Here is a 108,555-nt window from a genome sequence, read left to right as displayed (position 1 = left end):
CATTTCTCTCCAAGCATCGAAAGACTCCTCCCCTTCCTGCTCCAAGCCACCTTGTTCTCTTTGGGTATGACCCTGCTCTCTGCCTTGCCCGTCTCCCCCATCGATACCGAGGATCTCTCCTGTCTCACAGCCTGTGTTTTTAGCAGCTTTCCCCTCGTCCCCTGACTTCTGCTTTCTGTGCACCGTTTGTCACTCGTGCCCTCGTGCATGCAGATGGGTGTGTTGCTTTCTCTTTGGCACACCAGCTGCCTTGCCCCCGTTTCTTCTGTGTTCCTGGCCCCTTTTTCCTCCTCGGAGGATCCTCACCTGCACGTTCAGGCTGCGGTGAGGACACCCAGCAGCAGCCAGGCTCAGAGGAGCTGCTCAGGGCTGTGGCTCGTCCCTTGAGCTGTTGGCCAGCAGGTCCCCGTGGGGCTCCTCTCGTGGCACAAGCTGCTGCTTGTCCCGTGCTGAGCTGGTATTGCCAGGAGTTTGTCAGGGAAGAGACAATCGACAGAGATTGGGGATCAGGTGCTGCTCCCAGCTAATTCCCACTCCCACCGTGGAGTTGTGGCTTTGTGCCTGGTTTACCTGCAGGGTTTAGTATTTCCCTCAGCCTCCTTGACAGCATCTCTTTTCCTTTTGCAGTCTGCTTGGTTTGGCTGAGTCCACTTGTTAGCCCAGGAGATGCTCTCTTCCTCTTCTGCCTTTTCCCTGGGGCAGCAGAGCTTCTCAATGCCCCAACCACCCAGAGCTGCAGGACTGGCTGCAAGGCTCTCCCCTGAAAGCTCCACCCAGCCGACAGTGCCTCATGGATGCTCCTCAATCTCTGGATTCCCTCACGTTTTCCACCCGTAACTCCAAAGAAAACCAGCACCTTCCTCACAGGAGGGGATGAACCCTTGGCAGCACCATGACAAACCTCTGCTCCCTCCAGGAGCCCTCAGCTGAGGAGAGACTCTCCTTGTTTGAGGCTTTGCCCCTGGGACCTGCCATGGCCTGCTTTAGGGGAGTCCTGTGCAGCCTTGGAGTTTCAGTGCTGTAAAATCACCTTGTACAGCTCTGCTTGGTGTCTCCTGGTGCTGGAGGTTCCTCTGGAGGGAGAGGAAAAGTGGGGGGAATGTTTCCAAGGATGTGTGAAGACACTTGTGTGAAACTCCTGTGGTAGCCAGCGGCTTTTAGGGCAATAATACGTGTTTAATGAGAGGATGAGTGGATGGTGGATTCTGTCCAAAGGCAATGATAATTAAATTCTTCTAGCCCTCTTCTAGACCTGTGGCATCCCAGGGTTTTGTTCCCCACCTGCCTGGCACAAAGCTGGGGATGAGTTTTCCAAAAGGGCAGTTGGAATCGATCATCCCAAAGAGAATTCCCAACCCTCTGTTTTCCCTTTTGCAGGCAGAGTGGTCCCTGGAGCCCCAGCAGGTCCTGGAGGGTGAGGATCAGCTGTCATGATCTCTACAGCACCTCTCTACAGCGGGGTGCACAACTGGACCAGCACAGAGCGGATTCGCATGTGTGGCCTCAACGAGGAGAGGTGAGGTGAGGTGCGTGGGGGGCGGAGGGGAGAGGAGACATGGCAAACCTACTCGGGGATTTGGAGAGCCTGTGGGAAGGGACCTGCTGCTGACTCAACCCCTTTTTACTGGGGTCTAAAATGGCCTGAAGTGCAGATGAGCCACAGGGAGGAGCTGGATGGATGTGTTGGCGTTCTGGGGGGGTCCCCACACCCCCTGCTCCAGCCAGGAGTGTGCTGGAGGTCTCAGCAGAGGTTCTGTTGTTCCCTGTGTATGGTGACCTTGCCTGCACAGCTCTGATGCTGCAGAGGCCAAGTTGTCTGCCCGTGCTGTTGGCTTCACTAGCCCCGTGCTCTCAATGGCCCAAGAAGGGAAAAAAGCTCGAACTAAAAGCTTTTGGTGACCCAGGAGGGTTTGTGCCAACCAAACGATCAGACGGGAGGGTTGTGACTTGCCACCAAGCAGGAGATTAGGGAGGATTAGTGGTGGGAGGTGGGATCGATCAAGCCGAGCTCTGTGGCTTGTTCATTCCCGTGGCTCGGGGCTCCTGATTCTCACAACGGACTGGTCTGTGGCTTCCTCAAGGCCACTGCCACCGTTCCATGCGTTTGCCCAAGCCAGGGAAGTTTTATCCGCACAGAGGCGGCGTGTGGCTGTCCCTGCCGGCCGAGGGCTCTGTGGGGCTCTGTCCCCGGGGCAGCAGAGGGGCCGGGATGAGCCCCGGGGCAGCAGAGGGGCCGGGATGAGCCCCGGGGCGGCAGAGGGGCTGGGATGAGCCCCGGGGCAGGAGCAGAGGGCCGGGATGAGCCCCGGGGCAGCAGAGGGCCGGGATGAGCCCCGGGGCAGCAGAGGGGCCGGGATGAGCCCCGGGGCAGGAGCAGAGGGCCGGGATGAGCCCCGGGGCAGCAGAGGGGCCGGGAGGAGCCCCGGGGCAGGAGCAGAGGGCCGGGATGAGCCCCGGGGCAGCAGAGGGGCCGGGAGGAGCCCCGGGGCAGCAGAGGGGCCGGGAGGAGCCCCGGGGCAGCAGCAGGAGGGCCGGGATGAGCCCCGGGGCAGCAGAGGGGCCGGGAGGAGCCCCGGGGCAGCAGAGGGGCCGGGATGAGCCCCGGGGCAGGAGCAGAGGGCCGGGATGAGCCCCGGGGCAGCAGAGGGCCGGGATGAGCCCCGGGGCAGGAGCAGAGGGCCGGGATGAGCCCCGGGACTGGGGCAGCAGGCAGGCCGGGATGAGCCCCGGGCCGGCCCGGGCAGGGCTGATCTGCCGCCCGCAGCCCCGGGGAGCGCTCTGCGCCCCGCAGATAAGGGCTGTGCTGGCGATACCGCCGAGCCTCCCGGCGCCGCTCCGACCTTACAATAGCCGGCAAATTTTGCCGTGTCTGGGCAGGGCGAGGCGCTGCGGGCGGGCGCTTTCTCATCCCCGGTCCCCATCTCATTCCTCGGTCCCTTCCGTGCGGGCAGCGCCCCGGGAGGAGCCCGGTGGGGCCGGGCGGGACCGCGCACCGCCCTCGGAGCCGGGCAGGGGCTTCTCGCCGGGCAGGGGCTTCCTGCGGGCAGCGAGGGGCGCTCTGCGGGCAGCACTGGGCGATGTGCGGGGCCGGGAGCGCCGCGGGTCCCCGGGAGCGCCGGGAGCGCCGTGCCCGGGCGGGCCCCGCGGGCGGACGGACGGACGGACGGACGGACGCGCTCGGTCTCCCCCTGGCGTTCCGCCCCGGCCCCGGGACTCCGCCCGCCCCGGCCCCTCTCCCCGCCCCGGGAGCCCCGGAGGCTCTGCAGGCACCGGGCGGGATGTCACTGACCCCAGGGCCGGTGGGGATGGCACGGAAGCGGCTCCCAGCAGGGTCCCGGCGGTGGGGGAACAGAGCAGAGTCCTGGGGATGAGGATGCTGAGCACGGTGCTGGCGCTGGGAGAGGAAACTGGGTCCCTCCAGAGGCTGAGGCAGCCCGGAGTGAGGTCCTGATGTTGGGGATATTTAACAGGGCCCCAGCACTGCGGGTGCTGAGTCCAAAGACAAATGGTGTGCCCACACTCACTGTCTGTGGCTGCTGTCAGAGCCCAGGACACAGGAAACAAATCTGGCTGGAATTGCATCATCGACAGAATCCAAACTTGATCTGTTCTGTGCTGGCACTCATAGCTCGTCCCAAGCAAAACAGCAGGGAAGGGCTGTCTGGTGAATCCCATCATCAGGAGTGTCCCAAGGGGTCACAGTCCTGGTCCTGAATCCAGGATTTCCACTGGGGAATCACATTCCAGAGACAAAGGGTCCAGGCCAGCAGGACAATGGCATATCAGGATGGCTGTGGGCACCCACTGCTCCTGTTGAGGCCTCCCGAGCCCCGAGAGCTTTGGCACCAGAGGGGGAGCCCCATGGGCAGCCAGGCTGGGATGGGGGTCCCAGGACAGGGAGGGAGCAGGAGGAATGGGAATGAGAGACAAGCAGGATGAGACTCAGGGCAGGATGGAAAGGTGTGGTGGGGGGACAGAATGGGAAATGGAGGGGACAGGAACAGGGCTGTGGCACCAGGCTGTGGCACTGGGGAAGGCCCATGATGAGGCCAGGTGACTGTGGGTAAAAAGAAGGTGTACCACTGCTCCACTGTCCCACCTGGGGAGGGTATTTTGAGGTTTCATAATGCTGTGTCTTGTTCCTCACCTAGGAGAGCCCCCATTTCTGATGAGGAGTCAAAAACGAGCAGCTCCCAGCACTTGGGGTCTCAAGAGTTTTGTGTCAGCAGCAGCCTTTCTGAGGTGAGTTCTTTGCCTGCACAGCTGGGTCCAAAAAGGCCATTCCCTGATGGAATAGGCCAAGGAGGAGCATTTTCCCTAATGGATTCATGGACTCCTTCTTGAGAGGGATGCAGTGAGGCAAAGCTGTGTTCTCCTTTGGGCAGAGCAGTTTGCTGCTTTTGCCTCTGTGTCTGGGGTGGACAGACCCTTCCTGCTTCCCTGGGTGCTACAGGAACACCTTCTCCCTTCCTGCTGCAGGTGGAGCTCACAGCAGTCAGCGGTGGTGGCAGCAGTGCCCAGGGCCTGGACGCTGATGGCAAAGTGGAGGAAAAGATTGGACCCAAACTGGAGGAGCAACCACCCCATCCCAACCCAGAGCTGGAGTGCGTGGGAAAGGCTGTGACAGATGACACCCTGGGCCCTCTGGCAGGTCAGGGGGATGGCAGAGGGCAGGAGGCAGCGACCCCCAGGGCTGTGGAGCAGGAGAGTGGTGGTGCTGATGCTGCCTGGACAGCGGCAGACCCTCCCAGCGACAAGCAGGCTGACGCTGCCCCAGCCTGCTCCGTGGCTCCAGAGACTGAGCCTGCTGGGAATGAGAAAGCCCTCCTGAGCACTGCAGCACCAGGGCCAGGCCTGCTGGCAGAAGGGACACTGTCTGTGGTCGTCTCCAGCTGCAACACCTCTGCCTCCACTCCCGCCACCTTCACACTGAACAGGGTTTGCTTTCCCCCCTCTCAGGCCCCTGCTATGCAAAAGTTGCCCCTGTCCTTCCAGGCCGGGGCAGTGCTGAGCCCGAGCCAGTCTCTGGTGTACATCCCCCCGCCCAGCTGCGGGCAGCCGCTCAGCGTGGCCGCGCTCCCAGCCACCCTGGGGGTCTCCTCCACCCTCACCCTGCCCGTCCTGCCTTCCTACCTGCACGAGCGCTGCCTCCCGGGCATTATCGCTTCCCCAGAGCTGCGCTCCTACCCCTACACCTTCTCTGTCACCAGGCCCTTGCCTTCGGATGCCAAAGTGGTGTCTGTGGAGGTGAATCAGCTCAGCTGCCCCCCACCCTCAGGGGGAAGCAGTGCCCAGGCCTTAGCTGAGAGCGCTCCCCTGTCCAGCACCAGCCTGGCCCTGCCCTCCAGCCAGGCTCTGCCGGCAGCACCAGCAGCAGGTGGGAGTGCTGCTCCCTCCTCGGGCACTGCCATGCAGGCCAGAGCCCCGGCAGCTCCCGAGCCACAGGCACTGGGGGCCGCCACCTCCCTGTCCCCTCTGAAGTCCCCTCCCCAGCTGGAGCGTGAGATGGTCTCATCCCCGGAGTGCAGCGAGATGCCTCTTGATCTCTCCTCCAAGTCCAACCGCCAGAAGCTGCCTCCTCCCAGCCAGCGCAAGACCCCCCCCATGCCCATCCTCACCCCGGTGCACACCAGCAGCAAAGCTCTGCTCACCACCGTCCTCTCCAAGTCGCAGCGTGCGGCACAGGCCACGGGCAGCAGCGTCACCTCGTGCCTGGGCACCACCCCGCCCTTGGTCATCTTTCCCGAGTTCCTGCGCAACGGCGAGCAGGGCTCCTGGGTGAAGAACACCACCCTCATCAGCACCATTCCCGGCACTTATGTTGGCGTGGCCAACCCTGTGCCAGCCTCGCTGCTGCTCAGCAAAGACTCCGGCGTGAGCCTCAGCAGGGACCTGCGCCACCTGCCCAAGCAGGAGCCCATCTCCATCATCGACCAGGGCGAGCCCCGCGGCGCCGGCGTTCCCTGTGGGAAAAAAGCCAACCAGGTTGGCACGGAAGGACAGCAGGATCCTGCCAGGAGGCCTCTTCATGGCAGAGTTCCTCCGGGAGCTCCTTTGTGTCAGTCCAAGGATATCACCACCTGGAATCCTGTCCAGGGAAGTGTCTACCCACGATGCCCCATCAATGGAAAACCTTCCAATCCTCAGTTTCTGCCTCTGGGCTGGTCTCCATACCATCAGACCCCGTTGCTTTCCATCGGCATCTCCACGGGGGGGCAGCTGCCCCTGGCCCAGAGCAGCCCCTGCAAGCCGGCCGGGGCGGGCGAGCTGCCGGCGTTCCCGGGGGTGCAGCCTGCCGAGCCCAGCGCAGCCCCCCAGAGCCTGCCCGAGGGGCTGCCCCGGCTCCCACCTCAGGAACAGGATGCTAAGAGCAAGAGCTGCCGGGTCTTGCCCAAGCCCTACGAGGAGCCGGCCAACCCAGCACCGCTGGAGGCAGGTCCAGCTCTCCAGACCAGCGCTTTGGATGGGAAAGGGGGGAAGGGGAAGCTGGACAACGCTCCAAAGAGCCAGGAGTGCACTCAGCTAGAGGCTGACTCCAGTCAGGAGGGCAACACACAGACTGAGGCTCCCCAGGGGAGCTCTAGCCTCAAGCAGTTGGACGCAAAACCCAAAAACCAAGTGTTGGCGGCGTATTTGTCCCACGAGCTGCCCACGGCTGGGCAGCAGGGCCTGAGGATGGTGCCCGAGGTGCCCACGGATGGCAAGCACAAGGAGCCGGGCTGCGAGGGCTCCCAGGAGCCACCGGCCACCGAGCCCCTCCCCTGCATGCAGCAGGTGGATCTGTGCAGGGTCAAGAAGGAACGAGTGGAGTGTGACGTGTCCTTCCCGTCGGTGACCTGCCTGCGGGCTGGGACGGCTCCCCAGGCCTTCCCTGAGGCCAAGCTCAAAGGAACGGGGCAAATCAAGCAGGAGGGTGGCACACGCTGCAAGGCCAAGCGGCAGCACGATGGAGACACCAGGCAGAGCCACAAGAGACTCAAGTGCCAAGGCCAGGACAGCGAGGAGTCCCCAAGCAAGTCGGGAAGCCGGAGCGTGCACGGCCGGAAGGTGCATAGGGTGGGCTGGGACTGCTGGGTCAGGGCACAGGTGGGGCTGGGGGAGAGGAGGGAGCTCTCATGGGGGGCCATCTGAGGGCTTTCTACCTGCCCTCCTGGGCTGCAGGTTGTCCAGGGAAAAAATGTATCTGGAGTGTCAAAAAGCTGGAGGGCACCAGCGTAATCAGTGGAGTCGGAATTTTGTCTTTTGTGCTGCTCCAGCTCAGTGAGTGGGAAGCTCCAGCTTTAGCCCATGTCCTCCCTCCACAGTGGCAAAAACACCACGACAATCCACATGAGCTCAGCAAGCAGGAAGGGCGGGAAGGCCGAGGTGGCCTGGGTGCCATCACAGATCACAGCAGCCTCAGGGTAAAGCGCAAGCGGAGGAGGCCAGCGAAGACAGAGTGCCCATCTCTGGCTCACCGCGGAGACAGCCACGAGGAAGGTACTCTGGGGATGGCAGTGGGTTCTGCGGGGTCAGGCTGCCCATGGGGGGCCAAACTGCAGCTCTCCTGAAGCCAAATGGCCTCTGGAGCTGGGTTGGTTGGGATCCAAAATAGAACTGCAGCATGATCAGACTCCCAGAATGGAGGAGGTTGGAGGAACCTTAAAGCTCATCTTATTCCACCCTGTTGCCATGGGCAGGGGCATATTTATTAGACCAGGTTGCTCCTGGTCGAGCCTAGCCTTGGATGTTTCCAGGCATGGCACATCCCCCACCTCTCTGGGGAACTTATGCCAGTGTTTTACCACCCTCATTTTCAAAAAGTCCTTCCCTATGTCCAATCTAAACCAACCTCCGTTCATTTAAAGCCATCTCCCTTGGGCCATCACAGCAGCCCCTGCCATGGTGATACTGCACTGCTCCTGTCACATCCCAGGTCTGTGATCTGTTTTTTTTAAGGCTCGATTTTCCTCGCAGGTTACTTGGAGAAGAAGCCCAAGAACAACTTCCGTGATTTCATTCCGGTGGTGCTGAGCAGCCGGACGCGCAGTCAGTCAGGTAAGGTGGTGCCCAGGCTCCTGCTGACAGTCCTGCTTGGACTGGAAGCATTCACTTCTCATGTCACCTTTTCCCTGCATTTTGTCCCACTTTGAGGCTTCGCCCTGTGGATCCTCTTGGCTTTTCTGTCAGCTAGAAATCCCACTCTCTTGCAGGAAGCATTGCTGGCTCTTCTGCTGGTGTGACGGGAGAGTGTGATGTGAGTGGTCAGGAGATTTTACCATTGCTGGAGGAGGATCAGGAAGAAGAGGAGGAGGAGGAAGAGGAGGAGGAGGAAGAGGAGGAGGAGGAGGAGACATCCTTGAAACATCGAAAGCTGCGCAAATCCCACAGGACATCCCGCTGCCACAGCCGCAGGGACAGGGACAGGGACAGGGACAGGTCTGTGTCTGAGAGGAGCAGCTGCCACACCAGGAGGAGCCGGGAGCTGCCCTGGAGAGCAGAATCACCCAGGCAGCTGTGGGAGCCCAACGAAGAGGAGGAGGAGGATGGCCACATCAAAAGGAAGAAAAGGAGACGACAGAAGAGTCGGAAATACCAGACAGGGGAGTACCTGACTGAGAGGGAGGAGGAGCAAGTGGGGTATCCCCACCGGAGGCGGAAATCCAAAGCAGGTACAACCTGGGAAGGGGGTTCTGGTACAAACTGGGAACCAACACGGGAATTTTTTGTTTTGTTATGTGCAGAATTTTGGGGGGGATTTAGTTTTCATCATATTTTTTTGTAATGATTAAATTCCCTCCTTTTTAATGACTTGGTGGTCACAGCATGGGCCGCTTCAATCAATCAATCAGCTCTTCTTTCAAAAACATTTACAGTAAATGCCAGAGCAGGAAACATCGTGGCTATTATGTGGCTAATTAGACACTGATCCAACCCTTGGATTAAGACAGAGGGCGTGGGAAAACGAGAATGGGACGAGGTAGCAGAGTGGAATCCTTCTGGACAAGCAGGGCCCCTGGGAGCCCTGCTCAGCAATCTGTGCTAACTCAGGGGGATGCAGAGCCATCCTGATCCAACTAGGCTGCTCTTGGCTTTGTCCTGCTCTATGAGGGCCACTTGCAGCAGGGAGCACAAGAGAGAGAGGATTAACAAGGGTGTGCAGTGATGGGTGAACCCCCTGTGTGGTTTGTAGGCATGAGGAGGAACGTGCTGTGCCTGCCTGTGCCCACCTCTGCTCTGCCACTGCTCCTGTGCCACTGCCAGACCCTCCCTGAAACCTAAACCCATGATGAGCACATCCCTGAGGACAGCAGTGTCTGTGGTCCCCTGTCCCTGTGCAGTGACACAGAGGCTGTGGCACCTGTCCAGTGGTGCATTGGTGGCTGGGTGTGTGCTGGTGCTGGCTTGTAGCTCAGTTCAGAGTCACACAGGTGATTTTAGGGGAAAGTTGTCATGAGCAGCACTGTGCCAGCCCTCTGCATGCTTGGGCTGTGCTGTGCTGTTGGAGGGCATGAAGTGGCCATGGCCCTGTTGCCTCCTGCTACACTGGAGCTCAGACTGGCCCTCCTCAGGTGCTGCTGAGATGCTTTGGGGAGCAGAGGTGGCTGCTGTGCTCCCCACAGCTGGAATCTGCTCCAGCACAGTGTTACACTATCCTGCAGTGTCTGGGGAGCCTCTGTCAGACCAGGAACAAAGTTTCCAGTCAGTTTCCCAGTGTCTTGGGAACTCAGGATGCCTCCTGCTCAGAACAGGAGCCTGGCAGGAGCTTTGAGTGCAGTGGCATTCAGGAAGGTTTGCACAGCAGCTTTACCACATATGTTAAGAGTCTCTGTCTGTCCAGCTTTCTTCAGAGGCTGCTCACTCGGCCCTCAGATAGGGGACCTGCTGTAGTTTGGATTCAGAAATTGTGGCCTGGAGTCACCTCCAGTGGCAGTGGAATCCTGACGTTCTCTCCAGGCTGTGCAAATTCCTTTCTTCTGTCTCTTTTAAACTGATCTTTTACTCATTTAATGGAGTAAGTCTTGTGCTGCAGGGTTGGGTGAGCAGGATTCCTCCATTCAGGAAAGACAAGGCTGGATTTCCCTTGAGAATCCCGGTGTTTCCTAACTGGATACTTAAATGTGCTCCTTAACTTCAGGGGAAGGTGTGAGAGGGCAAGGCAGGGCCTGCTATGTTTAGGCAGCAAGCACTGAGTGTTCACAGACAGCTCCTGCTTCTCCTGCCTCTCTAACACATATCCCAATGAATCCTCCTCCCATCTCTCCTTGGGTGTCCCAGGCACATGCCAGGCTCATCCTAGATGGGAGAATCTGTGTGTTCTCTCTGCTTCTCCTCCCTGCAGCGCCCATTGCCCTTGGGCTGGATTTAGAATCACGGAACCCCAGAAAGGTTTGGATTGGAAGAGACCTTAAAGCTCATCCAGTTCCATCCTCCTGCCATGGGCAGGGACACCTTCCCCTATCCCAGGGTGTTCCAAGCCCTGTCCAATATGGCTTTGGACACTTCCAGGGATGGCGCTGCCACAACTTCTCTGATTCCTGTGCAGCTCTCAGGGATGGGCAGCTTGTCTTGCCTGGTCAGAGGTCTGGGTGACTTTGTGTGGTACCTACAGGAGCTCCTCATTGACATTTCTCCTTTAGATTGCAGGCACCGCAAGCAGAAGGAGTCTGGGAAGGGCAAAGGCACAGAGTTACAGCTGAGGAGCAGGCTGTCCCCATCCCCCAGGAAATCTCAAGGGCGCACAGACTTTCGGAATGGCTTCTTCCTGGAGCACTCCAACAGCTCTCCTGTCCAAGAAGAGCTGGAGAAACCATCAGGAAAACGCAAATGTAAAACCAAACACCTGGCAGGGATCTGTGAGGAGGGGAAGGTATGGCTTGAATGAAAGGACGAGGGGAGAAGGGGACTCCCGTGAGTCATGGCCACATGTACCAAAGAGCTGTATCCCTTTCTTTCCCAGGGGAAAGGCTGCTGCAACCAGCCCAAAACGTGCTCTCTGAAGAAGCCCCAGGACTTGTGGACACTTTGTAAGTCCCACCGGACCAGCCCAGGGAGCTCCCCTGAGCCTCCCCCAGCCCAGAACGTCCCTCCTGGAGCTCGGCGGCTGATCGTGAACAAGAACGCGGGGGAGACGCTCCTGCAGCGCGCGGCTCGTCTGGGCTACAAGGTGAGTCCTCCCCTCCTGCCCGTGCCCTGCTGCCCCAGCCGGGACAGCTGTCACAGCCGTGGTCTTGCCGTGCAGGACGTGGTGCTGTACTGCCTGCAGAAGAAGAGCAGCGACGTGAACCACCACGACAACGCCGGGTACACGGCCCTGCACGAGGCGTGTGCGCGCGGCTGGATCGACATCCTGCACATCCTGCTCCAGCACGGGGCCAACGTCAACTGCAGCGCCCAGGACGGCACCAGGTGAGCTGGGGCAGGGAGCAGGGTGGGCTCTTCAGCCTGCTCATCACTCAATTGATCTTAAACCAGAGCATTTCCTTAGCAAACTCACAGTCTCTTTCTGCGTCTGTCCTTGCAGGCCTATCCATGATGCAGTAGCAAATGACAACCTGGAAACCATGTGGCTTCTCCTTTCCTATGGTGCTGATCCCACTCTGGCCACATACTCTGGGCAGACAGCAGTGAAGTTGGCCACCAGCGACGTGATGAAGCACTTCCTCTGTGGTGGGTACCAGGCCTGGGGTCACAGTGCTCCACACCTTCCCCACTGGCCAAATCTGGGTGTAAAAGGGCCTGAGCAGAAAATTACTCAGTCTTTAGCTCTATTCTGTCACACGAGCATATTTTTACCACCCAAATTTTATAGAATTGTATGTATTTCCTATATAAGATACAAGTCACTTTTCAGTGTGCAAGGAGATGGCTGTGCTGTGGTCACACAACTAAAGACAGTGCTGTGCTTGGAGATGCTGTTCCACAGTCCCTGGTTCTAACCCTAACCTAAGGGAACAGATTTTTGTTGCCAAATAATGCTGCCTTCTATGGCAAAAGAGCCCTGCCCCAATGCTGCTGCTGGCAGAAAGGGCTGTTTTGGATCCCTGTGACCACATTCAGTGCCATTTGTGTACACACAAGACAAGTGTTGTGGCTTCTCCACAACAGCAAGCAAGGGATAGCCAGAGGTGGCTCCCAGACAGAGACAAGACAAAAAAAACCCAGTGTTGAAAAAACTCTGATTGCCCACTGCCTGTGTGAGGTCCTCCAGGGTCAACTACTCACACAGGTTTTGGGGATGGTGATTTGGAGCTCAGGACTGCTGTACAAATCTTTCTTTCCAAGCCACGTCACACTGTCTGTTGTTTTCCCTTTTCAGCTCCCCCAATTTCCTGGCTGGGGGCCTGGGGTGATGCCCACTCCTGAGCAGGGACACCCTTCCTGCACCTGTGGCATAATGTCCAAAAGTGGGAAAAGCAGCAGGGGTGAAGCTGAGCCCTCTGGATCTGTGGATGTGCACACCAAGATGATGCTTTGAGCCATTAACCCTTTCCATTTCTGCTCTCCAGATTACCTGTCAGATCTGCAGGGCCGCAGTGATGGGGACCCTGGGACAGCCTGGGATTTCTACAGCAGCTCTGTGCTTGGTGAGTGCAGCGTGGGCCAGTCGGTGGCAGCAGGGCAGGAGGGGATGTGTAAAACACACCATTTCCCTCAGATTGGGCCACATCCCTCTCTACTCATACTCTGGGTTGAGACCTTGCTGTGATGATACGTGCTGGGAGTTGCTTCTGGGAAGGACTTCTTTGGGAAGCTGAATATGTGCATCCCTTTGAGTGTGGGACTGGACTCCAGTGATTCCTGAGACTCTTTGGCTGTCAGTCCCAAGTCATTCTTGTAGCAGCTCTCATCCCTGCTAACAGGTCACCAAGGAAGGTGAGGGACATACTAATTCCTTAAAGGTGTAGAAGTCTTGAATTTCCAAGTTCTCAGAGCTGTCCCTGCTTTGGAGGGGAGATGTTGATCCAGGGAAGGTCTTGTTCTTACAACACCAGGCATTTTTCCCAGTGAAGGGCTGACTTCTGCCTTTACTGTCACTTCCTCAAAACTGTGGTTGCAATGGAAGATGTTCTGGGTCTGGCATGGGCCTGTGGCACACTGGAGTCCCTCCAGCCTTTCCAAGTTCAGTGCTCCAGCTGTCTGTAAGGACCTGGAGCATTTACTCCACAAGGACTTGGAGCATTTACTCCACAAGGACTTGGAGCATTTACTCTGGCAGGCTGAGGCTACTTGTTGATTGTAGTTACTCACCTTCATAACTTCCAACATCCTTCTAGAAACGAAAACAAATCTGATACATTCAGGGAGGTGCTCTTGGTAGAAGACTTGTCCTTGGAGGACCCTGATGTCTTTCCATTCCAGAACAGGAGAAATTCTGCACTCCTGAGAGCACTGTTTGTAGGCTGCTGCACCTCAGCCCTGCCAAGGGAACAGTTCAAACCTCATCCTCTTTCGTCAGAATTTCTCACTCTCAAAGCTGTCACAAGCCTTCAGAAAGAAAAATAGCTTTTCTTTGCAATATCTTTAAAGACACTACCCCTTTTGATTTATCACTGATTCCCTGCTGCCCCATCTGTGGGGCTTTCCCAGTGTGGCCTTTGAGAGGCTGCCTGGCAAGGCAGGAGCTGATGCAGCTGGGAAATGATCCCTTCCCCTGCCAGGTGTGTTTCCAGCAGGCACAGGAAGGGACCCTCCTCCCCATCCCCATGGGATCAGTTTACAGCAGCAGCCACAGTGCCAGCCCTGTGTCACCTGTGCTGTGCCAGGCACTGCTGCTGGACACTGCCAGAGCTGCAGGAAAAGCAGGATGCCCAAAGCCTGGGACAGGGGCTTTTTACAGCCTGTTTACTGCGTGTCCTGAAATGTCCCTTTCTGGCTCAGGTACCTCAGCAGTTGCCTCGGGTCACCTGGAACAGGGACAGCCCAGGGCAGGGAAGTACCTGATTCTGCTCTGGAATAACTGAGCTGCTCTCAGTCATCACAGGCAGCAAACAACTCGCCTCCTCCAGTGGATCAGTCCTTTGAAATCTCCCTTTCTATCAGCGCTGTACCTCCCTCAGGATACAGGAGAAATCCCGGGCCCTGCTTGAGCTGTTCCTGTCCTTTGAGGCAGGAATGCTTCTCCACATTTTCCTTGAGGGCTGCAACTCTCTGGGGGCAGAAGGGTAATGAAGGAAGCCAGGGTGTGGGATCTCTGAGATGTGGAAAAGTCATCAGCGTCCTGCACTTGGTGCTGCTGGAGCTGCAGACACAAAGCCCCAGTCCAGGGTTTGTGTCCACCTGGGACAGGCATTGTTGTGCCTGATTGTCTCCCTCGGTGGTACAGAATGTTCCTGTCCTTGTGCTGGCCTCTGCACGGGCAGGTGGACAGGACTGAGCTTTCAGGACAGACAGTGAGCCCTATTTTTGCCACATTAAATGCATTTAATTATATTTTTTCTGAGCTCCTCAGGAAATCTGAGGCTTTTCAGTGGTGGCATCTGAGCTTCGCCAGCAGCAACATTGGATCAATAATCATGTCACTTATTTTTGTCCTGTTCTACAGCAAGTTTGGACTATTTCAGCACCCTGTTTCTTGGAGAATATTTTTCCCTTGGCAGCACTAGGAAATAACTGTTTTTTCCCCAAGACCTTGCCTGAGCCAGTGTCTTCTGTCATATGCTGTTGTTCCTCAGTTGGAATCCCACTCGTGCTGGGTGTGTGAAGCTTCCTTGTGCTTCACACCAGATTTTCTTTTTTTCAGCCTTTTCTCTTGTGTGCAGGGTTGAACTTTTGCATGATTGGCTTATTTGTTCATAGGCTCATTGGGTCTCCCTGCTTTCTATAGAATCTACACTCTCTTACCTGGAAGTTTTTTGAGTTATCCTGTATTATCTCTGTGGGACAACACCACTGCAAACTTAAGAATATTCAAACCTCTTCATAATAAAATCGAGGCAGCAAGCTTCTCTTTAACAGGAGCTCTTCAGATGGGTAAACGGGAAAATCACCTGGTTTAAAATGGTTTTGGATCCAGTCTGGCATTCTCCATCCCATCCGGACACAGATCCTGCTGGAGCTCAGACATCTCCTGGAACACCCAGGCAAATTCTCTAAGTCATAGAGTCAGGCACTGGTTGAGTTGGAAGGGACCTTTAAGACCTTTATTCCACTCTTCTGCCATGAGCATGGACATCCCAGGTTGTTCCAAGCCCTGTCCAGCCTGGCCTTGGACACTTCCAAGGACGGGGCAGCCACAGCTGCTCTGAGCCCTGTGCCAGGGCCTCCCCACCCTCACAGGGAAGAATTTCTGTATATCCACCTTTAATTTCCCCTCGTTCTTGTTGCTTGGTTGGATCAGTCTCTGGTGGCACAGCCTTGCTGTCCTCACTGGGGATGTGCTGGCTGCCCTGGCTCACCTGCTGGAGGTTCTGGGGTGGGATCTGGGGGAGAAGCTCTGGAGAAGCAGGGTGTGCTCCCTGTGCTTTCCTTGGTGGGGCCTGTGCAGGCAAAGCCTCTCCACATCCACCTCCCACCTCGCTGTTCCAGGCTCTTCCAGGTCTGTGCTGGAATGGGAGAGGGGCCAAGGTCACTTTGGAGAGAGCCTGGGCTCCACCAGTGGGGTGGCTCACGGTGCAGGCTGTGCCCTGCCCTACCTGAGCTTCCTGGGGATGTTCTCCTCCCCTCACCTGGCCAGGGAGGAATCCCTCTATGCAGAGAGTGCCTGCCCCATGTTCTCTGGGACGAGGGGAGCAGTTCTCACCTGGCTGTGGGAACACTGTGGGGAGGTGCCTGTGGGGTGGTGGCAGTGGCAGGGGAGTGCCAGGTGTGACTGAACAGTGCCAACCTCTGTCCTCTTGCAGAGGGGAAGGACACCATCGGCTGTGACCTGCTGCTCAACCCTCCAGGGAGCTCAGACCAGGAGGAAGAGGAGCAAGAAGCAGATAACTTCATGTTTGAGTTCTCAGACAAGCCGCTGCTTCCCAGCTACAACCTCCAAGTGTCCGTGTCCCGGGGGTGAGTGCCTTTCCCTGGGGCACAGGGCAGGGCCACGGGGGGCTGCAGCACCTTGGGGTATCTCGGGTGGTTTTCTTCATCACAGAATCATCACAGAATCCCAGAATGGTTTGGGTGGGGAAGAGTCTTAGAGCTCATCCCATGGGCAGGGACACCTTCCATTAGACCAGGGGGCTCCAGGCCTCATCCAAACTGGCCTCGGACACTTCCAGGGATCCAGGGGCAGCCACAGCTGCTCTGGGAGCAGGGGGAAGTTGTGGCTGTGGCACTGGGGAAGCTGGAGAAGCAGAGCCTGGCTTGGCACAGCCTGGAATGTTCTCAGAGAGCAGGGAAGGCTCATCAGGGCTCCCCTACTCTCCATGGCCAGGCACATCCTGCTGCCCTGAGTGTCCCTGTGTGCTGTGCCTGTCAGGGAGCTCCCCTCTCTCCTCCCTGTCTGTGATCCTGCCTCAGCTCACACTGATGGCTCAGGGATTGCTTCCCTCCCTCCCATCAGGGCCAAACCAGCCCCAGCACTGCCACCTGCACTCCCCAGGACTCTGTGCCTGTTGCTGGGGCACAGGGGTGACTTGGAAGAGGCAGCCACCAAAGCACTGCTCTTCCGTGCAGCAAATCTCTGTGTTTGTCCATGCAGGGGGACACACGCAGCGTGCCCTGCAGCAATAACCCACACCAGCAGCTCCATTTCCTGCCCGTGTGGCTCATTCCCGGCAGGGAAACTGCCAGGACCTTGTTGAGGGCGGGGCTTTGGTGCCTGCCCGCCCCTGCCCGGCTGTCAGGGCTTTACAAAGCTGTGACCAAACCGCAGCCCTTGGGCTCCTGGGGGGAAAGAGCACACGGGGAACAGGGCCAGGGCCAGGAGGGGAGGGGAGGGGAGGGGAGGGCCAGGGGAGGGGAGGGGAGGGCCAGGGCACGGAGCCTGCAGCCCCTCCACCCCTCTAACCCACCGTGCTCTTCCCATCCCCGCAGCCCCTGCAACTGGTTCCTGTTCTCGGACGTGCTGAAGCGGCTCAAGTTGTCCTCCCGCATATTCCAGGCGCGCTTCCCGCAGCTGGAGGTGGCGGCGCTGCCCCGGGCCGAGTTCCAGCGCCAGGTGTCCCTGAGCCAGGTGCTGGCGCAGGAGGAGGTGGCGGCCGGCCCCGAGGCGGCCCCGGGCACGGCGGACACTGTGGAGCTGCTGCACTACGAGCCCGAGCTGCTGCGGCTGCTGGGCTCGGCCCTGGAGTTCCAGGCGTGGAGCAGCTGACGGGGCCGGGCCGCCCCCGGCGTCGCCAGGCAATAATAAGGACCAAGGGGAAGCAGCAGGGAGCCCGGGGCTTTGAGCAGCCGCTCCTCCTCTCCTCAGGGTCTCTCCGCCGGCTGGGGAGGGAGGGCTCGGCCTCCAGGGACTCCCCGAGGACCCCCCGCGGCTCCCGGTGGGCGATGGGACCCCCCGGCCGGGGCTGATGGGGCCCGGAACCCCAGAGAACTGCGCCCCTCCCTCCGCCCTCCCCCTCTCCCGACGTCTTCCATAGTATTTATTTAATTAGTATTTAATTTGTAATGTTTTCTTTGCTGAGTCTGTATCACTGTGATGGTGGCGAGCTCCGGGCTGTGGGATGAGGCCGTTCCCCCGCCCCTTCTCCAGCCGGGCCGGGGATTCTCATCCCTCCTGGCGACCCCCAGGGGCAGCCCCTTCCCCCGGCCTGGGGCGGGCTCCTGTCCTGCTGCCAGCGCTCATCCCCGGCCGGGAGCGGCTCCATCCTGTCCTGTGCTCCTCCATCCCTCCATCCATCCCTCCATCCCATCCATCCCATCCATCCCATCCCATCCGTGCTGCTGCTCCCTCCGTGTCCCCTGGGCTGCCCAGGCCGGCACAGCCCGTGTCCCTCCCCCGCTCGGGCAGCCTGTGGCCGTGTCCCCGGGCCGTGTCCCCGGGCCGTGTCCCCGGGCCGTGTCCCCGGGCCGTGTCCCGTGTCCCCAGGGCAGGAGCCGCTCCCGCCCCGTCCCCGCTCCCCGCCGGGTCCTGGAGCCGCTGTCTCTCTGCTCCGCCTCGGGGCCGGTACAGTTTTATTGTACAGGTGCTAACAGGACTGAGCTCGGGATAATCGGGGGATTTGTGGCTCTCCCCGCTCGGGAGCGGGAGCCTCGGGTGACTTTTTTTTTTTTTTTTTTTTTTTTTTTTTTTTTTTTTTTTTTTTTGTGTTGTGTTTCTCCCCCAGCCAGGGCAGGCGTTTCCCCCCTTGGAGCCCTGCTGCCAGCCTTCCCCGGGGGCCCGGCAGCACCTTATTTAAGCCAAGGGTTTTTTTGCCTTTGGGTGTGTATTCTGGTTGCTCTTTCTGATTTCTGTTTTATTATATGCAGCAACAGGCTGTGGTGTCAAAAACACTGATGTACAGAAAAAACCTGCATCAGGCTCCCTGGCTCCTGCCCTTTTTTCTGTGTCCAGGCAGATCTCTGTGCGTGTCTGTGGCCCGGGGAGGGGAGAGGGGACGTGGGAGCTGCAGGGCCTGTGTGTCTGCACAGCTGGAAAAACACGGAGACTCCAGTGCTCCTCCAGCTGCCTGCCTGACCCCTCTGGGTGCTGGGAGCTCTGCAGACAGGCCCAGCCATCCCAAACGCTGATGTTGGGGTGGCCCTGCCTGGCCCCAGCACCCCCGGGCCGTCTGTGGGGCAGCTGTTCTCTGCCTGGCTTTGCTCACCCCTGTGGGGGCAGAGGGGGCTCAGGGGAGGGATGTGGTTTTGTTATTTGGTTCCTTAGGAAGGGCAGCAGGAATGCCCTGAGGCCAGGACTGGGAGGGAAGCTTTGCCCACACAACACCCAGAGGAACTTCCCAAAGTGATACAGGAGCAGTCAGGGCAGGTGTTAAAAAGAGAGGAGGGAGATGCTCCTACTCCCACACTGGGGGGTTCCTTGTGAGCCTTAGGGAAAACTCACCAAACTTATGATCTGAAACATTCACCTGGAAGCAGGTGGTGGGAGGGAGCTGACAGGGTTCAGCTGAGGGCTGGCCACCAGCACCAGCCCAGGGCTCTGAACCACAGGAGTCAGAGCCCCTAAAGCCTGGCAGAGGCTCTGCTTGGCTGTAGGAGCTCAGCACGGGCCTTACCTGCAGCTGACTTTATCCTGATGGAGCAGGCACAGCTGGGCATGATTAGAGCAATGAAATATTTTATTAAAACTTATTCATCTCAATGAGCCATGGCCAGGAGTAGGGAGGCAGTGCTGTCCAGCCCCACTTCTCTGGTGTCCCACGCTCGGGACGGGGCTGCCTGGGGCAGTGGTTTGCCCTGGGGTCCCGCAGGGCAGGGGCAGCAAGGGGCTCTCCAGCCCTGCAGGAGTGCCAGAATGCCCTGCAGAACAGGGAGGGAGACTGACGGTGGGCCAGGGTATCAGTGCCTGTGGAGGGGACAGAGCTGCAGGCCTTGGTCTGTGTCCCCTTGTCAGCGATTTGAGGAGAAGCTGAATTCTCCTCTTGTCTTGGAGTCTCAGTCTCTGTCTCTCGATCGACCATGAGAGGAGCAGCTGAATTTTCCTCCTCTTCTGCCACAGTATCTGTCTGTGTCTCCTGCTCAGCATATTGAATAGCTGAATCTTGTGCCCAGGTCTCAGTCTGGGTTTCCTGCTTGACACGGTGAGAGGCCTTTCTCTGTGGGTGAGGAGATGGTTTCCTCCTGGGGGCCTGGAAAGAGAGATGGGGCTTTGTAGAGGCCACTGGGCTTCCCCCAGCAGCAGCCACTGGGACAGGAGTGCAGGAGCTGCTGGGGAAGCCTTGGCCCTCACCTGTTCCAGCTCCACGGGGCCACTGTGGGCTCTGCGGCTTCTCATGGCCCGGTGCTGGCCATGGAAAGTCTCATCCAGCCCTCCGTGCTTGGCTCTCACTAATTCCAGCTCCACTGAGCTGCTGTGGGCCCGGCGGCTTCTCACGGCCCGGTGCTGGCCACGGGCTGTGGCTCTGCTGGCCAGGATGGCCGTGGGCTGTGAGGGGCCCCCAGGGTGGGACCTGCACCCCTCCAGGGCTCGTTCCTCATCGGGGCTGAGACAGCTCTCGGTGCCCCCTGAGCTCAGGGTGCTGCGGGACGGTGTCAGCCAGGACAGGGACCGGCCCTGGCTGCCCTGGCTGCTGATGGATGATGCCAGCCGGGATCGGGAATGGCTCTGGCTGCCCTGGCTGCTGCAGGACGATGTCAGCCAGGACAGGGACCGGCCCTGGCTGCCCTGGCTGCTGATGGATGATGCCAGCCGGGACAGGGACCTCCCTTGGCTGCCCTGGCTGCTGCGGGATGAGGTCAGCCGGGACAGGGACCGGCCCTGGGTTCTGTGGGGTGATGTCAGTCGGGGCACAGACCAGCCTTGGCTGCTGCGGGACGAGATCAGCCGGTGCAGGGACCGGCCCTGGCTGCCCTGTCTGCTGCGGGGTGATGGCAGTCGCTGCAGGGACCAGCCCTGGCTGCCCTGGCTGCTGCAGGGGGATGGCAGTCGCTGCAGGGACCGGCCCCGGCTGCCCTGGCTGCTGCAGGAGGATGGCAGTCGGGGCACAGACCGGCCCTGGGTTCTGTGGGGTGATGGCAGTCGGTGCAGGGACCGGCCCTGGGTGCTGCGGGGCAGTGTCAGCCAGTGCAGGGACTGGTCCTGGGTGCCCTGAGTGTCCTGCAGCTGTGGGCGGGAGGAGGAGGAAGAGGAGGAGTGGGATGGAGGCAGCGGCCTGGGCAGGGTGCTGGCACGCCTTGGGCCGTCCTGTTGGCCTCTCCCTCCCTCTCTCAGCTGGTGCCTCTCCTTGGGGCTCTGGGGACTGGGGGCCTGCTCCTCCATGGGTCCTTTGCTGCTGTACTGGGGACCTGCTCCCTCCTGAACAAGGTGTTCTGCTTCAGTGGGTACTCCAGGGAGGCTCCATAAACGCTCCACGGGCAGGATGTGGTGGCCCTGCTGTCACAATGGCTCCTTGGTGTCACGGGGCCCTGCAGTGTCACAATGGCCCAAGGGCACCACGAGGCCCTCACTCACATCACTGGGTTTGCATGGCCAGGTTTTGGCAGCGAGGGGGACACAGGGGTGGCTTCTGTGAGAAAGGGACAGAATTCTCCCCGTGTCCAGCAGAGCCAACGCCACCAGCTCCAGGATGCCCCAATGGCTGAGCCCAGCAGAGATGGTGGTGACACCTCGGGGATAAAAGATTTAACTGCAGCCTGTGGGAAGGACTCAGGCTGGGGAAGTTTATGGAGCGCTGGCTCCGATGGGAGGGACCCCACACTGGAGCAGGGGAAGGATGACAACCCCTGTCCCTGGGCAAGGACAGAAATGACATGGGATAAACTGATCATGGCCCTCATTCCCCAGCTCCTTTCCACCATGGGAAGGAGGATGGAGAGCCCAGGAAGGAGAGAGAGGGAGGGAGGGGAAGGGTTTTTAAGATTTATTTTACTTCTCATCAATCTGCTCTGATTTTGACTGGTAATTAATTTCCCCAAGTTGAGTGTTTGGACAGGCTGGAGAACAGGCAGAGAGCCTCCAGGCCTGTTTGCTCCCCAGTGGGAATTCCTGTGAGGAAAGAGGGAGCTCTGCAGCCTCTCCACGGCTGACACAAGGGAAAACTGACCCCAGTGGGGCAGCACGTTCCCCTTCCCTCACCAGCCAGGCAGGGGTGCAGGAAGGAGCAGGTGACTAGAACAATCTGATTTTATTGGTGCAAACACTGGGCTTGGGCAAGTGGAATATTCCCAAGTGCTCCCAGGAAGCTGCCCAAGCTGCAGGGGGCACACAGCCAGCAGCCCCCTCCCTCCAGGTGTTCCTGCTGTGGAGTTCAGTCTTCGTGGATGTTGAAGAGTTTTGCTACTTCATTGAGGTCCTCGTGCTCCTCCCCGTCTTTGATGATCTGGAGGAAGGAGAACACATTAAATCCTGCACATCTCATAAAGAGCCAGTGCTGCAGGACTGTCACAGCCAGTGCCAGCAACTCTTTGGAGCCTCTCTGAAGCACCAGACTGACACAGCCACAACATAACAGCACTTTCTACACCCAAATTCACATGGGAGTCTTAAATGTACCATCACCTGCCTCCAGGAACAGCAGGAAAACCACCCTCCTGTCCCTGTGGGATTTGTTTCTGGGTTTTCCTTTACAGCCAGGGAGAACAAGTGTTTTAAAAAGTGATTCAGCTCTGCAAAGGTGGGCCTGGCACTGACTTGGAGCCAGGATATCTGGCTTGAACCTGCAGCTTTTGGACAAGATGAAGAGACCAGAGGTTTAAGGTAAGGACTGCTAAGGGAGGGAGGGAAGGAGGAAGGCAGGACCTCCCTTCCACGGGGATGGCAGAAGCAACATGTTTCAACTGCATCTTCAGTTTATAGATCAACAAAGACTTCCACAGTCTGACTCAGCTGAACTGGGAGGTCTGGGACAGGCCACAGGGCTGGGGACACACCAAGCCCCTGCTCAGGGCTGCTCCAGCTGTTTCTGTGACATCTGAGACTGTTTCAGACACTTGGACATGGGACAAAGCAGCACAAGGATGGGACATTTCACTCCTGCACCATCACTGTGACTCCAGCCTGTATTTACTACAGTCCTGGAATTGCAGCTGTGCCAAGGCCAGGCTTGGAGCACACACCTGATTCGAGTTATTTCTGTAAAAAATTTGCAAACATACAAAAAAAAGCACAGGGACAGCTCCCCTAACTCACCCATAACAGTGCTCCCATTGGATACTGCCCAGCCCTGCACCAGCTGCCTTTATTTATCCTCACTTTGAATGGACAGATTGATTTTTCCACAAGAAAAGCCCCACTCCAGCAAACCTCCCTGCACTGACCTTGCGAGCAATGGGCATCCTGTTGAAGATGTTCCACAACACGATTCCCACCACGACTTTATCCCTGAGGTAGAAAATGACACCTTTGCCGTAATCTTCTCCTTGCGTCGGGACGTGAGGCGTTGGTGAAGAGCTTTCAGAGAGCTGAACTTCTGAGGCTTCTGCTTCTGTTTCGCTCTCAGATCGAATTCCAGTCCCTGAGGCAGAAACAGGAGGAGTCACACACCCAGTGCAGGACGTGAAATGATGGCAGCATGTTCTGCAGGAGCCTGAGGTGTTCCCCTTTAATTTGTGTTCCCCAAAAGTTAAGTTTCATTAACACAATTAAACAATCCCAGCATGGAGCACTGACAATCCCCAACTTCCACTGCCAAATGCAAAGGACAGCACAATCTGCTTGCTCCAAAATAAACCTGTTTGGATCTACAGTCTCTGTTGTCCCAAACTGATCATTTTATTGCCATGGAGGAGATCAAACTTCCCTGGGAAAGTCTGCGTGGCAGTAGAAGCATTCCCCAATACCTTCTTGGAGGAATGTTGTGTTTTAATCCCATTTTAATATAAAAGGCAGCCTTTAAAGCTTGGTCCAGACATGAGGCAGCAGATTGCTGTGTCCTCGTGCTCTCAGAGGTCGGGGTGACCCTGTGCTCCCCACCCAGCCCTTGCAGGAGCTCCCAGTCCCCACCTGACTGTTCTGTCGCACTTTTGGGCGTGTCCTTTGCTGTGGCCTTGGCAAAGACTCCAACTGTGGGCAAACTGCTGTCCACGAGGCCAATGGCTTCGTACCCCACGTTGGGGCCCAGATCACTCCTAGGAATGGAAGGAGAATAAAGTGATTTGTGGCAGCAGTGACACAGATCCAGGGCAGTTCCATCCATCCACGCTCCACTCCTTAGGCCAGTGTGGCTGGGGTGACACTGGGCACTGACTGAGACCTGGAGTCTCCTCTGCACACACAGGTGGAACAAGGAGCCCATGGCCATGAGCTTCAGAAAAACCAGCTCACTGAGCAGAACTGAAATCCTTAAGGCCTGCTGCTCAGGAGGGATCCTGGAATGATTTGGGTTGGAAGGGACCTCAAAACCCATTTCATCCCACTCTTCTACCATGGGCAGGGACACCTTCCACTATCCCAGGCTGCTCCAAGCCCCATCCAGCCTGGCCTTGGACACTTCCAGGGATCCAGGGGCAGCCACGGCTTCTCTGTGCAACCTCTGCCAGGGTCTCATCACCCTCAGAGGGAAGGATTTCTTCTGGATCTTGAACCTAAATTTCTCCACTGTCAGTTTGGAGCCACTCCTCCTTGTCCTGTCACTCCAGTCCCTCTGTACAAGGTGTTTACTAAGGTGTTTTCACTCCTCTTGGGAAACAGATCCTTCCCAAGGTGTATCTTGTCCAAGCTCCTGCAATGTGGCCACGCAAGGAACCCCCAAAGAGGAAAGGATAGTTATTTACCAGAACATGGACTGGTGCCAGTAGGGCTTTGCAGCTCCTGTCATGTTCTCTCCAGCCAGTCTCCCGCTGACCACGGCGTGGTCGTGGTGCTCCACACGCCTCCGGCCCAGTTTGATGTCATAAAAGCAGGCAGCATCCCCTGCCTTGGAGAGAACCAGCCCGTCAGCACCACGGCAGGGAAAGCTCCCACCAGAGCCCCAACAAAAAACATCGGGGAGAGAACAAGTGCAACAAAGAATGGAGTTTTTCTGACAAACCCCAAACGCCACCACTCCCTCATCCCACTCCCTGGACTACACAACTCCCAGTTTCCTCAGCATTTTCCCCCTGATCTTTGGAAAAACAAACCAGCACGAAATACGTTTTCCAGAGGAATCAAAGTCTCAACACCCACCAAGGGACTCTTATGCAAGCGAGTGATCCAGGCTATCTTTAGGTTACCCCAACTCCTCTTACACAGCATAAATATTCCAAACTTGCCGTGGTTACCACGGAAACGAGGCGGCTGCAGTGCCTGACCAGGCTCTGGGCTTGCGCTACAACTGCTCTCCTCACTCTCCTCACTCGCTCCTGCTCACCCCGTTCACCTCCTCCTGCAACTGTGTATCCCCTGCAGCCCTGGGATTCTGTGTCCTCACTCAGCATCCAGATGTTTGGGAGGCTGTGCTCACACTCACTCACCACCCAGATGTTGAGGGAAGCTGTCCCCACACTCACCACCCAGATGTTGAGGGAGGCTGTGCTCACACTCACTCACCACCCAGATGTTGAGGGAGGCTGTGCTCACACTCACTCACCACCCAGATGTTGGAGCGCGCCTGCAGCTCCGCGTTCACCCGGAACCCCCCGAAGTCCGAGTCCACCTCCAGCCCTGCTGACTTGGCCAGTTCCACGTTGGGCTCCAGCCCCACTGCGGCCACAATGTGATCTGTCTCCACCTGTTTGGGAGTGCACAGTGAGGCTGTTAATTCCCTGCACGCCCCTGCAGAGGTGACCCTCTCCTGCTCTCCCGTTTACCTTCCGGCCGTCCTTCAGTTTGATCACCAGCCGGTTGCCGGAGACAGAGACGGATTTGACCACGGCATTGGGCAGGACATTGACCCCCTCTGGAAAGGAGGACAGGACACCTCACTGCCTGCTCAGGGCTGGGCAGATCCCACCTGCAGGAGGTGCTTGGTGCAGACAAGATGCTGGGTGAGGAACCAGAGCCCACCCAAGCTTTGCTCCATGTGCTAGTGCAGCTTTGGGGAAGCACGAGGACAAACCCAGCTAAAAAGTCTGAAAGCTGCTTAAATGACAATCCAAAGTACCTCTCATGTGATGACAAGGCCACATCCGAAAGAATTACCTAAAACAGGTGTTCAGGAGCTAAGGACACTCAATTACCTATTGCTGTGCCACAGCCAGACCCAGAGGTCCAACAAAGCAGCTTCCAAAAGAGAAATAACCCAGACCTGTGGGTTATCAGGCCCTGCAATCCACACCCCAGTGACATTCCTCCTCCCTCTCTCCCTCTCCATTTCCCAATGCACAAGGTTATTTTGCACTTAATGCAGCAAATGGAAAAAGGTGTCTTGGATCTTACTGACTTTATCAGCTAAACACAACAGCACCTGGCCTGATCCAGGTGGGCACAGAGATCATTCCAGGAAACAGCCACAGGGAAGGAAAGCCTCACTGGCATGGGCAAGCCTGTTTGCTCAGCCTTCCCAGAGGGACTGCCAAGAAGGCCAGGATTCATGGCAGCTCTGTGCTGCCCAAGCTGCCTGAACTGAAACATTCCCTGCCCAGCCCTCCCAGTGCTCCAGGGACAGGAGGGAGCTGGATGTCCCCAGCAGCCACCAGCCCAAACCCCCTCAGCAGCTTCACCTCTTCTGACTTTCTCCGTGGTCCAATTGCTCAGATATTCGGGCAGGACCTTGCCCATGTTGCCATTCTCTGGAAAGAGCTGGATCACCTCCAGGCCTCGGGTTCGGGCTGGAAGGGAAGCACAGAGCAGCAGGATAAAGAGCAGCAGCAGATGTTGGGACACACATGCTTTACTTTACACAAGGAGCTTGACAGAAGTTTCCAAATCTGGGAGTTGTGACTCCCAAGGAATCACAAAGTGACTGACTGCTGTTCCACATACACCTGCAAAGTCTAGATAATGGACTTTCAGTGGAAATGTTTGATATTTCGGCAAAAAACTTAGAAAGTTACCATAAAGGCCCTATGCACACACTGACAATTAAAATACAGCTGCTCACTACCTCTTTGAAATCACAGAATTATGGAATGCTTTGGGTTGGAAGGGACCTTAAAGATGATCCAGTTCCAACCCCAAAATCGTAGTTTGAGAGTGGCGTTAAGCACAAAGAACAAATGTGACTTTTCTGAGAGACTTTGCAGCTCACATTTACCCTGCAGAGCTCCCAGCTCTGTGGTCAGGGGCTGCTGGGCAGCTGGTGAGGGAGAGACTGGGAAAACCTTGGCCAGGCAGGCAACAAAACATGAGTGTGCTGTTTCCTTTAGGCAAACACAGAGTCTGTGCAAAAAACCTGACAGTCTGGGTACTGAAAAGATGTTTCTAAAGTGAGGCTGCTGCCACTCAGTGCCTGTCACAGCTGGGGACACACACTCACCTCTCCTTCCCAGGGCACAGGCCAGCTCGCTGCCGAGGAAACCACCACCAATTATTGTGATGGACTTGACTTCCCTGGAAATCTTCTCCAGCCTCCGGAAGTCCTCGATCTGAAAGAACGTTTGCCCCCGTTTCCAATCCCCTCTAACAGGAATGGCAGCAGAAAGCATTTTGGTCCCATTCAACGGCTTTTAGTCACTTTGGAAGGTGCAGCAAAGTCACAAAGGAGGGAAAATTTTTAAAAAAAATATCTAAACCCCATAATCTCACACACAGTTACAGCTCTCAGGCTGAGGAAAGCAGGTGAGTAGTTGAGTGACTCTACCCTGGTTTCCTGCCTGGGAAAAAGAATAATCAGGCAATGGATTCCTGGGCACCATCTGAGGGAAGCAGTGACAAGGCAGGACCATCCCGACTCAACCCAGAAGAGTTTAAAAACTGAAACCAGTGGTAAGTGGCTCTGATTTATTCAGCCTCCCTGGGGCTGGCAGCAGCTGGGTGTTACCTTTCGGAACAGGGTCAGCCTTTTCTGCACGTCCTTTCCTGCTCTTTCGATGGCAGGCAGGTTCCTCGGGGAGCCCCCTGGACACAGTGGGGAGAGAAGGGAGAATAATGACTGATTCTGCCTGAATCCCAGCAAATCTGATGATGCAAGGCAGGTGAAAAACCCAGAACCCAGACAGCACAACTGTCCTTCATGTCACTGCTCCACATCATGTTTGACACTGCAGAGACTTCTCAAAGAGAACCAAAGAATCATGGAATGGTTTGGGTTGGAAAGAACCTTAAAGCTGATCCAGTTCCACTGCCTGCCATGGGCAGGGACAACTTCCCCTATCCCAGGTTGCTCCAAGCCCTGTCCAACCTGGCACTGGACACTTTCAGGGTCAGGGGAGCCACAGCTGCTCTGGGTAACCCATGCCCAGGAGGAGCTCCTTCCCAGTGTCCCACCTAACCCTGCCCTCTGGCATTCCCCATTGTCCTGTCACTCCAGACCCTTGTCTGAAGTCGCTCTCCAGCTCTCTTGGAGCCCCTTTAGGCGCTGGAAGGCTCAAAGATCTCCCCAAAGCCTTCTCTTTTCCAGCCTGGACTCCCCCATCTTGGCTCCACAGGGGAGGTACTCTAGAGAATTTATCTCTAGCTAAATGTCACTGAAATAAAAAGCCTGGCACAAGCCCAGGAACAAAAGAAAAAGCACAGCACTTACCAGTGGCAATGAGACATTTGTCATAGGATATCTGGGTCCCATCACTGAGCTTCACTGTGTTCCCTCTGACATCCATGTGCACAACCTGCAGGATGAACCCAGGTGAGCTCGAGGTCTTTACTGCATGGACTGCTGAGCAGATTTGCAAACTTGGAATTAACATTCTCCCACCTTTAGGTTTAGGGTGGGGACGGAAGTGGGGAAGTGAGAGGACTGGAAGTGGGAATTGAGACAACTTTTTTGGGAGTCACGATAACTCAGGTTGATCCTCCCAGGGTCTGAGTGTGAAATGGGCTCAGACACTGCCCAGCCCAGCAGGAAGGTCTACATAATTTTTGTCCCATGCCCTGACTCCAAACTTATCCTTCTCTCTTCCTCATCATCTTCCCTCAGCTCACTGCTATTCCTCTTGGCTTCTCCCACTTTCAAACTTCACTTCAGATTAGCAAAATCTCTGCTCCATCACATTTTTCCCAAATTTATCCAAATTCCCCTTCCCAGCCAACTGCCCCTCCAGCTCCAGTGGTTCAGTATCAGCTGATGAGTGCAGGCTCTGCTCAGGAGGAGCTGTAGGAACAACAGCCAGTGCTGTACCCACCTTCTTGCCAGGCAGAACTGCCACCCCACCATTTTCCACAGAAGACAAGTCCTCGACAGGCACGTAGAAAGATGGTGGCTGGAAATAGATACTGAAAAAAGATCCATTATCAAACAGGTTCCCCTTGCTCTGGGATACCAGAAATCCAGCTGTTCTCCAACAAGACAATGACAGCTCTGTGCATCCATAACAAGCGCCACAATTATTTATCTATTTTTAAGAATTAGAGTCTTCACACTGTTCAAGAGTTTGGATCACAGAATCATAGAATTGGTCAGGTTTGAAAAGATCATAAAATCCAACCACCAAGTACGGCTTAATCACAGAAGTCTCAAAAATCAAGTGTGATCCCGTGTCCCTGGACCTCTGCTCTAATCTGTGGAGCTTCACCTTTATTAACTGATTTCCCAGGACTCCTGCCCATAGAAGGACATGTCTAAGGGGAATCCCAGCAGTTTGTGAGGTGTTGAGTACTGAGAGAGCTCTGGTGGGAAGCAGAATTCCTCAACCCCTGCCAGCACCTGCCAGCACCATTCACTGCCCCTCATTGTCACCCGGTCACTAACCACTCCCCTTTTCCCTGTCACCTGCAGTGCCACCCACCTCCTCTCCTTGCCGTTCCACTGCTTGAACCGCAACGTCTCCGTCACGTTGGGATCATCAGAAAACCACAGCTCTTTGGAAAGGGGGGGACGCATGTAGGGCAGGGCAGGATCTTCAGACACGATCAGCACCTTGAATTGGCCAGGAAATACATGAGCTGGAGTGAAACAGGCAGACAGCAGCACACACAGAGAGGGTCTGGAGCAGGGGAGCGCTTACCCGCGCTCCGGGGTCACGGGCCCGGATGGATCTGGCAGCAGCAAAAGCAGCAGTTCCTCCCCCAATGAGCAGGAAAGGGACGTGGGATGGGACCTTGGGATGAGTGCCTGGAGCTGCAGGTGACAGATGGGACAACTTACTGCACATACAGGCACCTGGCCCCAGCCCAGGGCGGAGTATGTCACCAAGGGCCTTCTACATCCAGACTTCCTTTGGAAATTGTCCTCCTTCTGCCCCAGCACCCTTCCCAAGAACCCCAGTGCAGCTTTCCCCAGAGCTGCTCCCTGCAGGAATCAGGCAGATTTCAGCAAACTGATTTTTCTAAGCAAGCCCGAAACTCTGCACTGGCCAACCAGTGAACAGTTTATAAGAAATGGAAGTTCCACAAAAGGCCAAGGCATGTTTTACTGTAATTTTGTTCAAGGAGACAACTTTTGAGTTCCTGCAGAAGGGACCTCCTCCCAAAGGCAGGTCCTGTTGTTGAGCACCATATGTTAATCCATGGGCAGGCACAAACCAGGCAGTTTAGTATTAGCACCAGAACTCACCTCCCTCAGGAGCAGCATCTGAAAGGGAAGAAAGACATGGCTTAAGTCAGCAGAGCACAGGCTGTGGTTTGGGAGCTGCAGTCCAGGGCTGACTCCAGGCTCTCCACCAGCCAGGAAAGAGCCTCTCTGGAATCACTGTCCTTGCCAGACCGTGCAAAGGTAAAGGCCAGAAGCAGGGCTTACTCGTTTCTCTTTTTATCACAGAAGGAGTAAATGACAGAAATGAGCCCCAGGAGACATCTCACTTCATCCTCAGGATGGTAAAACAGCCTGTTCTGGGTCATGCAGCCAGCGCTGTCTTCTGTGCTGGGAAGTCACAGAAGAATCCCAGAATGGGTTGGGCTTGGAGAGACCTTAAAGCCCATCCAGTTCCACCCCTGCCATGGGCAGGGACACCTTCCACTAGACCAGGTTGCTCCAAGCTCTGTCCAACCTGGCCTCGAATGGAAATTTGAAACAACGGCACACACTGGGAGGTGCAATCTTACAAAGGCACATCTGTCATTCCAGAGAGGCTCTGTTCTGTTTGTTTTGGAGGCCTCAAGCTCATGAAGAAGAGGGCTGGCAGGGCTGGTACCCACCTGAAGCAGAGGAGTCATCGTGCCTGGTTTTCCTCGAGAGCCGGCTGGCGTATCGCTCTTTGCTCTCCTGCACCATTCTGTACACCTGCAGACAGACAGGAGACATTCCCCTTGCACACCTTTACAGCACGCAGGCACCACCCTCCTGCTGCCCCTGACAGGCTTTTGTCCACCCCATGTGCTGGAAAAGCCAGTAGCAACATGTGGGGCAAAATGCACCTCCCTGGACAAAGGTGCCCATTGGGAATGTGCTCAGAAAACGACCTGCTGCACCTGGTGATGAGCCTTGGGTGTCTGGCTGCTTCCCAGGAGCAAAAAACCTTCCTGCAGGTGTTTGGCTGCACATCTGCTCCAAGAGGAACCAGCTCCAGTGAGGGAAATGCAGCCAAACCAGCCCCAAAACCACAAGCCCCAAGCTGGGCCATGAAACAGCACAAGGCTGCGGAAATGGGAGACAAATCCAAAGAAAAAGCTTCTCCCAGCTCCCAAAGCTCAGAGCAGCTGGGCAGAGCCAACAAGCCGAGTGGCTTTCTCAGGCACAGTGGTGGCAGGACACCCCTGGCATTAGCAGGACCTTGAGCCACAGGAGCTCCAGGCACTGGCCTTTGGACATGGAATCTCTTCCAGCTGAGTGCTGACCTGTTTATTTGACTGTGAAACTTGGGATACAGCACAAGCAGAGCCGGCATGTGCAATTTACTGCTACAGACAAGGAGGGAACTCCTCTTACATCACAATAACTTCCAAGAAAAACTGGACCTGAAGACACTGGGAGTGCTGGGAGAAGGTCAGAGTCCAGTATTTTTCCCCCCAAGGGTAAAAACTTAGAGGGAAGAAAACCTTTTTTGAGGCAAACCCCAGCCTTGCTAATAATCTCTACGATGTCAAATTTCATTTGCCAGCCCTCACAAGTTGGTGTTTTATAGCAAATAGTCTCAAACTATTTTAATGGCAGGCACAAAAAAAAAGAGCACAGGACAAAAGCCTGTCCAGGGAAACTGGAGAAATGTCAGAAATATTAGAAAACAAGAACTTGTTGGTGTTTAGAAAAATTAAGATTAAGGTATTTTTAAAGCCTTTTGCTCAAAGACAGAAGAGACAAGGTTAACAAACCACCTCTGCTTTTACAAGCAGAATCAGGAAGGTTTTAAGCCAGTCCAAAGGGCAGCATACAGCAAATTAAATCCAATCCTTGAGGAAAAAACACTGTTATGCACAGGAGAAACATCAGATCAGGCCTTGAGGATATTTCCAATGAGATAATGCCAAGTTTTTTCTATGCAGAAGCAGAACTACACTTTGCCAGGACACGGGGGGATGTTTGAGTCTCTTCCCTGAGGAAATCACCAAGTTGGACAAGTTTTCTTGCCTTCCCTTTATCACACCTACATTCAGGTATTATTTCCTTTTATGCATGCCAGCATTACTGATACCAGCAGAGGTGCACTAATTAGCATTTTGTACCTTTACACAAATGGCCAGTTTGAGTTTAGATTTATTTAATGTGCAAAGGTTAATCAAAGGCAGGTTTCCCCAGTAAAAAAAACTGCACCCCCTGAGAACACCCCACTTGTAACCTTAAATTATTTGGCAATGAAAACTATGAAATGAAAATTATTTTTCGATGAAAATGAAGCACCTGAGGGCAGGGAGCACAAAAAGGGCTGGAAGTGAAGGGTTCCAGGGTGGGAGGTCCAGAGAGGTGCCCTCCCTCCACCCTCCCACCCCACAAACTCCTTTAGTGAATGCTCTTACATAAACTCCTGCTCCAGTGGCTGCTCCTCCCACTATTAAATATAACAAGAGGTTGCTGCCAGCTTTGCCAGGAACACCTGAAGACGTCAGGGATCTAGAAGGGCATCTTAGCTGGTGGCATTGCAAAACTGCAGGGGAAGACAGGCAATGGAAGAGAAGAGGGAAAGAGCGGAGTATTAGGAAGGATTCTTGATTAAACAGGTCTTGGGAAAAGCAGGGTGTGCTTTGTAATTTCAGCTACCTTGTCTGCCAAAAAAAAAACCCCAAAAAAATGGCAGTGGGGCACAGGAAAGAATTATATTTAAGGGAAATAGGAAAATATTTTTCCATGCTCTGTTTTGAATTTTTTCCCCTTTCCCAGGAGCTTCCTTAGGAAAAAAGTGAGATTTAGAACTTTTAATTAATATGATCCTCCTAAAGAAAGAGGTTTGAAAAAAAGATTTGTGTGGTGTAAACTTGTATCCACTCCCAGGCAATGCTGACAGTCTCTAGGAATGTCATTTACTCCTTCGGTGAGGCTGAAAACCTTTATTCTTTTAAATCAGAATATAAATGGGTGTTGATTTGGTACACTTACACAAATTAAACAAATGTTCTGAACTGAGATTTGACAAGGAATTGTTTGTCCCATAAAAGACAACACAGAGCTGTGGCTGGTCATAAAAAAACCCAAGAGTGCCTTTAAGGTAAAAAAAAGGTAACTGAAATTACAGCTAAAACCCAAGCAATCATAAGAAGTTAATTTCCATTTAGCTCCCCTTGAAGTTTTCTGAAGGAGGAAACAGAGAGAAAGCTACAGAGACCAAAAGCTAAGTAAAGAGAGCTGGAAATCAGCAAAATGCTCGACAGGAGAGATGGACTGCAGCTTCTTCCCAGGAACCACCTTTCTACTTACATAGGCACCTGCTCCTAAGCTGGACAAGCCCACAATAAGGACCAAAACTGAATTAGTGCCCTTTTTCCCCGGCACGCCTGTGCCAGCCACTTGTCTGCTCAGCTGCAGGTCTGGGGGCACATTCCAGCGCTGCAACAACGTGCCTGAGGAACACAATTCATTGGAGAAACAACACAAAAAAACACCGTCAATGCAAAGGTTAAATCTGGAGGTTTTAGAGATTAAGTCAGTTCTGAACCCTTGTTTTGGAAAACCCAAACAAGGTGGGGGTGTTATCCTGAGCCACAACAGGGTGCTCTGGGCAGCTGTGGGGAACAAAATCTCTGTAAGATCGAGGAGTAATTGAAATAATTGATAGCAGGAGCATCTGTGAGCAGCTGGGAAGGCTGGGATGGCCGAGCACAGAGATGTTATTGGTGGTTCCACCTTCTCCAGCCCTCTCCTGTCCGAGGATGCTCCAGAAAAAGCAAAGCAGAGAGGCTGAGCTGAGCTGAGCTGACCAGGGATGGTTATACCGGTTATACCAAACTCCCTCTGCTCATACAATTCATTCCGCGGGCATAAACAGCCAAGCAAGGAAAGGAGTTTTGGTGGCAAAAGGGGCATCCCCGGTGGAAATGAGCATATCCAGGTGCAGGCAGCTCCCGCAGCCAAGCAGGACGAGGAGCACCCGTTTTATTTCTGCATCGCCTGTTAATCAATCAATCAATCAATCACAGGCAGGGCGGCCCGGTTCATCCCCGGGACCGGCTCCGAGGAGAGGTTTGTCCCTCTCAATCCCCACCTCCAGGAGCTCCCTCCCGGCGAGGCAAAACCCGCCTCAGCCGCCCGAAGGCGCCTGTTTGTGCCAAACCCCGCAGCGAAGCCGCCAAGCGCCCGTAAAGCCACCGAGGGGGGATCAACCAGCCCCGGCTCGCTCACGCTTGTCCCAAACGCCTTCCCGAAGCATCCGCCGCCCTCTCCCCGCTCCGTGCCCGCAGGGATCCCGCGGTAGGGCCCGGTGCTCCCCGCAAACACCGCTGGCCCCGGGCGGGCCTGCACCAGCCCCGGGCTAGAGCGGCGGGAATCGCTCCCGGTGCCTCCCCCATCCATCCCCGGTGCCGGCACTGACCCGCGTGGGCTCGTCCCCGCGGCGGGGGGCGCAGGGCGCGGGCCAGGCCCGCTCGGCAGAGGAACATGTCTCCTGTGGCCGGTCTCCGGTCGCTCTCGGTCTGTCCCGGTGTCCCCCCCCGCCCCTCACGCCGGCCCGGCCCGGCCCCGGCCCCGCCGCGCAGGCGCCTCCCGCCGCTTCCGGGTGGGCCGGGCCGCTCTGTGCCGCCGTCTCGATGGTACCACCGCCGGTACCACCGACATGTGGCGGCCTTGGCCCCGCCGCCTCCCGCGCCCGCCCCGCCGCTCCGCCAGCACCGCCACCGGTACCGACACCGGTACTGACACCGGGCCCGGCCGCCGCCTGCTGCTCTCCACCCCCATTTTCTACGCGAACGGCCCGCCGCACATCGGGCACCTGTACTCGGCCCTGCTGGCGGACGCGCTGCTCCGCCACCGCCGCCTGAGCGCCGCGGGCCCGGCCCGGCTCTGCACGGGTCAGCCTGGCCCCCTCCCCGCTCCGATCCCCCCTTCTCCCCCGGGGGGATGAATGAGCCCTTCTGCCGGGGCTGAGCGCTCCGGCCTCTCCTCACGGCCTCTCTCCGTTCCAGGCACCGACGAGCACGGCCTGAAGATCCAGCAGGCCGCGGCCGCGGCGGGCACCTCTCCTGCCGAGCTCTGTGAGAGAATCTCGGGGCTCTTTCGCCGGGCCCTGAGCCAGGCCGGCGTCTCCTACACCGATTTCACCCGCACCAGCGAGCCCCGGCACCAGCGGGCCGTGAGGCATTTCTGGGGGGTCCTGAGGGATGGAGGGATGCTCTACAAGGGCGCCTACGAGGGCTGGTACTGCACGGCCGAGGAGAGTTTCCTGCCCGAGAACCAGCTGGGAGAGAGCACAGACAGCCAGGGCCGCCCCTGCAGGGTGTCCTTGGAGACCGGACACCAGGTAAGGTGTGGAAATGTTTCCGTGGGTGGCAGGGAGAAGGAGCTTTGCAGAGCTGAGATGTTCTAGAGACACGTGGGTTTATTATTACAAGGGTTGTGGGTAAAGAGGGCTTTGCCTTCAGCCACCAGCCTGGGCTGGAGCAAAGCCCTAAAGAGAGAATGGGGAGAGAGAGATAGAAGAGAGATAAGGGGTAGAAACAGGGCAGGAGCAGGGGAAAAACGTGGGGAGAAAACAGGAGCAAGTGAGGTGAGAGAGAGGAGAGGGGAAGGGCAAAAGAGAAAGAAGAGGGTAAGAGGGTAAGAGAATAGAACGATCCCCTTGTTCCAATCCATTCTGTCTCTTTTTGTGTTGAATATCCTAATTTACAGTGACCAACCCGTGCGAGATACAAAACCTAGAGACTTTGCACGCAGCCTATGAGAACTACTACATTACCATGTCATTTTATATTCTAAACTCTAAAAGCTACATTTCTTATCTGTTTTTTTTCCCTGATGCCTTTGCAGAGTAGAAAGGCAACATTCCTGTCTTTTGTTTTCCTGTCTTTTCACCCATTTTCAGCTCATCACTGTCTTCCTGCCTGCCATGCTCACATCTCAAAACTGGCTTTCGTTCCTATTTCACTCACAGGTTTTACATCTGCAGTATTTCTTACCATAAAATCATATCCATAAGTCCTTCCTGTCCCATCTTTCCCAACAGTGAGGGGCTCACCTGCTGCTCTGCTCTGTCCCGGCCACATTTGGGGTGTTTTGTGCACACCATTGAGCCTTGCACACTGCAGGATTGCTGACCCAGCCAGGGATCCCTGAGTGCCTCACACAGCTCACTCCTACCACATCCACCCACCAAGTTTTCACTGGTTTAGCTGAATGTGTCATTTAATGGATTTAAGTGTGGGGGAGAAGTGCTGTCAAGTGCTGTAAGCAAACAAAGTTAGTGATTTAGATGCATTAATGCATAAACTGAGGAAAAAGAGGAGTACGGCCTCAGGAGAACAAAGGCAGGCACCAGGAATGGCAGGAATTACAATGTCATTTTGTCTTTGCATGATTTTTCACTATTATTGCAAAAATATATTGTTAAGAAGGTATATTCTAATCTCCCTAACCCCCTTCTGATGTCACATCAGCCTGGCAGGTGGAAAGGTGTTCCTTCCCAGGGTTACAAGTGTTTTTAGGAGCAGGATGCTGAACCATCCCAGGTGCCTGAGTCCTCAGGTGTGTTCCTGGGGATCCCAAGGAGGCAGTGCCTTGGATAAGATGGTCCATTTTAGTCACAGAAAGGTGCTGAGAGCTTCCCGTGGTATGGGAGCACATCCAGACACGGGCAGTGTCTGACAATCTCCGTGCTGAAAACGATGTGTGCAAATCATCACCCTGTTCTCGGGACCAATAATCCTTTCCTCTCCTGCTGTCCCAGGTGCACTGGACCAAGGAGGAGAATTACATGTTCAGGCTCTCAGCATTCCGGGACCCCTTGCAGAACTGGCTCCGGGACAACCCTGGTGCCATTTTCCCTGACCCTTTCTACCAGTGCACGCTCCGCTGGCTGGACGAGGACCTTCCGGACCTGTCGGTGTCCCGCGAGCGGAGCCGCCTTCAGTGGGGCATCCCCGTGCCTGGCGACCCCACGCAGACCATCTACGTGTGGGTGGACGCCCTGGTGAACTACCTGAGCGTGGTGGGCTACCCCGAGAGCCACGGCGCGTGGTGGCCGGGCGTGCAGCACGTGGTGGGCAAGGACATCCTCAAGTTCCACGTGCTGTACTGGCCGGCGCTGCTGCTGGCGGCGGGGCTGGAGCCCCCCGAGCGCATCCTGGTGCACTCCCACTGGACTGTGAGGGGACAGAAGATGTCCAAGAGTTTGGGAAACGTGGTGGATCCCAATGTGTGCGTGGGGCAGTACGGCGTGGATGGGTTTCGGTACTTCCTGCTGCGGCAGGGCGTCCCAGAGAGGGATTGTGACTACTATGATGAGAAGGTGGTGAAGGTGGTGAATTCGGAGCTGGCGGATGCGCTCGGGGGGCTGCTGAACCGGGCAACAGCCCCCAGCATGAACCCCAGCAACACCTACCCACGCTTCTCAGAGTCCTGCTTCCCAAAGAAACTGGGTTCCAGGGAGGGGAAAGGCACAGGCAGGGCGTGTGCTGAGGACTATGAGCTGGTGGCAGCAGTGGCCTCGCTGCCTGCGCAGGTGGACGGTTATTTCCAAAGCTTCCAGATCTACAAGGCTTTGGAGTGCATTGCCCAGTGTGTGAGGCAGACCAACGGCTTTTTCCAGAGGCACAAGCCTTGGAAACTGGACCGAGGGGATGCTGTGGAGCAGCTCTGGCTGGACACCATCCTCCACACCACCCTGGAGTGCCTGCGTGTGTACGGGACCCTCCTGCAGCCTGTGGTCCCACACACGGCAGACAAGCTGCTGTCCCGGCTGGCTGTGGGGCCAGGAGAGAGAAATCTCTCTGATCTGGTGTTCCTTTCACGTTATGATGGAAAGCCGTGTCCCTTTGAGGGGAGACAGCTTGGACCTGACACTGGCATCTTGTTCCACAGGCTGGGCAAGTTGGAGACTATGAAGAAGAAAAAGCAAGCTCAAGTCCCTGACAAACAGCTCCTGTGAATTAAAACTTCCAGGAATTCCTGGAAAACATTGTCTCTGTTTAAAAGCACTTCCCTCCCATTGGTGGTGGTGTGGAGGGGGGGGAAGCCAGCCTGAGCAGGGAGGGTCAAGCAAGCCCTGAGGAGGGAAAGGCTTGGTCCTGGGCCTCCTTAGTGGTGTCTCCTTGCACAGGGAGATGGATCAGTGGTTGTTCATCCCACTTTTGATCCACAGGTTTTTGGCCATGTCACAAGTAGCTGGGAACCCCACAGAAATGGTTCTGTGGGGCCATTGGGTCTCTCAAACGAGCTACCTTTGTGGGCCAAAACAAGTCTCAGTGAGCCTCAATGGGGCCAAATCTGTGTGGCTGCTCTTTGTCCCCAGGGCAGGGCAGGGCTGTGCCATGGTCTCATTCAGACAGTGGGGCTCATTCAGCAGTGCAGACCTTCAGACGTGACCAGAATGGGAAGTGGGGGGATCAGAATGAGCTTCCTGAGGCTTTTCCACCTGCTGCAAGGCTTAGTGCACCATTTCATGTCTGTGCTGATGATGATGAGCACTGACCCTTCCAGGGTGGTGGTGACCACTGAGGGTCTCTGGTCAATCCTTCCCAGCCTCTGGCTCCTGCAGGTCCCATCAGTGCTGGCCCTGGAGGAGTCAGTTCCAGAGGCCCAGTTTGAGGGGCTGTGAGTTCTTTTGGGATCTCCTGGGCTGTGTGAGCAGGAGCAGTGCAGCCCCTGGGGTTCTGTCCCATGTTCCCATTGGTCCCCATGCCACTGTCACTGTGCCACAGCCTGATGCTGCCCCAGCCCAGCATGAGTCCCCTCACACCCACCTGCCATGGCTCTCCTCTCCTCCTCAGACTGTCACCTGCTCCCCTCACCCCTGCAATCCTTGTGTGCATCCTTCCTGCTGCAGCCCCCTGCCCTTGTGCTGGGTGCTGCCTCCCCACTGCCCTGGTTTTTGGGGACAGGAGGGACACATCCCCTTCCCATCTCTGGTGCTGCACAGGAGGGCTGGACATGGAGAGGGTCATTGTGGCACTGCCCGTCGTGATCCCACTGGCAGCTCTCGGTACCGTGTGGATGTTGGAGAGAGAAATCTCTCTGATCTGATGTTCCTTGCACACTCTGATGGAAAGCCGTGTCCCTTTGAGGGGAGACAGCTTGGACCTGACACTGGCATCTTGTTCCACAGGCTGGGCAAGCTGGAGACTATGAAGAAGAGAAAGCAAGCTCAAGTCCCTGACAAACAGCTCCTGTGAATTAAAACTTCCGGTGCCCGGTCCTGCCTCGCTGTGCCCCTCGGTCTCTCCTGGAGGGGCCAGCCCCACTGCCCGCAGCCCTGGCGGTCCTTGTCCCTTGTCCCTCCGCTGGGGATGCCGTGAAGGCGCTCGGTCTGTGGCTTGGCCCGGGGCTGGAGCTCTGAGCCCTGAGACGGGTCAGTGCCGGTACCAGACCAGGGATGCGCGGTGCCGGTGCCAGAACGGGGGATGCTCAGTGCTGGTACCAGACCAGGGATGCGCGGTGCCAGGGCGGGGATGCGCGGTGCCGGTGCCAGGGCGGGGATGGATGCTCGGTACTGATGCCAGAACGGGGATGCTCGGTGCTGGTACCAGACCAGGGATGCGCGGTGCCGGTGCCAGAACGGGGATGCGCGGTGCCGGGAGCTCAGGGCGGTGCCGATGCCGATGCTGATGCCGTGCGCGGGGCGGGGACGCGCCGTGCCGTGGCCGGTGTGCGGGGCTGCGCCGGTGCCGGTGCCGTACGCGGGGCGGGGACGGGCCGTGCCGGTGCCGCTCTCCAGAGCCCTGCCGGTGCCGGTGCCGGTGCCGGTGCCGGTGGCGGTCCGGTCCCCATGAGCCGGTGAGGCCCGGGATGGCGGCGGGCGGCGGCGGGGAGCGACCCCCGGGCCCCGACCCCGCCGTGCTGGAGCCCTACGTGCAGACCCGCATCTTCAAAATCATCGTCATCGGGGACTCCAACGTGGGCAAGACGTGCCTGACCTTCCGCTTCTGCGGGGGCACCTTCCCCGGCAAGACCGAGGCCACCATCGGCGTGGATTTCCGCGAGAAGACGGTGGAGATCGAGGGGGAGCGCATCAAGGTGGGCCCCGGCCCCGCACCGGCCCCGGGGATCCCGCACCGGCCCCGGGGGTCCCGCACCGGCCCCGGGGGTCCCGCACCGGCCCCGGGGATCCCGCACCGGCCCCGGGGGGTCCCGCACCGGCCCCGGGGGGCTCCGCTCGGCTCCCGGGGGGTCCCGCACCGTTTCCAGTGGGCTCAGCCCTGTCCCCGGTGGTCTCAGCCCTGTCTTCGGTGGGCTCAGCCCTGTCCCAGGGGCTCAGCCCTGTCCCCGGGGGGCTCAGCCCTGTCCCAGGGGCTCAGCCCTGTCCCCGGGGGGCTCAGCCCTGTCCCGGTGGGCTCAGCCCCGGCAGAGATGGCACAGCCGCTCCCCATCCCTCCCTCCTGCCAAAGCCCTCCTGGGGGCTTCTCCTTTCATCCCCTTTGGAGGGAGGGAACAGGGCCAGGGAGGAGGAATTCTGGTCCCTGTGCTGCAGAGATGCCCCTGGAGCAGCCCCGGTGCCTGGCGCTGTTTCTGGGCTTGGCTGGAGCCTGCAGAGATCAGAAGGGATGGCTCGGGGTGAGTCACTGCCACCCGTGCCATGGGCAGAGCTGGGTCCCCGCACCATTGGGGTGGCTCTGGAGTGGGGTAGAGCTGTGCAGGGATGGGGGACACTCTGTGCCACAGCCAGGGGCTCTGGGGAGGCAGAGGGTGGGAGGCTGGAAGGCTGAGAGCTCACACAGGCCAGCAGCAGCAGCAGTGGGCTCAGAACCTGCTCCCAGCTGCACCTGGAGCTGTGATGGCAGCAGGATGGATTTGCTTATGAAGGCTGGTGTGGCACCTCTAAAGAAGAATCAGCCCAGCCCAGACCTGGAGGGCTCTGGCTGGTGTGTCAGAACAAACCCGCCACTGTTAGAGCAGAGTTTGTGGTGGAGCTCGGCCTGCCCAGCTGTGGGATCAGCACCCACAGCCCCTGGGGCTGCTGCTGGAAGGACAGACATTGCTGCTGCACTGACAGATGGCTGATCAAAAGTTGGACACACAATGAAACCAGAGTTTGTGTTTGTGGGCGAGAGCTTTAGTTGTGCTTCCGGGCTGTCCATGGATGATTTTGTCTTTCTCTTTAGAGATGCTCATTCTCCCAGCTCTCCCCAGCTCTGTGAGCCCCACAGAGCCCTGCTGCTGTGAGCTGTGCTGCAGGCTGGCATGGAGCCTGTTTTGCTGCCACTAGCAGCAAAATGCTGCCAGGTTTTCTACCTTTGGATATTATTTGAGCTCCAGTGGGCAGGAGTGGGAGGCGGTGCAGCAAACCAGCCTTTTCCTGGGATCTGTATTCAAGAGAGGAGGTGAGAGGTGGGAGAGGGACCATCCCTCTATTCTCTGCCTGGGAGAGGCTGGCCCTGAACGGGCTGAGCAGCACCTCTGCTGTCCCAGTGTTTTTCAATTGGGAATCCCCTGAGGCAGGCACTGTCTCCATGGGTGCAGGGCAATTTGGATTAACTTGGAAACTGCCACTTCCCAGCTACAAAACATTACCAGGAGATCCCAGACTGACCCTGGGGCACTCTGCTGGTTACCAGTGTTCAGTGGGACTCGGTGTCACTGACCAGCACCATCTGGGCCTGGACATTCAGCCAGTCCATCTCACTGTCTGCTCATCCAGCCCTCCTGCCATCTATGTCACTGGGGTCAGGAATTTTTCATCAATGGAATGTTTTGGGTTGCCTGTGCCCTGCTGTGCTGTCCTCCCAGGAGGTGTTGGGGTGGCTCAAGTTCTCTGTGAGAACCAGGGGGGCTGCAAACACAAGGCTGCTGCTCACTGTCCACAGAGCAGCTCATCTGTTTGCTCTTCCCAGCCAGGTGGTCTATGGCAGAGACCCCCTACCACGTCACCTGTGATGTTCTGTTATTTAATCCTCCCCCAGGAGCTCTCTTGGCTCCTCACCCATGCCCACAGAGCTTCTGGCCCTCTCACTTGTGCTCCTACATGAAGGGTGCCTCCCCCTTCTCATTTTCTCTTTTCCCCTGTGAAATCATCAGCGTTCTTGTTCGTGGTGTGGGATTGGGTGCACAAATAGACATGGATCTGTTGGGATGAGTCCAGAGGAGGGGCAGAGATGCTCTGAGGGCTGCAGCCCCTCTGCTCTGCAGTCAGGCTGGGGTTGTTCAGCCTGGAGGAGAGAAGGCTCAGGTGAGACCTTACTGCCTGAAAGGGCTCCATGAGAGCTGGAGAGGGACTTGGGACAAGGGACGGAGGGACAGGACAATGGCCTAAAACTGAGAAGACAGGTTTAGATTGGATATTGGGAAGAAATTCTCAGCTGTGAGGATGGAGAGGCCCTGGCACAGCTTGCCCAGAGAAGCTGTGGCTGCTCCTGGATCCATGAAAGTGTCCAAGGCCGGGTTGGAGAGAACTTGGAGCAATCTCCAATAGTGGAAGGGAGGCAGGGGGTTGGACTGAATGATCTTTAACTTCCCTTCCAGCCCAAACCAGGCTGTGACTCTGAAAACCAGACAGCAGGAAGCCCCCTCCCCACGGCCCTGCCACGCTCCACACTCCTGTAGCCTCTTTTCCCGTCTGCTTCCCTCCCCAGGTGCAGGTGTGGGACACGGCCGGGCAGGAGCGCTTTCGGAAGAGCATGGTGGAGCACTACTACCGCAACGTGCACGCCGTGGTCTTCGTCTACGACGTCACCAAGATGAGCTCCTTCACCAACCTCAAGACGTGGGTCGAGGAGTGCAACGGGCACGCCGTGCCCCCGCTGGTCCCCAGGGTGCTGGTGGGGAACAAGTGTGACTTGAAGGACCTGATCCAGGTGCCGTCCAGCCTGGCCCTCAAGTTCGCCGACGCTCACAACATGCTTTTGTTTGAGACCTCGGCCAAGGACCCGCAGGAGAGCCAGAACGTGGACGCCATTTTCATGTGCCTGGTGTGCCGGCTGAAGGCGCAGCGCTCGCTGCCCTGCCGGGACACGGAGGGGTGGCCGGCGCAGCCCCGGCCGCACGCGCGGCGCCCGGACCAGCCCGGCGGGAAAAGCTCCTGCCCGTGCTGAGCGGGACCGCCCCGACCCCAATAAAGGCTCTGAGCCCCCTGCGCCCCGACTCTTGCTTTGTGCCTTGGCTGTGATGGGCTGTGATGGGCCGTGATCGGCTGTTACCGGCTGTGATGGGCTGTAACTGGCTGTGACCGGCTGTGATGGGCTGTGATCAGCTGTGATCGGCCCTGATCGACCGTGATCGGCTGTGATCAGCTGTGATCGGCTGTAACCGGCTGTGATGGGCTCTGATGGGCTGTGATGGGCTGTGATCGGCCATAACCGGCTGTGATCGGCCGTGATCAGCTGTGATCGGCTGTGGTGGGCTGTGATCAGCTGTGATCAGCTGTGATCGGCTGTGATCGGCCGTGATCGGTTCAGCTTGGCCGCAATCGGTTCGGTGCGCAGCGCTCGATTACAATCGCCCAGTTCGGCTGCAATCGACCCAGCTCGGCCACCGTCGATCCCGTTCGGTGTGCAGCGCTCGGCTACAATCGGTCCGATTCGGCTACAATCGGTCCGATTCGGCTACAATCGGTCCGAATCGGCCACCATCGGCCCTATTCGACCGTGCTCGGGCTCTCTCGGTAATTATTCCCTGACTCGGTCACAATCGGCCCGACTTGGCCGCACTCGGCTACAATCGATCGACTCGGCAGCTCTCGGCTACTTCCGCCTCGGCTAGGCTCGGCTCGGGGCGGAGCTACGCGCAGGCGCAGTGCGCGCCGCCGCCGCCATGAAGTAGGTGTGGGGCTGTGGGGGGGAATGGCCGGGCCCGGTTCTGTCCCGCCGGGGCCGGTACCGGTACCGGTACTGACCGAGCCTCGCCCGCAGTCCCCTGACGAAGGTGAAGCTCATCAACGAGCTGAACGCGCGGGAGGCGGAGCTGGGCGTGCAGGAGGCGGTGTCGTGGCACGCGGAGTACAAGGACAGCGCTTGGATCTTTGTGGGTACGGGCCGGGCCTGGGAGCGGTGCCGGTCCCGGTGCCGGTCCCGGTGCCGTTGACCCGTTCCTCTCCTCTCCCCTCTCCCCGCAGGCGGGCTGCACTACGAGCTGACGGAGGGCGATGTTATCTGCGTGTTTTCACAGTAAGTTCCGAGCCCCATCCCCGGATCCGGCCCCGCCGCCCTGGGCACTGCCACAGTGTGAGTGTCTGTCTGTGTCTGTGTGTCTGTCACAGGTACGGCGAGGTCGTCAACATCAACCTCGTGCGGGACAAGAAAACCGGGAAATCCAAGGGCTTCTGCTTCCTGTGCTACGAGGACCAGAGGAGCACCATCCTGGCCGTGGATAACTTCAATGGGATCAAGGTGAGAGGCGCTGCCGGGGCTCTCTGGGCTGCGGCCCCGAGGGCGGGGACAGCCGGGGACAGCCCTCGATCCTCCCCCAGATCAAAGGACGGACCATCCGCGTGGACCATGTGGCCAACTACCGGCCCCCCAAGGAGTCCGAGGACTGGGATGAGGTGACCAGAGCCCTCCACGCCAAGGGCTGCGGGGTCAAAACGCCGCCTCACAGCTCCTCAGGCTCCCCCTCGGAGGATGAGGATGTGCCCGTGAAAAAGCAGAAAGGTGAGGGCTGTTCCTGGCAGGGTGGATTCCTGGCCCGTGGGAGGGTTTGGGGGATGGAGTCTGCATGAAGGGAGGGTTGGAGGGAGAAAAATGGTCACAAAATGAGGGTGGGAACGAGGTTTTGCTACAGAGTGCTGAGAAGATGCTCAAAAATGAGGGAGAAGAAGGAGAGCCAAGAGGGAAGAGTCCTCAGGTCTGGAGAAGTAAGTTATTTCCACAGAGTGGATTGCAGTATTACTGAGGAATGGGAATGAGAGGGATGCTCTCAGCATTCCAAGGGGTGTGGAGATGCCCAGCCTTGCTGGGAAGAACACAATGTGAGTGGTAAAGAGAGAAATGGGGTGGCTGCAGCTAGAGGAGGAAAAGTCATGGTTAGAAGTGGTCTGGGATCTCCCTTAGGGGGAAGCAGGCTGGGAATTGGGTGGAGAGGGAGAACTTGTAGGGGCAGAGGAGGTGGGATGGTACCAGGGGAGCTGTGGGGAACCAAGTGGTCCTGGAGCGTGGTCCATCCCAAAACATGAACCCCAGCTCCAGAGAAGCAGCAGAGCAGAGCAGAAAAGTCCAGATCAAGCCCCCAGGCTGGGAAGAAGCGGGTGAGCCAGGAGGAGCCCCAGCCCAGGATCAAGAAGGAGAAGGAGGACCCCGGGTATGAGCGCTATGCCGGCACCAGCTCCAGCAGGAACAACTCCAGCTCCAGCAGGAACAGCTCCAGCAGGAACAGCTCCAGCAAGAACAGCTCCAGCTCCAGCAAGAACAGCTCCAGCTCCAGCAGGACACAGCGGGACGAGGAGCAGCGGCAGCACCAGCGGCACTCGGACAGGAGGGGGGACAAGAGCTGCCCCGAGCAGAGAGGCCAGGGCAGCTCCTGGGAGCAGAGAGGCCAGGGCAGCTCCTGGGAGGAGCGGGAGAGGAGGGAGGAGCCCGGCAGGAGGAGTGATGGGCACGGCAGTCACAGCAGGCAGCAGGACGGGTCCCCTCGGGCAGGCAGGGCCCGGGAGGCCCATTCCAGGCACAGGGAGAGGGGCTCTGGCAGAGATTCCAGCCGCAGCTGAGCCCTGTGGGTGAGGGAGGCCCTGAGCCTGCCCAAACCTGCTCGGAGCTCCTGGGGTGCCACAGCTGGACTTTGCACCTGGGGGCTTCCCCTGGCCTCTCATCCCACCCTGGGCCGGAGCTCTCCACGCTGCCCATGCTGCTGGCTGGGACAGGGGTTTATCCTTCAGCTGAAGTGGTGAAGGCTGGGAGCAGCAGGATGCTCCCCTTCCCCAAATCCCTGCAGCAGTGTCCCCTCTTGGACTGGGGGCAGACACTGCTGGGTGTCTTGTCTGGCTTCATGCACCAGGTTTGGGCCCCGTGCCCACCCAGCATCTTCTGGATTCCACACTGTATCCACAGGCTGTGCCGTTGTGTTGGGGTGATTTATCTTGGATTTGTTTAAAGGTTTCTTAATAAAAGTTCCTTTTAGGGAGAAGCTGGTCCCAGGAGCAGTATTCCTGTCCCTGGGCCAGGGAGGAGGTGTCACCTGTTTTTCTTACTCTGATTTTTGGGCTTATTTGGCTGGAAAACCGGGGAGGGGGGATTCAGAGTGTGGAGAAGAGAGGAGCTTTAGCTGAATTTTTGTTCCTCCAACGAATAACACCTCCAGTCCGAGTCTGTGCCAGGCTCAAGGGGGAATATTTCCCTTGGAGCAGGCGGGACCGTTTCTAGAGACATCCGAGGGGGGGATGCGCCGGTCCCGGTCCCGGTGCAGACGGTCCTGGTGCCGTTTCGGGCGGGTCCCGGTGCCGGTGCCGGTGCGGGGCGGTCCCGGAAGCGGTGCAGGTCCCGGTCCTGGTGCAGGTGGGTCCTGGTCCCGGTGGGTCCCGGTCCCGGTGGGTCCCGGTGCCGTTTCGGGTGGTGCCGGCAGGGGGCGCGCGCGGCGCGGGGATGCGCAGCCCTGTCCCGGTTCCGGTTCCGGTCCCGGCCCGGTGGCGGCGGCGCGCGAGGCGGTGCCCGCCCGCCATGCCATGTCCGCGCTCAACTGGAAACCCTTCGTGTACGGCGGGCTCGCCTCCATCGTGGCCGAGTTCGGTGAGGCGCCGGGGCCGGGAGCGGGGCCGGGAGCGGGGCTGGGGCCGGGCGGTACCGGTACCGGGGCCGGTCCATTGAGCGCTGTCCCCGCAGGCACGTTCCCCGTGGACCTCACCAAGACGCGGCTGCAGGTGCAGGGGCAGAGCAGCGACGCGCGGTTCCGCGAGGTTCGGTACCGGGGCATGTTCCACGCGCTCTTCCGCATCTGCCGCGAGGAGGGCGGCCGGGCGCTGTACTCGGGGTGAGCACGGCCCCCGGGCCCGCCAGGCCTTACCGGGACCCTTCCAGCCTTACCGGGGTGTCCGCCAGCCGCCACGGGGCCTGCCCCCCGCCCGGGCCTCTCCCGTGCCCGCCCCGGCTCCTTCCCCTCCGGATCAGCCGCTCCATCGCCGGGTTCCCTCCTGGGCCGCAGCATCGCCCCGGCTGTCCTGTTGGTCCCTTCTAACCCGGCATCCTCCTGCTGCCCATCCCCGGGCCCTCCTGGTGCCCACCTGGGACCTCCTACTGCCCATCCCCGGGCCCTCTCCCACACCCCAGGACCTCCTGGTGCCCACCCGGGACCTCCTGCCGCCCACCTGGGACCTCTCCCACACCCCGGGCCCTTCTGCTGCCCACCCGGGACCTCCTACTCCCACCCCGGCATCTCCCCCGCCTTCCCCGGCTCTCCCCCACCCATCCCGGCTTCTTCCCCTCCGCCCATCCCGGCCCTGCTTCTGTCCCAGTGCCCTTTCCCCATCCCGGGTCTCTTCTTCCCCCTCCTGTCACGGCATCGCCCCCCAGGATCCCTCCCTGCCTCGAGCGGAGTGTCCTGGTTTTCCCAAGGCCGGGAGCCAGGCCAGGGCTGTGTGTGTGCCATGACACATCCTGGGACAGGCTCTGACACCCTGGCTCTGGGGCTGTGTGGGGCTGTCCCGGGTTATCCCACAGCGGGGTCAGTTTGAGGGCGGGTGGGGAGTGTCCCAGGCTGGGGATGCTCAGGCTCCACTCCCCCCCAGGATCGCCCCGGCACTGCTGAGACAGGCGTCCTATGGCACCATCAAGATCGGCATCTACCAGAGCCTGAAGCGGCTCTTTGTGGATCGAATGGAAGGTCTGTGCTGGGGAGGGGCAGCTCGGGCTCCTCTGGGCTCCCCCTGCTCAAACTCTGGGCTCTGTGTTGTGCTCTGGGCTCTGTGTTGTGCTGGTTCCTTCCCCTGTCCTCCCCACCCCAGGATTCCCCCAGGAGTGGAGCTCCATTACTGGTGCTGCAGTTTTGTTTGGCAGTGAGAGCAAGGATTGGATCAATCCCCATGGGAACCTCGCTGTGCTCTGCACTGCCTGTGCTCCCTGGCCAAACACCTCCCTCCAGCCAGGTTCCCTCCTTTTGTGGAGTCACAGGAGAATCACAGAATCAGAGAAAACCTCCTGTGTCTGATCCTTACCCTGTCCCCAGCCCAGAGCACTGAGTGCCACATCCAGTCCTTCCCTGCACACCTCCAGGGATGGGCACTCCACACCTCCCTGGGCAGCCCCTTCCGAGGCCTGACCACCCTTTCCATGGAGAAATTTCTCCTGATGTCCAACCTGAGCCTCTCTTGGCACAGCCAGGCACGTTCTGGATAGGAATTGTGCAGTCCAGCTCTGTAGCTTTGGCCCTGACTGTAAAGGTGAGGTTCCACCAGTGCCCTTGATCTGTTCCACCAGTGCCACATATCCCCTGCCTGGGGAGAGGAGCAGCAGGAGTGTGGTGGGTGTCCCCTGAGGGAGCACCAGGATCTGCAGGGGAGATTTTCATTCCTGCTGTGACATGGGGGAATGTCGTAACACCCTTCCAGCCTGGGAAAGCGGGATGGGCAGGCAAAATGCAGCACACTAATGATACAAAGCTGGGCCAGGGGAGGTTTAGGTTGATATCAGGAAAAGGTTTTTTTTTTCCCCAGAGGGTGCTGGGGCACTGAACGTTGTGCCCAGGGAATGGGCACTACCCCAAACCTGCCAGAGCTCCAGAGCTCCTTTCAGGGCTGCTGTCCTGCTCCAGTAATGCCTCTCCCTGCCTGTTTCTGTCTGTGCACACAGGCCCCACACCCTGCCTTGCTGTTGCAGCCTTTTCAGCCTGAATGTTTGTTTTCCTACAGGCCTGGGGCAGCCTGGTGTCCTCTGGGAAGTGTCGTGGTCAGTACCAGCAAAGGGGCCTGTGCCTTTTCTCCATGTAACCGTCATCCTAACCCTGGGCCTGGAATCTGGGGTTATTCCCTGGCACTAATCACTTCTAACTCCCTCCCTGTTCTCAATCCTCAGCTGGCTCCAGGTGGCTGCATGTAGACAAATCCAGGGGCCTGGGGAAACACTGGGTTATCCCTCTCTCTCTCTCTCTCTGCCTCTGTCCTGGTTTATCCCTACAATGAGAAATCTCAGATACTTGATTACAATTTTAATGTGTCCCAGGATTTTCGTTCTCATCAGTCAAACCCTCTGAGAGTGCATTGCTGAGTGCCCAGGCCCTGCTCCTGCAGCTTCACTGTGTGATTTGAGAGCTGAGCTGCTCTTCCCAGCCATTTTTCTCTCCTGCTGTGCCCTCTCCCATCAGTCTGACCTCCTTTCCTTGGTTGCAGATGAAACGTTGCTCATCAATGTGATCTGTGGGGTGGTCTCAGGGGTCATCTCCTCTGCGCTGGCCAATCCCACAGATGTGCTCAAGGTAAGGGCTGCTCCTGGCCGCCTCTGGGACCTGTGGGAGGAGCAGCTCAGGGCTCCCTGAGCCACCAGTGCTGCTTGTTTGGGGGTTTTAAATGAGTGGGGACCAAAGCCCAGGGTAGTTCACAGAAATCCTGGAATGGTTTGGGTTGGGGTGGACATGAAAAGCCATCTCCTTCAACCTCCTGCCATGGGCAGGGACACCTCCCACTGGAACAGGTTGCTCCAAACCCTGTCCAGTTTGGCCTGGAACACTTCCAGGGATGGAGCAGCCACGGCTTTTCTGGGCAACAAGGATCATCACATTTGTCCTGGTGAGGGGTGGGAGGTGTGTTATCCCACCTGGGCCAGGTGAGCAGGTGGCAGGAGCTGTTCCTGTCCCCTTGGTCACAGTGCTGCCACTGCCCTAAGGGAGTGAGCAGAGCCCATTGGGGACTGCCTGGGGTCCTGAGCTTTCAGCCTTGGGCAGAAAGAGCCCAGAGAACTTCCCCACTCTTCTCCCTGTGTAGATCCCTCTTCTGGGACTGCTTTCAGAGGGAAGGCCTTGTCCCTCATGTCCCTGTGCCCCCACCCTACTGCTGTCCCTGTCCCCTGTCTGCTGCCATCCTTGTCCATGTGGTTTGCAGGGACGTGGAGAGCAGTTTGTGCTCTGAGCTGCTCTGCTCCTTCTCCCAGGAGTTCCCTGGAGCTGCTGCACCTGGTGCCAGTGTCAGGACAGGTGTTGGTGTCAGGACAGGTGTTGGTGTCCTCCTGCTGACTCTCCCCTTTCTCCCAGATCCGAATGCAGGCTCAGGGCAGCTTGTTCCAGGGCGGGATGATCGGCAGCTTCATTGACATCTACCAGCAGGAAGGTACCCGAGGCCTCTGGAGGGTGAGCACCAACTCCTGGAATCCCCCCATCTCCAGAGCAGAACTAACAAAAATCTTAGGGGGAAGCAGCTGCTCTGCTGCTGTTCTGTAGCAAGGAGCACCTGGAGCCCCCCCTGGCTCCTGCTGCTCTCGTGGGGCAGAATCTTTTCTGGTGTTGAAACTGAGGCAGAATCTTTCCTGGTGTTGAGGGGGTGACAGCCTGGCTCCTGTTCTGGGATCAGGGAAGCAATGTGGAGTTAATCCAGCTGCCAGGGTGGAGTTAATCCTCCTTGGCTTTGAAGCAAAGCTGGGAAGCAGTTGGTGTTGCCTGCAGAGAAGGCTGTCAGGAGCAGTGTCTGCAGCTGGGGACAGTGTCTGTGCTCCACAGGGTGTTGTCCCCACGGCCCAGAGAGCTGCCATCGTGGTGGGGGTGGAGCTGCCAGTCTACGACATCACCAAGAAGCATCTGATCCTGTCAGGCCTCATGGGGGACACCATCTTTGCCCACTTTGTGTGAGTATCTCTGCAGGCTTGGAGGATCTGTGGGACAGAGGGGCTGGGACTGGGGGGAGACCATTCATGGAGTGAGTGCAGGAAGCAGATTAGTGGTTCCAGAGAACCTGGAGCAGGGTTGGTGCTTCCAGAGGACCTGGAGCAGGGTTGGTGCTTCCAGAGGACCTGGAGCAGGGTTAGTGCTTCCAGAGAACCTGGAGCAGGGTTAGTGCTTCCAGAGAACCTGGAGCAGGGTTGGTGCTTCCAGAGAACCTGGAGCAGGGTTGGTGCTTCCAGAGAACCTGGAGCAGGGTTGGTGCTTCCAGAGAACCTGGAGCAGGGTTGGTGGGAAGGATGTGCATTCCCAGGGGGTGCCTTCAGGTCTGTGTCACCTGGGCAGCACCTGGGACCTTTGCAGGGCTACCAGAGCCTTGTGGAACCAGCTGTGAGTTCAGGTAGGGTCTGGGTTTGCTGAACTGAGCATTTCCCTCCCCTGAGCTCTGCAGGGTCCTGTGTCAGCCCAGGTCCTGCCGCTGCCCCTTTTCCAGGTAGAAGCAGCTCACATTCATTGCTAAATGCCTTTGCTAAAGCCCAGTGGGAGGTGTTTTGTGCCTGTCTGAGCAGGAGTGGCCACATCCAGGGCCGTCCCTGCCCTGATTTGGGCTCTGCAGTTCCAGCTTCACGTGCGGGCTGGCGGGGGCCATCGCCTCCAACCCCGTGGACGTGGTGCGGACGCGGATGATGAACCAACGCGCCATCGTGGGCAGCACCGAGCTCTACAAGGGCACCCTGGATGGCCTTGTCAAGGTGAGGGGACAGCAGGGCCACATCCCTGTCCTGGGGGACTGGCCAGGCCTCAGCATCACACTGATTGGGAGCAGGGAGAGCCTACAACAGTGACACACAAGTGTGAGATCCTACAGAGATCCCATAAATGTGTCATCGGTGAGACAGGAGAGGGCCCAGAGTCACTTCCCCCTGAGGCTGCTGTCAGCCTGAGCATCCTCCCAGCCCCCTGGGACAAAATTTAGGCCATGATGCAGTTACTGGGTTCAGAGGCTGTGAGTGATGCTTCACACACCTGGATGGGTCTCTCTGCTCCCTGCAGTGTCAGGGCAGGGCCAGTGTGGGAGGTGGGCAGGGTGTGGCCTGGTGTGTCTCATCCACTTGTCTCTCCTGCCAGACATGGAAGAGTGAGGGCTTCTTTGCACTCTACAAAGGCTTCTGGCCCAACTGGCTTCGTCTGGGTCCCTGGAACATCATCGTATCCTTCCCTGTGCTGTGGGGAGGTTCTGGGGCAGGACAAGGGGAGAACCAGCTGGGAAGGGCAGGGCAGGGCTGGCATCCCGCTGGGGGTGCACTGGGGACCCTGATGGGCACTGCTGAGGGTTCCTGTAGAACCTCTGGGGGCTTGGCTCAGACCTTGCCTGGCCTGGGCTGTGGGAGATTTCTGGGTGAGCTCCTGTTTGGGAGGGAATCATAGGGAGCATCCTGCTACTGAGGCAGGTGCTGACTCTGTGCAGGACCAGTGCTGCAGTGCCCAGCCAGACCATCCTGCCAGCTGAAACTGGGTGGGGAATTCACTGTAGAGAGCTCCCATTCTGGGCTTGGAGCCACTTCCTTTTCCCAGTGGTCTGGGCAAGGCTGGGTTTGCTCTGGGTCCATCTCCCTGTCCTTGGCAGCTCCTGTGCCCCAGCTCCGTTCTAGTTCTACCTGGGCAGGTCAGGCTGTGCTGCCTGGACAGGGAGCTCTGTGGGTGGGTTTAGGAGTGCCCTGGATGAGCAGCTCTGCCCATCCAAACAGCTGCCCCACATCCAAGGCACGTCCCAATTCCTTGACCCTCCCTTCAGTTTTTTATCACATACGAGCAGCTGAAGCGTCTCCCCTTCTGAGAGCTGCCTCCATCTCACCAGAATCACCCCTGGGGCTGGCAGCAGAGCCGTGCTGCCGCCTCCCTCCTCATTCCACTGTCCCCATGTCGTGGTGTTTGCTCTCTGTGGGCTGGGCTCTCCCCACACGAGTGGTCCCTGCAGCACGAGCTGCCTGGGACGGCCGGGAGCTGCATGTTTCCCACCCGGAGGTGTCCGTGAGCCTGGGCCTGCAGGAATATCTTCTGTGAAGATCCGTGCACTCCAGTGGCCTTTGGGACACTGTGTCTTGTGGCTGGCAGGTGTGGGTGTCCTCCTGCGCCCTTGTGGGGCGAGGCTGGGGCCCAGGAAGGTGCCATGAATCATGTTTCTTGCTGAACTTGTAACTTCATTAAATTATTTATTGACCGACCAGCTTGAGTTTGGGTCTTGTGCTTGTTCACTGCAGGGGTGTTGTCTGCCCTTGGAGAGGACAGAATTTGGTTTTCACCACACTAAAGACCTCTTTATTCTCCATATATTTATATAAAAACAATCTGTAGGATTTATTACAGTAGAGATGTTTCTAAACCCAAATTTATTAGTGTCAGAAAATGACCCTGTCACCCTCTCAGCTCAGTTTTGCCAAACCTCAGTCTCTTAAATTCCTGCTTGTTATTACTTGCACTGTTTTTGCTTAAATCATTTGTAAAGGCAGGTACTGTGCTTTAAAGGTGAACTCAGCACTTGAAAATCATGGCTCTGGTGCTGAGCAGGTATTTTGGTCATCCTCTTCTGGTTTTGGGTTATTTTTTAATGTTTATGGGTATGAAATCAAATGGTTTTTATGTTCCTGCTCCCTTCTCTCTTTATGGAGTGGCTTTGGTTGGGATGAGGGTCCCTTGTGACATGTCCTGGCAAAACCTGCTGTGAGCTGAGATTCTGTGGAAGTCACAAGGAATGCTCAGCCAAATCCTGCTGGGAAAAGCGGGAGGAGATTGGTGTTACCAAGTCAGAGCTGCCCATAGAAGCTGCAGGAGTGGGGAAGGTGACTGCACTGAGCTCTTGGGCTGAAATCCTGCCCTGGGCAGGGCTCCAGTGCCAGGCTGTGCCAGGGAGGGTGAGGGAACACACCTGGGCACTCTGTCCCTGCTCCCCTGCACACAGGAAGGTCCAGGGGATGGGAACTCCAGCATAGAAGGCTCCATGAGGTCCAGTCAGCCCTCCCCAGGTGTTCCAGGTAGAAATACATGAGCTCCTGATAGATGAAAGCTAAAAATGGCAATAAAGCAGGACAAGGAAACACTGGCTCCAGCCTGTATTGTCACCACTCTGCCACTTCTCCCTATTCCTGATCTCATTGTGAGAGTTTGGACTCTCCATCATCAGGGAAAAGGCTCCCCGTGTCTCTCCCTGTGCAAACAGAAGTGGAGGGTGTGTAAAGCCACCAGAACTCCTCCCGTGGCCACCCGCAGGGCTGTTCCCCAGGGCCCCCAGCCCTGCAGCCACAGCCAGTGCCCCATTCCCTCCCTCCTGCAGCTCCTTCCCTCCCAGCAGTGCCCCTCCTGTCTGCACCTGCTCTCAGCCTCTCCCCGGTTACTGTTTGACAGGCACACGCTCAGCCCTGCTCGTTTCCTGGCAGGATTTTTCCAGGTCAAGAGGCAGAAGGGGTTTGTGTGGCTTCGTGCAGGGGCTGGAGCTGTCACTGTCAGAGCCTGTAAAGGTCAATGCCCACCTCCCTCCCTCCCCTGGGAGGTGTGAGGGGTGTTGCAGGATTCTGTAGCACAGGGTTGCTTTCACAAATATCTTTGTTACGAGTTACTGTTGGGTAAATACACTCATGACTAGCAAAGTGGGTAGAGTAGAATAGAATAGAATCATTATTTTTTACTGTTAGTAGCACTTCCATAGTTTTCACTGGAAGTATCACAGCAACATTCAACAAACTCCCCGAGGAGTGAGGTCAGTTGGTGATGGACAAGGTCTCTCTTTGGATGTGACCCATGTGATGGAGCCTGGAGCCAGCCTGGTGTTCTGGGGATCTGCAGGGCTGTGCAGGGGCAGCTCCAGGACAGAGAGGCTCTTTGGGGCCAGTTAATTCTGCACAGATCCCTGAGTGGGCAGAGGACACCAGCTCTGGAAGGCCGTGGCTGTCTTCTGCCTGGACCTGAGGCTCCTCTGCAGGCTGTGTTGTTTTTTTTTTTTTTTTTTTTTTTTTTTTGCCCTGCAGGTTCCAGCACTTCCTTGCTTTCAGCCTCCCCAAGGATGCCCTGGGCTCTGTGTTGTGCTTGCCAAGGACATTGCGGGTTCCCTGCTGTGAGTGCTGCTTTCCCAGGCTGGCAGATGTTTCCCTATCTCTGTTTGAGCACACATCACTTATCAGTGCATTTCCCCATCGTAACCAGGTCACTGCTGGGGCTGCTGCTCCAGCAGGGTGTCAGTGGTGCTCCCTTGGTCCCAGCAGCAAGAAACTCTCCTGGCTCGGGCAGTAACCCCCAGGAGTCCCATGAGCTGAACTGGATATTGGGAACTCCCTGTGCTTGTCCCAATTCCCAGCCCCTGTGTCTGAGCAGGCCCTGGGGGGGACAGCCACCGCCCCGTGTGCCACCGTGGCAGCTTCCTGCCCAGGTGCTCCTGCTCACCCCCTGCTCCAGGGTTGTCTGGAAACGTGGCTGGAGGGGAGGGACCTCTGTGGGCACAGCAGTGAGTCCAGCAGTCCCTTCCATGGGCAGCTGCTGGCAGAGCTCTGCTTTCCCGAGAGACACCCCTGTTCCCCAGGAGACACCCCTGTTCCCCAGGCTCCTGCTGCTCCCCGGATTCCTGCTGTTCCCCCAGAGTGAGGGGCTGCACCTGCTGCCAGAGAGGCCCCAGGTGAGTGATGGCTGAGAGTTGTGCTGAGGATGCAGCGTCCCTGTGGTGTGTCTCACACGAGGCAGCCATGGCCAGCTGGGCCCTGGGGGCCATCCTGGCCGTGCTGGCCTCGCTCATCATCGCTGCCAACGTGCTGGTGGCCATCCTCCTGCTCTGCCACATCCACAGGAGCGGCTCCAAGGGGCTCTGCTTTGTCCTCAACCTTGCCTTGGCTGATGCCATGGTCGGCTTCACAGTCATGGGCCTGGCCATGGATGAGCTTTCCCAGCTTTTCCATCCTTCCCAGAGGTTTTGCATCCTGAGGATGGCTTTTGTCACCTCTTCCTGTGCTGCCTCCATCCTGTCCCTGATCCTGGTTGCGTGTGACAGGCACCTGGCCATCCGGAAGCCTTTCCACTATTTCCAGCTGGTGACAGGCCTGCGGGTGGGGCTGTGCCTGGTGGGGCTCTGGCTGGTTGCCGTCACCATCGGCTTCCTCCCTGTCTTCATCCCACGCTTCCAGAGGGTCTCCAACCACTGGAAATGCTCCTTCTTCAACGTCTTCCACCCTTCCTACATGCTCACCATGTTCTGCTTCGGCTTCTTCCCCGGGCTCTTCCTCTTCCTCTACCTGTACTGTGACATGCTGAAGATCGCCTCGGTGCACGTGCAGCACATCCAGGAGGTGCAGCAGGCAGGGCTGGGCCCCAGCTGTCCCCCGTCCCGAGCCACCAGTGACATGAAGGCCATGCGCACCGTGGCCGTGCTGGTGGGCTGCTTCACGCTCTGCTGGCTGCCCTTCTTCATCACCAGCATTGTGCAGATGGCCTGCCCCGAGTGCTTCCCCTACAAAGTCATCGAGAATTTCCTCTGGTTGTTGGGACTGGGAAACTCCCTCCTGAACCCGCTGCTCTATTCCTACTGGCAGAGGGACGTGCAGCTCCAGCTCTCCCGGCTGGTTGTGGCTGTGAAGAGAAAGTTCCTGCTCCACCTGGGCACTGGCCGCTGTTTCCCTGGCAGAAACACCAAGGCTGTTCCTGCTGTGTCCTGCCTGGAGCTCCACGACTGACTTGGTGCCTGTCTCCAGCTTTCCAGCTCCCCTCCTCTGTTGTGACCATGAACTCAGGGCCTGCCAGCTGTGAAGGAGATCTCAGATGGGTGGGACCAGTCTGTATGTTCATTCCCAGACACAATCACAGCCAGGTTCCAGCCTGCCCCCTGCCCCACAGCCCCCAGCACAGTCAGCTTCACCCCAGGCTGCAGGTGTTCCCTGGAGAGCCTCTGCTAGAGCAGCCCCCTGTCTCCTGGACCAGGCTCTCCCACTGGCTCTGCAGGCAAAACCCCTTCTCCCATTGCTGCCCAGCTTCCCCTGCCCTCCCCTCTGCCCACAGCACTGGCTCCATGGGCATCAAACCCCCGTTCCTGGGCCAGGGAGGGCTCCATCCCCTTGGCCCTGGCAGCAGAACTGAGCAGGCTGTGAACATCCCCAGGCAATGGTGCTCCCACTCCCTTCCCAAAGGCACCTCTCAACCCTGCTCAGGGCCATCCCTGCTTTGGGCTGTGCCCACAGGGAGCAGAGATGAGGGGGTGTTTGGGATGGGGGACACAGATGGCAGTGCCTGTGTGGGGTCGGTGTGAGCCAGGGCAGGGGCACAGCCCGGGCACTGCTGTCACTGTTTACCCAAGCTGGAGAGCGAGTCAATGAGTAACTGGCTGAACCAGGAGAGGGAGGATTGGCAGCCTCAGAGATCCCCACCAAGAAGAGCTGCTGTGTCCCAGCCCATAGGAGCCTCCCTTCTGCCCTGTGATGCCTCCTGAGCTTTCTGGCTGCCAGCTCTGCTACGTGAGCCCAGCACTGAGCTGGGCAGGCTGCAGGTCTGGATCAGGGTGGGGAGCCCTGGATGTGCAGGAGCTCTGCCTGTGCAGGAGCCCTGGATCTGCAGGAGCCCTGTCCAAGCTGGATCAGGGCTCAGGCAGTTTCCTCAGTGCCACGAACACTCTGCAGCACCTTGGATGGAAGGTGGCACATCTCCAGCACTAGAAGGCAGCCTACAAGAGAGATGGAGAATGTGGACTTTGAACAAGAGCCTGGAGTGATGGGACAAGGGGGAATGCTGCCAGAGGGCAGGGCTGGATGGGAGACTGGGCAGGAATTGTTCCCTGGGAGGGTGGCAGGACTGGCACAGGTGCCCAGATTTGCTGTGGCTGCCCCTGGATCCCTGGGATGGACACTGGGGCTTGGAGCAGCCTGGGACAGTGAGGGGTGACCATGACAGAGGGTTGAACTGAGTTGGGCTTAAAGGTCCCTTCCAATCCAATCCAAACCACTCTGGATCCTGTGACACTGTGCAGGTGGGGGACAAGGCACAGCTGGAGGCAGAACTCCTCCTGCAGTGGAGCCTCACTTTCTGGGCATTCACTGTGGCACTGAGCCCTCTGCTCCCTCTGCAAGCCCTGGGCTGGAGGGGCTCACGGGCTGGGGCTCCATCCCTGGATACACCCCCAGATCCTGCTGGGATAACCTGGAGGGGCTCACGGGCTGGGGCTCCATCCCTGGATACACCCCCAGATCCTGCTGGGATAACCTGGAGGGGCTCACAGGCTGGGGCTCCATCCCTGGATACACCCCCAGATCCTGCTGGGATAACCCGGAGTGGCAGCTGCTCCCTGGGGAGCCAGACCTGCTCCCATCCCTTGTAGGAAAACAAAAAAAGCAGCACTCAGAGCACTGCTGAACTCAGGACAGATGTGCTGGAGGGCCACAAGCCCTGGCGAGGGGAGGCAGGACCCTGCAGGAGGGAGAGATCAGGGAATTGTGTGTGCAGGGCAGTGCAGGCCTGTACAAACCTGTGCTAGCCCGTAGTTAAGCAATGTTGAGCATTGTTAGGCAAAGCTAAGCGATGTTGCCAAGAGACATAGACGGTGTTGTTATGGCTGTTGTTGTTTGAGCAGGTTTATTTTTAGTGCTTGAAAGGTGCTATAAACCAGCAGCGTGTTCAATAAAATTGGCTTGATGATGCAAGAGCCCGTCTCTCCAATGGACATTCCCCATCCCAGAGAGCCTGGGAACGGCCAGGACATCCCTGGACCACCGGGACATCCCTGGACCACCGGGACATCCCTGGACAGCCGGGACATCCCTGGACCACCGGGACATCCCTGGACAACCGGGACATCCCTGGACCACCGGGACATCCCTGGACCACCGGGAGAACCGCGACAGCCCGGGATAACCGGGACAGCCCGGGATAACCGGGACAGCCAGGAGAGCTGGGACAGTTGGGGACAGCCCGGGACAGCCAGGGAGATCCAGGGAGATCCAGGGAGAGCTGGGACAAGCGGGAGAGCCCGGGGAGACTCCGCTCGAGGCCGGGGAGCAGCAGCGGCCACGGGGACCGAGCACAGAACCGGGGCGGGGGAAAGGAGGGAGAGGGCAGCAGAGCAGCGGGGCCGGTCCTGTCCCGGTGGGGTGTTCCCGGGGGGACGTTCCCGGTCCCGGTGGGATGTCCCCAGTCCCGGTAGGTTATCCCCGGTCCCGGAGGGGGCGTGGCCATCCCCGCCCCGCCCCTTTGCCCCCGGGGGCGGCAGCCAATGGGAGCGCGCGGCGCGGGTCGCGCGGGGCGGGGCGGGGCGTGCGGCGGAAGCGGCGGCGGGTGCGGGAGCGGCGGGGCCGGGCCGGGCCGGGCTGGGCAGAGCCGGCGGTGAGTGCGGGATCCGGGGACCCGGGATCGGCCTCGGGGAGCAGGGGAAAATCTGCGGGGAGCGGGGACCCGGCCGCAGGGAGCGGGATCGCCCCGGCCTCGCCCTGCTCCGGCCTCGCCTTGTCCCGGAGCCCCGGCGGTTCGGGCCAGGCCAGGCCTCAGCGCTCCCTGACTGGGCCCCGGCCGTGCCGAGGAGTTCTCCCTGCTCTCCGCTCCCCTCCAGGCCTCTGCCCGGCCCTCAGCGGGGCTCCCTGGGCGGGAGCGGCCTCCTCCGCTGCTCCGGCCCCGCCAAATAACGGGAGGTTTGTGGAAGGCCTAAAAAACCTCGTAAGAGCCGTCGGGACTTGGGGGAGACTGGCGGAGACACCCGCAGGGCTCCGGGGCCGGCTGGGTGGCGGGGAGGCTGTGTGGGAAGGTTTGTTCCGTATGGGAAGGTTTATTCCATATGGAAAGTGTCCTGGCCGTTGTTTGGGTTCAGTGGTAGTTAAAATCTCTTCAAAAAGGACATTAAAATTATGTTAGAAGAGATGGAGAGTGTCCAGGGAAAGGTCTGAAGCACCAGGAGAGGTTGGGAAAGGAGCTCAGCCTGGAGAAAAGGAGGCCTGGGGGAGTTTTGTGGATCTGCAGAACTCCCTGACAGGGGGAACAGCCGGGTGGGGGATCAGGGACTTTGTGCCTTGTGTTTGCTCAAGGTGGGAGGAAACGACCTCAAGTTGTGCCAAGGTAGATTGTAGGTTAGAATGTAATAACAATCTCCCTGTCAGAGCAGCCAGGGCTTGGAATAAACCCCTCAGGGTGGAGGCAAAGTCTCTGAACGTGCTCAGGAGGCACTTCGGGGGGTGTTTTAGGGGTTATTGTGCTGCTGGTGGGTCTGTGCAGCCTCTCCAAAACGGGAGGATTCCACAGCTCTGGAGGATCCCGAAGGTCTCTTTCAATCCCCAGTGATCCTGTGCAAGAAGTGGCACGAGGAGAAAAGGAATTACTGTGATGTAAAGGTGATGTAAAGGAATTACTGTGATGCTCCAAGAAGGAGTGGTTTACAGCAGGGGTGAGGGTGGCAGCACAGCCCCCGAGGGGGGATACACCTGGCTGTGCTCTCTCCTGGGGCTCACAGGTGTGTCTGGGCTGTGTCACATCCCTGTGTCACAGCAGAGGGTCTGTGGGCAGCACGGGGAGCTCTGGGGACACTTGTGCTGGTGCCCACAGCTCTGGGCTGCAGCTCTCCCACAGCCCTGGACTCAGATAAACACACATGCCTGCATTTATTACCTTCCTTGGGCATTTATATCGAGTTTCTTTAGTTTATGTGCTTCTTATTCTCTTATTTTCCTCATATTTTGGTGCTGTGCGCTGTTCCCAGGTTGTGCTGTGTGGAGATGTTTTTATTCTTTAAGTTTGTTCCACAAACTTAAAATTAATCCTTGGGTAAGCTCCTCATCCCTGCCTCCCCTGCAGCTCCATAAATTAGTATTTTTTCCATATTTTCCTGCAGAAAGTTGCAGCAGAGCCATGAGAAGGTGGGAAAGCAAGGAGGTGACCTGGGATAGGAGTTTGTCACTCCAGCTTGTGTTTCTTTTTACTCCTCCCCGTGTTGGAAGCCAAGGGGTTGGGTTCTCTGTTTCTTCAAGGCTCATTTGAGGGATTTTGAGGCTCCCATTAAAAAGGCCCTTGAGCTGAGCTGTTGAAAGCTGTGTGGGAGCTGGGGTGAGGTCAGGTTTCTGTGCTGAAGGTCATGTTTTTGGAGCTGGTGGCAGGGATGGGGTTTAATCACCCAGTCACTGCTGAGGTATTCTGTGCACCTTCCAAAGATGGTGTGAGATTTCTCCCTTAATCCCCAACTTTTCTGCTGACATTATTCCAGCTCCAGCGTGTCCACTGCTCCACTTTCAGCCACCAGTTCCTCATGCTGCTGCTGGTTTTCCACGAGGCTCTCTTGCCCATCAGTCCAAGCTTTTGCACAGGGATTTTCTGATGGTCCTGACTGCTGGAGTTTTCTTTATGTCTTCCTTTTTTTTTTCTTTTTCTTCCCCCAGTAGGTCTGTGTAGTTAGTCCAGCTTTCTTCTCCCAGCTTTTCAAAAGGATATTTCCCAAAATAGGAGCTGCTGAGCATTGTTTTTGCTGAATGTTGCTCTCCAGAAATGCTGCAGGAGTCTGGAAGGGACAGGACTGAGCTGCCTGCAGCCACCTGGAGCACGAGCAGCTCACCCTCTAGAAATCCCAGGGTCAGAATTCCTAGGTGTGTGTGCAGGTGGTTCAGCAGAGCCTTGTGAGCCTCCTGAAAACATTCCATGGAATATTTGATAATTTGGCAGCGTGGGCATGGCAGGTTGGGCTGTTGGTTCACTTCTGATGACACACACACATGTACAGACATGCTGGTCAGGAGTTTTTTCCTTTGTTTTGGGTTACAACACTGAGTAAAGAGCACAGCTCATCCAAAACTTGGTCATGTCCCCCAATTTTTGCTGCTGTGGTTGTATTTTTGTGATATCTTTGCAGGTTGGTGTCCCTGACTGCTGCATTCTCAGGTGCAAAGGGGGAAGGGGCTCTTTGTGTGTCTTGGTTTTAGAGAGCCCTGCTAGAATAATGATCTGCCTGAAATTAATATATTTCTTTCAAATGCCAGCTTCCAGAATGAAGGCAAAGGAGCAGTGTGCCTCTTACCATCGAGGATTACCAGGAATTAATCTCTCAGTGCAAAGGCCACTAATCCCAGGCATGCAAACAGGGTTTACTGAGCTGCCTGCCAGTGCTTAGAGCAGTGATGGATGAAATCCCTGGCAAATTCAGATGCTCTGGCTGTTAATTGCCTCCCCACCTGCTCCATCTGCCTCTCTATCCCCCACATCCTGGAATGATCTGCCTATGGGTGTCAGTCACAGGAGATGGATGGTGGCACCTGGAGCTGCTGAGTGCCAGCCTGGGCTGTCCTGCCTGCCCTGGGGCAGCTCTGCTCTCACTGCCTCCCAGCTTTCCTCTTGTGCTGGGAGCTGAGTGAGGGAGCTCAGCCTGGCTCTTGGATTTTCAAGCACAAAGCCAAGCTGGGAGCAGTGGGAGAGCTTATGATGAGCCTCTTGCCATGTTCCTCGTGCAGTTCACAGGTAACACGGCTCGGGGGGAGGTTCTGGGATTCCCTGCGTGGCTCCTGCTGCCCTGCAGGATTATCTGGGCTTGACAGAATTGTGCTGCTCTCATCAGTGTGTGCCTGGCCAGCTCCTGGCTCAGAGTGATGGTTGGGAGGCTCTGCCAGTGATAATTTAACCAGGAGTGTGGTAGAGGGACGTGCACGAGCCCAGCAGTAGTTTTTGAACCTGGGAATTAATTTCCAAAAGGAAATTATTTGGATTAAAATGTAACTTCAAAGCTTCAGAATCCCTCTCCTCCCACTTCCCTGCTCTTGTCTCTTTTCTCTTGTGTTCTGCTTGAATGCTGCAGGTGTGTTTTGGTGTCTTCTCAAGTTCATTTCTTTAGGGCTTAAAACCAGCCCTGTGTAGTCAATGGCACAGTGTGTCCTGGAATCCAGTTTATTCCCCAAAACCAGAGGCACCCTGCTCAGGCTGAGCCCTGCTTATTCCCTATATTTGCCAATGTTGGGAAAAGGTAAATCCATATTTATAGTAAAGCCTGTGTCAGCCCATTTCTGGAGTTCCCCTGATGCTCTGTAACAGAAGTCTAATATGTGTTTAGAGGGGCCCCCAAAATGTCTCCTGAGGGGTTCAGAGGGACCTGGGGTACCCCAAAACAAGACTCAGAGTAGCTGAGAGGGTTCCAGGACACCCCAAAACACGACCATACAAGCACCAGCCTGCACAGGCTTTTTGAAAGGATTTTAGGTGTGTGACAGTGTCAGAGTACCTGGTAATAGTTGTAATTTGGGTTTTGGTGTTCCTGCTGTTTATTAACTGGGTGGATGGCAGGAAAACTGTTCCAGTGCCTGGGTGGAGTGAGGCTGTAGTTGGAATTTGTGATTGTAGAGCAGTGTCAGGATTGTGGCAGAGCTGATGCCACCACTTAGTGAATGTTCCTGAACCCAGCAGGGAAGAACATTTTACCCAAATCCTGAGGTGGTCCCTGTGGGTGCTGTGTTGTTTGTAAGTGGTCCCAGGAGTGTTGCACAGGGGATTCACAATCCCACGTTTTGGTTGTGATTTCAAGTGCTTCCAGCTCTTGGGAATGATCTTAAAACAGCCTTTTCAGTTCACCTCAGGGACTCTTTGGGGTTTATTTTCCCCTGGTTATTAAGGCAAATGGCCCAGCTGTGTTAACAGGATTGGAAAACCAAGTCCTGTCCCGGGTCTGGCACGGGACCCAGCGAAGATGGATACTTCTGTTGATTTATGCCTGGAACATTGAGATCTTTCCTCTCTCTCCACCCAGCCCCTTTCTGAGGCTGTGCTGTGGAAGCTGCAGCCACATTTAGCCCCAGCACGAACCTGGACTGATCCCAAGGCAGTGGGACGGGAGCTGTGCATTGTCAGTGCTGCTCAGACCAATGGGAGGCTGTGGGCTCTTCCCATCAGACACAGCACCTGTTTCCAGAGGGGAAAACCACCCACAGGGACCTGCTGTGCTGTGGGAGAGGCATTTTTCAGCATCCGCCCCCCGCCCCTTCTTTCCCTGATCTGTTTTTCTGCTGAGGAATCTTCCAGCCCAAGTTTTTTTATTTTTTATTTTTAAATGTTTGATCGCTGCATTATGGCAATGCCTCATGTCAAAAATGGACTCCTGAAATTCCCTGGAGATAGGAACAGGGAGATGGATGAAGGGCACAGGGACACCTGTGCCACGTGTGGCTCTGGGAGTGCTGACACCAGTTCTGACACTTGCTGGAAACCCAGATTTTTCTCCTCCCCCCCTTACCTTCTGTGTGGCATTTCCCAGCAAGTGCAGAAATCTGATTTTGGCCTTTCCAGGCTGGCTCAGCACAGGAATACCGAGCAAACCCCTGTGGTTTGCCCCGTGCTGGTGCCTTCCCTGCTGAGCAGAGCAGCTTGGAATGGCCAAGGACACCTCGTTCTGCTTGGCACAAAGGACAGAGAGATGCTCTTGTTTGTGCCTCCTGGCTGAGCCTGACAGCTTTTATCCTGCTCAGAGCCCAGGAGAGAGGATTTTCTGCAGCTTCAGCTTTCTCCTGAGCCCATTCTCTGCACCCAGTGGGGTGTGGCTGGAGCTCTGGCTGCTCCTTGAGATGACAGGAGTGAGGCAGGCAAGTCTGAAAGTTGGCATTTATCCTGTGTAGGAGGGCAAATCTGTCATAATGAGGGGTTTCTTGCTCTGGAGTGTGTTGGGAATCTTCTCTTGTTTAAATTTTTGGAGCAAATTCTGTGCTGCAGGAGAGCAGCAGGCAAGGTCCCTTTCTTATGGCTTCCACCACCTGCTTTCCAAACTGCCCTTTGCTTTCATTTGCTCTTTCTCCATCCTGGTGAAGTAAGAGCAAAGCTTTCCCAAGGGATTTTGCTGCCCCATGTTTGTTGTTAGGTTCTGGTGGATAATAGCTGGTTTTGGGGAGGCCTGAGGACGAGGCTCCTGCTCCAGGTCACAAAGGTGTCCCCACCCAGAGCTGACACTGATGGCTGCTTTGGGATATTTGGGCCTCCCAGCTCAAAGTGGGGCTGGAAATCTTTGGAGTGAGTGTCTGCCTGTGTTCCCCAGTGGGTCGGGAAGCTGTGGCTGGAGCAGTGTCCATTGGCATTCAGGTGCCAGGTGTCTCCACAGCCTCGTCTTCAGCCAGAGCAGGGTGTCTGTCCCTCCTGGTGACACCAGTGTCCGGCTGTCCTACTATTCTCCATCCTTCCCTATTCCCAAATGTGGGAAAACTCTTGTTCAAGTTCAATTTTGCCTTTTCTATCTCATGGATAATACCAGTGTAAGCTCAGAACTGCTCCTTTTCCTTTCTCCTGCTGTCTTCCCTGTGCACAACCTCTCTATTTTTAACCTACTGCATTCAGATTTGTTTTCCTGAGCCCTCATGACCTCCATGATATTTTGACTTTGGAATATTTAAGCCACAGCTTTGTAGGCATTCTGCATGGCCGGGCGTGACTATTGTTGTTGCCAGCTGAATAGTCCTTGGTTTTTTTGGCTGCTTCTTGCATTCTCACCTTTCAGTGGCTCGGAGAGGAGCCCTGCAGGCTCCCTGTACCCCCTTGGCTATTTACAGCCAGGCCCACCAGCCATGTTTATTAAGTTCCATTGGAAGTGGAATCCTCTGGAACAGAAATCACAACGCTGCAAAGTGTCCTGGGGGAAGGTTTGGTGCAAACGCCTCGGCCCATCAGTGCCCTGGGGCGGGATAATTGTCATTGTTGCTGCTCTTGTAGTTCTGCTGATTCCCCTGGGAGCACAGAGCACCTTAGAAAAATGGATAAAAATTAGGATAAAAATGGTTATTTTTATCACTTTGTATAGGTCCACAAAAAAAAAAAAAAAAAAAAAAAAAAAAAAAAAAAAAAAAAAAAATTCGCTGAGACAAAGACCAATCAAACTTGATATTCCAATGTTCCTTTGGTCTTGCATTCCCTGCAAGTGCTGGCTGTGACAGAAGGTGGAGTGAGGAACTCAGTGTCAGGGCACTGGGCCCATCTCTTCAGCCTGGAGAAAAGGAGGCTCATGAGAGACCCTCTTGCCCACAGCCCCTGACAGGAGGCTGCAGCCAGGGATGGGTCTGGGGCTCCCCTTTTTGGGATGCACATCCTAGAGCCCCTTCCACGGCTGTGACCAGGAGCAGCTCTGTGGGAGACTCTTTGAATAAAAATTGCAACAGCATCTTCTCGTTTTGAAGGTGTTCTCAGTTGTGCCTTGTTTTTTGGTAGTAAATCACTCCAGGTAAATTCTCAATTGGTGAAACTTCAGTAACTCTTGGCAGTGTATTCCTGCACTGAAGAAATAGGGAAAAATCCTGTCCTTTGAGTTTCCAGGCTTGAAACTGGAAAAATCCTGTCCTTTGAGTTTCCAGGCTTGAAATGCTGCTCAGCCCAGGGAAGATGCACCCCTGGCTCACACTGTCAGGTGGTTTGATTTGTGTGGGTGGGGGAATTGATGCTGGGGAATAATATTTTATTGTGTAACATTCAGATGAGGCAGAGCTGGGGCCAGGAGTCAGGATTCCTTCAGGGCCTGGAGTGCTGCTTGTGTCCAGAACTGGGCATTTCTCTCACTACAGCGACCCAGAAGCATCACAAACTAGTTCAAATCAAATCTCTGTGTGTGCTTTTCTCTTTCAGGTTTAAACCAGCTGTCCTTTGACCCTGCCAGCTCTGAGTCCCTGGGGCTGGGCAGCCCTGCAGGCCCACAGGTGTCCAACAGCCCGGCTGAGGATGGCAGTGACCCGGGAAAGAGGCAGAGGAGCAGCATTCCCCCAGGTGAGCTGATCCAGCTGCTCCACGGCTGGCAGGACACGGGGGATCCCTGCAGAGGGGCCTGGAGCCAGGGGTGTGGCTGTGCAGGGTGGGCAGAGGGAGCTGTGCTCTGCTGCAGCCCCACCACCGCTGTGCCTGAGCCAGGCCTGGGCTGTGGGATCTCCCCAAGGAGTGATGGGACAGTGGGGAATGGCTTCCCACTGCCAGAGAGCAGGGTTAGATGGGATGTGGGGAGGGAATTGTTCCCTGGGAGGGTAGGGAGGCTGCTCCATCCCTGGAAGTGTCCAAGGCCAGGTTGGACAGGGCTTGGAGCACCCTGGGACAGTGGAAGGTGTCCTTGCCCTTTTTTCGGGTCCCAGCTGCTCCAGAGGCACAGCACTGGTTGTTTTTCCTCTGGCTCTTCCCCGAGAGTGTGTTTAGCTCTGGTTTTGGGTGCTGACACTGCAGAGTCTCCCTGGGCAGAGCTGAGATCTGCTCTAAGCCCTTAATCACTTCTGTGTTCCTCTCAGCAGATGGTGGCGGAAATCTGAGCCTGGACTCCATTCCGATGGGATTGCCAATGTCCGACCCCAGCGCCTGGGCCACAGCCATGAACAACCTGGGCATGGCTCCCATGGGCATGACAGGACAGCCCCTCCTGCCTGGTGAGCTGAGCCCCTGGAGACACAGCTCACAGCTCTGTGGGAGCAGCCTCCTGCACTGGGGCTGGATAAATAACCCACCGTGTGCACCCTGAGCTGGGTTTGAAATGAATTTGTGCTGCAAGTGATTTATTTAGAGTCCTGAATTGAGAGGAGATGACAATACATGTTTTTTTAATGCAAATAATAGTTGTTTTTTAATGCAAATAATAGTTGTTTTTTAATGCAAATAATAGTTATAATTATATATAATTTATATAATAATATAATTTATATTATGAATAAATAATATATAATATACGTATATTATATGCAAATAATAGTTATTAACTAGCTATCCTGCAGTGGAGCAGGAGGCCACACAGAGGTCAGGAAACCAGTGATAGAGGAAAGCAACAGGGTAGCAAAATAGATAATGGCAGAAATAAACAGAGGATTCTCCTCCAGAAATGAACACCTTGTAGTGTGAGATACATGTGCATGGCTGAGTGATCTTGTGCTGGATGAAAGAGCTCCTGCAGGAGCAGAGCTGAGTCTGCCTGATTTCCCAGCAGTGCAGGATGCTGGACATCAAAGTCCTGAATGGAACTGACTGTTTCAGAGCTTTGCTGCACTAACATTGATGCTCTCCCTGCCTAAGAGCTGCCTGCAAACCTGGGGGGTAAATATCTGTGTTGGAAGGCAGCACAACCTTCCCTTCTCCAGTTTGAACAGCCCCAGCTCTCTCAGCAGTAACGGAGAAAGTTCTCTCCTGTCCCCAAGGCTTTGTTTCACATTTGTTTAGCTGTGGAGGTGGTGTTTCTGTGTCATTCTCCTGCTGACATTCTTCCATGAAGGAAAAATCAACACAAGCCTGTGCCATGGATAAGGATACAATTCCATGTAGCTCTACATCCATGTTTCACAGTTGGAACAGGAAAGTTTCTTGTCCCTTCCTCCAAAAATGCTGGTTGGTGGCAGAAGATTGGCCTCAGAGACGTTTTTTCTGTGACTATGTTTGAAAATACCAAGGAAATGGCAGGTTCTTTAGCTGCTGGAGTTGCTGCACTTGTCTGCTTGGTGAAGTGATGCCCTAAATCCCAGAACCATTCAGGTTGGAAAAGACCTCCAGGATGATGGAGTCCAACCTGTGACCAGCCCAGAGAACTGAGTGCCACGTTCCTTGGACACCTCCAGGGATGGGGACTCCACTCCCTCCAGTGCCTGACAACCTTTTCCATGTACAAATTCTTCCTAATGCCCTTAAGGCTGTGTCACAACTGTCTGCTGCTGAATTATTTAATACAACCAGACTGGGTCAGGTTTTCCACTGTTCCCACATGTCACAGGTGTGTTTTTGTGGACAAACCTCTCTAGGAAGGGTTGGACACTAAATGGGAGTCAGTGTCTACAGAGGAGAGAAGGAAGCAATTTATTTTTAACAGAGAAAAGTTACTTGACTGTGGCAATGAGCAATAAAATAGTTTTAAAACATTATTTTAAGGGCACAGTTTGATGTTGGCGTGTTCCTGATTTTTCACCAGCACGTGTGGGAGCATTCCCTGTTTGCTGTTAGAGCTCGCAGTCACTGCATGACTCCACCCCCTCACTTGACTCCCTTATTCTCTCCTGCATTTAGATTTTGATCCTGCTCTGGGAATGATGACTGGAATCCCTCCGATCAACCCCATGATGCCGGGCCTGGGGATCGTCCCCCCTCCCATCCCTCCGGACATGCCGGCCGTGAAGGAGATCATCCACTGCAAGAGCTGCACTCTCTTCCCACCCAACCCACGTAACTGTCTGCTTGTGCTTTGTCTCTATAGGATATCCCTGTGTTTATGTTCATGTAAACCCCAGGTGTGTGTGAGGAAAGGGCCATTCCTGGGGCTCAGTGCTGGCCAAGAGGGTGACAGAGCAACAGGGAAAGCCTGTTCTTGTCACTGGGTGTTTGCTGTTTCCAGAAATAGCCTTTTCAGCTGCTGGGTTGGTAAGGACTGGGGAAGAAGCCGTTCCAGTTGCTGAGTGCTTGAAGCCTTCATGATTTGATTCTTTGTGTGAGGTGTAGCTGAAGCATGCAAGCCTGGAGTGTGTGCAATTGCAACAAAGAATTATGAATGTGTTTTTAATGTGTTATTTACCTTAGGGCAGTTTTTTTTTAAGCTGTGATTTTGTAGCACCTTCCATGATAAAGCTGGGAACTCCTGGTGCTGCTGCTTGTGTTCTTTGACAGCAGCTCAGAGAGAGTATTTGGAGGGCTCCAGGCTCCCAAGATGTTCTTTTTGAAAACCTGCTGGTGAATGTGCATATTTTTATCGAGCACCTCAGCAGTGCTGTGGATCCCCTCCATAAATCTGAGTGTGGCACAGGCAGGTGCATGTTTGGAGTAAGCCAGGAAGGTGTGATCATCTCTCAGGAGAGAGGAGCAGGTGGAAGGAACGTGTGCTGGCAACCCAAAACCTGACCTCTGCTTTCTCCCTTCAGATCTGCCCCCTCCAGCCACGAGAGAGAGGCCCCCGGGGTGCAAGACAGTGTTTGTTGGAGGCCTGCCAGAAAACGGGACAGAGCAGATCATCATGGAGGTGTTTGAGCAGTGTGGAGAGGTCATAGCCATCCGCAAGAGCAAGAAGAACTTCTGCCACATCCGCTTTGCTGAGGAGTTCATGGTGGACAAGGCTCTTTACCTGTCTGGTGGGTGTGTTTGGATCAGAAGGAAGTTTAAAATCCTGGGACAGAACAGTGATGGTGACTTTGTAGACAGAACAACAGAATTTGGGGCGGATTTCTCTGATGCTGTGTCAGTTTGCCTTCTGCTGCCATCACATTTCTGCTTAAATGTATAAAAACAGCTCCTGAGAGGAAAGTCAGTGATGCTTTGTCACCTGGAAACGTATACAAAACATTGGGCTGAGGTATAGAGTCTATTCCCATCTTAAATGAATAACTAAGATGCTAATTCTATAGATAAAATAGAATTCTATATATCTTTATAAAGAGAACAGCTAATTCTATAGATAGTGCCTAAAAAAATTGACAGTTGCTCCTAATTTCCCAGCTGGTGGGCTGGACTTACTTGGCTGGTTGGCTTGGCCTAGTGGGGTTTTATTTGGCTGGTTGGCTTGGCTTAGTAGGAATTTTTTCCCTGTTAGCCATCAGGGCCAAACCCTCTGGGCCCAAGGTAAGGCCCCTGTCCTACTGACCACCTGTAGGGGCATCTGTGGAGGGCAGGGAGAGGGAACTCTGCAGAGCTGAGATATTCTAGAAACACGGGGTTTATTGCAGGGGTTGTGGGTAAAAAGGGCTTTGCCTTCAGCCACCAGCCTGGGCTGGAGGGAACCCCAAAGAGAGAGGGAGAGAGAGAGTGTGAGGTGAGGGAGGTAAAAAAGCTAAGAGAGGTAAGAGAGAGGTAGAAGAGATCGAGGACCTTGTTCCAATCCATTCTATCTCCTTTTGTGCTGAATATTCTAATTTACAGTGACCAACCAGCACGAGATACAAACCCTACAGACTTTGCCTGCAGCCCATGAGAACTGCTCTATCACCACATCATCCTGTATTCTAAACTCTAAAGAGACTTTTCTTATCCACCTTTTCCCTGATGCCTTGGCAGGGTGGAGAGGGGCTGCATTCTTGGGTCCTTTTGTTTTCTGTCCTTCAACCGGACTCCAGCTCATCCCCGTCTTCCTGCCTGCCATGATCACATCTCAGAGCTGCCCTTCATTTCTATTTCACTCACAGGTTTTTACATCTCCAGCATTTCTTACAAACCCTTCCTGTCCCACCTTTCCCAACAACCACCCCTCCTCTCCCTCCAGGCTACCGCATCCGTCTGGGCTCCAGCACGGACAAGAAGGACACAGGGCGGCTGCACGTGGACTTTGCCCAGGCCAGGGATGATCTGTACGAGTGGGAGTGCAAGCAGCGGATGCTGGCGCGCGAGGAGCGGCACCGGCGCCGCCTGGCCGAGGAGCGCTTCCGCCCGCCCTCCCCGCCGCCCGTCGTGCACTACTCCGACCACGAGTGCAGCGTGGTGGCCGAGAAGCTCAAAGGTGAGAGAGGGGCTGGGTGTGCTCAGAGCTCTGTTTTCTCCAGGGGTCAGCCTCAGAGAGGGTTTCCTTACTCAAGGTTTTTAAAGTCCTTGGCGCGTCATGCACTACTCTGACCACGAGTGCAGCGTGGTGGCTGAGAAACTCAAAGGTGAGAGTGGAGCTGGGCACCCAGAGCTCTGTCTTCTCCAGGGGTCAGTCTCAGGGAGGGTTTCCTCACTTGAGGTTGTTTGAAGTTCTTGGCCCTGTAAAAGCCCCCGAGTTGCGTTGGTTGAAAAAAACGGAGTGTTCAAGGTTTTGTTTTCAGGTTTCTCGTGTTGTTTATTGTTTGATATCTCAGAATTTTCTCCGCTCCCAGCCAAGGTCTGTTACCCCTTCACTTAGAGGGGCAACACGTTGGACGTGGGTGTGGACCCTCACAGAGGGCAGCAGGCAGCAGCAGGGTCAAGTATGGAAGGCTCCTTTATTATCTGACTCCAATTACTTATAGACGCTTTTTACAAAGGGCCAGGATTGGCCCAAGGAGGTCACAACCTCCTGACCTGATTGGCCACTCTTACTGTCAATCAAGTTCTCAGAGAACAACTATGCAAAACATACAGATAAATTCTCAGAATACACATTGTTTACATCAAGCAGCGTGAGAATCAGGCTGCAAAGGTTCAATCATTTGAAAGCGAGAAAATCAGGGGCAACAGAGGTAAAACCAAGTAGGGAAAAACACAACGGGTACATGGAACATACCAAGTTACAGTGCAACGTTAACTTATGAAACAAACATCGAACTGATAATACCAAAAATGCACCACCAGAATCTTCCTTCTTTTTGTCAAAAGCTTTGCCCTGTGCTTGAATTGCATTTATGGAGTCTCAGGATGGAGAGAGGACCTGAAGGCTCACCTGGCCTGACCTTTCTTGGCAAGAGCAGGGTCTAGACCAGTTGGCCCAACACTCTGCCCAGCCCAGTCTTGAAAGCCTCTGCTGCTGGGGAGTGCAGCACTTTCACAATGCTGCCATTGTGAAAAGTCATCCTCAGGAGCACCCATTCCCCCTCATCCTTTCCCTGTGACTCCTTTCTAAAAGAGGAGTGTTCATCTTCATAGCCCTTCCCCAGACACAGTGATGAGATCTCCCTTAAATCTTATTTTCCCAAGGCTGAACAAACCTGTTGAGTACAGCAAACTTGTGCAAATCAAAACTGTTAAAGTACAAGTTTCTTCCAGATGATTTTGTTTAAGGTTGAAAGGACTAATGTAAGACCTTCTCAGAAGCCTAAGATTCATGTGTGACCTGATGATTTTGGAGGTGGAGGTCATTTCCTTTCACAAAACAATCCATCTCAGTAGAAATGGAAGTTTCTAGTGAGTTTCTAGTGCTTGTTCATCCTCTGGCTGCCACCTCAGCAGGTGATTTGCTCCATCAGCTTGGCGCTGGACTTACCTTCCTTTGTCCAGCCACGAGTTCAGACCCTTCCCTGCTTCCAGGAGTCGTGATGAGCCCCCTGAAAGACGCTGACCTTTGAAGGAGCAGTTTTCCTTCAGGGAAAAGACCTGAAAACTGCCCAGGCCACCCCAGATTTGTGGTGTAAAGTTGTCCTTTCTTCCTGCAGATGACACCAAGTTCCTGGAAGCCATCCAGACCTTGCTGACCTGGATAGAACGTGGGGAGGTGAACAGGAGAACCGCCAACAACTTCTACTCCATGATCCAGTCAGCCAACAGCCACATCCGCAGGCTGGTCAACGAGAAGGCAGCTCACGAGAAGGAGATGGAAGAAGCTAAAGAGAAGTTCAAACTGGCTCTCTCAGGGATCTTGGTGCAGTGTGAGTAGTGTCTCCATGCTGGATCTTGGTTGTCTGGTGTAGGGAAGACTTTAAACTTCCAGAGTCTGGAGAAGCCCCACTAAATAACTCTGGGAAAAGAAGTGGGAATTGCTCCTGTGCAGCTCTGGCTGATTTGGAATCGTGTGGCACTAATCTGGCAAAAATCCCTTGTGGTACTTTTTACTGGAGTAAGAGTCCAATCTAGGGGGAGGAGAGAATGAATTCTGAATTTGTTTCCTCTTAATTATCATCTGTTATTAGTTCTGTCATCTTTTCAACCCCTCCTGTGCACAGACAAGGTAAGTTCCTGGGAATTTGGTGCCTCAGCGAAGTGTGCAGGATTTGTTCACCAAAGGTAGGAGCAGCAGAGGATTTCCAACACCCTGTTGTAGACCCTGGGTCTTTCAAAAGTACTTTATAAAACCAGGAAATCAAGGAAGAGGCATGGATTGTATTTATTCCAGGATGTGATTTGTAACAGTTCCTCAGACCATTCATTGCTTCTTACACATCTTTGCTTTGGTAAATCTGAATATTTTTTACTTCTCTATGAGTACCTTCTCCATAATTGTACTAGTTCTCCTTGAGCCCCTTGCCTAGCTTTTGAACATTCATAACTTTTGGGTTTGTATCTAATAATTTTAGCTGTTACTTGATTTTTTAAAAATTATTCTTTTTTTTTAAATTGTGTTAATGGTAAAAATTATGGGCACATGATCCAGAGGGACATACAGTGAGCACTGCAGAGTAAGTAGTAATAGAGTAGTAATAATAGAGATTCCACTCTCAAAAACCAAGACTGGTATCTCAGCCACTCTTTGGTTACTCCAAGGAGCAGGGAGATGTGTTTATTTTGTGAGAATTATGGGTAAGGAGCATAGAAAAAAAAATCTAGTGGATGTGCTTTGTGCTGTGGGCGAGCTCTCAGCCAAGGAGAAGCACTTTGTGTATTCCAAATCCTCTGAATTTTCTAGAGAAGCAGGAGGAATAAATCCCAGGACCAAGAAAAGCTGATGGCTGGTGCCTTTGCTTTGATCCTGGTGCTGTTCCTGTAGCTCACACAGGCTGTGGCACTGTCCAAAGGCCATCTCATGGTTGTAGCTCATCACCCCATTTCAGAGGTGAGTCCTGCCCCTCTGAGCTCACACTCCCAGCCAGTCTTACACAGCATATTTGGATATTTTTCAGCACCTCTGCTGCCTTTTTTTTTCCACGTGTCCTGCCTTTTTCCCAGCTGGTCGTTGCTCTGGGAGCATTTGGCACTGGCCTGGTAAAACCCACCAAGGCTCTTTCCAGACACTGAGCCCTTTCCCTGAGCGTGTAGCATCAGCACAGAGCAGTGTTATGAGAAAAGGGGAGCCAAACCACCTGCCTGATTCCACTTTTTTACTCCTTTACTCCTCTTGTTCGCCCTCTCTGGATGCAATTCGGGCCCGATTTGCTGCTGATTTGCCACTCCAGTCGAGCAGATAGTGGCCGTGTACCATTCTGCCTCCAAACAAAAGGCTTGGGACCATTTCACGAAAGCTCAGCGTAAGAACATCAGCGTGTGGTGCAAACAAGCAGAGGTTGGTAATTTTTTCTTGTGTTAGATCCTCCAGCACGGTCTCTTGCTTGTCAGGATGTTGATGTTGGGTTTGCACGATGCTCGCGTGGATAACAACACCTTCCTTCACAGTGAGAGGTGGGAATCACTCAGGAGGCTCTTGTGGTACAGGTAATAAATTTTTCTCTCTTGGTATTTGTGTCACCAGTGGCAAGACATCGAGACCTGTCTGCTGATGGAAGTTGTGCACAATAAATGATAACAAATGTTGATTTTTCTGCTGGTTTTAATGTTAAAACAAGATGGATTTCCAGAGAGATGTTAAAAAAAAAAAAAAATAAACTCTTAAGTGTCTTTAGAATCTTTTATCACATTTTTATGTGATATTTCCACCTTGAGGTGGAAATAATTGCAGGTGAACAGCCTGGAAAACTTGAGGGAGGATGTTCTTCTGTTTGTGTATTTATCCCATGGAGTGACATGGTGAAATGTGTGGTTTAACAATGGTCATCAGGAATGAGCTGATGGAAGAAGGCTTGTCACTCCCACAGGGATAATTCTTAGTCCAGTAAGATTTGATAAAATCAGATAAGGGAGTCAGGCAGAATAAGAAATAAGAAAGCTTAGGTAAAGAAGGGGTGTCCATTGGAAGGTGATACATGGGGAGCTGCTTGTCCTGGGGGCTGTGATGAGATCTGTGCTGCCAGCTGCCACCTTGGGGGTGCAGGGCCTTGCACTTGGCCTTGTTGAATCTCAAGAGGTTTGATCCCACTCTTCCACCCTGTCCTGGCCCCCTTGGCTGTCATTCCTTACCCCCACTGTAAATCTTCTTGTGGTTCTGGATTTGTTTTGGTGCTGGGTGACTGACTTCCTTACTATAAACTTGGAAAGCAAGTCTATCCCAGCAAAGCCAGGAGCTCTCTTTCACCTTTAAAAATCCAGAGTGAATCTCAGCAAAGCTGAGAGGCTGCTGCTCTGTGATCCCTGTGGGCTGGACATATCCTGGCCTCTGATCCCTGTGGATTGAGGTGTCCAGGCCTGTGATCCCTGTGGATTGGGGTGTCCAGGCCTGTGATCCCTGTGGATTGGGGTGTCCAGGCCTGTGATCCCTGTGGATTGGGGTGTCCAGGCCACCTTCCTGGTGCCTTGGAGGACTCTGGATCATGCCCAGCCAGGGCCCTGGTGGTTGATCCTCCACCAAGCTGGAACACTTTAAATGCCCACGTTATCCTGGGAAGTTTCCAGCTGTGATCTCCCCATGAGACTTGCCAGATCCCACTGAGTCAAACCTTTGTAGCAGCTAGAAGAGAAGCCAAGGTTTCTTTTGTACCTGAGAAGCCAAGTGCAATCTGACTCAGTTTGACTCTGAGCCCCGTGCTCCCGTTCTTCCCTGCCCTCTGATCACTGGCTGTGGCTGGGGTGGGAGCTCTCTCTCCAGTTGGAGCTGTCTTTTGTTCCAAGGTAAGTTCTCCCAGTGGGAAGGGGCTGTGAGACCACTGCTGAGGCCTCTTTCAGGAGCATTCAACTGCCAGGCTCAGTCTGTGCTCTCCCCCAGCTTAGGGACTGTTATTAAAGGAAGGTGGAAGCCACAAGAGGCATCTTCTTGGTACAGATTTTGGCAGATACTTATATATTTATAAAAACACTACTATGGTGCATTTTTAGGTGTAATTTAAAATGTCTCTTACCTCACTGTAGGTATCAATGGTGGTTAAAGGGTCTCTCAGCCTTTTGGGGTCACCTTGAGGAGGTCCCTGTACATGCAGGGGTGCAGCTGTAGCTTGGTTTGCTCTGTCCCAGCTCAGGTTTGGCACTTCCAGCTCCAGAGAATTAGGGCTGACTCCAGTTCCTCATGGTTTGCACAGCAAGGCTGAGCTGCCCCATCCCAAGAGCAGAAGGGAGAGATGGAAGAGTCAATAATCCCAGGAGCACTGACAGAGTGAATTGTGCTGGATATTGCCCTTGACCTAATCATCTGTGCCAGTTTTTAAATGGTGTCCTGGAGTTCTGCAGACCTAGATTTCACAGGAACTTTTCATCCAGCCAACCTGTTCCTTGAAGTGTGTACTGAAACCCTGAAACCCCCTCTGCTCTCTGAACCCCAGGAGATCCGTAACATCCACAATGATGAGCTGATGGGCATTCGGAGAGAGGAGGAGATGGAAATGTCTGATGAAGAAATAGAAGATCCATCAGAGATGAAAGAGACAGAAGAGTCAGGTAAAATCCCTCATAACATGTTTCTCTTCAGCGATTTCTTTCTGGCAGTGGGAAGCCATTCCCCTTGTCCTGTCACTCCATCCTTTGTCCAAAGTCCCTCTCCAGCTCTCTTGAGCCCCTTTAGGCCCTGGCAGGGGCTTTGAAGTCTCCCTGGATCCTTCTTTTCTCCAGCCTGGCTGCAGAGCAGAGGGGCTCCAGCCCTGTGATAAAGCAAAAGAAACTCTTAAAATAATGGGAAGTTGGACAAGAGCAAATGCAGATCCAAACACTGTGACTAGTGCTACATTCTCAATTTATTTTGTCCAAAATGGCAGGTTATATACACTTCTATATAGTTTACAGTTACTTCTCACTGGCATACAGCACAGGGAAAAATGCAAACAAATATTGTTTTACTTTTCCTTAAGGTGATTAAAGTATTTACGCTAATGACAATACCTATTAACCTCTAAAAACCCCAATATCCCTTATTAACATCTTAACATAATTTTCAACTGCACCACAAGCCTCACAGGCTAATTTCTAATTGCACCACAGGCCTCAAAGTGAGGCCCAAGGCTGGGGTAGTTCAAACCTCACTCCAAATATAAATCATGCCCTTACTCTCTAAGAAAATCTCCAACCCTATGATATCCCAAACAGCCTGAGCCATTCCTTTGGGCACTCAGGATTTGTAACTGGGAGCTGCTGAGCCCCTGTGCAGGGAGGGTGTCGTGGTTTGAAAGCAAAATGAGTGAGAGGCTCCAAGTCAGAAATACAATTTATTAATAAAATAAAATAAAATAAAATAAAATCAATGCAATAATACAAAAGAACACTGCCAGAGTCAGAACACACCCTGAGCAGGGTGGGGGGAGCAGTCCAGGTGAGGGGCTCTTCCTGAAGCAGTGATCCCACAGAAAGGTCTGGGAGCTCTGCTCCTCTGGGAATCCAGTGGCTCAGGGCTGCTTGTCCTGTCCCAAATCCCAGATTCTCTCCAGGTGGGAATGCTTGGCTCCTCCCCCTGGGCATTGGGAGCATCTCCCAATGGGATGAGGAGTCGTGCAGTGGCTCCTTGATGGCCCATTAAACAGAGAGAGCTCCTGGAGGGAGTTCCCTGTGAGTCCTGGGCAAGGCATTGATGGGCCATGAGCAGAAGAGCCCAAAGGAGGGGCCTGGGAAAACACTGCCCCACCTGGTTCCAACAGCTCATGGGGATGGGGATGGGATAAATACTGTGTGCACATCCTACACCACAACCCGAGACAGTGGGGAGAGCCCCAGGGGTTTCCTGCTCTCCAATGTCTGATCTCTGTGCTGTCCCCAGCGCTGGTGTCGCAGGTGGAGGCGCTCAAGGAGGAGAACGACAGCCTGCGCTGGCAGCTGGACGCCTATCGCAACGAGGTGGAGCTGCTCAAGCAGGAGCAGGGCAAGGCCTCCAGGGACGAGGACACCACCAAGGAGCAGCAGATGAAGCTCCTCCAGCAGGCTCTGCAGGGCATGCAGAAGGTGGGACTGGAATTTTCCACAGCTGGGGCAAAAGGGGCTGGGATGGGCAGCAGAAACACGTGGAAAAACACTCTGGGTTTTAGCAGGATCCAAAGTGGTTATGTCCAGTATTGCTAAAAAAAACCCCAAAGTAAATATTGGTACCAGGGATTGTGGATGAGCTGATAATCCCATGGAAGCAATCCACAGTTAATGGATTCCTTGTGTGCTCTTTACTGTGACTTCCAAAGCACCAAGTCTGTCCATAACCAGCTGAGTAAGGAAGTGAGAAATCCCATTCATTGGGGGTGGAATTACTGCCCCATGTTTACACAACTGCACATTTTTCTGTGCTAATAGACAAAAGCATTTCTGAGGTACACTGTGGATCCTTCTTGTTTATGCTTCATCCTGTAATGGTTCTGGATGTGATCTGTCTGCTCTTCACGGAAAAGCCTTTCTAAATTTCATGGTCTTTGAATAATAGTTGATGGAAGGCAGGTTAAGAGCTTATCTTTTCTCTTTCAGCATCTTTTGAAAGTCCAAGAGGAGTACAAAAAGAGAGAAGCTGAATTGGAAAAAGTGAAAGAAGACAAACTGAAAATAGAAACATTACTAGAAAACCTGAAGGAGCAGGTATGTGCCCTGCACGTCTTCCTTGTGCAGTCCTTGGGTTTTGTGGTCTGTCCTTCTGCCCTCCTGCTGAGAATGCCCAGCCCTGGTTTGGAGCAGTTTTCCTTGGAAAGTGAGGAAAAGTCATCTGTCAAATTGCAGGATGTCTGTCAGGAATGGACCTGCAGTTCTTCATGTACCTGTGAGACAATCTCAGCAACTGTATAAATATAACAGGACTGTCACTGAACAATGTACAGTGGTATCACAGCTGGAAGGGGGTTTTCTGCAGCCTGAGCTTTTAAAAGATGAGAAAAAAGGTCTCAGTTATCAGACACTGATATTTACAACTGTGGTTTAGGAGCACATTTTGATCTCCCTCCATAAAACACTTTGGAACCGGAAGGTTTTGTGAGTGTTTTAATATTTTTATTCTTGCTGGATTTATTTAAAAAAAAAATATCCATGCAAAATTCCAAAGAGAAATCCATAATGCTGTTTTTCAGGTTTGATCCACACTGATTTGATTGTGGATCAGGGCATGACTCTAAACTTGCCTGGTCCTCTCCTCCATAGCACAGACACACAAGAAACATGAGGCAGCACTTCCCCCTTGGCCCACAGAGCCAGATACTGGCTTTATCTCATTTTTGCATCTTTAGTCCCACTTTTTTTTTTTTTGTGCCAGGAGCTAGGGAAGATAACAAATGCCTTTCTACTAACTAAAAACGGTTTTGTGTATCCCAGTAATGATCAGAGCAGGAGCTTCAAACCAAAAATAACAGATTATCATCAGTAATCCTTCCTTTTTTTTTTTGCCCATATATAGCAGAGCATGGCAGATGAAGAGGACAAGGAGGGAGATGCTGCTGACTGCCAAGGGAATGTAAGTCCAAGAGCTGCTGCTCTGGGGTAGTGGAAAGTGTCCCTGCCTGTGGCAGGGGGTAGAACAGGGTGGATTTAAGGTCCCTTCCAGTTCCATAATTCTCTGATCTCAGGCTGTGGGTCTGCAGTGTTGCTGCTGGGCTGCAGTGCCTGGATCAGCTTCCACAGGGCAGAGCTCCTGTTTCTCCTCTGGAAGCAAATGTGGGAGCTCAGGCCATTCAGGCAGAGGCTCAGCCCTGTGAGCTGAGAACTGCTCTGGTGTAAGAATTTGAGCAAACCCAGGGGACCATTCAGTTCTATCTTCGTCACTGGCCTCTCTCCAGCCCATCTCACTGGTTGTTGGAAGCTGTTCCCAATTATAACTGTCCACAGCTCTCAGGCCACTGGAATTCCACATAAAACTAGGAAATAAAAGCAAGTTCTGCTTTTAGTGGAGCCATCCTCTTTGCATTGTTGTGTTTATGTCAGGGATAATAAATTATGCCAAATTCTGTTTTGAGTTTGTAGTACTGAATTAAGTCAGGGACAGTTTGATCCTAAGCCCCTGTGCAGCCCCGTGGCACATTTATATCAGTTTGGGCATTTGAAAAATAAACCTCTGCAGTTTAATCAGTCATGGCAAGGGCACGGTGTGGTTTGTGTTTTGCTGTTTAAAGCAGATGTCCTGTCAGGGAGCAGGTCTGGTGCAAGGTGCATGGCAGCATCTGCTGAACTTGGTGATCTTTTCATCTCACTGGGTGGATCACACCCAGCACCGTGGGCACAGCTGTGCTTTGCTGGGAGCATTTTGGAACATAAGCAGCAGATAGAGCAATGATGGATGCAGTGACTCAAGAAACCAGGAAACCAGCCCTGCACGCCCTGGGGAGCCTGCCCAAGGCAGTGCCTGGAATGTGCCCTGTGGGTTTGTTTTGCAGGAGAGCAGCATGGCCAGAGTTTGTGCCTGCAGCCAGGAGAAGGACTGTCCAGTGGAGAAGACCTTGAGCAACAGCCCTGTGAAATCTGAACGAGAAGTTCTCTTAGTTGGTGAGTTCTGCTTGATGGTGATGCCTGAATTGGGGGGAAATGTGTTTGAAGGTGACCTTGCACTCCTCCTGCCCACCTCTGTCTCTTTTGGTTATCCCAGGGCAGGTGGGAGTCCTGGAACTGAGGAAAACCTCAGGCTGTGACCTTGTGACATCTGATTGTTTTGCCTTGTGACAGTGACCTTTCTGGTGTTCCTTTCCCCAGGGATAATTTCAACATTTCTCCACGTGCATCCCTTTGGAGCCAGCATTGAGTACATCTGCTCCTACCTGCAGCGCCTGGACAGCAAGGTGGGTGTGGTGGCCCCGGGTGGGTGTGGTGGCCCCAGGTGGGTGTGGCCTGGGTGGGTGTGGTGGCCCCGGGTGGGTGTGGTGGCCCCAGGTGGGTGTGGCCCGGGTGGGTGTGGTGGCCCCGGGTGGGTGTGGTGGCCCCAGGTGGGTGTGGCCCCAGGTGGGTGTGGCCCCAGGTGGGTGTGGCCCCAGGTGGGTGTGGTGGCCCAGGTGGGTGTGGTGGCCCCAGGTGGGCATCAGGACAGGTTAAACCTGGGCTCTATTCCCTGCAGAAATCTGCTGGAAGAGGATGAGGGATGGGGGTGAATTTTTGGATGACAGGATGGTTTGTGTCGGGAGGGACCTCAAAGCCCTGCCATGGGCAGGGAAACCTGCCACTATCCCAAAGCAGCCCAGCTTTGGGGTCCACCACTGACCACATCCCTGAGCACTCCCGTGTTCTGTGGCACCCCCGTGTCCCCCTGGCTTTGTTCTCCTTTTCAGAGTAAAAGGGAGTGACTTTGCAGAGTCTCCTGGATGTAGGAAGGAATTAAGTCTCATTCTCCTCTATCCTGGTCTCCAGCTGCCTTCCTTAAAGAACCCCAGGAACAGGAAGCCCCACAGGCATGGGAATCCTGTCTTGGGATTGGAACTTATCCAGCTGCTTGTGTTTATAACTGAATGTTTAATTTACCCTTTCCTAAGAACAAGGCTCCCTGGCCTGGCTCACTCCAGCCTTTTAAAGACAATAATTTTATCTCCTCATTCTAGCTTGGAATTTGTCTGTGGGGCCACCAGCTGCCTTTATTTTGGTTTAGAGCTCCATAAAACTGCTATCATAGCACTCAGCTGCCTCCTGGAACATCCTGTTTGGTGTCCACAGTGCAGAGAAGGGCTCCTGGAAGCTTCTGCTTGGGAGAATCTCTGTGCAGAGCCCACCCTTTAACCTGTGCTATGGCATCAATTTCCTCGTGTTCACTCACACTTAGGGCTGTTCCTGTTGGTCTTTATGTTCCTTCTGAGCTCTTCTGTCTCCTCCTTGCCTCTTGCAGGAGCTCGGATTAGTTTGGGATGTTATTTTTACCCCTGAGCACATCTTTGGGCCTGAGGTGAGGAAGGAGGTGGGGAAGTACTCAGAAGTACAACCTCGTTTCTTGAAGCTGCCAACAGGAAAGGAAGGGGAATATCTTTCCCCTGTTCCCTGTCCATCATTCCCACCAAAAAGGTCAACAGAGAGCACAAAAATGAATATCCAGGGAGGGTGGTTTGGAGCCATGGGGGAGCCCTTCAGAAGTTTCCTGTAGCCCTGAGTGTGGCTTGGCAGGACCTTGGGCTCACCTCAGGTTCCTCCTCCACAGTCTTGGCTCTGTTGGACACAGCTCCCATTATCCAGGAGTTCAGGGAAAGCCTGGATGAGCTTCAGCTTTGTAAATGTTTGAGTTTGAATTATCACCAGCCATCAGGGCCTCCATCTTCACTCTGAGTTGTGTTTTTTGTGTTCCCACAGATCTGCACGGCAGAGGTGGAGGTTCTCATGACACGACTGCAGAACACCTTCCGGCAGGAGCTCAGTGGGGTTGGGGCCAGCCTGGAGAAGAGGTGGAAGTTTTGTGGCTTTGATGGGTTGAAAATGACTTGAGCTTTGACTTAACTCTGGAAACAGTGGGATGTGGATGCTCCTCCCTCTGTTCCCTCACACCACGGCCTGGGGGTGCAAAGTGTAAAAGTGAAAGCAAGTCCAGAGCAGCACTGGAAGAGCCTCCAAGTTCTGCAGCTCCTTTGATCAGTTATTTGTTAATGGGCAAGTGCTGTTCGATGTATTTTGGGGAAAAAAGCTCCTGCCTGACCCTTTGAAGCACAGCGTGTTGACTCTCTGTTCTGCCAATGTTGTATGTGCTTGTGTGCCCAAATTCCTCCTCCTCAGCCTTCCTTCTGGGAAGAGCCACAGACTGTCTTGAAGCAAAAACAAAGGGGCATCTTCTGGTTTCTAGATCACCAAAAGGGGAAAAAAAGAGGCATTTTTTAGATATTTCTATGAGTAAAAGCCAAGGTATATTTAAACAAGATTGAGATGGCTCAGGGGCCTCTGAGCCAAGGAATTGACTCTTTTTTGTGCTGTTTTCTCTGTTAGAAGTTAAGCTGAGCTGGGGGCAGAGGGGGATTCTGGCAGTGCCACTGGTGCTCTGGGTCAGCCTGTACAGAATCTTTTACATGGGTTTGATTTTTCTGGGGATGTGGGTGGGGCAGAGCTACATCAGCCTGGCTTTAGGTGATTCCTACCCCCCAGGTCCTCCACCTGTTCTGCTTTGGAGCCCAAACTCAAACAGCACAGACTCCTCTGCTCCTGAACCTTCCCAGAGCACTGTTCCTCATGTTCCCAGTGCATGCCAGGCTCTTGCCCAGCTGTGAGAGGTGCAGGGTGGCACAGCTCAGCCCATCCCAGCCTGCCCAGAGCCCTCTGGATCCTCCTGCCCCAGCCGCCCCACTCTGGTGTCCCCTGCAGAGCTCACAGTCACCCCCTGCAGACATCCCAGTGTTTCCAGCCCTTCCTGTTTGTTCCCCATGCCCCAGGTGTTGGTGCCTTTCCCTTGAACTATTGGTCCCACCTCATCTCAGCTGGAGAAGCCCCAGTTCCAATGTTGCTGTTCTCAGGCACATCCCAACCCTGGTGTCCCCCTGCCAGGTGCTTCTCCACCCTGTGCCATGGCCAAGGTGGTGCCCAGGTGAGTACAGGGACATTTCTGGTGTGTTCTGTGTACCTGGCACAGACACCTGGTCTTGTGTGAACCAATTCCTCACCCAAAACCCCAAAATTCCACTGGTGACATCAGGCTTGGAGCCAGGTATTGACCTGCTGGCTCTGCTTCTCCTGAAATGGGAAGGAGAGAGGAGAGCACTCCCTGTGCTCCTGCTCCCTTTCCCCCTCATCCCAAGGCCCTGAGGTCTCTCCAGATCCTTTGGATTTCTTCCTGTCCCTTCATCCTCCAACCCAGATGAACCATCCTCCTCATTGTTGCTCCCACTGGCAGAGCCTGGCACCAAGTTCTCCCCAGAGGAGACACCCCTGCTGTGCCAGGTGGGAATGTGGCACCTGTACCACCTGTCCTTGGGACCAGCCAGGTGGAGAGAGGGCAGGGTGCTGTGTACTCAGTGAGAGCTCTCCTTGGGAAGAAACTCCAGGAATCAGGACAGTTCCAGAGCCATGAGAGCTGCTGTGGCTGGAGCACCTGGGAGTCAGGGAAGGTGTGGGATCCCTGGGCAGCTGGAGCAGCCTGGGGTCAGGGAAGGTGTGGGGTCACTGGGCAGCTGGAGCACTCTGCAGTCAGGGAAGGTGTGGGGTCACTGGGCAGCTGGAGCACTCTGCAGTCAGGGAAGGTGTGGGGTCACTGGGCAGCTGGAGCACTCTGCAGTCAGGGAAGGTGTGGGGTCACTGGAGCACACAGGGCTGGGCTCCCCAGCCTGGCAGCTCCCACAGCACAGGGACTTGCTGGGTCCCAGGCTCTGTTGGCTGTGGGGTGGGAGCTGGGCTGGGGCACTGTGGGCAGCCAGAGCCCCCTCCTGGGGGGCTGAGGGGGCTGGGGCTGTTGGGGAGACCAGGCAGATTGTTCCATGGGGCAGCAGGAGGGAGAGGAGCCAGGAGCTGTGCAGCAATGGCTGGTGCTGTGAAGGCGAGTCAGGGCTAGAGCACCCCAGGGTGCTGCTGCTTCCCCTGTCCCAGGCATTTCCAGAGGGGCTGAGGTTTCTCCCAGGAGGAATCCATCCTGCTGAGGTGAACACCCAGGGATGGGTGACAGAGACCTTCCCTTGGGGCCCAGCTCTTCCCACATGGGCTGCTGCTCTCCCTGCTCCCAACGCTTGCCACACCGGGAGCAGATAAAAACCCTTTTCAAAAATGTTCTGAATAGTTGTGTCCCTGCAGATGAATGCTGTATTTTTAAGGAATAAACATTTTTTTATGGGCAAATCTTGGCTCTGCTGCTTTCTTTTGTCATTCCAACCCAAACCATTCCAGGATCACGGGCCAGGAGCCTGGCTGTGGCCCCCAAAGGGCTTTGTGGGTGTGTTAATGGGCAAGGAAATGCCAATTTTGGGTGCTGGTGGAGGTTTGGGAGGCTCTCCAAGGTCTTTCTGGGAACAACCTTGGCTGTAGATCCACCCCATGAGGTCTGTGAGCTCTTCAGCAGCAGAGCTCTGCAGGGACTCTGCATGTGGAGAGCATCTGTGTGCCCAGCCTGTGCCAGACCTGCTGGACACTGTCATGGGGAAAATGCCCTGGGGGAGCACCAGGAAAATGCACAGAAATCTGAACTGGGAACCATCCCCTGGCCCTCACCAACCAGGCCAGCAGCACATCCCAGTTCAGGTTTCACCTGCCAGCACAGCTGATGATTTGGGGGTGTCCTGATGGCCCTTGGATGGGAGTGGGGAAAGCTGAGGCTGGAGGGGATTGAGCAATGGCTGATCCCTGCCAAGACTCCGTGTCCAGTGTGGGAAGTGCAGTTCCTTCCATCCAACCCTGCCCTCTCTCCACACGCTGTTTTTGGCTCTCGTTTCTTTGGCAGAAAATTCACATTCTCATCCCCTCTCTCCTCCCCTCGGCTGGGGCAGCTCCTTTCCATCACTTCCCTGCTTCTCCTCCTGCCCGTGGGCTGGAAGGGCCCCTGGAGCCTCTGAGGAGACTCTGCTGTGAAAACCATCATCCCAGAGGAGGAGCTGGGAGCTCCAGAGCTGCTGTTGCTGCTGTGAGGACACAGGAGAGGTAAGTGTGGCCCTTTGTTCCAGCCGGGAAAAGAGAAACTGCAGCTGAAATGGGGAGCAGCCACTGCTCCTTGGGAAGGGAGGGGACACTCGGACTGAGCTTTCCCCAGGAGATTTCCTGAAATAAGCACCAGTCCTGTTTTTGAGTTAGTGAGGTTCCTGCTCTGGCATCCCCTCCCAAGAAGGATTTTGTGGGGCTCTGGTTCTGCCCCTGCTGTGGGCCAGCATTTCCCTCCTCGTGGAGTCCTGGTGCCAGCACAGGCTGAGCAAGTTCTGTCCCAGGGGATCCGCAGGGATCACTGGTCCCTGTCCCTGCAGGGACACCCTCACTCTGCTGTGCCTCTGCCTTGCAGGGGTTGGTTCCCATCTCAGCTGTTTGCAGGGACATAAATCCACACCTGGACAGATATTTGGGGTTAACTCCTCGAGGATGAGCTCTGGCAGTGCCAGTGGTGGTGGCATGTCACAGGGGCTCCTGAGTGGTGCCTGTGGTTGGGCAGATAAACAGCAGCTTCTCCTTCCTGCCCTTCCCTTCCTGCCTTCCCCCTGCTGCTCCCCCTCCTAACTGGGGTTCCTCCTCACCCCATGGCAGCTGCATCCCCCAGGACTCCCCTCAGGCTGGGACTGTGGTCGTGGGCTCTGCTGGAGTGTGGAGCTTCCCCTGCACAAAGGTAATTCCCTGCAGTGTGTGTCTGGGGGTTTGTCCATCCATCCCTCCCTCCCTCCATCCCTCCCTCCATCCATCCATCCATCCCTCCCTCCATCCATCCATCCATCCATCCATCCATCCATCCATCCATCCATCCATCCATCCCTCCATCCATCCCTCCATCCATCCATCCATCCCTCCCTCCATCCATCCATCCATCCATCCATCCATCCATCCATCCATCCATCCATCCATCCCTCCATCCATCCATCCATCCCTCCCTCCCTCCATCCATCCATCCATCCATCCATCCATCCATCCATCCATCCATCCATCCATCCATCCCTCCATCCATCCATCCATCCATCCCTCCATCCATCCATCCATCCATCCATCCCTCCATCCATCCATCCATCCATCCCTCCATCCATCCCTCCATCCCTCCCTCCATCCATCCATCCATCCCTCCCTCCATCCATCCATCCCTCCATCCATCCATCCATCCACAGCAGAGCTCCTCCTGCCCTGTTGGGAGTTTCTGTTTCAGCAGAGCCACAGGAGCTGTCCCTGCCATGTGGAGATGCTTTTACCTGTCACAGCCAAGGAGTTTCCTGCCCCAGCCTGTCCTGGGGGAGCAGAATGGGAGTTATAAAAATCTTTGCATTGCACCTCTTTTATTTGGAAGAGGGCAGGAATAGATATTGGGATATTGGGAAGGAAATTCTGGCTGGGAGGGTGGCAAGGCCCTGGTACAAATTCCCCAGATTTGCTGTGGCTGCCCCTGGAAGTGCCCAAGGCCAGGCTGGACTGGTCATGGAGCAGCCTGGGACAGCGGGATTGGGATGGTTTTTGAGGTCTCCTCCAACCCAAACCAGTGTGGGATTCCATGATGTGGGTGAATCACTTTTCAGTGTGTCCTCACAGGGAATTCTGAACAACTATTTTATATTTGTTTTCTTCTTTAATTTATGTAACTTTCTAAATACCTTTAAAAACTGAAATTTCAAATCTGGCCAGAAGGAACCAGCCTCAGGGGGTGGAGGGAGGAGGCAGAGACTGACACAGGAGCTCTTCTCATTCCTGGGGGGGTCTCACCCTCATCCCTTGAGACTCCAGGCATTTATTTTTCATTCTTGCCTTAAGCCTCTTCGGGGAGGTTTTTTTCAGAGCCCGTACTCTGACCTCAATCCTGTCTCCTCTCTGGGGCTGCTGTTGCTCTTTGGACCATCCTGGGTGGTGCTGGGTGGTGGCACAGGTGGCACCAGGAGGAGGTGGCACCAGGGCTGGGGGCAGCCAGGTGAGTGTGGGGTGAGGAACCAGGTCCCTGCTGGGCTCTCTCAGAGCCTGCACACAACAGGGAGGGCTCCCCAAAGCTCTGGGAGGGGAGATGGGGTGTCCAGGGTGTGTCCAGGGCTGAGGTCCAGCCTGTGCTGAGGGTAAAGGCCTTGGGCACCTCTGGTCGTGTGCAGTTGTTTGTGATTTAAAAGGGATAAATCATAGAATTGTGGAATTGCTGGGGTTGGGAGGGACCTTAAAGCTCATCTCCTGCTGTGCAGGGACATTTCCACCAGCTCAGGCTGCTCCAAGCCCCATCCAGCCTGGCCATGGGCACTCCAGGGACAGAGCAAACACAGTTTCCCTGGGCACCCTCTGCCAGGGCCTCCCCACCTGTGAATAGTGTCACCTGTGGTGACACTCACAGCCAATAATTCCTCCACCTGTGAATAGTGTCACCTGTGGTGACACTCACAGCCAATAATTCCTTCCCAACATCAAACCTAAATATCTTCTCCTGATGCTTCCAAGGCCTTTTCTTGCAAGGTTAAAGTGAGATGATGTGGTTGGGGCATCTGCAGCCCCACTGGCTCCTGGGAGAGGTGACAAAGGGACAAATGTCTCCTAAAAGACTCTTTGGGGTTTCCCAGCAGTTTCTCTCCTAAAGCAGGTTCCACTGCCGTGTGCTCCTCCCACACAGGTGTGTTCTCCAGAGGACCTGCCCCAGCCCTGGGATGCAGCCCGCGGCCCTGCAGAGCCTGTCTGAGCTGGAGAGGGCCAGTCTGCAGGAGCTGGCCCTGTTCAGGCTGCAGGAGAGGCTGCCTGGGGGGCCCCTCAGCCCCGACAGAGGTACAGGGGACAGGGTGGAGGGGGGGAGAACAGGGGGCAGGAGGCTCCTCCAGGGGGGGCTGAGGCTGGGCCAGTGGTGCTGCTCACCCCCTGCACCACAGCCCAGGATGGAGGTTATGGGAAGACGTTTGTGACACGTTTTAGTCCATTTTATTTCTTGTTATTGCTTTATTCTGAGCCCCAAAGGCCTGATGAGCCTGTGGAGGGGACTGTGTGTCCTCAGCAGTGTGAGAACATGACCCTCCAAGCCCCAAACCCAAACCAGATGTGACAACATCCACTGGGATTCTCTCAGTGCCCTTGGGGTGGGACAGGATCTGCTGTTTGGATCCACGTCCAGCAGTGAATCCCAGTGCTGGGAAGGGGCTTATGGGAGAGAGGATAATGCCCCAGGACATTAAAGGGGGGATAAATTTAGGAGCTCCACTGAGCACAGAGGCCCTGCCAGGGTTCCCAGGGCTGCCTGTGTCCCCCACCAGCAAACTCAGAGAGCTGGGGTTCCCAGGCTCCTTCCCAAATTCACTTCTTACCCTCTTGATGTGCCTTGTCTGCCCTGGGCCGTATTTTGGCAACTCAGCAGGGCAGGGGACGCCACCAAGGCTGGGGGTGCAGAGGGAGCCTGGGGGGTCTCCAGCCCCCCTTCCACCCCCTGAGCCCCAGGGCAGGATGGAGGCCCCAGGTGTGGGTTCCTCCCCCAGGGATGGAGCATTTCCCAGTGCCCAGTGAGCACCAGGTGCTGGAGGTGACACCCAAGGTTTGTTTCCCATCTTAATAACCCAAAGATTTCGTGCCATGAAGTGGCTCCATGGAGAGCCCAGCACAGCTCCCCTCTCCTCCCCAGAACTCCCAGTTGCTCCAGGGCTGAAGCACCAAGTCCCTGGGGGACTCTGACCACAAACATCCTGATTCCTTTTCTATTTTGTTTTATTTTGGCCTGTTGTGGTCCCACTTGCAGTGACACCCTCCAGCAGCAGATCCTCTGGGGAGACCAGTGCAGTGCCAAAAAAACCCCCCCAAACCCCAATATTTCCTTCCTGGATTGTCAGTGTGCTGCTGGATAATTTATGTTGGCTCCTACACTCATGTCCCTCATTCCAGCTGTCAGAGCTTTCCTCTAATTCTACAAAATAACCCAAACAAGCAGATATGAGCTGTCCTTAGGAGGAGAATTCCTCAAGAATGAAGAGTATGAACCAGAATAGGATGATGTGTCCTGGAGGGATTTAGGGTGAGCAGTGAGGTGAATTCTCAGTTCACTGCTGCTGGATGTGTGAGGTGGGAATCCTCCAGAACAGGATGGGATCTGTGATGGTGTTTTGTACAACTTTTTAAGTCTGTGCTCTGTAAAACATTTCCAAAAGCCTTTCTGGGCCTCGTGTAGAGCCATGGGGTCCCACCACCCCTTTCCCTGATGCCCATCTCTGGGGATGTTCCCCAGGCAGTGATGTCCATCCCCAGGACAGTGATGTCCATCTCCAGGGCTGTCCCTGGGCAGTGATGTCCATCCCCAGGGCTGTCCCTGGACAGTGATGTCCATCCCCAGGGCTGTCCCCAGGCAGTGATGTCCATCCCCAGGGCTGTCCCCGGGCAGTGATGTCCATCCTCAGGGCTGTCCCTGGACAGTGATGTCCATCCCCAGGGCTGTCCCCGGACAGTGATGTCCATCCCCAGGACAGTGATGTCCATCCCCAGGACTGTCCCTCGGCAGTGATGTCCATCCCCAGGACAGTGATGTCCATCCCCAGGACTGTCCCTCGGCAGTGATGTCCATCCCCAGGGCTGTCCCCGGACAGTGATGTCCATCCCCAGGACTGTCCCCAGACAGTGATGTCCACTGTGTGTCCTGGGGGATTACTGGACCCCTCAGGGCTGTCACTGCAGTGTCCCCTGGCTGCTGGAGGCTGCAGAGGGACAGGGAGCCTGTGCTGAACCTTCCCCTTCTCTTCTCCTCCCAGATGGCTCCAAAGGCATTAAATCCATCCTGCAGAAGCTGGAGAGCTTCTCAAAGGAGAGGAAAGGTGAGCAGCCTCCCTTTTACCTGGGCTTTGGTCCCTGCTCCCAGGGGGAATGGGTGACTTTGGGTGGGGTGGGAGGTGCCCAGATCCAGCAGGATGCTTCATCCCAGCTTGTCCTGCTGCTCTTGGAAGGGCATGAGCTTAATCAAGCCTTGCCAGAGGGATGGAGAGGGACAGTTATTTGGGAAAAACACCACTAACAGCAGGACTTTCCTTGAGCAGAAAACTGGGGTTTAGAATTTGGGAAGGATCTTTTGGTGACGTGTGAAATTGTTGCTTCATCGATGCCACGGCATCTTCATGGGGTTGTAACCATTTAAAGGAAGGAAACTGCAGGAAAAAACTGGGACAGGCTCCAACAAGCTCCCTGATGGAGAGTCCCTGGTGTCTCCTTTTTCTCCCATGCCATGACCTCCACCTAGACTCCCACCACACCTTTCCTGCTTTTCCACGAAGAGCAGCTCCCTTTGGGTTCACCTGTCTCTTTGGGAATGTCCCAAGGTGTTCCCAGGGGCAGGAAAACTTGGGGTTCCTCCATGCAGCTCTCTCTCAATGCAATCAATGCCTGTCCCTTCCCTCCCTTGTCTCCCCAGAGTGTTCCCCCCAGACCTTTGGGGTGCCCCTGGCGCAGGTGCTCAGCAATGACCGCGCCTGCCGCCAGCTGCAGGAGGCCGTGGGCAGGACCCGCCGCCTGTGCCTGCAGGTGGAGGACACGGTGACAAAATTCAGGGCTCAGAGGCACAAGAGGCTGGGAATGGGCACCAGCTGCATCCGAGCACCCGACGGGGCTTTCCCCGAGGAGCCGCTGTCCCCAACTCTCCTGGACAGGAGCTGCTGGAGCCAGAGGAGGGTATGGTCCCCAAAATGGGCTGTGATGGTGCTCTGGGGTGAGGGTGGCTGAATCCAGCCATAAATGGGATTTTCCAGCAGCTTTTCTTACTGACTGAGGTGGTTGTGTCTCAGGGAAATGGTGATGGACTGTGAGGAGTGGGAGGATCCTCACTTGTGCAGTTCTTACAGAGCTGAGGTTACCAGGGGGACATTTAGGGGTCCAGAGGGCAGGGATAGATTGGGAATATTGGGAAGGAATTCTTCCCCATGAGGATGAGTGTAAAAATGGCTCTCCACCCTCCTCCAGGGGCTTTAGCCAGCTCAGTTATTAGGAGGATTTGGAGAGAATTATGCCAAGGATGAGGTAAAGATATCAGAAGAGGCCCTTTCTGCAAGACATTTGTCCCAGGCGTTTATTCTTTGAAATTCCAGGGGGAAAAGAGGTAGAACAAAGGAAGGGGAGATAATTTAGAGCCCCCTGCTCAGGGAAGAGACAGCTGGACCACAGCCAGAGGGGTCAGAGAAGGAAGGAAGGGTCACTCTAAGTGGTCAGGGAGTCCAGGGGGTCAGAAGGGAGAAACGATTCCCCTAGAGAATTACAACAGGTATGGTCCCCAAAATGGGCTGTGACACTGCTCTGGGGTGGGGGTGGCTGAATCCAGCAATAAATGGGATTTTTCCAGGATCTTTTCTTACTGACTGAGCTGGTTTTGTCTCAGGCTGGGCTGGTCCCAGTCTGTCCTCAGGGAAATGGTGATGGACTGTGAGGAGTGGGAGGATCTTCACTGGTGCAGTTCTCATGGAGCTGAGGTTATCAGGGGGACATTTAAGGGTCCAGAGGGCAGGGATAGATTGGGAATATTGGGAAGGAATCCTTCCCCATAAGGATGGGGAGCCCTGGAAGAAATTGCCCAGAGAAGCTGTGGCTGCCCTGGATCCCTGGAATGTCCAAGGCCAGGCTGGAAGGGGCTTGGAGCAGCCTGGGACAGTGAAAGGTGTCCCTGCCTGTGGCACGGGTGGGTCTGGACGCTGCCCTTTCCCAAAAACCCGTGAAGTCATGGCAGTGCTGGATTTGTGGGGTCATTCCTGCCAACACCCCCTGCTCCATCCCAGGGGGCCATGTCCGTGGATTCCATCACAGACCTGAGTGACAACACGTCCAAGCTGCTGGAGGCCCTGCAGCTCTCCCACCCCCACGAGCTGGACCCCCGCAGGAGCCGGGGCAAGAAGAAACCTCTGAGCCTGAACCCCATCACCTGGCAGGTGCCCCGCATCGTGGACAGGTGCTGCACACACCTTGAGACTCACGGTGAGGGCTGCAAAAACTCCCTGGGTGGGCTCTGGGTTTAATGGGCATCGTGGGATTCACCTGGAGGTTGGTTTTGGAGGTTTTTCCTCAACCTGAAATTCTGATTCTGTGAGTCCTGGGGCAGAGCATCTCCCAAAAAACCTCCTGTGGAGAGTTCTCTGGGTTGGAGGGAGCACCAGAGGGGAATGTCACTGAGAGGGAATGTCACTGGGAAGGGAATGTCACTGAGAAGGGAATGTCACTGAGGAGGAATGTCACTGGGAAGGGAATGTCACTGGGAAGGGAATGTCACTGAGGAGGGAATGTCACTGGGAAGGGAATGTCACTGAGGAGGAATGTCACTCTGTGTGTCAGTGACCATCTCCTGTGCCTCAACTCCTGCCCTCCCTCACCCTGACTGTAAGGATAGGATCTCCTCCCTTCCCACAGACACCCCAAGGAAATCTCACGGCTCCCCAGCCTTTCCTTTTCCTCACTGTCTGAAGAAGGGAAAGCCCTGCAGGAGAGGCCTTAGCACGGTGCTGAGGTGCTCCCAGGAGCAGCTGGGGTGGCAGGGAGCTGGTGGAAGGCACAGCACTAACCTGTCTGTCCCCCAGGGCTCCAGACTGTCGGCATCTTCCGCGTTGGGAGCTCCAAGAAAAGAGTCCAGCAGGTAAAGGGGGACAGTCCTGGCTGTGCCCTGTCAGGCTCACATGGATGGGGATGGATAGAGCTGACACTGGTGTGGAGAGCTCTGAAAATAGACAGAACCTGACTGGTTTTCATTCTTCCAATTTCTTCCATCTCCAAGCTGAGGGAGGAGTTTGATCGAGGGCTGGATGTTTTCTTGGATGAGCAGCAAAGTGTTCACGATGTGGCTGCTCTGCTCAAAGAGTTCCTGCGGGACATGCCCGAGCCCCTGATCCCCAGAGAGCTCTACGGGGCCTTCCTCAGCACAGCCAGTGAGTATTTGTGGAGCCCCAACAGCCACAGGAGGGTTTGTCTTGGGGCACCTTAAATCCCCTGGGCACCTCTTGGTCAGGCTGCTCCAAGTCCTGTCCAGCCTGACTTTGGACAGTGCAAGAAATGGATCTTTCCTCACCACCCTTCTTTTCCAAAGCCTCTGGGATGGGTGTTGTGCTCTCTGGCACTGCCACATGCAGTTACTGCAATCTGTGGGTTTGGTGGGGGGTTTGTTCCATTTAATTTGAATTGGATTATAAAAATCCCCCTGAGCCAGGACAGTCTTTGGCTGTGGGGACTGTGCAACATCCCACATCAGCACAGCCCTCGCTGGGCTCTCCATCCCACATGGGATGCAGGGTGGGACAGCAGCCTGGCTCCCAGCACAGCTCATTCCCAAGCTTGTGGAAGTGCCCCATGAGCTCTGGGACCTTCACTAACAGTGCTCTCCCCAGGCATGGAGGGGCCAGCACAGCTGGAGACGCTGCAGCTGCTGCTGTTCCTGCTGCCCCCCTGCCACAGTGACACCCTGCTGCGCCTCCTGCGCTTCCTGGCCGAGGTGGCCCGGCACGCTGAGAGCTCCTGGGACCCCCAGGGCCACCAGGTGAGGCTGATCCAGGGGGGCTGCTCGGGGAAAGGTGCTCAGGGTGCTGTGAGTGGGGCTGAGTGCAGCTGCTGCAAACCTGGGTGGAGGTTTTGGGGATAAAACAAATCATTTGCCAAATCTCTGGATTGTTGTGGTTGAAAAAGGTGAGAGTGTGGGGATGGGATGAGTGTGTGCTGCAGCACCTCAAATCCCCCCGTGCTGGCCCTGCCACCAGCTCAGAGAGAACCAAACTGGACCCAGAGTAACATCTCACTGTCGTGGTTTGGAAAGCAAAACGAGTGAGAGGCTCCAAGTCAGAAATACAATTTAATAAGAAAAAAAGTAAAATAAAATCAAATCAATGCAATAACACAAAGGAGCACTGGCAGAGTCAGAACACACCCTGAGCAGGGTGGGGGGAGCAGTCCAGGTGAGGGGCTCTTCCTGAAGCAGTGATCCCACAGAAAGGTCTGGGAGCTCTGCTCCTCTGGGAATCCAGTGGCTCAGGGCTGCTTGTCCTGTCCCAAATCCCAGATTCTCTCCAGGTGGGAATGCTTGGCTCCTCCCCCTGGGCATTGGGAGCATCTCCCAATGGGATGAGGAGTCGTGCAGTGGCTCCTTGATGGCCCATTAAACAGAGAGAGCTCCTGGAGGGAGTTCCCTGTGAGTCCTGGGCAAGGCATTGATGGGCCATGAGCAGAAGAGCCCAAAGGAGGGGCCTGGGAAAACACTGCCCCACCTGGTTCCAACAGCTCATGGGGATGGGGATGGAATAAATACTGTGTGCACATCCTACACCACAACCCAGGACACTCACCCTCAGCCCTCCCTTGTGTTCCTGCCCTGGGGTGGGTGAGGATATCCTGGGACACCCCATGCCACTATCCACAGTCCACAGGTTCCTTTTGTGTTTCCTTTTGTAGATCCCTGGGAATAAAATGACAGCGTCAAACCTGGCCACAGTCTTTGGTCCCAACATCCTGCAGAAGGAAAAGCCTGGAGAGAAAGACGCCAGTGCCCTGAACTTTGAGGACAGTGCTGCCATAATCCTGGTGCTGCAGAGGCTGATTGAGCACCACCACTCCCTGTTCATGGTATGTGGGGCTCCTCAGGGCAGCTCCTCCAGACTCTCCTTCCCTCTGAACTCTTCCAAGAGCAGCAGGGGAAGGGTTTTGTTCCTGTCAGAGATGCACACCCTGGTCTGTGCCCATCCTCTGGCTCCATCCTCTCTCCATCCTCCCTCAGGGCACTTGCAGGCAGCAGTAAGAGTTCCCTCAGGTCTATTGGAATGAGACATTTCAGGTCCCTAAAAAGCCTTACAGCAATTTTTGGGGTCTGGAGGGAGCCAAAGGATTGGGGATATAGTGGGGGGGGAAGCAGGGGCTGAGATCCTGCAGAGCCTGGGAGATGTGACACCAACAACACGCTGGCTCTGTGACACACCCTGGGCTCCTTCCAGGCCCCTGGCTGCCTCTGCTCTCAGAGCAAGACCTCCAGAGGGACGTGTCTGTGTCCCCCCAGGTGTCTCCAGAAATGCAGTGTGACGTGCTGAGGAGGCTGTTCCAGACTGACCCCGATGTCATCGAGTACCTGCTCCGCAGGAAGTTCCCTGACCTGCCGTGAGTGTCCCCAGGGGCTCCTCAGGGCACAGGGACAAGTGTCAGCACACCCTGCTCATCCTTCCTGCACCCCTCCCCAGCCAAAGCCCTTCACACTCCCTCCTCCCCATCCCTTGGGATTCCCATCCCTGCTCCCCCTGTGTGCTCCTCAGCCTGAGCTCAGGTACCCACACAGCTCCTTGTCCAGCCCCTCCCCTGCTCCTGCCCCTCAGTGCCACACTCTGATTCCTGCTCCTCCACCACCTCCAAACCTCCTTCACCCTCGGTGTCCACATTTCCCTGCCCTGTGTGTCTGTGTGGGGCTGCCAGCTCTGTCCATGCACCCACATTTCTGCTGCAGGATGGGACAGTCCCACTGAGGCTGAGAACTGGAGCTTGTGCCCTTCCCTGAGGTTAAAGGTGGTGGCTAAAAGGACACAGTGTCCCATGAGCTGGGTCCACCAGGGTTTGCTCCCTGGGGCTGGAAGAAGGGAATGGTTGGAAACAGGAGGTCCTGGGAAGCAGGGGATGCTCAAGAGCCTTCAGTAGAGCTGGTGACTCTTCAGTAAACATGAATTGTCCTGGGGGAAGGGTTTTCCCACCTTTTTTTATCCACAGGCCACTTCCACACCAATCTGGATGGGATTTAGAGCAATGTGGTCTAGTAGAAGGAGTCCCTGCCCGTGGTTTGGGTGGTCTCCAAAGTCCCTTCCAGCCCAAACCCAGGATTCTGTGATCTGTGCTGCAGCCTCTTCTCTGTCTCCACATCTTTGGGACTGTCTGGAGATGGCAGCCTGTGGGGTCTTTGGGATCACTGCTCGAGCCCTTTTGGGAGTGCAGGTGGCAGCAGAAGCATTTTCAAGCATTCTCTCTGTCTTTTTTTGCTTCCTCAGGGGCTCAGAGCAGGAGGATCCCAGGGGGGAGGACCGTGCTCCATCTGCAGTGCCTGGCTGGACGCGGAGCCTGGAGCGAGGCTCGGTGTCCTCAGAGCTCTACAGCACTGTCTCCTTCCTAAACCTGGACGTTGGCATCTAGAGAGCCCTGGACAGACAAAACCTGGCAGCTCTTCTGAGAAAAACCCAGCCCCTGTGCCCTGGGGGCAGAGCTGTACTCTGGGTCACCTCCTTGCAGGTCCAGCTGCTGTCACATCCTCAGCACAGCCCTCCCCTGCCACCTCCTCCCCACAGGACCCTGGGGAATGGATTTCCACTCCTAGACCTGCGGGCACTGGAGCATTCCTCTTGGGAGGGCAGGCTGAGGGAGCTGGGACTGCTCAGCCTGAAGGAGAGACAGCTCAGAGAGACTTTTCCATGTGGCCAAGTGCTTTTGTAAGGACCTGGAGGGATGGGACAAGGGGAATGGCTTCCCACTGCCAGTGGGCATGGCTGGATGGAGAAATTCTTCCTTGTGAGGGTGGTGAGGCTCTGGCACAGGCAGGGACATCTTCCACTGGCCCAGGCTGCTTCAAGCCCCATCCAGCCTGGCATTCTGGCCTTGAATATTCCGGGGACGGGGCAGTCACAGCACTGGGGATAAAACACTTTTGGGCACTTTTGGGGATAAAACAGTACTTCTCCAAACTATATTCCATACTCACCACAGTCCTGAAGGCACCCAGGCCTCTCCAGGTGCCACACTCAGGGCTGGGCTCTTATTTTGCAAAGGTCCCTTCCCTGGGGATCAGCACAGTTGGGGTGGGTGGGGAAGCATTTCCCAGAGGAGCCTGTGCTGTGAGATAGCTGCTGAGACCCCCTGGGAGCTGATAAGCTCCAGAGAGCAGCAGAGCTGTTGATTCTGGAGGAGCAGATAAATTTGGGACACCATGAGGCTGTGGAAGGTTCCAGAGGTCACCGGAACATTCAGTGTCAGCTCTGAAACCACTGCTGTGTCCAGCCATGGCCCTGGGGGGATTGTACCTACTGCAGGCCTTTAAAATCCCTTCCTAAGGTGGTAAAACACTGGCACAAATTCCCCAGAGAAGCTGTGGCTGCCCCTGGATCCCTGGAAGTGTCCAAGGTTAGGCTGGACAGAGCTGGGAGCAGCCTGGGATAGTGGGAGGTGTCCCTGCCCATGGATGAGCTTTAAGGTGCCTTCCCACCCAAACCCTTCTGTGATTCCACAATTCTAGACTGTGACAGGGATGCTGACAGAGCCGGCAGCTCTTTACAGGAAAAGCCCTGTGGAATTTCACTTTTCCAGCACCACAACGGGGCCAAGGGAGCACGGGGAGCTTCCTCTGGCTGCTACAGAACCATAAAACTCACCGCAGGGTGTTTATCCCTGGCGGTGCTGGTGGGATATTGCTGCAAACTCCGCTTGAGGGCAGCCTGGGACCGGCCTCCTGTGGCTGCACAGAGACTCTGCCTCCCTGGGGCTGCTCTGGGGCTGTTCTATCCCAGCCTCACCAAATAAACCCCCTCCCCAGGCAGCTGCAAAGCTCATTCATGGAGCCTTGGCGTTGTTCTGGAGGGGCTGGCTGGATTTTGTCACCCTCCAGGTTCTGTTCTCATGGTTTCTTTGCCCCTACAACCCACGGGGGTCACCTGGGAATCAACTGGGAATGTTCTGCCTTGACCTTTCCTGATCCCTGTGCTGGCACAGGAGGGGCTGTTGCTGTCGGGGGTGTCTCCTTTAGGTGGGGGGGGTTGTTTTTGGGGCAGGGGTGGCTGTTGGGGGGTGGTGAATGTTTGGGGGATCTGCTTGGGGTGGCTCTCAGGAGCTGGTCACTGCTTCAGGGGTGGTGGCTGTTTGGGGGGTCAGTTGCTGTTTTTGGGGGGTCAGTTGCTGTTCAGGAGGGTCATTGCTGGTTTTGGGGTCATTGCTGGTTTAGGGAGCAGTTGCTGTTTTTGGGGTCAGTTGCTGTTTTTGGGGCAGTTGCTGTTATTGGGGGGCAGTTGCTGTTTTGGGAGGCAGTTGCTGTTTTGGGGGGCAGTTGCTGTTCAGGGAGCAGTTGCTGTTTTGGGGTCAGTTGCTGTTTTTGGGGTCAGTTGCTGTTTTTGGGGCAGTTGCTGTTATTGGGGGGCAGTTGCTGTTTAGGGAGCAGTTGCTGTTTTTGGGGGGCAGTTGCTGTTTGGGGGGCAGTTGCTGTTTGGGGGGCAGTTGCTGTTTTTGGGGGGGCAGTTGCTGTTTAGGGAGCAGTTGCTGTTTTTGGGGGGGCAGTTGCTGTTTAGGGAGCAGTTGCTGTTTTGGGGGCAGTTGCTGCTGTCGGGGTGGTTCTGGCTGGTTTTTAGCTCCCTCCAACTCCCCCTGGAGCCCCTGAGCACCTCTGGGGTGTCACAGGCAGAGCCAGTCCTGGGGCTTGTTTTAGGATACAACAGGGAATATCTGCAGGAGTGGGGCCAGCTCACACTTGTGGGTGAGTTTAGAGCCAACAGCAAAGAAAGCAGAGCCCCCACTCCTCTTCTTCAAACCCCTGTGTCTGTCTCAGGCTGCTGAGGAGGATCCAGAGCTCTGGGCTTGGCAGCTCCCTGGGAACCCTGGGGGAGAGAATTGAGAAACCCCCCAAGACCACCGAGCACAACATTCCCCAGCCCTGCCCCATGTCCTGACCCACAAAGCCTTTAACCCCCCAGGGACGGGCGGACACTCCATCCATCCCTGCCCTGGGGCTGGACCGTCCTGTCCACGCAGGAATTTTTGCCAATATCCAACCTGACCCTCCCCTGGCACAACCTGAGGCCACATTCCCCGGGGGCTGAGCCCGTGCGGGGTTTGTGCGGACACACCGGGCGGGGGATGCTCGGGGTGTGTCCCGGGACTGTCCCGGGACTGTCCGGGAGGCGGAGGCTCCGGGACTCCCCGCCCAGAACCCGGTGCGGAGCCAAAACCGGCGGGAGCGCACGGGGAGCGCACCGAGAGCACAGGGAGAGCATTGAGAACACAGGGAGAGCACCGGGAGAGGACAGGGAGAGCACCGGGAGAGCACAGGGAGAGGACAGGGAGAGCACTGGGAGAGCACTGGGAGAGCACTGGGAGAGCACTGGGAGAGCACCGGGAGCGGACAGGGAGAGCACAGGGAGCACAGGGAGAGCACAGGGAGCACAGGGAGAGCACAGGGAGAGCACAGGGAGAGCACAGGGAGCACAGGGAGAGCACAGGGAGCACAGGGAGAGCACAGAGAGCACAGAGAGCACAGGGAGAGCACAGGGAGAGCACAGGGAGCACAGGGAGAGCACAGGGAGAGCACTGAGAGCACAGAGAGCACCGGGAGAGCACAGGGAGAGCACTGAGAGCACAGGGAGCACAGGGAGAGCACAGGGAGCCGAGCAGCCGGTGAGTGCCCAACCCAACCCAACCCAACCCAACCCAGGGATGCTGCCTCCCCGCTCCTCTCCTGTGTCCCCCCGTGACCTCCCCCGGGAGTGGGATGGAGCCAGGGGCTCCAGGTCGGGGGTTTTGTCCTCCTCCACTCTCCCAGAGCAGCTGTGGCTGTCCCTGCATCCCTGGGATGTCCCAGGCCAGGCTGGACATTGGGGCTGGAGCAGCCGGGGACAGTGGGAGGTGTCCCTGCCATGGCTGGGGTGGCACTGGATGGGCTCTACGGTCCTTTCTTCCCCAAACCCTTCTGGGATTTTATCAAGCCTGCGAAGAACCAGCCCCAGCCCCGCTGTGGGATGAGCTGAGGGAAGGATGAGTGTCTGCAGGGCTGTGTGTGCCCGGGCCAGGGCTGTGTGTACCTGCACAGACGGGACCTGGAGCTGGCTCTGCCCCATCCCCACCCTGGGCTGCTCCTCCCAAGAGGCTCCTGCCGGCCCCTGTGCCAGGTGGGTACCCCAAAACAGCCCCGTGTTGTCCCCAGTGATGGCTGAGGAGCTCAGCGAGCTGCTGAGGGAGTTTGACGAGGTGATGGAGGACTTTGAGCGGGGCCCTGGCTGTCAGTACCAGCAGCACCTGGAGGAGCTGAAGAGGAAAGTGGGGCAGAGTGTGTACGACAGCGGCATCGATGAGCTGGAGAGTGAGTCTGGGGCTGGGGCATGAGCACCCCTGGGGAGGGTGGTCTGTCGGGGTGGGAGCTCTGTGGTTCTTCCACAGAAAACATTTTCCTGCTGGTGATGCCTGACCCATCCCTGGTGGGCTGGATGAGCAGTTTGGGGGGATGGACACTGGATAAAGCCCAAGACCTGCCAACATCTGCCAGGGCTCCTTCTGCCCTGCAGGACCCTGAGGGGCTGGGGATAACTCAGGTCTCTAATAACCCTGCCTTGGAGCTGTGCCCAGACAGCCTCTGGTGCTCTTTAACCTGAGAAAGAGACTCAGTTCCATTTTTCCAAGCATTCCTAGAGACACGAGAGGAGCAGGTGGGGTCTCCAGGAGTGTCCCATGGTCGGGCTGTGTGTGCTGTAAATTCTCCATCAGGTGCCTGTGCCCAGGGCCAGGACTGATGGTCTGTGCCTGCAGGTGCCAGCACATCCCCGGGGAGCAGCCTCAACTCCAGTGAGGAGCACCTCAACACCCCAGCTGACACTTACCCCACCAAAGGTGAGCCTGGCCCCACCCAGGGGGGTTTGCAGGGTTTCCTTCTCTGTGCTCAGCTGGGCCTGGCAGGGGCAGCCAGCCCTGGACAGGGGAGTTCCAGTGGGGATGAGCCCTGGTGTCCTGGCTCAGAAGTTGGACTGGGATTTTCCCAGTTGGGGCTGGACTGGCTGGGCAGACACAACTGGAGCAGCTGTGTTAGGGACAAGGGGTTGGGCTCTTCCCTCTCCCCAGTGAGGAGGGGAATGGGAAGACCTGAGTGTGTTTTTCCCCATCAGCAAAGCTCGGAGACACTCAGGAGCTGGAGGAGTTCATCGCAGACCTGGACAAAGCCTTGGAGGGTACGTGCCCAGCCTTCACCCCTGCACTTCCCAGGGGATGGGACACCTGGGCTGGGGCTCCTCCACTGCCCTTGATGTGGCCCAGCCTGGCCAGCAGCTCCTCTGCCTGATGCAGGGGGCTTGGAATTAATTTTGGCTGCAGTGGTGGAACCCTTCCATCTTTTCCTTGGGGGAAGGGCTCATGGATGTCACCTCCCTGTGCAAGCTCTTTCAGCTTGGGGAGAAATTCCATGGCTTAAGGAATTCCAAATTCCAGGTCTTTCCCCCCCTGCTGCCTCAGTTTCCTCAGATGAGGTGCAGTGGAGGTGCCTGGGGATGGGATTGGGGACATAAAGCCCAGGTTGGTGCTGGCAGTGAAGCCCAAGGGCACAGCCTGCAGAGCTGCTGATGCTTTTGGGAAGATGCACAGGGACCTGTGGCCCTCTGCCTGCAGCTGCTGCCCAGAGGCTGCTCTTTACTTGGGCGGGAGGAAAAAAAGGATCTTTCACTGTGGTATATCCTGGAAAACCCCACCAGGAGGGAGGAGAGGGGGGTCTGTGGTGGCAGGGAGGGCAATCCCAGCCTGTGGATCATCCTCTCCTCCTCCAGACAATCCTGGTGAGAGCCTGGGGGTGTCCCTGGAGAGGGAACGATGCTGTGCTGGGCATCTCTGCCATCTGTGCCCAGCAGCTCTGGAGAGTTTGGCTGCTCCCCAAAGGCTGCTCTGCTGGGGAAACGGAGGCAGAGGCCATTTCCTCCCACAGGGGTCTGCGTGACAGGCTGGAGGAGAGAGAACCCTGCTAGAGAAACCATTCCCCCCACGCAGACTGTGCCAGGCACACTTCTGCTCTCTGTTCCCATCCCTGGTGTCCAAAATGAGGTGTCTGGTGGGAAGTGTTCCCTTGTGGGCCCCAGCCGTGCTGGGAGGGAGGGAGGGAGGGGGGGAACCAGAGCTGACCCCCCTGCCCCAGATTTCTGCTCTAACCCTCTGTGTCATCCTGCAGGGATGTGAGCTGTGCTGTGGAGTCTGGAGAGGAGCAGTCCCAGCCCTGAGTCTCCCTGATGCTGCCTCTGCTTCTGCACCTCTGCCTGGGCTGGGGACGGCCCCTGGGCCACAGGGGGACGGGGACAGGCACTGGGGACAGGGACGGGCGCTGGGGACAGGGACAGGCACAGGGGACAGGGACGGGCACTGGGGACAGGGACGGGCACTGGGGACAGATCCAGCCGTGGGATGATGGTGACAAGGCCCTGCCAGCTCCAGGAGGGGACAGCCCCTGCCCTGCCCTCTGTGGGGTCTGGCAGCTCCAGGGACTAAGGGATTTAGGGGAGCTGGGCCACTGTTGAAGCCCCCAGGGTGGTTTTGGGGAAGATCAGCTTGCAGGACATCACTGTGACCTCAGTGTCCCCCCAGGCCAGGAAACCCCATTCCTTGGTGGCATCTTTCACTGCTGACCTTTGCTCTGCACGGGGAGCCCCAAATGGAACCCCCTCTCTGCCCCCCCAGTGCCGCTGCCCCAGCTGCTGCTGTAAATACTGTAAAAAAGATGTTGTGCGCTGTACAGAGGGGGATGTGGTTCTGTAAACAAGATTTTAAACCTCTGCCTGTCTGTGTCCATCTTTTTCCCATGGGCAGGGGTGGGAGCAGGGGTAACTGGGGCTGCCAGCTGGTGGGACTGGCTTTGGAAAAGGGGGAGACCTCAGGGGAGCAAGTTCAGCAGCACAGGGAGGAACATCCCTTGTCCTCCTTTCCTCTTGGTGCTTGGGCAGTGTGGGGTGGGAGAGGGGGCAGAGTCCATCCCTTTCTCCACCTGCTCAGGGGGGTGGACCATTCCCTGTCACCCTGATGGGATGGAGGGTCCTGCTCCAAAGGGAGGTGGGAGGTGCTCTGGTGTTACATCCCCTGGACATTGCCCCTGTCAGAAACAAGGCCCAGGGCTGTGGGTTTGCAGCCCCCTGCCAATCTGAGCTTTGGATGAGGTTTGGCCATGGATGGGATGATGGGTTTCCCTGGGATTCCCCTCCTGGAGTTTCCCATCCCCGGGTGGTGCCACTGTGGGATGACAGAAGAGGAAGCTGTGCCTCTGCTCATCCCCCTCTCCCATGGAGCAGGGTGTGGTGTGGCCGTGCTGCAGCTCGTCCGAGCAGGAGAGAGGGGGGCAGTTTTGGTTTCTGCCCTCACCCCTGGCCCGTGGGTGCTGAGCAGGGGGATGTTGGGCACCCCCTTTGCCATCCCCAGGGCTCGGAGCTGCTGAGGAGGCTCTGAGCACACACAGATCCCAGCCTGGCAGTGCTGTGGGATCCAGCAGGGTGCTCTGGGCTGTCCCCACGCTGTGTGACCATGCTGTGTGTCCCCAAGGGGCAGCCAGGAGCTGGGGTGAGTCTGTGCCAGGGTGGTGATGCTCAGAGATGTCTATGACACTCAGGGCTCTGCTCTGTGTGGACACAGCCCCATCACTGGGGCCAGGCTGGTGTGGGGACTGTTGTCACTGTGCTGATGGCACAACTCCCTGTGTCACTGTGTCACTGAGGGCATTTTTCCCCTCTGAGTCACTGCACTCAGCCTTTTGCCCCCACTCTCTTGCTCTGACTCTGGTGTTTGTTCCACCCGTGGTTTCATTCCACCCTCGGGCATCACCAGCTCCTCCTCAGCCTGAGTGGGAAGAGGTTTAACCCACCCCAGCCAGCATGGCCCTGATGGGGCACAGGATGCTCAGGCTGTCACTGTCCCCAGCCCCATTCGCCCCCTTCCACCCCCACACTGGGGTTGCCAAGCTACAGAAATAAATATTTTCCATCCCCAAATCTGCGGAGGCTGTTAACCCCTGCAGCCCCAGCACAGCTCTGGTGATGCTCCCGGGGTTTGTTTGTTGTGGGGGTTGCCAGGGGCAGGTTGGGGTGTCACCCTGGGCTACTGCAGCCCCTCAGGGTTGGGATGGGTGGGTGGGAGCTGCCCCTGTGCCGTGGCTGAGCTGTTCCAGTGACACAGGAGCCTCTCCTGCCCCAGTGACACAGACCTCAGCATCTGCTTGGGTTGGTTTGGGGGCCTCAGGGGCTGTCACTGACACTCCACAGTGCCAGTTCTGTGTGTAGGGTGACAGAGGTCCCTGTCCTGCCCAGCCTGTGCTGAAATAGATCATCCTAAACCTCCCTGCTGGGCTTCCCAGGGCAGTGGTGGAACCCTCACCCTGGAAATATTAAAAAAAAAAAAAAAAAAAAAAAAAAAAAAAAAAAAAAAAAAAAAAAAAAAAAAAAGGTGGATGTGGCATTTGGGGACATGGATTTATGGTGGCTGTGCTGAGAAACAGTTGGACTCGATGGTCCTGGAGGGCTTTTCCTACTTAAAAATCCCACAATTCTGTGTCTCCTGCATTTGCTGAAGCAGCTCCCTTTGGGCACAGGGGCCTTTCTGCAGGGACAGGGGGTGGATTTTTTTTTTTTTTTTCCTGTGGCCCTGCACGTGCCCTGGAGGTGCTGCAAAATCAATCAGGGTGAACACGCACGTCCTGCAATAGAGGCAGTTCCTCCCCAGGGCCCTGCTCCCCACGGCAGGAAGAGCATCCCAGGCAGCCCTGGCCAGGCTGGAGTGGGGCTGCAGTCCTGCACGGGGCCACCAGTGAGGCTGTCACTGCACGGGGCCACCCTCAAGGCTGTCACTGCACGGGGCCACCAGTGAGGCTGTCACTGCTCAGGGCCACCCTCGAGGCTGTCACTGCACGGGGCCACCAGTGAGGCTGTCACTGCTCAGGGCCACCAGCGAGGCTCTCACTACACAGAGCCACCAGTGAGGCTGTCACTGCTCCTGCTGCAGTCCCCAAAGGGCCCCTGAGTGTTTTCTCAGAAACAGCAGCAGCAGGAAGTGGGGAACCCGAGTGAGGAGGCTGCACGAGCCTGCAGCTGCTCCTGCAAACCCAGTTTCTACAAACCCAGCTCCTGCAAACCCAACTCCTGCAAACCCAACTCCTGCAAGCCCAGCTCCCACAAGCCCAGCTCCCACAAGCCCAGCTCCTCCAAACCCAGCTCCTACAAAACCCAGCTCCTGCAAACCCAGCTCCCACAAGCCCAGCTCCTCTGCAGCCCGTGAGGTGTTTATGGTGGAGCAGGCACTGGGTCCCCCATGGCTTCTCCCACAGTCTCCAGTGAGCTGGGGGATGCAGCTCTGGCTTGGAACAGGTCACCTTGTCCTCCTGGGGACCCAGGTGGACGTATTGGGACATGGAGGTGACAGTTTTCATGAAGGTGGCCCTGGCTGGCAGCCAGTCACCTCCTTCCTGTACTGCATGGAGGGCTCCACTGTAGGGACCACCTTTGGGGCTGGGACCCTCTGGTGCAGGGACCTGCTCTAGGCAGGTGTTGCCTGTATGTCCCTGCTTTTCCCCACTCTCATATCCTCAGGAAAAAGAGATGGAAGGATTTATCCCTCAAGGCAGGACCACTGTGCTCCTGCCAGGGGGGCTGATGGAGCTGGAGAAGCTCCTCACCCTGCCCAGGTGTGAAGTTCCTCCCACCTGGAGGGATCTCCCCAGACACTGAGGGGGCAGGAAGAGTCACCAGACTCTAAAAGAAGTTGTTGCCACTCTGCAGTTTGGAGAGAACCCTCAGCCCTCTGGGGAGGGGAAGTTCCCGGCTGCCCAGACAGTCTGGCTGTGGTGGTGAAAGAGGCTGTAACTATTTTGGGAGGCAGCCTAACCCCAGGGATGTCACGGGCTTCCTGTCCTGTAAAACCCACTCATGTATTTTTATGGACTCCCAGAATGGTTTGGGTTAAAAGGGACCTTAAAGCCCATCTTGTTCCAGCCCCTGCCATGGGCAGGGACACCTCCCACTGTCCCAGGCTGCTCCAGCCCCAATATCTGACCTTGCCTTGGAGACTCCACATCTGCTCTGGACATTCTGCCAGGGCCTCACCTCCCTCACAGGGAAGAATTTCTTCCCAATATCCCATCTATCCCAGCCCTCTGGCACTGGGAAGACATTTCCTATTGTCCTCTCCCTCTTTGTTTTTGTCTCAAGTCCCTCTCCAGCTCTCCTGGAGCCCCTCTGGACTCTGGAAGGGGCTCCAAATTCTCCCTGTAGTTTCCTTTTCTCCAGGTGAGGAGTCCCAGGTCTCCTTGCCTGGCTCCACAGCAGAGAGGCTCCAACCTTTGGAGCATGGAGAGATTTCCCCACATTTACAGGAAAGGGAGAATTTGAGCTCTTTTGAGTTTGCCGGGGTTTGCTGCTGCACCCCAGGGCTGGGAGGATCCTCAGCAGGGCTGGGACTTCACCAGCTCCTGGTGTCCCTGGGAAGGCTCTGTGTGACCTCCAGCTGCCCAGGGGACAGGGAGTGACCCCTCCCAGGGACCCCAGCCCCGGGGATGGAAGGAGACCCCAGTCCCTGGTGATGTTCAGGGTTTGGTGTTTCCTCACTGACCTCATCCCGCAGGTATCCGAAGAGACAATGCCGGTGTCGGCGGCCAGCCCGGCATCCTGTCCCCCGTGTCCCCCCGTCCCCGGTCACTTCCCGGGATTGTTGTTCTCCCCTGGCCGGCTCCGGCTGTTTTGTGTCCTGGGGCGGGCAGGGATGAGCCCTGGTGGCCGGTGGAGTTTGCTGAGTGCTGGGGCATGGCTGGGGCACTGCAGGGAGAGAGGAAAACCCATCCTGGCCCTGAGCTCCCTCCTGACACTCTCTGCTCCACCAGGAGCTGTCCCAACGTTCCCATCGCAGAAAAACCCCTTGGTCTGATGTTACCAGGTCTGAGCCAGGTTGGGATGAGCTCAGGGGTTGTGGTGAACTGGGCTGGTCTCCCTGCTGGATTAGTGGCATTAACCTCAGAGCTGAACTGCTTAATGAATCCAGCCCTGTGTCCCCCTGCCCTGGCTCCCAGCCTCCATTCAGGCAGGGTTTGAGCCTGCAAACACCCTCCTCCAATTTCTGTGCCCAGTTTGCTCCAGCAGCGACCTTTGGACCTGGAATATCTGCTTGTTCCCACTCAATTCTTTGTGTTTTGGGAGCAGAGTGCTCAGCCAGGCTCCCTCCTCGCTGTGTCCCACAGGTCTCCATGTCCTGCCTGTCCAGCCAAAGTGGGGAATGTTCAGATTGTAAAGTTCAGCTCTTTTCCCCTTTGGCTGTGATGTTTACTCTTTTTTAGGATACGTTTATAGAATCCAAGACTAGTTTGGGTTGGGAGGGACCTTAAAAATCCACATTATCCCAGGCTGCTCCAAGCTCCAGTGCCCAGCCTGGCCTTGGACACTCCCAGGGATCCAGGGGCAGCCACATCTGCTCTGGGCACCCTGTGCCAGGCCCTCCTCACCCTCCCAGGGAACAATTCCTGCCCAATATCCTGTTTACCCTTGCCCTGTCCGTTTGAAGGCATCAATCCTGTCTCTCTGCTGGCTCCAGCTGCTGGTTCTGGGTGAGGATTGCTGGCAGCCCCTCTGTGCAGAGACCAGGGGGGTGAAACATCCTGCTGCCCATCCCTACAGCCAGAGCATCCCTCCTTCCCTCCTCCCTGCTCAGTGTTTTCAGCTGAGACACAGACCTGTGTCCCCCTGATCCCTCTGGGACAGCAGCTCTGCTCTGGCAGTGGCAGGACCAGGAGCTGATTGTCTCCTCCCTGGAGATTTCCCTGGTTTGTCCCAGCCTGGGGAGCAGCAGGGAAAGCAGCAGCTCTGCCCTGGGTGCCCTCTCCAAGTTGGGGTGCTGGATCCACCCAGAGCGTTCAGGGATGGCTCCTGGAGCACCCAGTGCTTTGGGCTGGGATCAGCTGGGATCAGAGCACCCAGTGCTTTGGGCTGGGATCAGGAGGGTGGGAGATGAGGCTCTGCACAGCAGCAGAGGCAGATGGCACTGGGTTCATCCTGGGATGATGCCAAAGGCCCGTGCAGGGAGCTGGGGGAGGACACTGGATGCTCCCAGCTCCCCCCAGGCCATGTGTTTCCACCTTCTGCTATTTCAGGGCTTCCTGTTTCCCTCAGCAAAGCGCCTTCCCGGCAGGCTGGGACCAGCCCGGGGCTGGACCGACCTTGCTGGGGCAGGGCTGAGCTGCACATCCAGCCAGGGG

General features: G+C 55.9%; 10 protein-coding genes across 14 annotated transcripts; 9 read left to right on the top strand and 1 right to left on the bottom strand.

The window, feature by feature from the left end:
- The first annotated feature begins 1,388 nt into the window (after positions 1 to 1,388).
- BCORL1 (BCL6 corepressor like 1) lies at positions 1,389 to 17,661 on the top strand. Its single transcript, XM_083876401.1, has 13 exons — positions 1,389 to 1,516; positions 4,152 to 4,242; positions 4,480 to 7,047; positions 7,305 to 7,479; positions 7,957 to 8,037; positions 8,193 to 8,651; positions 10,620 to 10,849; positions 10,940 to 11,146; positions 11,222 to 11,388; positions 11,504 to 11,649; positions 12,489 to 12,566; positions 15,822 to 15,975; positions 16,945 to 17,661. Exons 1-13 carry the CDS (start codon positions 1,431 to 1,433, stop codon positions 17,219 to 17,221), a joined length of 4,719 nt encoding a protein of 1,572 aa, XP_083732527.1. The 5' UTR covers positions 1,389 to 1,430; the 3' UTR covers positions 17,222 to 17,661.
- A 3,952-nt stretch (positions 17,662 to 21,613) lies between these two features.
- AIFM1 (apoptosis inducing factor mitochondria associated 1) lies at positions 21,614 to 34,504 on the bottom strand. The gene is made up of 17 exons (XM_083876406.1): positions 34,360 to 34,504; positions 33,249 to 33,391; positions 30,599 to 30,683; positions 30,018 to 30,035; positions 29,470 to 29,582; positions 29,251 to 29,381; positions 28,648 to 28,738; positions 28,050 to 28,134; positions 27,348 to 27,424; positions 26,844 to 26,952; positions 26,089 to 26,196; positions 25,237 to 25,325; positions 25,017 to 25,157; positions 24,220 to 24,362; positions 23,450 to 23,574; positions 22,765 to 22,961; positions 21,614 to 21,827 (listed from the first exon to the last, which is right to left on the bottom strand). Exons 1-17 carry the CDS (start codon positions 34,424 to 34,426, stop codon positions 21,756 to 21,758), a joined length of 1,794 nt encoding a protein of 597 aa, XP_083732532.1. The 5' UTR covers positions 34,427 to 34,504; the 3' UTR covers positions 21,614 to 21,755.
- A 55-nt stretch (positions 34,505 to 34,559) lies between these two features.
- MARS2 (methionyl-tRNA synthetase 2, mitochondrial) lies at positions 34,560 to 37,932 on the top strand. Its single transcript, XM_083876407.1, has 3 exons — positions 34,560 to 34,834; positions 34,949 to 35,283; positions 36,706 to 37,932. The coding sequence occupies exons 1-3, from the start codon at positions 34,600 to 34,602 to the stop codon at positions 37,903 to 37,905; spliced, it is 1,770 nt and encodes a 589-aa protein (XP_083732533.1). The 5' UTR covers positions 34,560 to 34,599; the 3' UTR covers positions 37,906 to 37,932.
- Positions 37,933 to 39,761: 1,829 nt separating this feature from the next.
- RAB33A (RAB33A, member RAS oncogene family) lies at positions 39,762 to 43,000 on the top strand (the record flags this gene model as incomplete). Its single annotated transcript, XM_083876239.1, has 2 exons — positions 39,762 to 39,989; positions 42,542 to 43,000. 2 exons carry the CDS (start codon positions 39,762 to 39,764, stop codon positions 42,998 to 43,000), a joined length of 687 nt encoding a protein of 228 aa, XP_083732365.1.
- A 700-nt stretch (positions 43,001 to 43,700) lies between these two features.
- RBMX2 (RNA binding motif protein X-linked 2) lies at positions 43,701 to 46,040 on the top strand. 2 transcript variants are annotated; one of them, XM_083876500.1, is made up of 6 exons: positions 43,701 to 43,723; positions 43,817 to 43,932; positions 44,020 to 44,071; positions 44,164 to 44,293; positions 44,374 to 44,554; positions 45,083 to 46,039. In XM_083876500.1, exons 1-6 carry the CDS (start codon positions 43,719 to 43,721, stop codon positions 45,604 to 45,606), a joined length of 1,008 nt encoding a protein of 335 aa, XP_083732626.1. In that variant the 5' UTR covers positions 43,701 to 43,718; the 3' UTR covers positions 45,607 to 46,039. The 2 variants fall into 2 exon arrangements, with proteins under 2 accessions (XP_083732626.1, XP_083732625.1); XM_083876499.1 differs by lacking the exon at positions 43,701 to 43,723 and having other exon boundaries at positions 43,730 to 43,928; positions 45,083 to 46,040.
- A 473-nt stretch (positions 46,041 to 46,513) lies between these two features.
- Positions 46,514 to 52,915, top strand: SLC25A14 (solute carrier family 25 member 14). Of its 2 annotated transcripts, XM_083876415.1 has the most exons (9): positions 46,514 to 46,621; positions 46,715 to 46,862; positions 47,617 to 47,711; positions 49,213 to 49,298; positions 50,070 to 50,165; positions 50,532 to 50,656; positions 51,307 to 51,442; positions 51,819 to 51,899; positions 52,486 to 52,915. In XM_083876415.1, the coding sequence occupies exons 1-9, from the start codon at positions 46,558 to 46,560 to the stop codon at positions 52,525 to 52,527; spliced, it is 873 nt and encodes a 290-aa protein (XP_083732541.1). In that variant the 5' UTR covers positions 46,514 to 46,557; the 3' UTR covers positions 52,528 to 52,915. The 2 variants fall into 2 exon arrangements, with proteins under 2 accessions (XP_083732541.1, XP_083732540.1); XM_083876414.1 differs by having other exon boundaries at positions 46,543 to 46,862.
- A 2,505-nt stretch (positions 52,916 to 55,420) lies between these two features.
- GPR119 (G protein-coupled receptor 119) lies at positions 55,421 to 56,669 on the top strand (the record flags this gene model as incomplete). Its single annotated transcript, XM_083876216.1, has 1 exon — positions 55,421 to 56,669. The coding sequence occupies one exon, from the start codon at positions 55,421 to 55,423 to the stop codon at positions 56,399 to 56,401; it is 981 nt and encodes a 326-aa protein (XP_083732342.1). The 3' UTR covers positions 56,402 to 56,669.
- Positions 56,670 to 58,982: 2,313 nt separating this feature from the next.
- On the top strand, positions 58,983 to 83,453 carry ENOX2 (ecto-NOX disulfide-thiol exchanger 2). Of its 2 annotated transcripts, XM_083876405.1 has the most exons (15): positions 58,983 to 59,033; positions 66,258 to 66,395; positions 66,902 to 67,036; positions 68,652 to 68,807; positions 69,497 to 69,703; positions 70,828 to 71,061; positions 72,668 to 72,880; positions 74,342 to 74,448; positions 76,532 to 76,646; positions 77,953 to 78,134; positions 78,642 to 78,749; positions 79,555 to 79,611; positions 80,528 to 80,636; positions 80,841 to 80,926; positions 82,413 to 83,453. In XM_083876405.1, the coding sequence occupies exons 3-15, from the start codon at positions 66,940 to 66,942 to the stop codon at positions 82,542 to 82,544; spliced, it is 1,803 nt and encodes a 600-aa protein (XP_083732531.1). In that variant the 5' UTR covers positions 58,983 to 59,033; positions 66,258 to 66,395; positions 66,902 to 66,939; the 3' UTR covers positions 82,545 to 83,453. The 2 variants fall into 2 exon arrangements, with proteins under 2 accessions (XP_083732531.1, XP_083732530.1); XM_083876404.1 differs by lacking the exon at positions 58,983 to 59,033 and having other exon boundaries at positions 66,905 to 67,036.
- Positions 83,454 to 85,546: 2,093 nt separating this feature from the next.
- ARHGAP36 (Rho GTPase activating protein 36) lies at positions 85,547 to 98,330 on the top strand. Its single transcript, XM_083876208.1, has 12 exons — positions 85,547 to 85,664; positions 86,256 to 86,334; positions 88,288 to 88,436; positions 90,392 to 90,454; positions 91,045 to 91,301; positions 92,396 to 92,591; positions 93,188 to 93,243; positions 93,382 to 93,532; positions 93,989 to 94,137; positions 95,043 to 95,213; positions 95,641 to 95,738; positions 96,611 to 98,330. Exons 3-12 carry the CDS (start codon positions 88,322 to 88,324, stop codon positions 96,750 to 96,752), a joined length of 1,398 nt encoding a protein of 465 aa, XP_083732334.1. The 5' UTR covers positions 85,547 to 85,664; positions 86,256 to 86,334; positions 88,288 to 88,321; the 3' UTR covers positions 96,753 to 98,330.
- Positions 98,331 to 99,461: 1,131 nt separating this feature from the next.
- On the top strand, positions 99,462 to 103,129 carry LOC310917787 (regulator of cell cycle RGCC-like). Of its 2 annotated transcripts, XM_083876323.1 has the most exons (6): positions 99,462 to 99,912; positions 99,944 to 99,989; positions 100,516 to 100,671; positions 101,115 to 101,195; positions 101,468 to 101,530; positions 102,514 to 103,129. In XM_083876323.1, exons 3-6 carry the CDS (start codon positions 100,518 to 100,520, stop codon positions 102,519 to 102,521), a joined length of 306 nt encoding a protein of 101 aa, XP_083732449.1. In that variant the 5' UTR covers positions 99,462 to 99,912; positions 99,944 to 99,989; positions 100,516 to 100,517; the 3' UTR covers positions 102,522 to 103,129. The 2 variants fall into 2 exon arrangements, with proteins under 2 accessions (XP_083732449.1, XP_083732448.1); XM_083876322.1 differs by having other exon boundaries at positions 99,469 to 99,989.
- Positions 103,130 to 108,555: the final 5,426 nt, after the last annotated feature.

The sequence above is a fragment of the Zosterops lateralis genome (genome assembly GCF_965231275.1).
Source record: "Zosterops lateralis genome assembly, chromosome: 21".
NCBI classification, from domain to species: domain Eukaryota; kingdom Metazoa; phylum Chordata; class Aves; order Passeriformes; family Zosteropidae; genus Zosterops; species Zosterops lateralis.
Note: the sequence above shows the minus strand (reverse complement) of the source record. Positions and strands in the feature narration are given on the sequence as shown.

What these genes read in the sequence shown, in the direction of transcription:
- BCORL1 (XM_083876401.1), top strand. Translation starts at nt 1,431, where the DNA reads ATGATCTCTACAGCACCTCTCTACAGCGGGGTGCACAACTGGACCAGC. An exon ending in CGGCTCGTCTGGGCTACAAG is followed by an intron (nt 11,147 to 11,221) that starts GTGAGTCCTCCC and finishes CTTGCCGTGCAG; the next exon opens with GACGTGGTGCTGTACTGCCT. An exon ending in CTACAGCAGCTCTGTGCTTG is followed by an intron (nt 12,567 to 15,821) that starts GTGAGTGCAGCG and finishes GTCCTCTTGCAG; the next exon opens with AGGGGAAGGACACCATCGGC.
- AIFM1 (XM_083876406.1), bottom strand. Translation starts at nt 34,426, where the DNA reads ATGTTCCTCTGCCGAGCGGGCCTGGCCCGCGCCCTGCGCCCCCCGCCG. An exon ending in CACGGAGAAAGTCAGAAGAG is followed by an intron (nt 25,326 to 26,088) that starts GTGAAGCTGCTG and finishes CCTCCTTTCCAG; the next exon opens with AGGGGGTCAATGTCCTGCCC. An exon ending in AAGTGCGACAGAACAGTCAG is followed by an intron (nt 22,962 to 23,449) that starts GTGGGGACTGGG and finishes TTTCTGCCTCAG; the next exon opens with GGACTGGAATTCGATCTGAG.
- MARS2 (XM_083876407.1), top strand. Translation starts at nt 34,600, where the DNA reads ATGTGGCGGCCTTGGCCCCGCCGCCTCCCGCGCCCGCCCCGCCGCTCC. An exon ending in CCCGGCCCGGCTCTGCACGG is followed by an intron (nt 34,835 to 34,948) that starts GTCAGCCTGGCC and finishes TCTCCGTTCCAG; the next exon opens with GCACCGACGAGCACGGCCTG. An exon ending in CCTTGGAGACCGGACACCAG is followed by an intron (nt 35,284 to 36,705) that starts GTAAGGTGTGGA and finishes CTGCTGTCCCAG; the next exon opens with GTGCACTGGACCAAGGAGGA.
- RBMX2 (XM_083876499.1), top strand. Translation starts at nt 43,748, where the DNA reads ATGGCCGGGCCCGGTTCTGTCCCGCCGGGGCCGGTACCGGTACCGGTA. An exon ending in AGGACAGCGCTTGGATCTTT is followed by an intron (nt 43,929 to 44,019) that starts GTGGGTACGGGC and finishes CTCTCCCCGCAG; the next exon opens with GCGGGCTGCACTACGAGCTG. An exon ending in GCCCGTGAAAAAGCAGAAAG is followed by an intron (nt 44,555 to 45,082) that starts GTGAGGGCTGTT and finishes CATGAACCCCAG; the next exon opens with CTCCAGAGAAGCAGCAGAGC.
- SLC25A14 (XM_083876414.1), top strand. Translation starts at nt 46,558, where the DNA reads ATGTCCGCGCTCAACTGGAAACCCTTCGTGTACGGCGGGCTCGCCTCC. An exon ending in CCCTGGATGGCCTTGTCAAG is followed by an intron (nt 51,443 to 51,818) that starts GTGAGGGGACAG and finishes CTCTCCTGCCAG; the next exon opens with ACATGGAAGAGTGAGGGCTT. An exon ending in TGGGTCCCTGGAACATCATC is followed by an intron (nt 51,900 to 52,485) that starts GTATCCTTCCCT and finishes CCCTCCCTTCAG; the next exon opens with TTTTTTATCACATACGAGCA.
- ENOX2 (XM_083876405.1), top strand. Translation starts at nt 66,940, where the DNA reads ATGGGATTGCCAATGTCCGACCCCAGCGCCTGGGCCACAGCCATGAAC. An exon ending in CTCAGGGATCTTGGTGCAGT is followed by an intron (nt 72,881 to 74,341) that starts GTGAGTAGTGTC and finishes TTGCCACTCCAG; the next exon opens with TCGAGCAGATAGTGGCCGTG. An exon ending in TAGAAAACCTGAAGGAGCAG is followed by an intron (nt 78,750 to 79,554) that starts GTATGTGCCCTG and finishes GCCCATATATAG; the next exon opens with CAGAGCATGGCAGATGAAGA.
- ARHGAP36 (XM_083876208.1), top strand. Translation starts at nt 88,322, where the DNA reads ATGCAGCCCGCGGCCCTGCAGAGCCTGTCTGAGCTGGAGAGGGCCAGT. An exon ending in GCTGCTGGAGCCAGAGGAGG is followed by an intron (nt 91,302 to 92,395) that starts GTATGGTCCCCA and finishes GCTCCATCCCAG; the next exon opens with GGGGCCATGTCCGTGGATTC. An exon ending in ACCACCACTCCCTGTTCATG is followed by an intron (nt 95,214 to 95,640) that starts GTATGTGGGGCT and finishes GTGTCCCCCCAG; the next exon opens with GTGTCTCCAGAAATGCAGTG.
- LOC310917787 (XM_083876323.1), top strand. Translation starts at nt 100,518, where the DNA reads ATGGCTGAGGAGCTCAGCGAGCTGCTGAGGGAGTTTGACGAGGTGATG. An exon ending in CGGCATCGATGAGCTGGAGA is followed by an intron (nt 100,672 to 101,114) that starts GTGAGTCTGGGG and finishes CTGTGCCTGCAG; the next exon opens with GTGCCAGCACATCCCCGGGG. An exon ending in TGACACTTACCCCACCAAAG is followed by an intron (nt 101,196 to 101,467) that starts GTGAGCCTGGCC and finishes TTTCCCCATCAG; the next exon opens with CAAAGCTCGGAGACACTCAG.